Source organism: Argiope bruennichi, chromosome 9 (genome assembly GCF_947563725.1).
Source record: "Argiope bruennichi chromosome 9, qqArgBrue1.1, whole genome shotgun sequence".
Classification (NCBI taxonomy): domain Eukaryota; kingdom Metazoa; phylum Arthropoda; class Arachnida; order Araneae; family Araneidae; genus Argiope; species Argiope bruennichi.
The window spans coordinates 37,936,697-38,065,422 of NC_079159.1; the positions used below are offsets into that span (position 1 = coordinate 37,936,697).

The 128,726-nt window shown below is 33.0% G+C and overlaps 159 non-coding genes across 159 annotated transcripts; all 159 read left to right on the top strand.

Annotated features, from left to right (window-relative positions):
• The first annotated feature begins 18,841 nt into the window (after positions 1-18,841).
• Positions 18,842-18,914, top strand: Trnat-ugu (transfer RNA threonine (anticodon UGU)). The gene has a single exon. It is a non-coding gene; the product is annotated as a tRNA-Thr (tRNA).
• Positions 18,915-19,276: 362 nt separating this feature from the next.
• On the top strand, positions 19,277-19,349 carry Trnat-ugu (transfer RNA threonine (anticodon UGU)). The gene has a single exon. It is a non-coding gene; the product is annotated as a tRNA-Thr (tRNA).
• Positions 19,350-19,711: 362 nt separating this feature from the next.
• On the top strand, positions 19,712-19,784 carry Trnat-ugu (transfer RNA threonine (anticodon UGU)). Its single transcript has one exon. It is a non-coding gene; the product is annotated as a tRNA-Thr (tRNA).
• A 362-nt stretch (positions 19,785-20,146) lies between these two features.
• Trnat-ugu (transfer RNA threonine (anticodon UGU)) lies at positions 20,147-20,219 on the top strand. The gene has a single exon. It is a non-coding gene; the product is annotated as a tRNA-Thr (tRNA).
• A 362-nt stretch (positions 20,220-20,581) lies between these two features.
• Positions 20,582-20,654, top strand: Trnat-ugu (transfer RNA threonine (anticodon UGU)). The gene has a single exon. It is a non-coding gene; the product is annotated as a tRNA-Thr (tRNA).
• Positions 20,655-21,016: 362 nt separating this feature from the next.
• On the top strand, positions 21,017-21,089 carry Trnat-ugu (transfer RNA threonine (anticodon UGU)). The gene has a single exon. It is a non-coding gene; the product is annotated as a tRNA-Thr (tRNA).
• Positions 21,090-21,451: 362 nt separating this feature from the next.
• Positions 21,452-21,524, top strand: Trnat-ugu (transfer RNA threonine (anticodon UGU)). Its single transcript has one exon. It is a non-coding gene; the product is annotated as a tRNA-Thr (tRNA).
• A 362-nt stretch (positions 21,525-21,886) lies between these two features.
• On the top strand, positions 21,887-21,959 carry Trnat-ugu (transfer RNA threonine (anticodon UGU)). The gene has a single exon. It is a non-coding gene; the product is annotated as a tRNA-Thr (tRNA).
• A 362-nt stretch (positions 21,960-22,321) lies between these two features.
• Positions 22,322-22,394, top strand: Trnat-ugu (transfer RNA threonine (anticodon UGU)). Its single transcript has one exon. It is a non-coding gene; the product is annotated as a tRNA-Thr (tRNA).
• Positions 22,395-22,757: 363 nt separating this feature from the next.
• Trnat-ugu (transfer RNA threonine (anticodon UGU)) lies at positions 22,758-22,830 on the top strand. Its single transcript has one exon. It is a non-coding gene; the product is annotated as a tRNA-Thr (tRNA).
• Positions 22,831-23,192: 362 nt separating this feature from the next.
• On the top strand, positions 23,193-23,265 carry Trnat-ugu (transfer RNA threonine (anticodon UGU)). Its single transcript has one exon. It is a non-coding gene; the product is annotated as a tRNA-Thr (tRNA).
• A 362-nt stretch (positions 23,266-23,627) lies between these two features.
• Positions 23,628-23,700, top strand: Trnat-ugu (transfer RNA threonine (anticodon UGU)). Its single transcript has one exon. It is a non-coding gene; the product is annotated as a tRNA-Thr (tRNA).
• A 364-nt stretch (positions 23,701-24,064) lies between these two features.
• On the top strand, positions 24,065-24,137 carry Trnat-ugu (transfer RNA threonine (anticodon UGU)). The gene has a single exon. It is a non-coding gene; the product is annotated as a tRNA-Thr (tRNA).
• A 362-nt stretch (positions 24,138-24,499) lies between these two features.
• Trnat-ugu (transfer RNA threonine (anticodon UGU)) lies at positions 24,500-24,572 on the top strand. The gene has a single exon. It is a non-coding gene; the product is annotated as a tRNA-Thr (tRNA).
• Positions 24,573-24,934: 362 nt separating this feature from the next.
• Positions 24,935-25,007, top strand: Trnat-ugu (transfer RNA threonine (anticodon UGU)). The gene has a single exon. It is a non-coding gene; the product is annotated as a tRNA-Thr (tRNA).
• A 364-nt stretch (positions 25,008-25,371) lies between these two features.
• On the top strand, positions 25,372-25,444 carry Trnat-ugu (transfer RNA threonine (anticodon UGU)). Its single transcript has one exon. It is a non-coding gene; the product is annotated as a tRNA-Thr (tRNA).
• A 362-nt stretch (positions 25,445-25,806) lies between these two features.
• Positions 25,807-25,879, top strand: Trnat-ugu (transfer RNA threonine (anticodon UGU)). Its single transcript has one exon. It is a non-coding gene; the product is annotated as a tRNA-Thr (tRNA).
• Positions 25,880-26,243: 364 nt separating this feature from the next.
• On the top strand, positions 26,244-26,316 carry Trnat-ugu (transfer RNA threonine (anticodon UGU)). The gene has a single exon. It is a non-coding gene; the product is annotated as a tRNA-Thr (tRNA).
• Positions 26,317-26,678: 362 nt separating this feature from the next.
• Positions 26,679-26,751, top strand: Trnat-ugu (transfer RNA threonine (anticodon UGU)). Its single transcript has one exon. It is a non-coding gene; the product is annotated as a tRNA-Thr (tRNA).
• Positions 26,752-27,113: 362 nt separating this feature from the next.
• Trnat-ugu (transfer RNA threonine (anticodon UGU)) lies at positions 27,114-27,186 on the top strand. The gene has a single exon. It is a non-coding gene; the product is annotated as a tRNA-Thr (tRNA).
• Positions 27,187-27,548: 362 nt separating this feature from the next.
• Positions 27,549-27,621, top strand: Trnat-ugu (transfer RNA threonine (anticodon UGU)). Its single transcript has one exon. It is a non-coding gene; the product is annotated as a tRNA-Thr (tRNA).
• A 362-nt stretch (positions 27,622-27,983) lies between these two features.
• On the top strand, positions 27,984-28,056 carry Trnat-ugu (transfer RNA threonine (anticodon UGU)). Its single transcript has one exon. It is a non-coding gene; the product is annotated as a tRNA-Thr (tRNA).
• Positions 28,057-28,418: 362 nt separating this feature from the next.
• Trnat-ugu (transfer RNA threonine (anticodon UGU)) lies at positions 28,419-28,491 on the top strand. The gene has a single exon. It is a non-coding gene; the product is annotated as a tRNA-Thr (tRNA).
• A 362-nt stretch (positions 28,492-28,853) lies between these two features.
• Positions 28,854-28,926, top strand: Trnat-ugu (transfer RNA threonine (anticodon UGU)). Its single transcript has one exon. It is a non-coding gene; the product is annotated as a tRNA-Thr (tRNA).
• A 362-nt stretch (positions 28,927-29,288) lies between these two features.
• Trnat-ugu (transfer RNA threonine (anticodon UGU)) lies at positions 29,289-29,361 on the top strand. Its single transcript has one exon. It is a non-coding gene; the product is annotated as a tRNA-Thr (tRNA).
• Positions 29,362-29,723: 362 nt separating this feature from the next.
• Positions 29,724-29,796, top strand: Trnat-ugu (transfer RNA threonine (anticodon UGU)). The gene has a single exon. It is a non-coding gene; the product is annotated as a tRNA-Thr (tRNA).
• Positions 29,797-30,160: 364 nt separating this feature from the next.
• Positions 30,161-30,233, top strand: Trnat-ugu (transfer RNA threonine (anticodon UGU)). Its single transcript has one exon. It is a non-coding gene; the product is annotated as a tRNA-Thr (tRNA).
• A 362-nt stretch (positions 30,234-30,595) lies between these two features.
• Positions 30,596-30,668, top strand: Trnat-ugu (transfer RNA threonine (anticodon UGU)). Its single transcript has one exon. It is a non-coding gene; the product is annotated as a tRNA-Thr (tRNA).
• A 364-nt stretch (positions 30,669-31,032) lies between these two features.
• Trnat-ugu (transfer RNA threonine (anticodon UGU)) lies at positions 31,033-31,105 on the top strand. The gene has a single exon. It is a non-coding gene; the product is annotated as a tRNA-Thr (tRNA).
• Positions 31,106-31,469: 364 nt separating this feature from the next.
• Positions 31,470-31,542, top strand: Trnat-ugu (transfer RNA threonine (anticodon UGU)). Its single transcript has one exon. It is a non-coding gene; the product is annotated as a tRNA-Thr (tRNA).
• A 362-nt stretch (positions 31,543-31,904) lies between these two features.
• Trnat-ugu (transfer RNA threonine (anticodon UGU)) lies at positions 31,905-31,977 on the top strand. The gene has a single exon. It is a non-coding gene; the product is annotated as a tRNA-Thr (tRNA).
• A 362-nt stretch (positions 31,978-32,339) lies between these two features.
• On the top strand, positions 32,340-32,412 carry Trnat-ugu (transfer RNA threonine (anticodon UGU)). The gene has a single exon. It is a non-coding gene; the product is annotated as a tRNA-Thr (tRNA).
• Positions 32,413-32,777: 365 nt separating this feature from the next.
• On the top strand, positions 32,778-32,850 carry Trnat-ugu (transfer RNA threonine (anticodon UGU)). The gene has a single exon. It is a non-coding gene; the product is annotated as a tRNA-Thr (tRNA).
• A 362-nt stretch (positions 32,851-33,212) lies between these two features.
• On the top strand, positions 33,213-33,285 carry Trnat-ugu (transfer RNA threonine (anticodon UGU)). The gene has a single exon. It is a non-coding gene; the product is annotated as a tRNA-Thr (tRNA).
• A 362-nt stretch (positions 33,286-33,647) lies between these two features.
• Positions 33,648-33,720, top strand: Trnat-ugu (transfer RNA threonine (anticodon UGU)). Its single transcript has one exon. It is a non-coding gene; the product is annotated as a tRNA-Thr (tRNA).
• A 362-nt stretch (positions 33,721-34,082) lies between these two features.
• Trnat-ugu (transfer RNA threonine (anticodon UGU)) lies at positions 34,083-34,155 on the top strand. Its single transcript has one exon. It is a non-coding gene; the product is annotated as a tRNA-Thr (tRNA).
• A 364-nt stretch (positions 34,156-34,519) lies between these two features.
• On the top strand, positions 34,520-34,592 carry Trnat-ugu (transfer RNA threonine (anticodon UGU)). The gene has a single exon. It is a non-coding gene; the product is annotated as a tRNA-Thr (tRNA).
• Positions 34,593-34,957: 365 nt separating this feature from the next.
• Trnat-ugu (transfer RNA threonine (anticodon UGU)) lies at positions 34,958-35,030 on the top strand. Its single transcript has one exon. It is a non-coding gene; the product is annotated as a tRNA-Thr (tRNA).
• A 362-nt stretch (positions 35,031-35,392) lies between these two features.
• Positions 35,393-35,465, top strand: Trnat-ugu (transfer RNA threonine (anticodon UGU)). The gene has a single exon. It is a non-coding gene; the product is annotated as a tRNA-Thr (tRNA).
• Positions 35,466-35,827: 362 nt separating this feature from the next.
• Positions 35,828-35,900, top strand: Trnat-ugu (transfer RNA threonine (anticodon UGU)). Its single transcript has one exon. It is a non-coding gene; the product is annotated as a tRNA-Thr (tRNA).
• A 364-nt stretch (positions 35,901-36,264) lies between these two features.
• On the top strand, positions 36,265-36,337 carry Trnat-ugu (transfer RNA threonine (anticodon UGU)). The gene has a single exon. It is a non-coding gene; the product is annotated as a tRNA-Thr (tRNA).
• A 364-nt stretch (positions 36,338-36,701) lies between these two features.
• Positions 36,702-36,774, top strand: Trnat-ugu (transfer RNA threonine (anticodon UGU)). Its single transcript has one exon. It is a non-coding gene; the product is annotated as a tRNA-Thr (tRNA).
• A 362-nt stretch (positions 36,775-37,136) lies between these two features.
• On the top strand, positions 37,137-37,209 carry Trnat-ugu (transfer RNA threonine (anticodon UGU)). Its single transcript has one exon. It is a non-coding gene; the product is annotated as a tRNA-Thr (tRNA).
• A 362-nt stretch (positions 37,210-37,571) lies between these two features.
• Positions 37,572-37,644, top strand: Trnat-ugu (transfer RNA threonine (anticodon UGU)). Its single transcript has one exon. It is a non-coding gene; the product is annotated as a tRNA-Thr (tRNA).
• Positions 37,645-38,009: 365 nt separating this feature from the next.
• Positions 38,010-38,082, top strand: Trnat-ugu (transfer RNA threonine (anticodon UGU)). The gene has a single exon. It is a non-coding gene; the product is annotated as a tRNA-Thr (tRNA).
• A 362-nt stretch (positions 38,083-38,444) lies between these two features.
• Trnat-ugu (transfer RNA threonine (anticodon UGU)) lies at positions 38,445-38,517 on the top strand. The gene has a single exon. It is a non-coding gene; the product is annotated as a tRNA-Thr (tRNA).
• Positions 38,518-38,879: 362 nt separating this feature from the next.
• Trnat-ugu (transfer RNA threonine (anticodon UGU)) lies at positions 38,880-38,952 on the top strand. The gene has a single exon. It is a non-coding gene; the product is annotated as a tRNA-Thr (tRNA).
• A 364-nt stretch (positions 38,953-39,316) lies between these two features.
• On the top strand, positions 39,317-39,389 carry Trnat-ugu (transfer RNA threonine (anticodon UGU)). Its single transcript has one exon. It is a non-coding gene; the product is annotated as a tRNA-Thr (tRNA).
• Positions 39,390-39,751: 362 nt separating this feature from the next.
• On the top strand, positions 39,752-39,824 carry Trnat-ugu (transfer RNA threonine (anticodon UGU)). The gene has a single exon. It is a non-coding gene; the product is annotated as a tRNA-Thr (tRNA).
• Positions 39,825-40,188: 364 nt separating this feature from the next.
• On the top strand, positions 40,189-40,261 carry Trnat-ugu (transfer RNA threonine (anticodon UGU)). The gene has a single exon. It is a non-coding gene; the product is annotated as a tRNA-Thr (tRNA).
• Positions 40,262-40,623: 362 nt separating this feature from the next.
• Positions 40,624-40,696, top strand: Trnat-ugu (transfer RNA threonine (anticodon UGU)). The gene has a single exon. It is a non-coding gene; the product is annotated as a tRNA-Thr (tRNA).
• Positions 40,697-41,058: 362 nt separating this feature from the next.
• Positions 41,059-41,131, top strand: Trnat-ugu (transfer RNA threonine (anticodon UGU)). The gene has a single exon. It is a non-coding gene; the product is annotated as a tRNA-Thr (tRNA).
• Positions 41,132-41,495: 364 nt separating this feature from the next.
• Trnat-ugu (transfer RNA threonine (anticodon UGU)) lies at positions 41,496-41,568 on the top strand. The gene has a single exon. It is a non-coding gene; the product is annotated as a tRNA-Thr (tRNA).
• Positions 41,569-41,930: 362 nt separating this feature from the next.
• On the top strand, positions 41,931-42,003 carry Trnat-ugu (transfer RNA threonine (anticodon UGU)). Its single transcript has one exon. It is a non-coding gene; the product is annotated as a tRNA-Thr (tRNA).
• A 362-nt stretch (positions 42,004-42,365) lies between these two features.
• Trnat-ugu (transfer RNA threonine (anticodon UGU)) lies at positions 42,366-42,438 on the top strand. The gene has a single exon. It is a non-coding gene; the product is annotated as a tRNA-Thr (tRNA).
• Positions 42,439-42,800: 362 nt separating this feature from the next.
• Positions 42,801-42,873, top strand: Trnat-ugu (transfer RNA threonine (anticodon UGU)). Its single transcript has one exon. It is a non-coding gene; the product is annotated as a tRNA-Thr (tRNA).
• A 364-nt stretch (positions 42,874-43,237) lies between these two features.
• Trnat-ugu (transfer RNA threonine (anticodon UGU)) lies at positions 43,238-43,310 on the top strand. The gene has a single exon. It is a non-coding gene; the product is annotated as a tRNA-Thr (tRNA).
• A 361-nt stretch (positions 43,311-43,671) lies between these two features.
• Positions 43,672-43,744, top strand: Trnat-ugu (transfer RNA threonine (anticodon UGU)). The gene has a single exon. It is a non-coding gene; the product is annotated as a tRNA-Thr (tRNA).
• A 364-nt stretch (positions 43,745-44,108) lies between these two features.
• On the top strand, positions 44,109-44,181 carry Trnat-ugu (transfer RNA threonine (anticodon UGU)). Its single transcript has one exon. It is a non-coding gene; the product is annotated as a tRNA-Thr (tRNA).
• A 364-nt stretch (positions 44,182-44,545) lies between these two features.
• Trnat-ugu (transfer RNA threonine (anticodon UGU)) lies at positions 44,546-44,618 on the top strand. Its single transcript has one exon. It is a non-coding gene; the product is annotated as a tRNA-Thr (tRNA).
• Positions 44,619-44,979: 361 nt separating this feature from the next.
• Trnat-ugu (transfer RNA threonine (anticodon UGU)) lies at positions 44,980-45,052 on the top strand. The gene has a single exon. It is a non-coding gene; the product is annotated as a tRNA-Thr (tRNA).
• A 362-nt stretch (positions 45,053-45,414) lies between these two features.
• Trnat-ugu (transfer RNA threonine (anticodon UGU)) lies at positions 45,415-45,487 on the top strand. The gene has a single exon. It is a non-coding gene; the product is annotated as a tRNA-Thr (tRNA).
• A 364-nt stretch (positions 45,488-45,851) lies between these two features.
• Trnat-ugu (transfer RNA threonine (anticodon UGU)) lies at positions 45,852-45,924 on the top strand. The gene has a single exon. It is a non-coding gene; the product is annotated as a tRNA-Thr (tRNA).
• Positions 45,925-46,286: 362 nt separating this feature from the next.
• Trnat-ugu (transfer RNA threonine (anticodon UGU)) lies at positions 46,287-46,359 on the top strand. The gene has a single exon. It is a non-coding gene; the product is annotated as a tRNA-Thr (tRNA).
• A 362-nt stretch (positions 46,360-46,721) lies between these two features.
• Trnat-ugu (transfer RNA threonine (anticodon UGU)) lies at positions 46,722-46,794 on the top strand. The gene has a single exon. It is a non-coding gene; the product is annotated as a tRNA-Thr (tRNA).
• A 364-nt stretch (positions 46,795-47,158) lies between these two features.
• Positions 47,159-47,231, top strand: Trnat-ugu (transfer RNA threonine (anticodon UGU)). Its single transcript has one exon. It is a non-coding gene; the product is annotated as a tRNA-Thr (tRNA).
• A 5,465-nt stretch (positions 47,232-52,696) lies between these two features.
• Trnat-ugu (transfer RNA threonine (anticodon UGU)) lies at positions 52,697-52,769 on the top strand. The gene has a single exon. It is a non-coding gene; the product is annotated as a tRNA-Thr (tRNA).
• Positions 52,770-53,131: 362 nt separating this feature from the next.
• Positions 53,132-53,204, top strand: Trnat-ugu (transfer RNA threonine (anticodon UGU)). Its single transcript has one exon. It is a non-coding gene; the product is annotated as a tRNA-Thr (tRNA).
• Positions 53,205-53,568: 364 nt separating this feature from the next.
• Positions 53,569-53,641, top strand: Trnat-ugu (transfer RNA threonine (anticodon UGU)). The gene has a single exon. It is a non-coding gene; the product is annotated as a tRNA-Thr (tRNA).
• Positions 53,642-54,003: 362 nt separating this feature from the next.
• Trnat-ugu (transfer RNA threonine (anticodon UGU)) lies at positions 54,004-54,076 on the top strand. The gene has a single exon. It is a non-coding gene; the product is annotated as a tRNA-Thr (tRNA).
• A 362-nt stretch (positions 54,077-54,438) lies between these two features.
• Positions 54,439-54,511, top strand: Trnat-ugu (transfer RNA threonine (anticodon UGU)). Its single transcript has one exon. It is a non-coding gene; the product is annotated as a tRNA-Thr (tRNA).
• A 364-nt stretch (positions 54,512-54,875) lies between these two features.
• Trnat-ugu (transfer RNA threonine (anticodon UGU)) lies at positions 54,876-54,948 on the top strand. The gene has a single exon. It is a non-coding gene; the product is annotated as a tRNA-Thr (tRNA).
• Positions 54,949-55,310: 362 nt separating this feature from the next.
• Trnat-ugu (transfer RNA threonine (anticodon UGU)) lies at positions 55,311-55,383 on the top strand. The gene has a single exon. It is a non-coding gene; the product is annotated as a tRNA-Thr (tRNA).
• A 12,589-nt stretch (positions 55,384-67,972) lies between these two features.
• Positions 67,973-68,045, top strand: Trnat-cgu (transfer RNA threonine (anticodon CGU)). Its single transcript has one exon. It is a non-coding gene; the product is annotated as a tRNA-Thr (tRNA).
• An 82-nt stretch (positions 68,046-68,127) lies between these two features.
• Trnat-cgu (transfer RNA threonine (anticodon CGU)) lies at positions 68,128-68,200 on the top strand. Its single transcript has one exon. It is a non-coding gene; the product is annotated as a tRNA-Thr (tRNA).
• An 82-nt stretch (positions 68,201-68,282) lies between these two features.
• Trnat-cgu (transfer RNA threonine (anticodon CGU)) lies at positions 68,283-68,355 on the top strand. Its single transcript has one exon. It is a non-coding gene; the product is annotated as a tRNA-Thr (tRNA).
• An 81-nt stretch (positions 68,356-68,436) lies between these two features.
• Trnat-cgu (transfer RNA threonine (anticodon CGU)) lies at positions 68,437-68,509 on the top strand. Its single transcript has one exon. It is a non-coding gene; the product is annotated as a tRNA-Thr (tRNA).
• Positions 68,510-68,591: 82 nt separating this feature from the next.
• On the top strand, positions 68,592-68,664 carry Trnat-cgu (transfer RNA threonine (anticodon CGU)). Its single transcript has one exon. It is a non-coding gene; the product is annotated as a tRNA-Thr (tRNA).
• Positions 68,665-68,746: 82 nt separating this feature from the next.
• Positions 68,747-68,819, top strand: Trnat-cgu (transfer RNA threonine (anticodon CGU)). The gene has a single exon. It is a non-coding gene; the product is annotated as a tRNA-Thr (tRNA).
• Positions 68,820-68,901: 82 nt separating this feature from the next.
• Positions 68,902-68,974, top strand: Trnat-cgu (transfer RNA threonine (anticodon CGU)). Its single transcript has one exon. It is a non-coding gene; the product is annotated as a tRNA-Thr (tRNA).
• Positions 68,975-69,056: 82 nt separating this feature from the next.
• Trnat-cgu (transfer RNA threonine (anticodon CGU)) lies at positions 69,057-69,129 on the top strand. Its single transcript has one exon. It is a non-coding gene; the product is annotated as a tRNA-Thr (tRNA).
• An 82-nt stretch (positions 69,130-69,211) lies between these two features.
• Positions 69,212-69,284, top strand: Trnat-cgu (transfer RNA threonine (anticodon CGU)). Its single transcript has one exon. It is a non-coding gene; the product is annotated as a tRNA-Thr (tRNA).
• Positions 69,285-69,366: 82 nt separating this feature from the next.
• Positions 69,367-69,439, top strand: Trnat-cgu (transfer RNA threonine (anticodon CGU)). The gene has a single exon. It is a non-coding gene; the product is annotated as a tRNA-Thr (tRNA).
• Positions 69,440-69,521: 82 nt separating this feature from the next.
• On the top strand, positions 69,522-69,594 carry Trnat-cgu (transfer RNA threonine (anticodon CGU)). Its single transcript has one exon. It is a non-coding gene; the product is annotated as a tRNA-Thr (tRNA).
• Positions 69,595-69,676: 82 nt separating this feature from the next.
• Positions 69,677-69,749, top strand: Trnat-cgu (transfer RNA threonine (anticodon CGU)). The gene has a single exon. It is a non-coding gene; the product is annotated as a tRNA-Thr (tRNA).
• An 82-nt stretch (positions 69,750-69,831) lies between these two features.
• Positions 69,832-69,904, top strand: Trnat-cgu (transfer RNA threonine (anticodon CGU)). Its single transcript has one exon. It is a non-coding gene; the product is annotated as a tRNA-Thr (tRNA).
• An 82-nt stretch (positions 69,905-69,986) lies between these two features.
• Positions 69,987-70,059, top strand: Trnat-cgu (transfer RNA threonine (anticodon CGU)). Its single transcript has one exon. It is a non-coding gene; the product is annotated as a tRNA-Thr (tRNA).
• An 82-nt stretch (positions 70,060-70,141) lies between these two features.
• Trnat-cgu (transfer RNA threonine (anticodon CGU)) lies at positions 70,142-70,218 on the top strand. Its single transcript has one exon. It is a non-coding gene; the product is annotated as a tRNA-Thr (tRNA).
• Positions 70,219-70,343: 125 nt separating this feature from the next.
• Trnat-cgu (transfer RNA threonine (anticodon CGU)) lies at positions 70,344-70,416 on the top strand. Its single transcript has one exon. It is a non-coding gene; the product is annotated as a tRNA-Thr (tRNA).
• An 82-nt stretch (positions 70,417-70,498) lies between these two features.
• Trnat-ugu (transfer RNA threonine (anticodon UGU)) lies at positions 70,499-70,571 on the top strand. The gene has a single exon. It is a non-coding gene; the product is annotated as a tRNA-Thr (tRNA).
• An 82-nt stretch (positions 70,572-70,653) lies between these two features.
• Positions 70,654-70,726, top strand: Trnat-cgu (transfer RNA threonine (anticodon CGU)). Its single transcript has one exon. It is a non-coding gene; the product is annotated as a tRNA-Thr (tRNA).
• An 82-nt stretch (positions 70,727-70,808) lies between these two features.
• On the top strand, positions 70,809-70,881 carry Trnat-cgu (transfer RNA threonine (anticodon CGU)). Its single transcript has one exon. It is a non-coding gene; the product is annotated as a tRNA-Thr (tRNA).
• Positions 70,882-70,963: 82 nt separating this feature from the next.
• Trnat-cgu (transfer RNA threonine (anticodon CGU)) lies at positions 70,964-71,036 on the top strand. Its single transcript has one exon. It is a non-coding gene; the product is annotated as a tRNA-Thr (tRNA).
• An 82-nt stretch (positions 71,037-71,118) lies between these two features.
• Trnat-cgu (transfer RNA threonine (anticodon CGU)) lies at positions 71,119-71,191 on the top strand. The gene has a single exon. It is a non-coding gene; the product is annotated as a tRNA-Thr (tRNA).
• An 82-nt stretch (positions 71,192-71,273) lies between these two features.
• Positions 71,274-71,346, top strand: Trnat-cgu (transfer RNA threonine (anticodon CGU)). The gene has a single exon. It is a non-coding gene; the product is annotated as a tRNA-Thr (tRNA).
• A 132-nt stretch (positions 71,347-71,478) lies between these two features.
• Positions 71,479-71,551, top strand: Trnat-cgu (transfer RNA threonine (anticodon CGU)). Its single transcript has one exon. It is a non-coding gene; the product is annotated as a tRNA-Thr (tRNA).
• An 82-nt stretch (positions 71,552-71,633) lies between these two features.
• Trnat-cgu (transfer RNA threonine (anticodon CGU)) lies at positions 71,634-71,706 on the top strand. Its single transcript has one exon. It is a non-coding gene; the product is annotated as a tRNA-Thr (tRNA).
• Positions 71,707-71,788: 82 nt separating this feature from the next.
• Positions 71,789-71,861, top strand: Trnat-cgu (transfer RNA threonine (anticodon CGU)). Its single transcript has one exon. It is a non-coding gene; the product is annotated as a tRNA-Thr (tRNA).
• An 82-nt stretch (positions 71,862-71,943) lies between these two features.
• On the top strand, positions 71,944-72,016 carry Trnat-cgu (transfer RNA threonine (anticodon CGU)). Its single transcript has one exon. It is a non-coding gene; the product is annotated as a tRNA-Thr (tRNA).
• A 287-nt stretch (positions 72,017-72,303) lies between these two features.
• Trnat-cgu (transfer RNA threonine (anticodon CGU)) lies at positions 72,304-72,376 on the top strand. The gene has a single exon. It is a non-coding gene; the product is annotated as a tRNA-Thr (tRNA).
• An 82-nt stretch (positions 72,377-72,458) lies between these two features.
• Positions 72,459-72,531, top strand: Trnat-ugu (transfer RNA threonine (anticodon UGU)). Its single transcript has one exon. It is a non-coding gene; the product is annotated as a tRNA-Thr (tRNA).
• An 82-nt stretch (positions 72,532-72,613) lies between these two features.
• Trnat-cgu (transfer RNA threonine (anticodon CGU)) lies at positions 72,614-72,686 on the top strand. The gene has a single exon. It is a non-coding gene; the product is annotated as a tRNA-Thr (tRNA).
• Positions 72,687-72,768: 82 nt separating this feature from the next.
• Trnat-cgu (transfer RNA threonine (anticodon CGU)) lies at positions 72,769-72,841 on the top strand. Its single transcript has one exon. It is a non-coding gene; the product is annotated as a tRNA-Thr (tRNA).
• Positions 72,842-72,923: 82 nt separating this feature from the next.
• Trnat-cgu (transfer RNA threonine (anticodon CGU)) lies at positions 72,924-72,996 on the top strand. The gene has a single exon. It is a non-coding gene; the product is annotated as a tRNA-Thr (tRNA).
• Positions 72,997-73,078: 82 nt separating this feature from the next.
• Trnat-cgu (transfer RNA threonine (anticodon CGU)) lies at positions 73,079-73,151 on the top strand. The gene has a single exon. It is a non-coding gene; the product is annotated as a tRNA-Thr (tRNA).
• An 82-nt stretch (positions 73,152-73,233) lies between these two features.
• On the top strand, positions 73,234-73,306 carry Trnat-cgu (transfer RNA threonine (anticodon CGU)). Its single transcript has one exon. It is a non-coding gene; the product is annotated as a tRNA-Thr (tRNA).
• Positions 73,307-73,388: 82 nt separating this feature from the next.
• On the top strand, positions 73,389-73,461 carry Trnat-cgu (transfer RNA threonine (anticodon CGU)). The gene has a single exon. It is a non-coding gene; the product is annotated as a tRNA-Thr (tRNA).
• Positions 73,462-73,543: 82 nt separating this feature from the next.
• On the top strand, positions 73,544-73,616 carry Trnat-cgu (transfer RNA threonine (anticodon CGU)). Its single transcript has one exon. It is a non-coding gene; the product is annotated as a tRNA-Thr (tRNA).
• Positions 73,617-73,698: 82 nt separating this feature from the next.
• Trnat-ugu (transfer RNA threonine (anticodon UGU)) lies at positions 73,699-73,771 on the top strand. Its single transcript has one exon. It is a non-coding gene; the product is annotated as a tRNA-Thr (tRNA).
• Positions 73,772-73,853: 82 nt separating this feature from the next.
• On the top strand, positions 73,854-73,926 carry Trnat-cgu (transfer RNA threonine (anticodon CGU)). Its single transcript has one exon. It is a non-coding gene; the product is annotated as a tRNA-Thr (tRNA).
• Positions 73,927-74,008: 82 nt separating this feature from the next.
• Positions 74,009-74,081, top strand: Trnat-cgu (transfer RNA threonine (anticodon CGU)). Its single transcript has one exon. It is a non-coding gene; the product is annotated as a tRNA-Thr (tRNA).
• Positions 74,082-74,163: 82 nt separating this feature from the next.
• Positions 74,164-74,236, top strand: Trnat-cgu (transfer RNA threonine (anticodon CGU)). The gene has a single exon. It is a non-coding gene; the product is annotated as a tRNA-Thr (tRNA).
• Positions 74,237-74,368: 132 nt separating this feature from the next.
• Positions 74,369-74,441, top strand: Trnat-cgu (transfer RNA threonine (anticodon CGU)). Its single transcript has one exon. It is a non-coding gene; the product is annotated as a tRNA-Thr (tRNA).
• An 82-nt stretch (positions 74,442-74,523) lies between these two features.
• Trnat-cgu (transfer RNA threonine (anticodon CGU)) lies at positions 74,524-74,596 on the top strand. Its single transcript has one exon. It is a non-coding gene; the product is annotated as a tRNA-Thr (tRNA).
• An 82-nt stretch (positions 74,597-74,678) lies between these two features.
• Trnat-cgu (transfer RNA threonine (anticodon CGU)) lies at positions 74,679-74,751 on the top strand. Its single transcript has one exon. It is a non-coding gene; the product is annotated as a tRNA-Thr (tRNA).
• An 82-nt stretch (positions 74,752-74,833) lies between these two features.
• On the top strand, positions 74,834-74,906 carry Trnat-cgu (transfer RNA threonine (anticodon CGU)). The gene has a single exon. It is a non-coding gene; the product is annotated as a tRNA-Thr (tRNA).
• Positions 74,907-74,988: 82 nt separating this feature from the next.
• Positions 74,989-75,061, top strand: Trnat-cgu (transfer RNA threonine (anticodon CGU)). Its single transcript has one exon. It is a non-coding gene; the product is annotated as a tRNA-Thr (tRNA).
• An 82-nt stretch (positions 75,062-75,143) lies between these two features.
• On the top strand, positions 75,144-75,216 carry Trnat-cgu (transfer RNA threonine (anticodon CGU)). Its single transcript has one exon. It is a non-coding gene; the product is annotated as a tRNA-Thr (tRNA).
• An 82-nt stretch (positions 75,217-75,298) lies between these two features.
• On the top strand, positions 75,299-75,371 carry Trnat-cgu (transfer RNA threonine (anticodon CGU)). The gene has a single exon. It is a non-coding gene; the product is annotated as a tRNA-Thr (tRNA).
• Positions 75,372-75,875: 504 nt separating this feature from the next.
• Trnat-cgu (transfer RNA threonine (anticodon CGU)) lies at positions 75,876-75,948 on the top strand. The gene has a single exon. It is a non-coding gene; the product is annotated as a tRNA-Thr (tRNA).
• Positions 75,949-76,030: 82 nt separating this feature from the next.
• Trnat-cgu (transfer RNA threonine (anticodon CGU)) lies at positions 76,031-76,103 on the top strand. The gene has a single exon. It is a non-coding gene; the product is annotated as a tRNA-Thr (tRNA).
• A 129-nt stretch (positions 76,104-76,232) lies between these two features.
• Positions 76,233-76,305, top strand: Trnat-cgu (transfer RNA threonine (anticodon CGU)). Its single transcript has one exon. It is a non-coding gene; the product is annotated as a tRNA-Thr (tRNA).
• Positions 76,306-76,746: 441 nt separating this feature from the next.
• On the top strand, positions 76,747-76,819 carry Trnat-cgu (transfer RNA threonine (anticodon CGU)). The gene has a single exon. It is a non-coding gene; the product is annotated as a tRNA-Thr (tRNA).
• An 82-nt stretch (positions 76,820-76,901) lies between these two features.
• Positions 76,902-76,974, top strand: Trnat-ugu (transfer RNA threonine (anticodon UGU)). Its single transcript has one exon. It is a non-coding gene; the product is annotated as a tRNA-Thr (tRNA).
• Positions 76,975-77,056: 82 nt separating this feature from the next.
• Trnat-cgu (transfer RNA threonine (anticodon CGU)) lies at positions 77,057-77,129 on the top strand. The gene has a single exon. It is a non-coding gene; the product is annotated as a tRNA-Thr (tRNA).
• Positions 77,130-77,211: 82 nt separating this feature from the next.
• Positions 77,212-77,284, top strand: Trnat-cgu (transfer RNA threonine (anticodon CGU)). The gene has a single exon. It is a non-coding gene; the product is annotated as a tRNA-Thr (tRNA).
• Positions 77,285-77,366: 82 nt separating this feature from the next.
• Trnat-cgu (transfer RNA threonine (anticodon CGU)) lies at positions 77,367-77,439 on the top strand. The gene has a single exon. It is a non-coding gene; the product is annotated as a tRNA-Thr (tRNA).
• An 82-nt stretch (positions 77,440-77,521) lies between these two features.
• Positions 77,522-77,594, top strand: Trnat-cgu (transfer RNA threonine (anticodon CGU)). The gene has a single exon. It is a non-coding gene; the product is annotated as a tRNA-Thr (tRNA).
• Positions 77,595-77,676: 82 nt separating this feature from the next.
• Trnat-cgu (transfer RNA threonine (anticodon CGU)) lies at positions 77,677-77,749 on the top strand. The gene has a single exon. It is a non-coding gene; the product is annotated as a tRNA-Thr (tRNA).
• An 82-nt stretch (positions 77,750-77,831) lies between these two features.
• On the top strand, positions 77,832-77,904 carry Trnat-cgu (transfer RNA threonine (anticodon CGU)). Its single transcript has one exon. It is a non-coding gene; the product is annotated as a tRNA-Thr (tRNA).
• Positions 77,905-77,986: 82 nt separating this feature from the next.
• Trnat-ugu (transfer RNA threonine (anticodon UGU)) lies at positions 77,987-78,059 on the top strand. The gene has a single exon. It is a non-coding gene; the product is annotated as a tRNA-Thr (tRNA).
• An 82-nt stretch (positions 78,060-78,141) lies between these two features.
• On the top strand, positions 78,142-78,214 carry Trnam-cau (transfer RNA methionine (anticodon CAU)). Its single transcript has one exon. It is a non-coding gene; the product is annotated as a tRNA-Met (tRNA).
• An 82-nt stretch (positions 78,215-78,296) lies between these two features.
• On the top strand, positions 78,297-78,369 carry Trnat-cgu (transfer RNA threonine (anticodon CGU)). Its single transcript has one exon. It is a non-coding gene; the product is annotated as a tRNA-Thr (tRNA).
• Positions 78,370-78,451: 82 nt separating this feature from the next.
• Trnat-cgu (transfer RNA threonine (anticodon CGU)) lies at positions 78,452-78,524 on the top strand. Its single transcript has one exon. It is a non-coding gene; the product is annotated as a tRNA-Thr (tRNA).
• Positions 78,525-78,606: 82 nt separating this feature from the next.
• Positions 78,607-78,679, top strand: Trnat-cgu (transfer RNA threonine (anticodon CGU)). Its single transcript has one exon. It is a non-coding gene; the product is annotated as a tRNA-Thr (tRNA).
• Positions 78,680-78,761: 82 nt separating this feature from the next.
• Trnat-cgu (transfer RNA threonine (anticodon CGU)) lies at positions 78,762-78,834 on the top strand. The gene has a single exon. It is a non-coding gene; the product is annotated as a tRNA-Thr (tRNA).
• Positions 78,835-78,916: 82 nt separating this feature from the next.
• Positions 78,917-78,989, top strand: Trnat-cgu (transfer RNA threonine (anticodon CGU)). Its single transcript has one exon. It is a non-coding gene; the product is annotated as a tRNA-Thr (tRNA).
• Positions 78,990-79,071: 82 nt separating this feature from the next.
• Positions 79,072-79,144, top strand: Trnat-cgu (transfer RNA threonine (anticodon CGU)). The gene has a single exon. It is a non-coding gene; the product is annotated as a tRNA-Thr (tRNA).
• Positions 79,145-79,226: 82 nt separating this feature from the next.
• Positions 79,227-79,299, top strand: Trnat-cgu (transfer RNA threonine (anticodon CGU)). The gene has a single exon. It is a non-coding gene; the product is annotated as a tRNA-Thr (tRNA).
• Positions 79,300-79,381: 82 nt separating this feature from the next.
• Positions 79,382-79,454, top strand: Trnat-cgu (transfer RNA threonine (anticodon CGU)). The gene has a single exon. It is a non-coding gene; the product is annotated as a tRNA-Thr (tRNA).
• An 82-nt stretch (positions 79,455-79,536) lies between these two features.
• Trnat-cgu (transfer RNA threonine (anticodon CGU)) lies at positions 79,537-79,609 on the top strand. Its single transcript has one exon. It is a non-coding gene; the product is annotated as a tRNA-Thr (tRNA).
• An 82-nt stretch (positions 79,610-79,691) lies between these two features.
• Positions 79,692-79,764, top strand: Trnat-cgu (transfer RNA threonine (anticodon CGU)). Its single transcript has one exon. It is a non-coding gene; the product is annotated as a tRNA-Thr (tRNA).
• Positions 79,765-79,846: 82 nt separating this feature from the next.
• On the top strand, positions 79,847-79,919 carry Trnat-cgu (transfer RNA threonine (anticodon CGU)). Its single transcript has one exon. It is a non-coding gene; the product is annotated as a tRNA-Thr (tRNA).
• An 82-nt stretch (positions 79,920-80,001) lies between these two features.
• Positions 80,002-80,074, top strand: Trnat-cgu (transfer RNA threonine (anticodon CGU)). Its single transcript has one exon. It is a non-coding gene; the product is annotated as a tRNA-Thr (tRNA).
• Positions 80,075-80,155: 81 nt separating this feature from the next.
• On the top strand, positions 80,156-80,228 carry Trnat-ugu (transfer RNA threonine (anticodon UGU)). The gene has a single exon. It is a non-coding gene; the product is annotated as a tRNA-Thr (tRNA).
• An 82-nt stretch (positions 80,229-80,310) lies between these two features.
• On the top strand, positions 80,311-80,383 carry Trnat-cgu (transfer RNA threonine (anticodon CGU)). Its single transcript has one exon. It is a non-coding gene; the product is annotated as a tRNA-Thr (tRNA).
• Positions 80,384-80,465: 82 nt separating this feature from the next.
• Trnat-cgu (transfer RNA threonine (anticodon CGU)) lies at positions 80,466-80,538 on the top strand. The gene has a single exon. It is a non-coding gene; the product is annotated as a tRNA-Thr (tRNA).
• Positions 80,539-80,620: 82 nt separating this feature from the next.
• On the top strand, positions 80,621-80,693 carry Trnat-cgu (transfer RNA threonine (anticodon CGU)). The gene has a single exon. It is a non-coding gene; the product is annotated as a tRNA-Thr (tRNA).
• An 82-nt stretch (positions 80,694-80,775) lies between these two features.
• Trnat-cgu (transfer RNA threonine (anticodon CGU)) lies at positions 80,776-80,848 on the top strand. The gene has a single exon. It is a non-coding gene; the product is annotated as a tRNA-Thr (tRNA).
• An 81-nt stretch (positions 80,849-80,929) lies between these two features.
• On the top strand, positions 80,930-81,002 carry Trnat-cgu (transfer RNA threonine (anticodon CGU)). The gene has a single exon. It is a non-coding gene; the product is annotated as a tRNA-Thr (tRNA).
• Positions 81,003-81,084: 82 nt separating this feature from the next.
• Positions 81,085-81,157, top strand: Trnat-cgu (transfer RNA threonine (anticodon CGU)). Its single transcript has one exon. It is a non-coding gene; the product is annotated as a tRNA-Thr (tRNA).
• Positions 81,158-81,239: 82 nt separating this feature from the next.
• On the top strand, positions 81,240-81,312 carry Trnat-cgu (transfer RNA threonine (anticodon CGU)). Its single transcript has one exon. It is a non-coding gene; the product is annotated as a tRNA-Thr (tRNA).
• Positions 81,313-81,394: 82 nt separating this feature from the next.
• Positions 81,395-81,467, top strand: Trnat-cgu (transfer RNA threonine (anticodon CGU)). The gene has a single exon. It is a non-coding gene; the product is annotated as a tRNA-Thr (tRNA).
• An 82-nt stretch (positions 81,468-81,549) lies between these two features.
• Positions 81,550-81,622, top strand: Trnat-cgu (transfer RNA threonine (anticodon CGU)). The gene has a single exon. It is a non-coding gene; the product is annotated as a tRNA-Thr (tRNA).
• Positions 81,623-81,704: 82 nt separating this feature from the next.
• On the top strand, positions 81,705-81,777 carry Trnat-cgu (transfer RNA threonine (anticodon CGU)). Its single transcript has one exon. It is a non-coding gene; the product is annotated as a tRNA-Thr (tRNA).
• An 82-nt stretch (positions 81,778-81,859) lies between these two features.
• Positions 81,860-81,932, top strand: Trnat-cgu (transfer RNA threonine (anticodon CGU)). Its single transcript has one exon. It is a non-coding gene; the product is annotated as a tRNA-Thr (tRNA).
• Positions 81,933-82,169: 237 nt separating this feature from the next.
• Trnat-cgu (transfer RNA threonine (anticodon CGU)) lies at positions 82,170-82,242 on the top strand. Its single transcript has one exon. It is a non-coding gene; the product is annotated as a tRNA-Thr (tRNA).
• Positions 82,243-82,324: 82 nt separating this feature from the next.
• Trnat-cgu (transfer RNA threonine (anticodon CGU)) lies at positions 82,325-82,397 on the top strand. Its single transcript has one exon. It is a non-coding gene; the product is annotated as a tRNA-Thr (tRNA).
• Positions 82,398-82,479: 82 nt separating this feature from the next.
• Trnat-ugu (transfer RNA threonine (anticodon UGU)) lies at positions 82,480-82,552 on the top strand. The gene has a single exon. It is a non-coding gene; the product is annotated as a tRNA-Thr (tRNA).
• The last annotated feature ends 46,174 nt before the right edge of the window (positions 82,553-128,726 follow it).

Sequence of the window (128,726 nt, forward strand, 5' to 3'; positions counted from 1 at the left end):
ATGCTTTTGCTAAAGTTACAGTTAGGATGAAAAATCGATTTCCTTGGACATTAACTTCAAAATAGAATTTTCACTTCAGCTTTTATTTCTTAGTATATATACATTTGTAATTTTCTCTCATAGTGATTGTGAGCAGACAGATTCAATTCCTGTTTTTCAATCTATCAAAGAACATTAAAAAATGCATTTCTTATTAATTATTTAAACCTCTCAAAGCATCAAAAATTTGAAAAAAGAGGCAACTAGTTCATAATATGCTTTTATTTTTAATAAATGTTTAGGAATCGTTCATTTTTTTAGGACATTAATTGTAATTGAATTTTTTACAGTACATTTTCTACGTCTCATATTGTTACAATTTTGTTTTAATGTTCTTATTTTTTATAAAAATTATTTCCTCTGTATCTCTATCTAGTCATAAAAGTGTTTTTTGAATAAAATTTTTTGCGACTTTATTTCCTAATTTTAGCATTTATTATATTTCATAATCTACTATTTAAAATATTATTGAATACTGAAATCTTTATTTTCCTATCACATGATAAGATGGAAAACAATCATGTAGTACCAAAACTTAATTAAAATTAATCGATTAACAGATATTTACGCTCTGAAGTTATTTAAATACACGTCTGTCCATAAATTAAGGATAATTCAGTGTCAAGCGGAAATCGAACTCTAAAATATAAATATCACCCGTAAAATGACTACACACATCTTCAAAATCATATGCAAATTGCAGGAAGCCACCAAATGGCACCGACAGCATATCATAATGACGAGAGTGTCAGAGAGTGATGTATAAGGAATACAGGCAAAGAAGTAAAATTGTTCGCAAGTGCTTTATAACCTTTCAGTGCAATAACCGCATAGTTGTTATGACACAAAGGACTCATTTGGATGATTTTTTACGTGGTAGAATTATCGGCGGTCTGGAATGTGGTCGTACCCAGCTGGAATTCTCCAAGAGGGAATCACCCAGAGTGTCATCTCCAGGCTTTGGCAACGATTCCAAGATGATGGTAATGTGAGTAGACGTATGTAATGTGAGTTGACGCCCCTGATTTACAACGCCGAATGAGGACCAGTATTTGGCAGTTACTGCCAAAAAGAACAGACGGAGCACAGCATCAGACCTGTCTCGTCAGCTCTCTTCAACCACTGGTACGACAGTTTCAAGGCAGACAGTGTAGAGACGCTTAGGGCAGATTGGTCTGTATGCTCGTAGGCCTGTCAGATATGTTCCACTTACTGCAATTCACTGTAGCCTGCGGTTAGCCTGGAGTAGAGGGCATGTATTGTGGACACTGCAACAGTGGGCTTGTGTGATGTTTTCCGACGAATCTAGGTTTAGCTTGCAGTCTGATTCTCGCCGGACTTTCATATGGAGAGCTCCGGGTACTAGTTACAACCAAGAGAACATCATTGAACGACACCGTTACGGTAGTGCAGGATTGCTCGTTTGGGAGGAATTATTCTGAGTTCGAGAACTGACCTGCATGTTCAAATTGGAATCATGACAGGCCATATCTATCGAGATGTCATTCTGGAACAACGTGTACGTTTGTTTCGGGGCGCCATGGGCGCAGAATTCGTATTTACGGATGACAAAGACCGTTCTCACCGTTCAAACATTGTAAACGAATGCCTTCGATCGGAGGATATCATCTGTATGGACTGACCAGCATTCTCACTGGACTTGAATCCAGTAGAGCATGTATGGGACGTATTTGGCCGACGAGTTGCAGCCTATCAACCACCTCCTACATGTCTACCGGAACTTCGGAGAGCATTGCTTGATGAGTGGTGTAATTTTCCCCAGATCAGATCAATAATTTGATACTCAGCATGCCTAGGCGTTGTACGGACTGTATTGCATCGTCTGAGAGACATACTATGTATTAACCATCATACCAACCATGTAATATTGGTTTTTGTAAATAGTTTTTTTTTTTTTTTTTTTTTTTTGTAATTTGCTCCAGGGAGCAAAAATCACAGTTTTTATTAATGATATGAAACATATAGCATCTTTTTTGCTCTTTACCTTTTGTTTAATAAATAGAATTTATAAATAAGTCACATTTGTTTTGCTTCTGACACTTTCTTTTTCTGAATTTGCATTATCCTTAATTTATGGACATGAGTGTATTATATTGTCATCAAGAACACATAACTGAGCATAACTTAAGTGCATCTAGAAGTGAGAGAAAAATGAATTCAGGAATTCCATTTTTACAAACACTGAACAAATAAAATATCTTGTAAAAGTTATTATTTTAGCATTCAAATGAAAACTTTTTAGAAACTTAGCATGCCAGAATGTATTTGAAATCATAGCTATTTTGTAAGATTGTTTATTGGCATTTTTACGAACGCAATTTGTATTTAAAATTATGGAAATTTTCGAATGCTACTAACAATATCACCTTTTGAAAGTTCAAATATAAAAAAAAAACCTTATTTGTGTATAAAATATTTGAAGGTAGCTATCAAATGCCAAATTATTTTAAAATATTGAGGATATTTTTTAAAAACATATTAGCACAGATTTCGCTTAAGATTGTTAAACGAGTTCAGTTTTTGAATCAAACGGATCAAAGAGAAAAATGCATTTATATAACGTTACATTTTATTTCACTTTCTCTGAAGCTATAATTGTTTAATGAAGTTTTTTTAAGCTTCTTATCCTCATTCTGAATAAATGGTATTATTGTGTATATCTCAAATACTGAATTTCCCTTTCAAAGAAAATTTACAAATTGCTTTTGCATCTATTGATACGCGCTTTTACATTAAACACATAATATCTCTACTAATAATAAAGATGAATGTGTGTACCTGTACATATTGTATATTGGCGGTCATCACATTCATTAGATCCTTTGAACTAAAGTTACCAAACTTGGCATATATAGCATTTCGAGGATGAAAATGTGAACTTCTGAGGAATTTCTTTTGAAATTTTAATTAGAATGTTAATTAATTAAAAACTAAGTTCAATTTTGACGTTTCTTCGCGATAACTTCAGAAAATATTATTGCGCAAAAAGGAATTTCATACCATTTCAAAATTAAATATATATAGATTATATATATGAAACATATAGCATATATATATATATATATATATCTTTTTTGATTATATCAATTTAATAGTTAGTGCAAATGATTGCCGATTTTTGTCAATTTTATAAAAATATATTTTTGCCTAATTTACAACAATAGATTACATTATTGCTCTGAAATTCAAACAGTTTTCATTGTTTCGTCAACTATTTTATCGCGTGAATTTCTTCGGTTGTTGAAAGTGAAAAAAAGAAGGATTTTGAATAATATTTATGTAGTTTGCGAAAAGGATAAAAATTTAAGTTTACTAATTTACAAGAACCACACACAAAGAATTTTTAATAGCGCCATGGTGTCATAGGACTAGTCTCTGTTGCAAAGTTTAATGTATACAAGGAGAGGAACATAAATAAGATAATTAAAGTAACACATGGACGAGCGCGTGTTTTTTAATGTCTGACAATTTCACGGTATCATAGATATAAAGTTGCATCTAAACAAAATAAAGAAATTAAATATACTCTATATCCTTATCAAACCCCTTAGTTGCTAAAAGATTACTAGCACGAAATAAACATAAATATTTCTTAATCTCGATAAAGTTTAAAGAAGCTCCGAATATCCCTTCCCATTCAGTCAAAGAGCATAAAAGATCCTTGAGAGGAAACGACACCGGCGGACTATTTGCTCTTAAAAATTCTCCCGTGTCTCCAGTTTTAGAAGTAAAGAAAAGAAAGAGGAAAAAAAAAAAAAAAGAAGAAGAAAATAAAACGGAGAAACACAAAACAGGACGCACACGCGCTCGGCCGAGATGTTTTTTGCCCAAGCTCTCTCTTCTAGAAAGAGAATATTAAATTGAATAGCTCTCTTCTATAAACTCTTCTATCCGAAACGATTCAAGATCGATTTGTCAGAAATTCAACAAGAGCAGCAAGTAAGAGATTATTTACTTGGGATGTAGTTATTTAGTTGATAAAATGCACGAGATTCATCGTTTTCATTTCTTTGTGGCGACAAAATGTACGGAATCTCTGTAGATTGCGGCAGAAGGGAAAATCTTTTACTCTCTTATCAAAAATATTCTATACAAGGGAAAGTAATGATTTTGGAAATGTGTTATTCTGTAAAATTTTCATAGATGAAATGATCCGTCGATTGAAATGTAAACGAGAATTTTGGAAAGAGCCTCTTATATTATATATCGGGTATTTACTATTAAAAGTTCCATTTTAGAATGTTCATAAAAGGAAAGTTATTATAAAATGTTATCAAACTTGGTTTCAGCTTACAAGTGGACATGGTATTTTGTTTTCCTTAGAAAATAAATGTTCAAAAACTGACCACTTACTGGGAACGGAGCTGTATGCAATATTGTTAACTGGTATTGCCCATGGACCATTCTTGTGGGGGGATGAGCACAACCACAACCCCCGATAGATCTATCGGGGGTTGTGGGATGCGACTCATTTTTACTTAAATAATACTGGAGAAATGCTTAATTTTGTGAAAAAAAATCCTGATGAGTCATTTGAAAAACATTAAATGGCCTCTTTTTTTCAGGTTTTGTATGTATTGTATATTTTAAACAATCTTATACATTGTATTATTTTGTGTTGTTGATTACATTGTACTAATCAACCGGTAAAAATTGTTTACAAATTATTTTCACATGATGAATGCGAAATTTGAATGATTAGGTACTTATCAAACATTTTATTTCAACTGACCTAGCTCCAATTTCGATACTTCGAATCCCTTTTAACAAACTTAAAAAATTTCAATACTTCTATTTTATCCATTACTCGAAACTGAATATGCGATTATTTTTACTATATGTTATTATTATTTTATAATTATCATTATTTTATTATTTTATGTTACATCTTATTATTATTTTATCGGTACAATTCGGTTTTAATGGCAACCAAAAAGTGCCCAAAAATTTCGCCACATTATAAAAATATATTCAAGTGCATTATTATTTATTACGAAAAATTTTGAATGTACGAATCAGCGCTATATAGTTTAAAGACTGAAATCACCAAATTGGCGAAATTTTTTCTTGACGCTTTTTGGTCGCCGTTACAATCGACAAGTACCATTTTATCAAAAGTTGTTATCTTAATCGGTATGATAAGGACGGTAAATGATTAATTTTTTCACATCGTTATTGTAATGAGAGAATATAAATTTTTTTTACCGTATTGACAAAGTAATTTCTGCTTAAATATAAATAGTGGTATGCAATGCATGTTGCTCTTGTACTAGCGGATTTATATAAAAGTATGGAATTAAAAAAAATGACTTCTGAAATGAATAATATTTTGCTCGATTGCAAATACAAATGTTTCATTTAGTAGTCTTGATGTTTATCGTTGGGGACGCGCACTTTGAATATAAACCAATGATTTTCTCGAAAATTTTACTCAAGATTCCAATAATATTGTTAGACCCCCACCTCCCGCGCATAAAATTCTGCGCCTTGAACATGACTGTGAACACCTTGTATGGAAATGTCAAGCAATATTTACGAAATACAGATATTTGTCGTGCATGTAGTATTTTTACTTAATCAATCGTGCAAATATCTATTTTGGACACCGTTTTGCTAACCTGGTGAAACCAAAACATACTACGTTTAGTTTAGTTATATTAACGTCACTTTGTAAAACAACACAAGAGCTATTTTGTGACGGACCTCGTAATTTTGAATCGCGGTCAGATGACGAGGACGACACCTGAACTGCCGCCCGCTCTCCACACCACACCAGCGGGAGGACCTTTGGCGCTGAAGTGTTTAACGTGCAACAGACCCCCTTACACGACGGTTCTTCCATGGAATCGGGTCACGAACCTGAAACCCTGCAGCTCACGAGCCACTACTTTACCACCAGGCCACCGCGGCCCACAAAACATACTACGAAACTAGAGTTATAGTCACAAGATAACTTACCAAATTTCATCGATTTAAGTCATTGCGTTTATGTGTTACTGCATTTACTTGAATCAGAAAAGAGCTAACCTATAATCAACCATTTAGCATATAGGTTCATAATTGGATAAGTGTCTATATTTCATACACTAAATTTGTGAACCAAATTTTATTTATACAGCTTTTAACATTGTCTAGTTATTGATTTCACCTCAAATAACCAAACAGATAGAACTTCTCCCAAAGGTTTTCCTTCAAAATTTCGTAGAAATCTACAAATTTAGTTTTAAGTCCATACACCAAATTCCATCCGTCTAACTCAAAACGGTTTTGTGTTATTCTGTTCATAGATAAACAGACAGATAAAAATGTGTTTTTCGACCTTATTAAGGTTTAAAATGTGGAATTTCATCAAAATCTCCCGGTCGAATTTTTTTGACGGTTACATTTATTTTCTTCGTATACGAGAAAGTAGAAATTACTTTTTAATTCAATATCAAGTAATTGATTAACTTTGCATTAATAACCATACAGCAGGGATATGAAGTTTGTATAATTTTACTTCGTATTAAATTAAGTAAGAGATAATATATAGATAGAAACGGGATGAAGGACGGGATATCCTGGTTGGCTGGGCGTTGGATTCGCATCCCTTGGGTTGCGACTTCGAACCCCGCCAGGCGAAGACTCTCCGTGTGTGGTGGTGGCTGGCGCAAGTATAAATCTGTTGTGGTCGCAAAATCCTCCATGTCGAGAGCAATACCACTGGGGGGTACTAGATCGTTCTTTGGTTCAGGTCTAAATTAAGATCTGTGGTTAAATGAATGAAATGCATGAATGAAGTTCTCCCCGTAAATAGGGCTGTGATGCGTGAGTAGCCAAGTTATACTCTTGGCCCTAGATGGCGCTACTGAAAAACAAGGGACGCAAAAATTTCGGCTTAAATTCGCTATTTTAGGCAGCGGGCTTGTCTATGACGAGTGCCATCAGAAACAGCAACAAGAGAAAAGGATAATTAAAGCCGATGTTCACAATCTAAACAATATTAAAAAGCAAATAAAACAATTTAATTTTGATTATTATCATTGAAATTGCAAAAATCTGAATTTTTTATTCCATCGTATGCCTAAATCTACAAAAATAATTGAAAGAAACGAAAATAGAAATATATTGGTTTAAAATCGCTAATAAAGTAATAAATGTTCGAATTTTTCTTCTCTTTCTTAAGTATTGAGGAGACAAAAATCAATAATAAATCACTATACAGGATTACAAAGGATATTTACACACTTTTAAAAGGATTTCGATAAAGAATTTTGAAAAAGAAAATGTTTTTAAATAAAAATTTCTGGAAACAGTTTATTATTTGAAATGAAAAATATCGTCTGCTCCCTTTTAAATTCTTCTTTTAAAGCATCGCTTATAAGGAAGTTATGAATTGTAGAATATATTTTTGCGCCTTTCGAAGAGTAATGTTCCTGTTTCTTTATTCAAAAAATGTTACGAAACGTGCGTTATTAAAATTTCTGAATGCAAAATAAGTAATATTTTATATCGGAAACGAAGAAACCGCCAATCGTTACTCCAAACGAATGCCCGAAAAAGGCGTGTACTGTTTCAAATATTTCTAAAGGAAAATTCTTTATAAAAACGACGAGAAATTCCGAGGATACAGAAATCAGTGGCAAAGTCTTCAAATACATCTGCAGAAATAATCTGATAGTTCAAATTGCAAATAATAATTACCAACAAATTTTAGTTGCGTGACGTAAAAAAATAATTTATAACTATTCTTGAGAGTACATGGCAGTTTCTATCTTTTTTTTTCTTTGAGAATTATTTATTTATTTATTTTTCAAGTTGTAAGTTGCGCCGAACTTCACTTCAAATATGAGAACGAGAAGCTTCCTGCTTAGTGATTGATTCTCACTATCCGGATGGATACAGAAATGGTGTGGGATCGATTTCCCTCTACAGATGATGGGTCGCACTTCCCATAGGAAGGCTTGCGCCGTGGTCGGTGATGGTGTTTTTGACTCAATTTCCGAAACTGCTATCGCGGTCGTGGTATTCAGATTCATTCATCTGCTTCAGGGAGGGTCGGGGTAGTCAATGTGTGATTATATGCGCCTTAAGACAGGTGCTATTCTTCTCCAACGTATGGAAATTATAGAACTTTGCAAAGGCTGTAGACGCTACGAATGTTCCAAATCTTATTTTCGGCATCCGAACGTAAACATTTTTTTACTTCGTAGTATAAAGAGAAAAACCAAATATGCGCTTTACATTGCCTTTTTACGATCGATTAAAACCAAGATTTGACACAGAATACTATAATGATAACAAAATCACTTACCAAATTTCATTTCTTTAGCAACCTGCATCAAGAATATACAAATCGACACGCGATCAGTGCGTTGATGAATTTAGTCCAAATATTGTTATCTGAGCTTCAGATATTAAAGTGTGCACCAAATTTCTTTATCTAGCTTTGACAGTTATCGTTTTTATCTCTCACAAATAGACAGACTTCTTGTGCATGAATTTCCTTCAAGATCTGCAAATTCGGTGTAAAGACTACATACTGTTATCTGAGCTTCAGGTATTAAAGTGTGCACCAAATTTCCTTATCTAGCTTTGGCAGCTTATCGTTTTTATCTCTCACAAATAGACAGACTTCTTGTGCATGAATTTCCTTCAAGATCGCAAATTCGGTGTAAAGACTAGATATTGGTCATGAATATCTATTTATAGATCTACATTTCCATTCGTTCCACATATCATTCTTGTTCAAAGATTCTTGTTTTATCGTGTTCTTAGATAAACAAACAAATAGAACAATAAATCTGCAGATAGATGTAGACGTGTTTTTCCGATTCAGGGAGATCTGAACCGGAAGATTGGACAAAATCTCCAGTTCGAATTTTTTGTCCATTACAGTTCTTTATCTTTTTATACTGCTTAAACGAAAATGTAGAAAATGTTTCTCATATACGTAGTGTAGAGGAAGCATAGTAATCCTTAAAAAATTCAAACTGGAGATTTTCACCTCCCCTGAATTCGAAAAACGCATTTATAGAAAATGTCTGTCTGTCACAAAGATACCTCAAAAACGCTTTGAACCAGACGGTTGAAACACGAAATTTGCAGATTTCTATAAAATTTTCAGTAAAATATGTTCAAAGGAAGTCCGTCCGCCTGGCTATTCGAATATAAGTTACGCGAAAACAACAAAACGAAGAAAACTAGATCGATAAAATTTGATACATTGAATTGACATCTATAGTCTAGACACACCTATTAAATTTTGAGTCAAATCCAACTAAGGATTCGCCTTCTGTTGGTCTGTACTTTCAGAAACATGTAAACGTGATTACTGAAAGACGCATTGACTTAAATACATCAAATTTGATATATGATTTTGTGACTACAAGTGCAGTTTTGTGTCACATTTTTGTTTCAATCGGTTGGGGAAAATGTGTTTAAAAATCTTCTTCTAATCGCATACCAGGGATTAATCGCCAAGGATGGCGTGACAGATTCAGTAAAAATGCAAATTCACGCCAAAGGCTAGTACCTAGTATTTCACACCAATGTTAGGTTAGGCGTACTCCGGAATAACATGATTGTGAGAAAAAGTGGTAAAAGTGAATTATAGTGTGCTCCCTGCTGCGCCAACAATGCCAAGTCGCCAATAAAGATGGTGGACAAAATAAACAAATACTTCCGTGGAACAGTTACGGTTACCATTTCCCGCCATATAATTAGGACTTTTTACTGATGAGCATTGTTTTTTTATACTAAGGCATACGAAGGCATCTGTAGAAGGCACCGGGCAGAATTTTTTTTAACTTAAAAAAAACATCCTACGGCTTCGCTAGCAGCTGGAGCGGGATCCTATTAGCTTCGCTAGTACATTGAACATAAGGACTGTGTGGATAACAGAAACAGTACATAACCAAAAGAAAAGAAAGAACGGAGAAAGTAGCAATCGGAATATTCTCCATACAAAATTTCAAACAAACATCCTTTTCCTAACTTCATCAACTCGTAAAAAAATATATTCCACTCATCCTTCATCCATTCTGTCGGTTCGATATCAAACCATTCTCAATACAACATTTCAAACAAGCATCCTTTTTAACTCGCCCTTCATCCATACTATAGGTTCGAAATATTCCCGATGTAACAAATTATAAAGGGAACCAACCGTTAGAACACCAAAAAAATTATGAGAATTGCGAAGAATTCCATTGCAGCTGTCTTTTAAAGTGAGAATGCAGACGATTTTTTAAAGCGCATACTGACAATTAAAAATTGTAAAAGAATAAATATTTTCTGTTCGTATTGGTATGTAAAAAAGAAGGAATGTAGAAAATAACTTCTAATTATAATCTTAACTTTCTTTATTTAATAAAATTTTAATTATAATAAAGAACAAAATTAAAATCTTTAATCGATATTTTTTTATATTTTTAGTTTAACGTTTTTCATAATATGGTTGTAGTTTATGTGCAACTCAACCATTGCAAAAAGTAGTAAACAAAACAGCATTAAAGTTGCGAGAAGAGCGTTCCGGTGGGTTGCAATATTGGCGACTAACTCGGGGGCACACTATTCCTCACTTTATCCGAAAAGTTTTGAGGGATCACTCTCGTTGATTCTTTTGGTTTAAGAACGTAATTGGAGGGCTGATTAATTCTTTATTAATGACCATGCAGTAGAAACATGTTAGTTTTATTCCATTTTCTATAAAATAGCTGAGGATGTGTACATAGTAGGAGGACAATAAAAGTCAAAGCTCATTTTTTTACAGAAAAATGGCTTTTTTCTGTTGCATTAAGAATATTTGGCATACTTTTACAGATAACTTTTGGCTTGCAGACTCCTGTTTCAGCAAATACCTAATAAATAAATAACAACTTTTCGTAATCTAACGCCATTTTTCGAAGTTTTATCCTCATCTTATACCCCAGAACCAAATATCAAAATACCTTCGACTGGAAATGACATGAGAGAAGTATTGCTATTGAAATTTTTCTTACGGCTCTGATATTTGAAGAAGTAAAAGAAGGTATAGAGTGAAATACGACATAAACTATACACAGCCGGCCGACATGTTTATTTTTTTTCCTAACTTCCCTTCTGATGAGAAAATATTAAATCCAATCCAGTTAGTACTATATGCCGTTAGATAAAATCTCTCAGAATAAGCCTTTTGGAGATACCAAGATGCAAGAAAAGGAATATTTTTTGTTTCTCTTTCTGGATGTAGTTAATTAGATGATAAAAATTATAAATATGGTGCAAGATGTAGGTAAGGAATAACAAAATCCATTCTGTTTCTTTTTTTCTATATTCTGAGTCAGTTCTGCTTATTTTTACGGTCCCGGAATAAATCAGCAAACAATTCAAATCGTGGCCAACCGAAATCACTAATCGTCTTGACAAAATCTCGGCTTCGTATATATAATTGACCGTCTTTGGCGACCAGATGGTTCGTCAGATAGCTCTCTAGGATAAATGCTCTGTAAACATAAAAAGCAGAGTATTTTATGTAACTTGGTCTCTTGATAGCAGTTTCAACATAATATTTTAAGCTGCAAATTTCGCAAGTTATTCTGTAGTATTATAATATTATAGAAGTTTTCGCATTTTATTGATTGTACTGTGTGCGTCTAATTTTCATTCAGATTCTGTAAAATTGAATTTGAAATTGAAGTGGAAGTGACAGCTTCAATAAATACAAGAACATTTTTTAAAAAATGAGCACTACGTAAAGTAAGAATTGAACAACTTCTGCATTGAAAATCTCTTCGTCAATTACAAAGTATTTCTTTATAATTTATGCATTATCTCCAACAACAACAAAAAAGGTATCAATAATAATTTATCTGATTCATCTTAACATTCAATTTTCAGTTTTAATTTCAAAAGCATTTAAGTGACGATTGTAATTTTTTTTTTAAATTTCAATCAACAAACGTACTTCTGAAAGCAATCATGAAATCTATATTTTATACAGATCTTCGATCCAATGAATCATACTGATTGTCAGTTAAATAATCTTGACTAACGTTTCAATTTTCCGCGTTCGAATCTGATGTAGTTTTATAAAACTTTGAATATCAATATTTTAGGGCAATCAATAATTTTATTATTTTAAAGACCGATCAATCTGGGAGAAATTTGAGATCTCTAATTGGCGAAATTTCTTTAAAATGGCTGATGGAAGGGTTTGAATTCACGCGTTTTTATAAAATACTGACATTTAATTCAATCAGTTCTACTGCATAATTCAATCAGTTTTAATCGAAAAATAGTGGAATTTTTTAAAAAATATTAATATCTCAAGAATATTTTATTAAATATGATTCATAGAATAGACTTTATGTCTGTATAAAAATTTAAAATTCGTAATTCATCAAAACGTTTATTGACTCAGACTACACAAAATATTATTATTTACTTCATTTACATAAATTTTATTATCTGTATATGCCTGTTACTAAAGACAAGAGATTAATTTCTGGCCCCTGATTAGAGTAGATATCTTCATTCTAATTTCAATTTAATTAATTTCCAAGATTTTATCTTAATTTAGCCCATAGTAACTTCATTCTAGCAGTCGGCCACAACAAATACTGTCGATACTGCTACGTTCAGTGGTGGCGGGGTGGTCGGCTGTACGCAAGAAGAAGAAGAAGTAACTTCATTCTAAAATATTCTCTTATTTCGTGATCCAATCCCACTTTCGGTTTAATTAATTCCTCTGTAAAACTAATGCGCCATCAGTACTACATTTCAAATGAAAGTGATCCTTCAGTGCCCTTGAAAAGGTGTCAAAGGTCACCACGTGTATTGAATTGGCGCGTGGCCGGAAATCCTATGTTATATAAGACTAGTGATTATTTCTTTCGGCCCTTTTCGCCCTTTTTTTGCTGCTGCTTTTGTGCTGCTCCGCGTCTTCTTGTAAATAATTATGCTTTCACGAAATGGATATTAAAATTAATTTAAAAATATAGCATGTCTCTTCAACGTCTTCAAACCTGCATTCTGCTGCAAACAAAATAATGTTACATATTATTTAGCCGACAGGATTCGAAATAAATATATTTATTAATTCCTATATATATTAAATCATTTTTGACAAGTAAAAACTGCATTACAGAATTAATAATATGGATAATTCAAAAGTTCAGAGAAAATTTAATCTTGTAATTATTTTTTTAGAAAAATGTCACAATTCATACAGACACATGCTGAAAATTACACTTTTTTTTGTTTAATTTGCAGTAAGAGATAACTCAGTCCTTTAATTTGAGTTTTTGTCAACATGATGACAACATGTTGATGAAAGCTACTTTTTCCAATGCACGCATAACGTGATCGAGCAAATTAAATTTTATTTTTATTTCATGCAAAATAAATTGACGAAAAATCTGTTTAAAATATTTTTAAAAATTAATAAAAAATACAAATTAGTTTATGAATTAAAAAATTGGTATTGGGAAGATAACTTTTTGAACTTTAAGGTACTGAAAAAATCATTTTTGTGCTGAACATTTACGGTATAATTTTTAATTAATTAAAATTTAAAAAAAAATTTCTCTGAGTTGCACCCCACTCTCCACTCCCAAAGTATGTATATGCCAAGTTTGGTCTATTCAAACGTCATGATTTGTAGAGCACTAACTCACAACATTTATTATAAGTAAAGATTAAGCTAAAGATGGAGTTTGGCAATCTTGATGTAATCTGAAAATCCTCAAGTAAGTCAATTATTTTGGCGTTTTATCTTAATCTGAAAATCGCTAAGTAAATCCTGGATTGCAACCATCTTGAAGAAAGAAATATTGGTATTTTATCTGTAATGAAACATGCCAAACTTGGCGTAATTTGAAAATCACCAAGTAAACTTGGGAACCGTAAAAACCTCCGGGTCACAAAACTTCAATAAAAATAGAAACATTTTCCGATGCGTTAAAATTTCTTTCTGTAAATAAAATGGCTTTTTATCAGTTACAAGAAATCAGAAATGGCTTTTGATCAGAAAGGGCCAAAGTTTTAGAAATTAACGATGCGACATGGAGATTGTACAAGACGTAAATACCCCTTATTCTAACATTACAATGTTTATAGGCTTATGTACTCTCTGCAAAATGCTATATGCTTTAAAATAATCACTCAAAATGCTTTACAAGAAAAATCATTGCTAATGCTACCATAATTGGTAGATATTTGTTTTCAGTAGAAAAGAAAGGAGTTTCCAGAAATCCTGAATAGATTTTTAATTAAACATTAATGTAAACTGAAATGTTTTACCTTAATAACTTTAAAAATGTTATTGTATGATAAGTATTTTTAAACCATTTGAAAAATTGAAATACTAGCTTTGCAGTGTTACCATCTTTATTTCCAATTTTTCCTTCACTTTTTAACAGAATTTAAAATTATCTTAATTATATTTTATAATAATTCTTTTTCTTATTTTAGTTGCTAGATTTCTACTCACTCGCGTTGCTGCAATATTGATATCTTTTGGCCTGTACATTATTTCTGTTATAAATTAAAATTAAATTTTCAAAATAAAATAAAGGTAGTCACTAAAAAGAAGACATATTCCAACAACATTATAATGCTTTGATATTTAAGACAAGCACCTCCAGTCTTTCTTCGATTATTTACTAAATTTTATTAGAAAATACTAGTCAGCTGGAAATGTTTGCTGAATACTTTTAAAAAATCGCAGATGATAAAATGAGTAAGTAACTACTTGATAGATATTTGATACATATCTAGACTTTAGATGCTTTCATATTTTAACCATCAAACTCTCTTTGTTTTGCAATTATCGTGTAAACTTATATTTGAACAGCCGGACGAATAGACATCCTTTGAACGGATTTATTCAAAATTTGACAAAATTTGAAAATTTGGTGTAATGACCATATATCAAATTCCATCTTCTTTTCTCAAAGAGACTCTGAATTGTCGTGTACATACACAAACAGACATGCATTGGACTCAGAGTTCAGACACGTGGAGGAGGGGGGGGAGAGATTAGTTCGGAAGCGGTGGGAGAGGAAAAAAACGTTCGTTAAAAATTTTTTTTTAGGATTAGTTAAAAGAGAATTAGATAAAAGAATGAGCTTACTTAGCTTAAAGAATTAGAATTTTTTGACAATTACAATACCTTCTTTTTGCATATTTCATGTCCGAGAAAGTGAAAACATTCGAAAAGTAATTTCCATACAGATATGATAAGACATTATAGAGAAAAATGCAAATTCTTCAATGTTTAGCTTCTAGCCTTACTATCATCATTCTCTGAAGATATCTATAAATAATTAAAAGTTTCTTAAACTGGAATTTCATTATCCAAAAATTATTATTATTATTATCACTTCATTCTGTTTCATGATGTGAAGGATCTGATAACTTTTGGTTTAAAGCGATTCGAGCAAGTCACTTGTTCTTATGCTTCTCCAGTATTTAAAGAAAACAAAAGAAAGCGTACAGGTTAAAAGAAAAGAAATGTATATATACTCGAATACGATATTTTCTTTTTGAAATCTTTCTATGAGTTTTCTTATAATTATTACTTCATTATTATTATTTTTATTACTATTATTGTTATTTTTACTTCATTCTCTTTCATGATGTGATGGATTTTACAACTTTTTATTTAAAAAGATCCAAACAAATTATTTGTCTTCACGTTTCTCCAATATTTAAAGAAAAGAAAAGAAAGCTTACAGGTTAAAAGAAAAGAAATATATACATACTCGAATGCGATGTTTGCTTTTTGAAATCTTCCTTTTCGGGAAAGAATTTTGAATGGAATATTTCCCTCGCATAAACCGTTCGCAAAAACAATTCGGAATCGGTTTGTCGAAGGACCAAAGGGACAGAAATTCTTTCTTTCTCTTTGGATGTAGTTATTTACATGATAAAATACAGGGATGTATTTGAGAAGCATAAATGAGAAGTAAAGAATCTTGAAATCGTCCTTTTTTGTTTCTTCTTGTATTTCAGTACAAAAAATTTACTATAATTTTAAAGTCTATTTTTATATACATTATTTTTTTAAGCATTGAAAAACATAAATATTTTAATGAATTTGTCGGAGGACCGATTCTATATAAAGTAATTATGATGTTTCTTCAGGTTTTAAATTTTTTTTAATTTATATATTGATCGAAGATAATGCTTATCTGCAATAAATATATTTTTGCACCATTTCAAATATTTTTACGAGAAGTGAAATGAGTATGAGTATGAATCAGTGAATGAGTATGAGTATGAATCGGTATGAGTATGAGTATGAATCAGTGAATGAATATGAGTATGAATCAGTGAATGAGTATGAGTATGAATCAGTGAATGAGTATGAGTATGAATCGGTATGAGTATGAGTATGAATCAGTGAATGAATATGAGTATGAATCAGTGAATGAGTATGAGTATGAATCAGTGAATGAGTATGAGTATGAATCGGTATGAGTATGAGTATGAATCGGTATGAGTATGAATCAGTGAATGAGTATGAGTATGAATCAGTGAATGAGTATGAGTATGAATCGGTATGAGTATGAGTATGAATCAGTGAATGAATATGAGTATGAATCAGTGAATGAGTATGAGTATGAATCAGTGAATGAGTATGAGTATGAATCGGTATGAGTATGAGTATGAATCGGTATGAGTATGAGTATGAATCAGTGAATGAGTATGAGTATGAGTATGAATCAGTGAATGAATATGAGTATGAATCGGTATGAGTATGAGTATGAATCAGTGAATGAATATGAGTATGAATCGGTATGAGTATGAGTATGAATCAGTGAATGAGTATGAGTATGAATCAGTGAATGAGTATGAGTATGAATCAGTGAATGAGTATGAGTATGAGTATGAATCAGTGAATGAGTATGAGTATGAATCGGCATGAGTATGAGTATGAATCAGTGAATGAGTATGAGTATGAGTATGAATCAGTGAATGAGTATGAAATTATATTGATCGATCCAAAGTGTTCGGCAGTCATTTTAACGGGATCTATTTTATTCTGATTATGATTCAGTTTCGAAATAAAAGTTCTAAATGGATATCCTATAAACGCAAATTCAAACTGTTTTTCTTGTTTTTTTTAATTAACAATTAATGAATTATTATATTAAATGTTTTTTTTTTGTTAAATTATATTCTTTTATTTACATAAACTAAGCCAAACGTTGCAATGAAAGCCATGATAATCAAAAGCCCGGTGGTAAAACTAGATGCATATTTAACATCGATAACCTGTGTTAAGATCTATTTGCAAGAATTCAAGTATGTTGGAAGATAAAGAAAGAATTTTATTCAAATTTTATACCTTTTCTGCATATGATAGGGTAAATAAAGTTAACTTGAAAATTCAGACAGCAATTAGTTCAAAATAAAACTTTTTTCTGCATGAAAAAAACTTAGATTCATTTAATGTAAAGTAAAAAAAAAAAACCATTCATTTTTAGTAAGATATATCGAACAATAAATTTTATTTCTTTCAAAATTCTATCGATAAAAGAAAAAATAATTTAATATTCGCTTAATAAATGACGCAATTTTTTTATCGCTTATTCTACGGCTGATGATACTTATACAGTAAATGTAAAATTAAATCTGTATATGCAGTTTTATATTTATTTTTTACTTTCTCATACGTTACATATTTCTAATTAAATGTAATACTAATATTTTCAGGAAAAAAAAAGTAGATTTATTTAAAACTGTAAACGAAATGAATTTACAAGAAGCATATCTGAATATTTATCAATATGGATGCGACCATAATAAATGAACTATAAAAGAGCTAGATGGATGAATTTTAGCATTTGGTTTTTATCAGAATTACAGATTTCTATCCAATTATTATCCTAATATATCTTCTTGCTTATACTCATCCATCATTTCAGGAAACAGATACAGGAATAGATAAAAATATGTGAATTCAATAATACCATTATGCGGAGATATGAAATTTGATTAGTAATTTTAATATCGAATTCATCGGCTTGGTCCGGATTTAACCAGCCAAAAGGAAGAGGTCTAGAGTACTGATTTTCATTTCTTTAAAATGCTAAGAAGGTAAATGCAAAGTGCTTAGAATTCAGTAAGTTTCTGTGATAATGTAAATGAGAAGAAACATAGAGGTTTCTTAGAAGATATATATTTGTTGATTCGATTGTATTTCAATCACAAAATTGACACAAAAATTTCATTTCTGATGTCAACATTAACTTTTCCTAATATTAATTGTAGTAATAATTTTTCTAACACTAAATATTCTTCGGTGAATAAGACATCATTGTAATTATTTTTTGTTCTCTGTCTGCACTATATGCAATTAAGCAATTAAAATTTTATAAAAATAGTATATTTCTTAAATTAAAATGCTAGAATTCTTTAGAAGATTATTATAGCTCGGTAGTTACGGCACAAATTTTGAGGTTTTTATTTTACTATTTCCATCCTACTTAACAGATATTTCGACGCACTTCAACAATTCTCCAGCCACAATACTTCGGTCGTTAAAACTGGCAGCTGTCTCATAAAACCGTAATTTTGGTTAAAGAACCGTGTAGAGTATATTTTTCTTATGTTTATATAATATTAAAATTATTTCGATTTTATTGCCTTCCTTGCAAGCAGCCATAGAAGAGTGCTTCGGGAACTCATATAGCAAACAAGCCATCATCAGTTAAATTCTCACTGGTGGATAAACGGTCTGTGCAAACAACTTTTGTTTTACTCTTTGCGTAATATTTTACGCATATTTCGAAAATTCTTCACGCTTCCACAAGCCATCATAGCTCAGTGGATAGAGCACTGGTCTTGTAAACCAGAGGTCGTGAGTTCAATCCTCACTGGTGGCTGAAAGACTCGTAAGGAGAATTTTTGCTTCTTTCTATGAATTGTATTTACACATCTATCGACTTGCCTTTAATAAGCACAAGTTTTTATAGCTCAGTGGTCTATCAATGGTCTCGTGAAACAAAATTTTGCTTCAAAAATTGCGGTTGTATATTTTTCTTCTGTTTGCATAATACTTGAAATTATTTTGACTTTATTGCCTTCCTTGCAAGCAGCCATAGAAGAGTGGTTCGGGAACTGGTATAGCAAGCAAGCCATCATCAGTAAAGTTCTCATTGGTGGATGAATGGTCTGAGCAAACCACTTTTTCTTACTCCTTGGGTAATACTTAAAGCATATTTCGACGTTTTTCACGCTCGCACAAGCCATCATAGCTCAGTGGTTAGAGCACTGGTCTTGTAAACCAGGGGTCGTGAGTTCAATCCTCACTGGTGGCTGAATGACTCGTAAGGAGAATCTTTGCTTCTTTCTATGAATTGTATTTACACATCTATCGACTTGCCTTTAATAAGCACAAGTTTTTATAGCTCAGTGGTCTATCAATGGTCTCGAGAAACAAAATTTTGCTTCAAAAATTGCGGTTGTATATTTTTCTTCTGTTTGCATAATACTTGAAATTATTTTGACTTTATTGCCTTCCTTGCAAGCAGCCATAGAAGAGTGGTTCGGGAACTGGTATAGCAAGCAAGCCTTCATCAGTAAAGTTCTCATTGGTGGATGAATGGTCTGAGCAAACCACTTTTTCTTACTCCTTGGGTAATACTTAAAGCATATTTCGACGTTTTTCACGCTCGCACAAGATATCATAGCTCAGTGGTTAGAGCACTGGTCTTGTAAACCAGGGGTCGTGAGTTCAATCCTCACTGGTGGCTGAAAGACTCGTAAGGAGAATTTTTGCTTCTTTCTATGAATTGTATTTACACATCTATCGACTTGCTTTTAATAAGCACAAGTTTTTATAGCTCAGTGGTCTATCAATGGTCTCGTGAAACAAAATTTTGCTTCAAAAATTGTGGTTGTATATTTTTCTTCTGTTTGCATAATACTTGAAATTATTTTGACTTTATTGCCTTCCTTGCAAGCAGCCATAGAAGAGTGGTTCGGGAACTGGTATAGCAAGCAAACCATCATCAGTAATGTTCTCATTGGTGGATGAATGGTCTGAGCAAACCACTTTTTCTTACTCTTTGGGTAATACTTAAAGCATATTTCGACGTTTTTCACGCTCGCATAAGCCATCATAGCTCAGTGGTTAGAGCACTGGTCTTGTAAACCAGGGGTCGTGAGTTCAATCCTCACTGGTGGCTGAAAGACTCGTAAGGAGAATTTTTGCTTCTTTCTATGAATTGTATTTACACATCTATCGACTTGCTTTTAATAAGCACAAGTTTTTATAGCTCAGTGGTCTATCAATGGTCTCGAGAAACAAAATTTTGCTTCAAAAATTGCGGTTGTATATTTTTATTCTGTTTGCATAATACTTGAAATTATTTTGACTTTATTGCCTTCCTTGCAAGCAGCCATAGAAGAGTGGTTCGGGAACTGGTATAGCAAGCAAACCATCATCAGTAATGTTCTCATTGGTGGATGAATGGTCTGAGCAAACCACTTTTTCTTACTCTTTGGGTAATACTTAAAGCATATTTCGACGTTTTTCACGCTCGCATAAGCCATCATAGCTCAGTGGTTAGAGCACTGGTCTTGTAAACCAGGGGTCGTGAGTTCAATCCTCACTGGTGGCTGAAAGACTCGTAAGGAGAATTTTTGCTTCTTTCTATGAATTGTATTTACACATCTATCGACTTGCTTTTAATAAGCACAAGTTTTTATAGCTCAGTGGTCTATCAATGGTCTCGAGAAACAAAATTTTGCTTCAAAAATTGCGGTTGTATATTTTTATTCTGTTTGCATAATACTTGAAATTATTTTGACTTTATTGCCTTCCTTGCAAGCAGCCATAGAAGAGTGGTTCGGGAACTGGTATAGCAAGCAAACCATCATCAGTAATGTTCTCATTGGTGGATGAATGGTCTGAGCAAACCACTTTTTCTTACTCTTTGGGTAATACTTAAAGCATATTTCGACGTTTTTCACGCTCGCATAAGCCATCATAGCTCAGTGGTTAGAGCACTGGTCTTGTAAACCAGGGGTCGTGAGTTCAATCCTCACTGGTGGCTGAAAGACTCGTAAGGAGAATTTTTGCTTCTTTCTATGAATTGTATTTACACATCTATCGTCTTGCCTTTAATAAGCACAAGTTTTTATAGCTCAGTGGTCTATCAATGGTCTCGTGAAACAAAATTTTGCTTCAAAAATTGCGGTTGTATATTTTTCTTCTGTTTGCATAATACTTGAAATTATTTTGACTTTATTGCCTTCCTTGCAAGCAGCCATAGAAGAGTGGTTCGGGAACTGGTATAGCAAGCAAGCCATCATCAGTAAAGTTCTCATTGGTGGATGAATGGTCTGAGCAAACCACTTTTTCTTACTCCTTGGGTAATACTTAAAGCATATTTCGACGTTTTTCACGCTCGCACAAGCCATCATAGCTCAGTGGCTAGAGCACTGGTCTTGTAAACCAGGGGTCGTGAGTTCAATCCTCACTGGTGGCTGAATGACTCGTAAGGAGAATCTTTGCTTCTTTCTATGAATTGTATTTACACATCTATCGACTTGCCTTTAATAAGCACAAGTTTTTATAGCTCAGTGGTCTATCAATGGTCTCGAGAAACAAAATTTTGCTTCAAAAATTGCGGTTGTATATTTTTCTTCTTTTTGCATAATACTTGAAATTATTTTGACTTTATTGCCTTCCTTGCAAGCAGCCATAGAAGAGTGGTTCGGGAACTGGTATAGCAAGCAAGCCTTCATCAGTAAAGTTCTCATTGGTGGATGAATGGTCTGAGCAAACCACTTTTTCTTACTCCTTGGGTAATATTTAAAGCATATTTCGACGTTTTTCACGCTCGCACAAGATATCATAGCTCAGTGGTTAGAGCACTGGTCTTGTAAACCAGGGGTCGTGAGTTCAATCCTCACTGGTGGCTGAAAGACTCGTAAGGAGAATTTTTGCTTCATTCTATGAATTGTATTTACACATCTATCGACTTGCTTTTAATAAGCACAAGTTTTTATAGCTCAGTGGTCTATCAATGGTCTCGAGAAACAAAATTTTGCTTCAAAAATTGCGGCTGTATATTTTTATTCTGTTTGCATAATACTTGAAATTATTTTGACTTTATTGCCTTCCTTGCAAGCAGCCATAGAAGAGTGGTTCGGGAACTGGTATAGCAAGCAAACCATCATCAGTAATGTTCTCATTGGTGGATGAATGGTCTGAGCAAACCACTTTTTCTTACTCTTTGGGTAATACTTAAAGCATATTTCGACGTTTTTCACGCTCGCATAAGCCATCATAGCTCAGTGGTTAGAGCACTGGTCTTGTAAACCAGGGGTCGTGAGTTCAATCCTCACTGGTGGCTGAAAGACTCGTAAGGAGAATTTTTGCTTCTTTCTATGAATTGTATTTACACATCTATCGTCTTGCCTTTAATAAGCACAAGTTTTTATAGCTCAGTGGTCTATCAATGGTCTCGTGAAACAAAATTTTGCTTCAAAAATTGCGGTTGTATATTTTTCTTCTGTTCTGCATAATACTTGAAATTATTTTGACTTTATTGCCTTCCTTGCAAGCAGCCATAGAAGAGTGGTTCGGGAACTGGTATAGCAAGCAAGCCATCATCAGTAAAGTTCTCATTGGTGGATGAATGGTCTGAGCAAACCACTTTTTCTTACTCCTTGGGTAATACTTAAAGCATATTTCGACGTTTTTCACGCTCGCACAAGCCATCATAGCTCAGTGGTTAGAGCACTGGTCTTGTAAACCAGGGGTCGTGAGTTCAATCCTCACTGGTGGCTGAATGACTCGTAAGGAGAATCTTTGCTTCTTTCTATGAATTGTATTTACACATCTATCGACTTGCCTTTAATAAGCACAAGTTTTTATAGCTCAGTGGTCTATCAATGGTCTCGAGAAACAAAATTTTGCTTCAAAAATTGTGGTTGTATATTTTTCTTCTGTTTGCATAATACTTGAAATTATTTTGACTTTATTGCCTTCCTTGCAAGCAGCCATAGAAGAGTGGTTCGGGAACTGGTATAGCAAGCAAGCCATCATCAGTAAAGTTCTCATTGGTGGATGAATGGTCTGAGCAAACCACTTTTTCTTACTCTTTGGGTAATAATTAAAGCATATTTCGACGTTTTTCACGCTCGCACAAGCCATCATAGCTCAGTGGTTAGAGCACTGGTCTTGTAAACCAGGGGTCGTGAGTTCAATCCTCACTGGTGGCTGAAAGACTCGTAAGGAGAATTTTTGCTTCTTTCTATGAATTGTATTTACACATCTATCGACTTGCTTTTAATAAGCACAAGTTTTTAAGGCTCAGTGGTCTAACAATGGTCTCGAGAAACAAAATTTTGCTTCAAAAATTGCGGTTGTATATTTTTATTCTGTTTGCATAATACTTGAAATTATTTTGACTTTATTGCCTTCCTTGCAAGCAGCCATAGAAGAGTGGTTCGGGAACTGGTATAGCAAGCAAACCATCATCAGTAATGTTCTCATTGGTGGATGAATGGTCTGAGCAAACCACTTTTTCTTACTCTTTGGGTAATACTTAAAGCATATTTCGACGTTTTTCGCGCTCGCACAAGCCATCATAGCTCAGTGGTTAGAGCACTGGGCTTGTAAACCAGGGGTCGTGAGTTCAATCCTCACTGGTGGCTGAAAGACTCGTAAGGAGATTTTTTGCTTCTTTTTATGAATTGTATTTACACATGTATCGACTTGCTTTTAGTAAGCACAAGTTTTTATAGCTCAGTGGTCTATCAATGGTCTCGAGAAACAAAATTTTGCTTCAAAAATTGCGGTTGTATATTTTTCTTCTGTTTGCATAATACTTGAAATTATTTTGACTTTATTGCCTTCCTTGCAAGCAGCCATAGAAGAGTGCTTCGGGAACTGATATAGCAAACAAGCCCTCATCAGGTAAATTCTCACTGGTGGATGAACGGTCTGTGCAAACAACTTTTGTTTTACTCTTTGCGTAATATTTTACGCATATTTCGAAAATTCTTCACGCTTCCACAAGCCATCATAGCTCAGTGGTTAGAGCACTGGTCTTGTAAACCAGGGGTCGTGAGTTCAATCCTCACTGGTGGCTGAAAGACTCGTAAGGAGATTTTTTGCTTCTTTCTATGAATTGTATTTACACATCTATCGACTTGCTTTTAATAAGCACAAGTTTTTATAGCTCAGTGGTCTATCAATGGTCTCGTGAAACAAAAGTTTGCTTCAAAAATTGCGGTTGTATATTTTTCTTCTGTTTGCATAATACTTGAAATTATTTTGACTTTATTGCCTTCCTTGCAAGCAGCCATAGAAGAGTGGTTCGGGAACTGGTATAGCAAGCAAGCCATCATCAGTAAAGTTCTCATTGGTGGATGAATGGTCTGAGCAAACCACTTTTTCTTACTCTTTGGGTAATACTTAAAGCATATTTCGACGTTTTTCACGCTCGCACAAGGCATCATAGCTCAGTGGTTAGAGCACTGGTCTTGTAAACCAGGGGTCGTGAGTTCAATCCTCACTGGTGGCTGAATGACTCGTAAGGACAATTTTTGCTTCTTTCTATGAATTGTATTTACACATCTATTGACTTGCTTTTATTAAGCACAAGTTTTTATAGCTCAGTGGTCTATCAATGGTCTCGTGAAACAAAATTTTGCTTCAAAAATTGCGGTTGTATATTTTTCTTCTGTTTGCATAATACTTGAAATTATTTTGACTTTATTGCCTTCCTTGCAAGCAGCCATAGAAGAGTGGTTCGGGAACTGGTATAGCAAGCAAGCCATCATCAGTAAAGTTCTCATTGGTGGATGAATGGTCTGAGCAAACCACTTTTTCTTACTCTTTGGGTAATACTTAAAGCATATTTCGACGTTTTTCACGCTCGCACAAGCCATCATAGCTCAGTGGTTAGAGCACTGGTCTTGTAAACCAGGGGTCGTGAGTTCAATCCTCACTGGTGGCTGAAAGACTCGTAAGGAGAATTTTTGCTTCTTTCTATGAATTGTATTTACACATCTATCGACTTGCTTTTAATAAGCACAAGTTTTTATAGCTCAGTGGTCTATCAATGGTCTCGTGAAACAAAAGTTTGCTTCAAAAATTGCGGTTGTATATTTTTCTTCTGTTTGCATAATACTTGAAATTATTTTGACTTTATTGCCTTCCTTGCAAGCAGCCATAGAAGAGTGCTTCGGGAACTGATATAGCAAACAAGCCCTCATCAGTTAAATTCTCACTGGTGGATGAACGGTCTGTGCAAACAACTTTTGTTTTACTCTTTGCGTAATATTTTACGCATATTTCGAAAATTCTTCACGCTTCCACAAGCCATCATAGCTCAGTGGTTAGAGTACTGGTCTTGTAAACCAGGGGTCTTGAGTTCAATCCTCACTGGTGGCTGAAAGACTCGTAAGGAGATTTTTTGCTTCTTTCTATGAATTGTATTTACACATCTATCGACTTGCTTTTAATAAGCACAAGTTTTTATAGCTCAGTGGTCTATCAATGGTCTCGTGAACCAAAATTTTGCTTCAAAAATTGCGGTTGTATATTTTTCTTCTGTTTGCATAATACTTGAAATTATTTTGACTTTATTGCCTTCCTTGCAAGCAGCCATAGAAGAGTGGTTCGGGAACTGGTATAGCAAGCAAGCCATCATCAGTAAAGTTCTCATTGGTGGATGAATGGTCTGAGCAAACCACTTTTTCTTACTCTTTGGGTAATACTTAAAGCATATTTCGACGTTTTTCACGCTCGCACAAGGCATCATAGCTCAGTGGTTAGAGCACTGGTCTTGTAAACCAGGGGTCGTGAGTTCAATCCTCACTGGTGGCTGAATGACTCGTAAGGACAATTTTTGCTTCTTTCTATGAATTGTATTTACACATCTATCGACTTGCTTTTAATAAGCACAAGCTTTTATAGCTCAGTGGTCTATCAATGGTCTCGTGAAACAAAATTTTGCTTCAAAAATTGCGGTTGTATATTTTTCTTCTGTTTGCATAATACTTGAAATTATTTTGACTTTATTGCCTTCCTTGCAAGCAGCCATAGAAGAGTGCTGTGGGAACTGATATAGCAAACAAGCCGTCATCAGTTAAATTCTCTCTGGTGGATGAACGGTCTGTGCAAACAACTTTTGTTTTACTCTTTGCGTAATATTTTACGCATATTTCGAAAATTCTTCACGCTTCCACAAGCCATCATAGCTCAGTGGTTAGAGCACTGGTCTTGTAAACCAGGGGTCGTGAGTTCAATCCTCACTGGTGGCTGAAAGACTCGTAAGGAGATTTTTTGCTTCTTTCTTTGAATTGTATTTACACATCTATCGACTTGCTTTTAATAAGCACAAGTTTTTATAGCTCAGTGGTCTATCAATGGTCCCGTGAAACAAAAGTTTGCTTCAAAAATTGCGGTTGTATATTTTTCTTCTGTTTGCATAATACTTGAAATTATTTTGACTTTATTGCCTTCCTTGCAAGCAGCCATAGAAGAGTGGTTCGGGAACTGGTATAGCAAGCAAGCCATCATCAGTAAAGTTCTCATTGGTGGATGAATGGTCTGAGCAAACCACTTTTTCTTACTCTTTGGGTAATACTTAAAGCATATTTCGACGTTTTTCACGCTCGCACAAGGCATCATAGCTCAGTGGTTAGAGCACTGGTCTTGTAAACCAGGGGTCGTGAGTTCAATCCTCACTGGTGGCTGAATGACTCGTAAGGACAATTTTTGCTTCTTTCTATGAATTGTATTTACACATCTATCGACTTGCTTTTATTAAGCACAAGTTTTTATAGCTCAGTGGTCTATCAATGGTCTCGTGAAACAAAATTTTGCTTCAAAAATTGCGGTTGTATATTTTTCTTCTGTTTGCATAATACTTGAAATTATTTTGACTTTATTGCCTTCCTTGCAAGCAGCCATAGAAGAGTGGTTCGGGAACTGGTATAGCAAGCAAGCCATCATCAGTAAAGTTCTCATTGGTGGATGAATGGTCTGAGCAAACCACTTTTTCTTACTCTTTGGGTGATACTTAAAGCATATTTCGACGTTTTTCACGCTCGCACAAGCCATCATAGCTCAGTGGTTAGAGCACTGGTCTTGTAAACCAGGGGTCGTGAGTTCAATCCTCACTGGTGGCTGAAAGACTCGTAAGGAGAATTTTTGCTTCTTTCTATGAATTGTATTTACACATCCATCGACTTGCTTTTAATAAGCACAAGTTTTTATAGCTCAGTGGTCTATCAATGGTCTCGTGAAACAAAAGTTTGCTTCAAAAATTGCGGTTGTATATTTTTCTTCTGTTTGCATAATACTTGAAATTATTTTGACTTTATTGCCTTCCTTGCAAGCAGCCATAGAAGAGTGGTTCGGGAACTGGTATAGCAAGCAAGCCTTCATCAGTAAAGTTCTCATTGGTGGATGAATGGTCTGAGCAAACCACTTTTTCTTACTCCTTGGGTAATACTTAAAGCATATTTCGACGTTTTTCACGCTCGCACAAGATATCATAGCTCAGTGGTTAGAGCACTGGTCTTGTAAACCAGGGGTCGTGAGTTCAATCCTCACTGGTGGCTGAAAGACTCGTAAGGAGAATTTTTGCTTCTTTCTATGAATTGTATTTACACATCTATCGACTTGCTTTTAATAAGCACAAGTTTTTATAGCTCAGTGGTCTATCAATGGTCTCGTGAAACAAAATTTTGCTTCAAAAATTGTGGTTGTATATTTTTCTTCTGTTTGCATAATACTTGAAATTATTTTGACTTTATTGCCTTCCTTGCAAGCAGCCATAGAAGAGTGGTTCGGGAACTGGTATAGCAAGCAAACCATCATCAGTAATGTTCTCATTGGTGGATGAATGGTCTGAGCAAACCACTTTTTCTTACTCTTTGGGTAATACTTAAAGCATATTTCGACGTTTTTCACGCTCGCATAAGCCATCATAGCTCAGTGGTTAGAGCACTGGTCTTGTAAACCAGGGGTCGTGAGTTCAATCCTCACTGGTGGCTGAAAGACTCGTAAGGAGAATTTTTGCTTCTTTCTATGAATTGTATTTACACATCTATCGACTTGCTTTTAATAAGCACAAGTTTTTATAGCTCAGTGGTCTATCAATGGTCTCGAGAAACAAAATTTTGCTTCAAAAATTGCGGTTGTATATTTTTCTTCTGTTTGCATAATACTTGAAATTATTTTGACTTTATTGCCTTCCTTGCAAGCAGCCATAGAAGAGTGGTTCGGGAACTGGTATAGCAAGCAAACCATCATCAGTAATGTTCTCATTGGTGGATGAATGGTCTGAGCAAACCACTTTTTCTTACTCTTTGGGTAATACTTAAAGCATATTTCGACGTTTTTCACGCTCGCATAAGCCATCATAGCTCAGTGGTTAGAGCACTGGTCTTGTAAACCAGGGGTCGTGAGTTCAATCCTCACTGGTGGCTGAAAGACTCGTAAGGAGAATTTTTGCTTCTTTCTATGAATTGTATTTACACATCTATCGTCTTGCCTTTAATAAGCACAAGTTTTTATAGCTCAGTGGTCTATCAATGGTCTCGTGAAACAAAATTTTGCTTCAAAAATTGCGGTTGTATATTTTTCTTCTGTTTGCATAATACTTGAAATTATTTTGACTTTATTGCCTTCCTTGCAAGCAGCCATAGAAGAGTGGTTCGGGAACTGGTATAGCAAGCAAGCCATCATCAGTAAAGTTCTCATTGGTGGATGAATGGTCTGAGCAAACCACTTTTTCTTACTCCTTGGGTAATACTTAAAGCATATTTCGACGTTTTTCACGCTCGCACAAGCCATCATAGCTCAGTGGTTAGAGCACTGGTCTTGTAAACCAGGGGTCGTGAGTTCAATCCTCACTGGTGGCTGAATGACTCGTAAGGAGAATCTTTGCTTCTTTCTATGAATTGTATTTACACATCTATCGACTTGCCTTTAATAAGCACAAGTTTTTATAGCTCAGTGGTCTATCAATGGTCTCGAGAAACAAAATTTTGCTTCAAAAATTGTGGTTGTATATTTTTCTTCTGTTTGCATAATACTTGAAATTATTTTGACTTTATTGCCTTCCTTGCAAGCAGCCATAGAAGAGTGGTTCGGGAACTGGTATAGCAAGCAAGCCATCATCAGTAAAGTTCTCATTGGTGGATGAATGGTCTGAGCAAACTACTTTTTCTTACTCTTTGGGTAATAATTAAAGCATATTTCGACGTTTTTCACGCTCGCACAAGCCATCATAGCTCAGTGGTTAGAGCACTGGTCTTGTAAACCAGGGGTCGTGAGTTCAATCCTCACTGGTGGCTGAAAGACTCGTAAGGAGAATTTTTGCTTCTTTCTATGAATTGTATTTACACATCTATCGACTTGCTTTTAATAAGCACAAGTTTTTAAGGCTCAGTGGTCTAACAATGGTCTCGAGAAACAAAATTTTGCTTCAAAAATTGCGGTTGTATATTTTTATTCTGTTTGCATAATACTTGAAATTATTTTGACTTTATTGCCTTCCTTGCAAGCAGCCATAGAAGAGTGGTTCGGGAACTGGTATAGCAAGCAAACCATCATCAGTAATGTTCTCATTGGTGGATGAATGGTCTGAGCAAACCACTTTTTCTTACTCTTTGGGTAATACTTAAAGCATATTTCGACGTTTTTCGCGCTCGCACAAGCCATCATAGCTCAGTGGCTAGAGCACTGGGCTTGTAAACCAGGGGTCGTGAGTTCAATCCTCACTGGTGGCTGAATGACTCGTAAGGAGAATTTTTGCTTCTTTTTATGAATTGTATTTACACATGTATCGACTTGCTTTTAGTAAGCACAAGTTTTTATAGCTCAGTGGTCTATCAATGGTCTCGAGAAACAAAATTTTGCTTCAAAAATTGCGGTTGTATATTTTTCTTCTGTTTGCATAATACTTGAAATTATTTTGACTTTATTGCCTTCCTTGCAAGCAGCCATAGAAGAGTGCTTCAGGAACTGATATAGCAAACAAGCCCTCATCAGGTAAATTCTCACTGGTGGATGAACGGTCTATGCAAACAACTTCTGTTTTACTCTTTGCGTAATATTTAACGCATATTTCGAAAATTCTTCACGCTTCCACAAGCCATCATAGCTCAGTGGTTAGAGCACTGGTCTTGTGAACCAGGGGTCGTGAGTTCAATCCTCACTGGTGGCTGAATGACTCGTAAGGAGAATTTTTGCTTCTTTCTATGAATTGTATTTACACATCTATCGACTTGCTTTTAAAAACCACAATTTTTTATAGCTCAGTGGTCTATCAATGGTCTCGTGAAACAAAATTTTGCTTCAAAAATTGCGGTTGTATATTTTTCTTCTGTTTGCATAATACTTGAAATTATTTTGACTTTATTGCCTTCCTCGCAAGCAGCCATAGAAGAGTGGTTCGGGAACTGGTATAGCAAGCAAGCCATCATCAGTAAAGTTCTCATTGGTGGAAAAACGGTCTGAGCAAACCACTTTTTCTTACTCTTTGGGTAATACTTAAAGCATATTTCGACGTTTTTCACGCTCGCACAAGCCATCATAGCTCAGTGGTTAGAGCACTGGGCTTGTAAACCAGGGGTCGTGAGTTCAATCCTCACTGGTGGCTGAATGACTCGTAAGGAGAATTTTTGCTTCTTTTTATGAATTGTATTTACACATGTATCGACTGGCTTTTAGTAAGCACAAGTTTTTATAGCTCAGTGGTCTATCAATGGTCTCGAGAAACAAAATTTTGCTTCAAAAATTGCGGTTGTATATTTTTCTTCTGTTTGCATAATACTTGAAATTATTTTGACTTTATTGCCTTCCTTGCAAGCAGCCATAGAAGAGTGCTTCAGGAACTGATATAGCAAACAAGCCCTCATCAGGTAAATTCTCACTGGTGGATGAACGGTCTGTGCAAACAACTTTTGTTTTACTCTTTGCGTAATATTTTACGCATATTTCGAAAATTCTTCACGCTTCCACAAGCCATCATAGCTCAGTGGTTAGAGCACTGGTCTTGTAAACCAGGGGTCGTGAGTTCAATCCTCACTGGTGGCTGAATGACTCGTGAGGAGAATTTTTGCTTCTTTCTATGAATTGTATTTACACATCTATCGACTTGCTTTTAATAAGCACAAGTTTTTATAGCTCAGTGGTCTATCAATGGTCTCGAGAAACAAAATTTTGCTTCAAAAATTGCGGTTGTATATTTTTCTTCTGTTTGCATAATACTTGAAATTATTTTGACTTTATTGCCTTCCTTGCAAGCAGCCATAGAAGAGTGCTTCGGGAACTGATATAGCAAACAAGCCCTCATCAGGTAAATTCTCACTGGTGGATGAACGGTCTATGCAAACAACTTTTGTTTTACTCTTTGCGTAATATTTAACGCATATTTCGAAAATTCTTCACGCTTCCACAAGCCATCATAGCTCAGTGGTTAGAGCACTGGTCTTGTGAACCAGGGGTCGTGAGTTCAATCCTCACTGGTGGCTGAATGACTCGTAAGGAGAATTTTTGCTTCTTTCTATGAATTGTATTTACACATCTATCGACTTGCTTTTAAAAACCACAATTTTTTATAGCTCAGTGGTCTATCAATGGTCTCGTGAAACAAAATTTTGCTTCAAAAATTGCGGTTGTATATTTTTCTTCTGTTTGCATAATACTTGAAATTATTTTGACTTTATTGCCTTCCTCGCAAGCAGCCATAGAAGAGTGGTTCGGGAACTGGTATAGCAAGCAAGCCATCATCAGTAAAGTTCTCATTGGTGGAAAAACGGTCTGAGCAAACCACTTTTTCTTACTCTTTGGGTAATACTTAAAGCATATTTCGACGTTTTTCACGCTCGCACAAGCCATCATAGCTCAGTGGTTAGAGCACTGGTCTTGTAAACCAAGGGTCGTGAGTTCAATCCTCACTAGTGGCTGAAAGACTCGTAAGGAGAATTTTTGCTTCTTTCTATGAATTGTATTTACTCATCTATCGACTTGCTTTTAATAAGCACAAGTTTTTATAGCTCAGTGGTCTATCAATGGTCTCGTGAAACAAAAGTTTGCTTCAAAAATTGCGGTTGTATATTTTTCTTCTGTTTGCATAATACTTGAAATTATTTTGACTTTATTGCCTTCCTTGCAAGCAGCCATAGAAGAGTGGTTCGGGAACTGGTATAGCAAGCAAGCCATCATCAGTAAAGTTTTCATTGGTGGATGAATGGTCTGAGCAAACCACTTTTTCTTACTCTTTGGGTAATACTTAAAGCATATTTCGACGTTTTTCACGCTCGCGCAAGCCATCATAGCTCAGTGGTTAGAGCACTGCACTTGTAAACCAGGGGTCGTGAGTTCAATCCTCACTGGTGGCTGAATGACTCGTAAGGAGAATTTTTGCTTCTTTCTATGAATTGTATTTACACATCTATCGACTTGCTTTTAATAAGCACAAGTTTTTATAGCTCAGTGGTCTATCAATGGTCTCGTGAAACAAAATTTTGCTTCAAAAATTGCGGTTGTATATTTTTCTTCTGTTTGCATAATACTTGAAATTATTTTGACTTTATTGCCTTCCTTGCAAGCAGCCATAGAAGAGTGCTTCGGGAACTGATATAGCAAACAAGCCGTCATCAGTTAAATTCTCACTGGTGGATGAACGGTCTGTGCAAACAACTTTTGTTTTACTCTTTGCGTAATATTTTACGCATATTTCGAAAATTCTTCAACGCTTCCACAAGCCATCATAGCTCAGTGGTTAGAGCACTGGTCTTGTAAACCAGGGGTCGTGAGTTCAATCCTCACTGGTGGCTGAAAGACTCGTAAGAAGATTTTTTGCTTCTTTCTATGAATTGTATTTACACATCTATCGACTTGCTTTTAATAAGCACAAGTTTTTATAGCTCAGTGGTCTATCAATGGTCTTGTGAAACAAAAGTTTGCTTCAAAAATTGCGGTTGTATATTTTTCTTCTGTTTGCATAATACTTGAAATTATTTTGACTTTATTGCCTTCCTTGCAAGCAGCCATAGAAGAGTGGTTCGGGAACTGGTATAGCAAGCAAGCCATCATCAGTAAAGTTCTCATTGGTGGATGAATGGTCTGAGCAAACCACTTTTTCTTACTCTTTGGGTAATACTTAAAGCATATTTCGACGTTTTTCACGCTCGCACAAGCCATCATAGCTCAGTGGTTAGAGCACTGGTCTTGTAAACCAGGGGTCGTGAGTTCAATCCTCACTGGTGGCTGAATGACTCGTAAGGAGATTTTTTGCTTCTTTCTATGAATTGTATTTACACATCTATCGACTTGCCTTTAATAAGCACAAGTTTTTATAGCTCAGTGGTCTATCAATGGTCTCGAGAAACAAAATTTTGCTTCAAAAATTGTGGTTGTATATTTTTCTTCTGTTTGCATAATACTTGAAATTATTTTGACTTTATTGCCTTCCTTGCAAGCAGCCATAGAAGAGTGGTTCGGGAACTGGTATAGCAAGCAAGCCATCATCAGTAAAGTTCTCATTGGTGGATGAATGGTCTGAGCAAACTACTTTTTCTTACTCTTTGGGTAATAATTAAAGCATATTTCGACGTTTTTCACGCTCGCACAAGCCATCATAGCTCAGTGGTTAGAGCACTGGTCTTGTAAACCAGGGGTCGTGAGTTCAATCCTCACTGGTGGCTGAAAGACTCGTAAGGAGAATTTTTGCTTCTTTCTATGAATTGTATTTACACATCTATCGACTTGCTTTTAATAAGCACAAGTTTTTAAGGCTCAGTGGTCTAACAATGGTCTCGAGAAACAAAATTTTGCTTCAAAAATTGCGGTTGTATATTTTTATTCTGTTTGCATAATACTTGAAATTATTTTGACTTTATTGCCTTCCTTGCAAGCAGCCATAGAAGAGTGGTTCGGGAACTGGTATAGCAAGCAAACCATCATCAGTAATGTTCTCATTGGTGGATGAATGGTCTGAGCAAACCACTTTTTCTTACTCTTTGGGTAATACTTAAAGCATATTTCGACGTTTTTCGCGCTCGCACAAGCCATCATAGCTCAGTGGTTAGAGCACTGGGCTTGTAAACCAGGGGTCGTGAGTTCAATCCTCACTGGTGGCTGAATGACTCGTAAGGAGAATTTTTGCTTCTTTTTATGAATTGTATTTACACATGTATCGACTTGCTTTTAGTAAGCACAAGTTTTTATAGCTCAGTGGTCTATCAATGGTCTCGAGAAACAAAATTTTGCTTCAAAAATTGCGGTTGTATATTTTTCTTCTGTTTGCATAATACTTGAAATTATTTTGACTTTATTGCCTTCCTTGCAAGCAGCCATAGAAGAGTGCTTCAGGAACTGATATAGCAAACAAGCCCTCATCAGGTAAATTCTCACTGGTGGATGAACGGTCTGTGCAAACAACTTTTGTTTTACTCTTTGCGTAATATTTTACGCATATTTCGAAAATTCTTCACGCTTCCACAAGCCATCATAGCTCAGTGGTTAGAGCACTGGTCTTGTAAACCAGGGGTCGTGAGTTCAATCCTCACTGGTGGCTGAATGACTCGTGAGGAGAATTTTTGCTTCTTTCTATGAATTGTATTTACACATCTATCGACTTGCTTTTAATAAGCACAAGTTTTTATAGCTCAGTGGTCTATCAATGGTCTCGAGAAACAAAATTTTGCTTCAAAAATTGCGGTTGTATATTTTTCTTCTGTTTGCATAATACTTGAAATTATTTTGACTTTATTGCCTTCCTTGCAAGCAGCCATAGAAGAGTGCTTCGGGAACTGATATAGCAAACAAGCCGTCATCAGTTAAATTCTCACTGGTGGATGAACGGTCTGTGCAAACAACTTTTGTTTTACTCTTTGCGTAATATTTTACGCATATTTCGAAAATTCTTCAACGCTTCCACAAGCCATCATAGCTCAGTGGTTAGAGCACTGGTCTTGTAAACCAGGGGTCGTGAGTTCAATCCTCACTGGTGGCTGAAAGACTCGTAAGAAGATTTTTTGCTTCTTTCTATGAATTGTATTTACACATCTATCGACTTGCTTTTAATAAGCACAAGTTTTTATAGCTCAGTGGTCTATCAATGGTCTTGTGAAACAAAAGTTTGCTTCAAAAATTGCGGTTGTATATTTTTCTTCTGTTTGCATAATACTTGAAATTATTTTGACTTTATTGCCTTCCTTGCAAGCAGCCATAGAAGAGTGGTTCGGGAACTGGTATAGCAAGCAAGCCATCATCAGTAAAGTTCTCATTGGTGGATGAATGGTCTGAGCAAACTACTTTTTCTTACTCTTTGGGTAATAATTAAAGCATATTTCGACGTTTTTCACGCTCGCACAAGCCATCATAGCTCAGTGGTTAGAGCACTGGTCTTGTAAACCAGGGGTCGTGAGTTCAATCCTCACTGGTGGCTGAAAGACTCGTAAGGAGAATTTTTGCTTCTTTCTATGAATTGTATTTACACATCTATCGACTTGCTTTTAATAAGCACAAGTTTTTAAGGCTCAGTGGTCTAACAATGGTCTCGAGAAACAAAATTTTGCTTCAAAAATTGCGGTTGTATATTTTTATTCTGTTTGCATAATACTTGAAATTATTTTGACTTTATTGCCTTCCTTGCAAGCAGCCATAGAAGAGTGGTTCGGGAACTGGTATAGCAAGCAAACCATCATCAGTAATGTTCTCATTGGTGGATGAATGGTCTGAGCAAACCACTTTTTCTTACTCTTTGGGTAATACTTAAAGCATATTTCGACGTTTTTCGCGCTCGCACAAGCCATCATAGCTCAGTGGTTAGAGCACTGGGCTTGTAAACCAGGGGTCGTGAGTTCAATCCTCACTGGTGGCTGAATGACTCGTAAGGAGAATTTTTGCTTCTTTTTATGAATTGTATTTACACATGTATCGACTTGCTTTTAGTAAGCACAAGTTTTTATAGCTCAGTGGTCTATCAATGGTCTCGAGAAACAAAATTTTGCTTCAAAAATTGCGGTTGTATATTTTTCTTCTGTTTGCATAATACTTGAAATTATTTTGACTTTATTGCCTTCCTTGCAAGCAGCCATAGAAGAGTGCTTCAGGAACTGATATAGCAAACAAGCCCTCATCAGGTAAATTCTCACTGGTGGATGAACGGTCTGTGCAAACAACTTTTGTTTTACTCTTTGCGTAATATTTTACGCATATTTCGAAAATTCTTCACGCTTCCACAAGCCATCATAGCTCAGTGGTTAGAGCACTGGTCTTGTAAACCAGGGGTCGTGAGTTCAATCCTCACTGGTGGCTGAATGACTCGTGAGGAGAATTTTTGCTTCTTTCTATGAATTGTATTTACACATCTATCGACTTGCTTTTAATAAGCACAAGTTTTTATAGCTCAGTGGTCTATCAATGGTCTCGAGAAACAAAATTTTGCTTCAAAAATTGCGGTTGTATATTTTTCTTCTGTTTGCATAATACTTGAAATTATTTTGACTTTATTGCCTTCCTTGCAAGCAGCCATAGAAGAGTGCTTCGGGAACTGATATAGCAAACAAGCCCTCATCAGGTAAATTCTCACTGGTGGATGAACGGTCTATGCAAACAACTTTTGTTTTACTCTTTGCGTAATATTTAACGCATATTTCGAAAATTCTTCACGCTTCCACAAGCCATCATAGCTCAGTGGTTAGAGCACTGGTCTTGTGAACCAGGGGTCGTGAGTTCAATCCTCACTGGTGGCTGAATGACTCGTAAGGAGAATTTTTGCTTCTTTCTATGAATTGTATTTACACATCTATCGACTTGCTTTTAAAAACCACAATTTTTTATAGCTCAGTGGTCTATCAATGGTCTCGTGAAACAAAATTTTGCTTCAAAAATTGCGGTTGTATATTTTTCTTCTGTTTGCATAATACTTGAAATTATTTTGACTTTATTGCCTTCCTCGCAAGCAGCCATAGAAGAGTGGTTCGGGAACTGGTATAGCAAGCAAGCCATCATCAGTAAAGTTCTCATTGGTGGAAAAACGGTCTGAGCAAACCACTTTTTCTTACTCTTTGGGTAATACTTAAAGCATATTTCGACGTTTTTCACGCTCGCACAAGCCATCATAGCTCAGTGGTTAGAGCACTGGTCTTGTAAACCAAGGGTCGTGAGTTCAATCCTCACTAGTGGCTGAAAGACTCGTAAGGAGAATTTTTGCTTCTTTCTATGAATTGTATTTACTCATCTATCGACTTGCTTTTAATAAGCACAAGTTTTTATAGCTCAGTGGTCTATCAATGGTCTCGTGAAACAAAAGTTTGCTTCAAAAATTGCGGTTGTATATTTTTCTTCTGTTTGCATAATACTTGAAATTATTTTGACTTTATTGCCTTCCTTGCAAGCAGCCATAGAAGAGTGGTTCGGGAACTGGTATAGCAAGCAAGCCATCATCAGTAAAGTTTTCATTGGTGGATGAATGGTCTGAGCAAACCACTTTTTCTTACTCTTTGGGTAATACTTAAAGCATATTTCGACGTTTTTCACGCTCGCGCAAGCCATCATAGCTCAGTGGTTAGAGCACTGCACTTGTAAACCAGGGGTCGTGAGTTCAATCCTCACTGGTGGCTGAATGACTCGTAAGGAGAATTTTTGCTTCTTTCTATGAATTGTATTTACACATCTATCGACTTGCTTTTAATAAGCACAAGTTTTTATAGCTCAGTGGTCTATCAATGGTCTCGTGAAACAAAATTTTGCTTCAAAAATTGCGGTTGTATATTTTTCTTCTGTTTGCATAATACTTGAAATTATTTTGACTTTATTGCCTTCCTTGCAAGCAGCCATAGAAGAGTGCTTCGGGAACTGATATAGCAAACAAGCCGTCATCAGTTAAATTCTCACTGGTGGATGAACGGTCTGTGCAAACAACTTTTGTTTTACTCTTTGCGTAATATTTTACGCATATTTCGAAAATTCTTCAACGCTTCCACAAGCCATCATAGCTCAGTGGTTAGAGCACTGGTCTTGTAAACCAGGGGTCGTGAGTTCAATCCTCACTGGTGGCTGAAAGACTCGTAAGAAGATTTTTTGCTTCTTTCTATGAATTGTATTTACACATCTATCGACTTGCTTTTAATAAGCACAAGTTTTTATAGCTCAGTGGTCTATCAATGGTCTTGTGAAACAAAAGTTTGCTTCAAAAATTGCGGTTGTATATTTTTCTTCTGTTTGCATAATACTTGAAATTATTTTGACTTTATTGCCTTCCTTGCAAGCAGCCATAGAAGAGTGGTTCGGGAACTGGTATAGCAAGCAAGCCATCATCAGTAAAGTTCTCATTGGTGGATGAATGGTCTGAGCAAACCACTTTTTCTTACTCTTTGGGTAATACTTAAAGCATATTTCGACGTTTTTCACGCTCGCACAAGCCATCATAGCTCAGTGGTTAGAGCACTGGTCTTGTAAACCAGGGGTCGTGAGTTCAATCCTCACTGGTGGCTGAATGACTCGTAAGGAGATTTTTTGCTTCTTTCTATGAATTGTATTTACACATCTATCGACTTGCTTTTAATAAGCACAAGTTTTTATAGCTCAGTGGTCTATCAATGGTCTCGTGAAACAAAATTTTGCTTCAAAAATTGCGGTTGTATATTTTTCTTCTGTTTGCATAATACTTGAAATTATTTTGACTTTATTGCCTTCCTTGCAAGCAGCCATAGAAGAGTGGTTCGGGAACTGGTATAGCAAGCAAGCCATCATCAGTAAAGTTTTCATTGGTGGATGAATGGTCTGAGCAAACCACTTTTTCTTACTCTTTGGGTAATACTTAAAGCATATTTCGACGTTTTTCACGCTCGCGCAAGCCATCATAGCTCAGTGGTTAGAGCACTGGTCTTGTAAACCAGGGGTCGTGAGTTCAATCCTCACTGGTGGCTGAATGACTCGTAAGGAGAATTTTTGCTTCTTTCTATGAATTGTATTTACACATCTATCGACTTGCTTTTAATAAGTACAAGTTTTTATAGCTCAGTGGTCTATCAATGGTCTCGTGAAACAAAATTTTGCTTCAAAAATTGCGGTTGTATATTTTTCTTCTGTTTGCATAATACTTGAAATTATTTTGACTTTATTGCCTTCCTTGCAAGCAGCCATAGAAGAGTGCTTCGGGAACTGATATAGCAAACAAGCCGTCATCAGTTAAATTCTCTCTGGTGGATGAACGGTCTGTGCAAACAACTTTTGTTTTACTCTTTGCGTAATATTTTACGCATATTTCGAAAATTCTTCACGCTTCCACAAGCCATCATAGCTCAGTGGTTAGAGCACTGGTCTTGTAAACCAGGGGTCGTGAGTTCAATCCTCACTGGTGGCTGAAAGACTCGTAAGGAGATTTTTTGCTTCTTTCTATGAATTGTATTTACACATCTATCGACTTGCTTTTAATAAGCACAAGTTTTTATAGCTCAGTGGTCTATCAATGGTCTCGTGAAACAAAATTTTGCTTCAAAAATTGCGGTTGTATATTTTTCTTCTGTTTGCATAATACTTGAAATTATTTTGACTTTATTGCCTTCCTTGCAAGCAGCCATAGAAGAGTGGTTCGGGAACTGGTATAGCAAGCAAGCCATCATCAGTAAAGTTCTCATTGGTGGATGAATGGTCTGAGCAAACCACTTTTTCTTACTCTTTGGGTAATACTTAAAGCATATTTCGACGTTTTTCACGCTCGCACAAGGCATCATAGCTCAGTGGTTAGAGCACTGGTCTTGTAAACCAGGGGTCGTGAGTTCAATCCTCACTGGTGGCTGAATGACTCGTAAGGACAATTTTTGCTTCTTTCTATGAATTGTATTTACACATCTATCGACTTGCTTTTAATAAGCACAAGTTTTTATAGCTCAGTGGTCTATCAATGGTCTCGTGAAACAAAATTTTGCTTCAAAAATTGCGGTTGTATATTTTTCTTCTGTTTGCATAATACTTGAAATTATTTTGACTTTATTGCCTTCCTTGCAAGCAGCCATAGAAGAGTGCTTCGGGAACTGATATAGCAAACAAGCCGTCATCAGTTAAATTCTCTCTGGTGGATGAACGGTCTGTGCAAACAACTTTTGTTTTACTCTTTGCGTAATATTTTACGCATATTTCGAAAATTCTTCACGCTTCCACAAGCCATCATAGCTCAGTGGTTAGAGCACTGGTCTTGTAAACCAGGGGTCGTGAGTTCAATCCTCACTGGTGGCTGAAAGACTCGTAAGGAGATTTTTTGCTTCTTTCTATGAATTGTATTTACACATCTATCGACTTGCTTTTAATAAGCACAAGTTTTTATAGCTCAGTGGTCTATCAATGGTCCCGTGAAACAAAAGTTTGCTTCAAAAATTGCGGTTGTATATTTTTCTTCTGTTTGCATAATACTTGAAATTATTTTGACTTTATTGCCTTCCTTGCAAGCAGCCATAGAAGAGTGGTTCGGGAACTGGTATAGCAAGCAAGCCATCATCAGTAAAGTTCTCATTGGTGGATGAATGGTCTGAGCAAACCACTTTTTCTTACTCTTTGGGTAATACTTAAAGCATATTTCGACGTTTTTCACGCTCGCACAAGGCATCATAGCTCAGTGGTTAGAGCACTGGTCTTGTAAACCAGGGGTCGTGAGTTCAATCCACACTGGTGGCTGAATGACTCGTAAGGACAATTTTTGCTTCTTTCTATGAATTGTATTTACACATCTATCGACTTGCTTTTATTAAGCACAAGTTTTTATAGCTCAGTGGTCTATCAATGGTCTCGTGAAACAAAATTTTGCTTCAAAAATTGCGGTTGTATATTTTTCTTCTGTTTGCATAATACTTGAAATTATTTTGACTTTATTGCCTTCCTTGCAAGCAGCCATAGAAGAGTGGTTCGGGAACTGGTATAGCAAGCAAGCCATCATCAGTAAAGTTCTCATTGGTGGATGAATGGTCTGAGCAAACCACTTTTTCTTACTCTTTGGGTAATACTTAAAGCATATTTCGACGTTTTTCACGCTCGCACAAGCCATCATAGCTCAGTGGTTAGAGCACTGGTCTTGTAAACCAGGGGTCGTGAGTTCAATCCTCACTGGTGGCTGAAAGACTCGTAAGGAGAATTTTTGCTTCTTTCTATGAATTGTATTTACACATCCATCGACTTGCTTTTAATAAGCACAAGTTTTTATAGCTCAGTGGTCTATCAATGGTCTCGTGAAACAAAAGTTTGCTTCAAAAATTGCGGTTGTATATTTTTCTTCTGTTTGCATAATACTTGAAATTATTTTGACTTTATTGCCTTCCTTGCAAGCAGCCATAGAAGAGTGCTTCGGGAACTGATATAGCAAACAAGCCCTCATCAGTTAAATTCTCACTGGTGGATGAACGGTCTGTGCAAACAACTTTTGTTTTACTCTTTGCGTAATATTTTACGCATATTTCGAAAATTCTTCACGCTTCCACAAGCCATCATAGCTCAGTGGTTAGAGTACTGGTCTTGTAAACCAGGGGTCTTGAGTTCAATCCTCACTGGTGGCTGAAAGACTCGTAAGGAGATTTTTTGCTTCTTTCTATGAATTGTATTTACACATCTATCGACTTGCTTTTAATAAGCACAAGTTTTTATAGCTCAGTGGTCTATCAATGGTCTCGTGAACCAAAATTTTGCTTCAAATATTTCGGTTGTATATTTTTCTTCTGTTTGCATAATACTTGAAATTATTTTGACTTTATTGCCTTCCTTGCAAGCAGCCATAGAAGAGTGGTTCGGGAACTGGTATAGCAAGCAAGCCATCATCAGTAAAGTTCTCATTGGTGGATGAATGGTCTGAGCAAACCACTTTTTCTTACTCTTTGGGTAATACTTAAAGCATATTTCGACGTTTTTCACGCTCGCACAAGCCATCATAGCTCAGTGGTTAGAGCACTGGTCTTGTAAACCAGGGGTCGTGAGTTCAATCCTCACTGGTGGCTGAAAGACTCGTAAGGAGAATTTTTGCTTCTTTCTATGAATTGTATTTACACATCTATCGACTTGCTTTTAATAAGCACAAGTTTTTATAGCTCAGTGGTCTATCAATGGTCCCGTGAAACAAAAGTTTGCTTCAAAAATTGCGGTTGTATATTTTTCTTCTGTTTGCATAATACTTGAAATTATTTTGACTTTATTGCCTTCCTTGCAAGCAGCCATAGAAGAGTGGTTCGGGAACTGGTATAGCAAGCAAGCCATCATCAGTAAAGTTCTCATTGGTGGATGAATGGTCTGAGCAAACCACTTTTTCTTACTCTTTGGGTAATACTTAAAGCATATTTCGACGTTTTTCACGCTCGCACAAGGCATCATAGCTCAGTGGTTAGAGCACTGGTCTTGTAAACCAGGGGTCGTGAGTTCAATCCTCACTGGTGGCTGAATGACTCGTAAGGACAATTTTTGCTTCTTTCTATGAATTGTATTTACACATCTATCGACTTGCTTTTATTAAGCACAAGTTTTTATAGCTCAGTGGTCTATCAATGGTCTCGTGAAACAAAATTTTGCTTCAAAAATTGCGGTTGTATATTTTTCTTCTGTTTGCATAATACTTGAAATTATTTTGACTTTATTGCCTTCCTTGCAAGCAGCCATAGAAGAGTGGTTCGGGAACTGGTATAGCAAGCAAGCCATCATCAGTAAAGTTCTCATTGGTGGATGAATGGTCTGAGCAAACCACTTTTTCTTACTCTTTGGGTAATACTTAAAGCATATTTCGACGTTTTTCACGCTCGCTCAAGCCATCATAGCTCAGTGGTTAGAGCACTGGTCTTGTAAACCAGGGGTCGTGAGTTCAATCCTCACTGGTGGCTGAAAGACTCGTAAGGAGAATTTTTGCTTCTTTCTATGAATTGTATTTACACATCCATCGACTTGCTTTTAATAAGCACAAGTTTTTATAGCTCAGTGGTCTATCAATGGTCTCGTGAAACAAAAGTTTGCTTCAAAAATTGCGGTTGTATATTTTTCTTCTGTTTGCATAATACTTGAAATTATTTTGACTTTATTGCCTTCCTTGCAAGCAGCCATAGAAGAGTGCTTCGGGAACTGATATAGCAAACAAGCCCTCATCAGTTAAATTCTCACTGGTGGATGAACGGTCTGTGCAAATAACTTTTGTTTTACTCTTTGCGTAATATTTTACACATATTTCGAAAATTCTTCACGCTTCCACAAGCCATCATAGCTCAGTGGTTAGGGTACTGGTCTTGTAAACCAGGGGTCTTGAGTTCAATCCTCACTGGTGGCTGAAAGACTCGTAAGGAGATTTTTTGCTTCTTTCTATAAATTGTATTTACACATCTATCGACTTGCTTTTAATAAGCACAAGTTTTTATAGCTCAGTGGTCTATCAATGGTCTCGTGAACCAAAATTTTGCTTCAAAAATTGCGGTTGTATATTTTTCTTCTGTTTGCATAATACTTGAAATTATTTTGACTTTATTGCCTTCCTTGCAAGCAGCCATAGAAGAGTGGTTCGGGAACTGGTATAGCAAGCAAGCCATCATCAGTAAAGTTCTCATTGGTGGATGAATGGTCTGAGAAACCACTTTTTCTTACTCTTTGGGTAATACTTAAAGCATATTTCGACGTTTTTCACGCTCGCACAAGCCATCATAGCTCAGTGGTTAGAGCACTGGTCTTGTAAACCAGGGGTCGTGAGTTCAATCCTCACTGGTGGCTGAAAGACTCGTAAGGAGAATTTTTGCTTCTTTCTATGAATTGTATTTACACATCCATCGACTTGCTTTTAATAAGCACAAGTTTTTATAGCTCAGTGGTCTATCAATGGTCTCGTGAAACAAAAGTTTGCTTCAAAAATTGCGGTTGTATATTTTTCTTCTGTTTGCATAATACTTGAAATTATTTTGACTTTATTGCCTTCCTTGCAAGCAGCCATAGAAGAGTGCTTCGGGAACTGATATAGCAAACAAGCCCTCATCAGTTAAATTCTCACTGGTGGATGAACGGTCTGTGCAAACAACTTTTGTTTTACTCTTTGCGTAATATTTTACGCATATTTCGAAAATTCTTCACGCTTCCACAAGCCATCATAGCTCAGTGGTTAGAGTACTGGTCTTGTAAACCAGGGGTCTTGAGTTCAATCCTCACTGGTGGCTGAAAGACTCGTAAGGAGATTTTTTGCTTCTTTCTATGAATTGTATTTACACATCTATCGACTTGCCTTTAATAAGCACAAGTTTTTATAGCTCAGTGGTCTATCAATGGTCTCGTGAACCAAAATTTTGCTTCAAAAATTGCGGTTGTATATTTTTCTTCTGTTTGCATAATACTTGAAATTATTTTGACTTTATTGCCTTCCTTGCAAGCAGCCATAGAAGAGTGGTTCGGGAACTGGTATAGCAAGCAAGCCATCATCAGTAAAGTTCTCATTGGTGGATGAACGGTCTGTGCAAACAACTTTTGTTTTACTCTTTGCGTAATATTTTACGCATATTTCGAAAATTCTTCACGCTTCCACAAGCCATCATAGCTCAGTGGTTAGAGCACTGGTCTTGTAAACCAGGGGTCGTGAGTTCAATCCTCACTGGTGGCTGAAAGACTCGTAAGGAGATTTTTTGCTTCTTTCTATGAATTGTATTTACACATCTATCGACTTGCTTTTAATAAGCACAAGTTTTTATAGCTCAGTGGTCTATCAATGGTCCCGTGAAACAAAAGTTTGCTTCAAAAATTGCGGTTGTATATTTTTCTTCTGTTTGCATAATACTTGAAATTATTTTGACTTTATTGCCTTCCTTGCAAGCAGCCATAGAAGAGTGGTTCGGGAACTGGTATAGCAAGCAAGCCATCATCAGTAAAGTTCTCATTGGTGGATGAATGGTCTGAGCAAACCACTTTTTCTACTCTTTGGGTAATACTTAAAGCATATTTCGACGTTTTTCACGCTCGCACAAGGCATCATAGCTCAGTGGTTAGAGCACTGGTCTTGTAAACCAGGGGTCGTGAGTTCAATCCTCACTGGTGGCTGAATGACTCGTAAGGACAATTTTTGCTTCTTTCTATGAATTGTATTTACACATCTATCGACTTGCTTTTATTAAGCACAAGTTTTTATAGCTCAGTGGTCTATCAATGGTCTCGTGAAACAAAATTTTGCTTCAAAAATTGCGGTTGTATATTTTTCTTCTGTTTGCATAATACTTGAAATTATTTTGACTTTATTGCCTTCCTTGCAAGCAGCCATAGAAGAGTGGTTCGGGAACTGGTATAGCAAGCAAGCCATCATCAGTAAAGTTCTCATTGGTGGATGAATGGTCTGAGCAAACCACTTTTTCTTACTCTTTGGGTAATACTTAAAGCATATTTCGACGTTTTTCACGCTCGCACAAGCCATCATAGCTCAGTGGTTAGAGCACTGGTCTTGTAAACCAGGGGTCGTGAGTTCAATCCTCACTGGTGGCTGAAAGACTCGTAAGGAGAATTTTTGCTTCTTTCTATGAATTGTATTTACACATCTATCGACTTGCTTTTAATAAGCACAAGTTTTTATAGCTCAGTGGTCTATCAATGGTCTCGTGAAACAAAAGTTTGCTTCAAAAATTGCGGTTGTATATTTTTCTTCTGTTTGCATAATACTTGAAATTATTTTGACTTTATTGCCTTCCTTGCAAGCAGCCATAGAAGAGTGCTTCGGGAACTGATATAGCAAACAAGCCCTCATCAGTTAAATTCTCACTGGTGGATGAACGGTCTGTGCAAACAACTTTTGTTTTACTCTTTGCGTAATATTTTACGCATATTTCGAAAATTCTTCACGCTTCCACAAGCCATCATAACTCAGTGGTTAGAGTACTGGTCTTGTAAACCAGGGGTCTTGAGTTCAATCCTCACTGGTGGCTGAAAGACTCGTAAGGAGATTTTTTGCTTCTTTCTATGAATTGTATTTACACATCTATCGACTTGCTTTTAATAAGCACAAGTTTTTATAGCTCAGTGGTCTATCAATGGTCTCGTGAACCAAAATTTTGCTTCAAAAATTGCGGTTGTATATTTTTCTTCTGTTTGCATAATACTTGAAATTATTTTGACTTTATTGCCTTCCTTGCAAGCAGCCATAGAAGAGTGGTTCGGGAACTGGTATATCAAGCAAGCCATCATCAGTAAAGTTCTCATTGGTGGATGAATGGTCTGAGCAAACCACTTTTTCTTACTCTTTGGGTAATACTTAAAGCATATTTCGACGTTTTTCACGCTCGCACAAGGCATCATAGCTCAGTGGTTAGAGCACTGGTCTTGTAAACCAGGGGTCGTGAGTTCAATCCTCACTGGTGGCTGAATGACTCGTAAGGACAATTTTTGCTTCTTTCTATGAATTGTATTTACACATCTATCGACTTGCTTTTAATAAGCACAAGTTTTTATAGCTCAGTGGTCTATCAATGGTCTCGTGAAACAAAATTTTGCTTCAAAAATTGCGGTTGTATATTTTTCTTCTGTTTGCATAATACTTGAAATTATTTTGACTTTATTGCCTTCCTTGCAAGCAGCCATAGAAGAGTGGTTCGGGAACTGGTATAGCAAGCAAGCCATCATCAGTAAAGTTCTCATTGGTGGATGAATGGTCTGAGCAAACCACTTTTTCTTACTCTTTGGGTAATACTTAAAGCATATTTCGACGTTTTTCACGCTCGCACAAGCCATCATAGCTCAGTGGTTAGAGCACTGGTCTTGTAAACCAGGGGTCGTGAGTTCAATCCTCACTGGTGGCTGAAAGACTCGTAAGGAGAATTTTTGCTTCTTTCTATGAATTGTATTTACACATCTATCGACTTGCTTTTAATAAGCACAAGTTTTTATAGCTCAGTGGTCTATCAATGGTCTCGTGAAACAAAAGTTTGCTTCAAAAATTGCGGTTGTATATTTTTCTTCTGTTTGCATAATACTTGAAATTATTTTGACTTTATTGCCTTCCTTGCAAGCAGCCATAGAAGAGTGCTTCGGGAACTGATATAGCAAACAAGCCCTCATCAGTTAAATTCTCACTGGTGGATGAACGGTCTGTGCAAACAACTTTTGTTTTACTCTTTGCGTAATATTTTACGCATATTTCGAAAAATCTTCACGCTTCCACAAGCCATCATAGCTCAGTGGTTAGAGTACTGGTCTTGTAAACCAGGGGTCTTGAGTTCAATCCTCACTGGTGGCTGAAAGACTCGTAAGGAGATTTTTTGCTTCTTTCTATGAATTGTATTTACACATCTATCGACTTGCTTTTAATAAGCACAAGTTTTTATAGCTCAGTGGTCTATCAATGGTCTCGTGAACCAAAATTTTGCTTCAAAAATTGCGGTTGTATATTTTTCTTCTGTTTGCATAATACTTGAAATTATTTTGACTTTATTGCCTTCCTTGCAAGCAGCCATAGAAGAGTGGTTCGGGAACTGGTATAGCAAGCAAGCCATCATCAGTAAAGTTCTCATTGGTGGATGAATGGTCTGAGCAAACCACTTTTTCTTACTCTTTGGGTAATACTTAAAGCATATTTCGACGTTTTTCACGCTCTCACAAGCCATCATAGCTCAGTGGTTAGAGCACTGGTCTTGTAAAATAGGGGTCGTTGTTAAAGCTGCCTAAGAAAAAACACCGTTTTCTTTCGCTTTTTATATTAAAATAGAAAAACGATATCCCACCGGTAAAAAATTCAAACTTTGTTTATTCCATCTTGGGATTGATCTACAAGTTGCCATCTACAAAATGAGACAGCAAAAAATATTTCTTAAATAACGTTGCCATTCTAAAATAAACAAATAAATAAAATAAAATATTAATACATTTTCAACATCCTCCCACCTTTTGATTATAAATAATAATCAAAATATAATACTATTAGTTAAACACAGTTAAGAGATTCAATAAATGGCAACGTTTTACAAATTTTCAATTAATATTTAAATATAAAAATGAAAATTAATGTGAAAATGTCCAATCAAAAACAAAATAAATCACAAGTTCAGTCTCTCTGGCAATTTAATTCTTCTTCCGGCTCTACTAAATTTCATCTCGTTGCCAGAAGTACTGTCAGAAGTTTTGGTGATGTCATTTGACTTATTCAAATCATCTGGTGTCATCGAAGTGGAGAAGTCATCAGAGGATGTTAACTCTAATGGATATATTCTTTGAATTGGTCGCAGGAAATTCTGCTGTGAAGTTTGCACTCGAACAAGTCGTACATGTCCATCTTTACCTGGTATGATTTCTGTGATACGACCTAAAGGCCAGACAAGTCTCTTTTTATTATCTGCTCCCACCATAACAATGTCACCAACAGTAACTGTACATTTTCTTGATTTTTTATTTCTCCGCTGTATGAGAGCACCCAAATACTCAGATCTGAAGCGATTTCTTAAGTCTTTAAGCACTGCTTGTCTGTATTTGAATCTATTGCTCACAGAATTTTGCTCTACAGCATCTATATCAGGAAGATTGCATTCATGCACATCTTGTATGAACATCGATGGAGAAATTGGTTTTATAGCTTCCTCTTCGCAAATGTAAGTTAGAGGTCTTGAGTTGATTACACGCTCGCAGTCTGCCAAAACCGTTATCATCTCCTCATAATTGAGACGTGCCTGTCCTAACACTTTCTTCAAAAGATCTTTTAAAATTCTAATTAATCTCTCCCACCATCCGCCCCACCAGGCAGCAGTTGGAGGATTAAACTTCCAGTCAATAGAGTTTATTGCTCCATATTTTTGGATGCGGTTCCAATCCAGTTGTTTTAAATAGTTGGCTGCTCCAACAAAATTGGAGCCATTATCGCAGTATATTGTTGTGCATCTTCCTCTGCGAGAAACAAATCTCCTAAAGGCCATTAAAAAAACATCAGTCGATGCAGCAGTAACAAGCTCGAAATGAACTGCTCTGTACACTGCACAAGTAAAAATCAGAACCCAGCTCTTCTTGTCTTTAAGGAATAAAGGTCCAGCCATATCAACGCCAGTTATCTGAAACACCGCAGCATCCTTTACTCTATTTTCTGGAAGGGGGGGGGACTTATAACTTCTATGTTCTTTGAGCTATATCTTTTACACGTAATGCAATTGGCCACCACATGTTTCACCGCTTTTCTTCCATTTAGGATCCAGTACTTTTCTCTAAGTGCATTCAATAGTATCTGGACTCCAGCATGACAGTTCTTAACGTGAGCATTATAGATTAACCGCTTTACCACTTCATGATTCGGAGGAAGAACAATAGGTTTAAGAAAATCTTCACTGTCCTTGCGATAAATAATTTTAGTTTTCAAACGGATGATGCCAAGATCGTCTTTAAATACTTGTAGGGTTTTTAATCTCTTTTCTTCTTTATTTTCCCACCACAAAAACCGAAGGAAGTCTCTATCCTCTTTACGAATACTAATTTGCAGAAAAGCTTTCCTGATGTCAGCTATAACGCCAAGCTGTCCCTCTCTGAATCGAAGAAGAATATTTGGAATAAGCTCAATGAGATTAGGACCACATTCCAAGCACTGATTCAAAGATGGATAATTTGCTAATCTCGCTGAAGCGTCAAACACCGGACGAATTGGAGTAGTGCTGCTGCTTAGTTTTATCACTGCACGGTGAGGTAAATAATTACCATAAGAGTTCATTTCGTTGGTAGGAACTTCCTCGATTATGTCTTCATCTAACCAATTTAGAAGAATATTTTCATATTTCTCATACATATTCATAGCTATAAGTTTTGAGGTAGTGTAGTCGAGCCTTTTCCTCGCCAAATCCAAGTTGTCGGGCAAAGGTGACTTATCATCAGACCATGGTAAACAAACCTCATATCGACCATTTTTATTAATTGTTACCGTTTCTAAAAAATGCTCCTTGGTCCGAAGATCAATCTCGTTCTTAGATTTTTTCTCAACAGGATCATTGATTCCGATTGAATCTAATTTCCATAAATTTGTGATTTCAGCTTCATTTACAAATAAGGACAGCACTGTTAAAGCCAGGTTTTCTTCCGAAGATTCTTCCTGTGGTACCTTACCCATTAAGGTCCATCCTAAGAAAGTTTCTACAGCGACAAGACCTGAAGATAAGACTTTTCTTTTGCCAGTTAACATTTTCCCCATAACGTCAGCTCCAATTAGAATATCAATGCCTTCACAAGTATCGCTAATATCAGTTAGATTAATCTGATTTTCCTCTAATTCTTTTATCCAGGGACCTTTAAAAACCGGTCTAATATTGTCACAAATGATAGATTGATCCAGAACTTCAAAATTACAGCCGAAATCTCCAATCAAATTTCTCAATTTTACTTTATAACAATTATGTTTAAATTCATTAGTGATAACGCCACCAAAAAGAGAATGTACCAATTTTTCACATCGAACGGGTGTATAATTCATTTCTTCAGCTACACTTTTCAAAATGTAAGATTTATGTGATGCAGAATCAAAAAGTAACCTCACAATTTTCTGTTTATTATCCGATACCACTTTAGCTTTGAGAGTTTGAAGAAATATCTTAGGGCTGTGTTTATTAAAATTAGCCATATTAACATCTAGTGCGGGTTTATCTTCTTTTCCCTCTACAGACATCTTTTGCGAATCAAGCACATCACACATTATAGGAAAATGTTTTTTAGAACATATCAGGCATTTTAAAACTGCTCGGCATCTTTTAACTGCGTGAAATGGCGATAAACATGCAAAGCAGCATCGTTTTTCCTTGACTATTTTTTGTCTTTCCGATAGAGTCATTTTTTGAGCCGTAAAGCAATCTGAACTTGAATGCTTACCACCGCAAAAAACGCAAGATTTCTTTACATATTTATCTGCAGCAGTCGTTAACAAACCTATAGCTGTAGGTACTTTATTTCTCAAATTCTCCGAGCTATATTGTTTCTTTTTCAAAGGTCTGTATTCTTGGCCCTTTCCTAAACCGAAACCGGCTACAGCCAAACATATTCTTTCTTCTCCTTCAACTTCCGTTTTCAAAAATTGCATCAAATTATCCAATCTTCCTTTCGCGTCAGAGTTAATACTGGAAATATTACTACGATTCCAAGCCTTTAAAAATTCAGCTGGGAAACACGATTCAACCATAGGATACAAAATGGATGCACATTTATCTGTGGTTACACCTAATGTTTCTAATGCTCGTAAATATGATTCAAGCTTATCATACAAAGAAGTTAATGAAAATGTTTCTTTTGTTTGCACAGAAATAATTAATTTTAATAATTCTCTCACATATACTTCCACTAAAATATCTTCTCTACCAAAACGCGATTTTAAACCATCAATAGCCTTTTGATAGTTGGCGCCAGTTGGCGGAAAACTTTCAACAACCTCTCTAGCACGAGAACCAGAAATTGTTGCTTGAACTAGGTACTGAAATTTGTCTTCTGGTGCGATATCCTCATCTTTATGTATTTGCTCAAATTGACTCCAAAATGGGAGCCAATCTTTAATATCGTCGCCAAATTGTCTAAATTCTAATCTAGGCAGTGTAAACTTTCTCTTATAATTATTTAAATCAGCAGTAGAATTAGCAGAAAATGACTGACCTCTATTTTGAGATTGTATTCTTGCCAATTCTATTTCTTTTTCAATTTCAAGCTGCAATCTTCTATCTTCCTTTTCAGCTTCAAGCTGCAATCTTCTATCTTCCTTTTCAGCTTCAAGCTGCAATCTTCTATCTTCCTTTTCAGCTTCAAGCTGCAATCTTCTATCTTCCTTTTCAGCTTCAAGCTGCAATCTTCTATCTTCCTTTTCAGCTTCAAGCTGCAATCTTTTATCTTCTTTTTCGGTTTCTTCTTTTAATTTCCTTTCCGAAATAACATTACTTAAAAGTTCTTGAACGAATTCTGGATCATTCTTATATTCACAACTTTTTAAAATAAGATCTTTTAATCCAACTATCGTAATATTTTCTGATACGTCTTCTCCAATTTCAGACGCAACGTATTTCAGATCTTCTTTTTTAAAACCTTTTATTGCTTGAAACATCTTGATTTATTTTGTTTCGAGAAAATCCTGTCGCGGACGCCAAAAAATGTTAAAGCTGCCTAAGAAAAAACACCGTTTTCTTTCGCTTTTTATATTAAAATAGAAAAACGATATCCCACCGGTAAAAAATTCAAACTTTGTTTATTCCATCTTGGGATTGATCTACAAGTTGCCATCTACAAAATGAGACAGCAAAAAATATTTCTTAAATAACGTTGCCATTCTAAAATAAACAAATAAATAAAATAAAATATTAATACATTTTCAACAGTCGTGAGTTCAATCCTCACTGGTGGCTGAATGACTCGTAAGGCGAATTTTTGCTTCTTTCTATGAATTGTATTTACACATCTATCGACTTGCTTTTAATAAGCACAAGTTTTTATAGCTCAGTGGTCTATCAATGGTCTCGAGAAACAAAATTTTGCTTCAAAAATTGCGGTTGTATATTTTTCTTCTGTTTGCATAATACTTGAAATTATTTTGACTTTATTGCCTTCCTTGCAAGCAGCCATAGAAGAGTGCTTCGGGAACTGATATAGCAAACAAGCCCTCATCAGGTAAATTCTCACTGGTGGATGAACGGTCTATGCAAACAACTTTTGTTTTACTCTTTGCGTAATATTTTACGCATATTTCGAAAATTCTTCACGCTTCCACAAGCCATCATAGCTCAGTGGTTAGAGCACTGGTCTTGTAAACCAGGGGTCGAGAGTTCAATCCTCACTGGTGGCTGAATGACTCGTAAGGAGAATTTTTGCTTCTTTCTATGAATTGTATTTACACATCTATCGACTTGCTTTTAAAAACCACAAGTTTTTATAGCTCAGTGGTCTATCAATGGTCTCGTGAAACAAAATTTTGCTTCAAAAATTGCGGTTGTATATTTTTCTTCTGTTTGCATAATACTTGAAATTATTTTGACTTTATTGCCTTCCTTGCAAGCAGCCATAGAAGAGTGGTTCGGGAACTGGTATAGCAAGCAAGCCATCATCAGTAAAGTTCTCATTGGTGGATGAATGGTCTGAGCAAACCACTTTTTCTTACTCTTTGGGTAATACTTAAAGCATATTTCGACGTTTTTCACGCTCGCGCAAGCCATCATAGCTCAGTGGTTAGAGCACTGGTCTTGTAAACCAGGGGTCGTGAGTTCAATCCTCACTGGTGGCTGAATGACTCGTAAGGAGAATTTTTGCTTCTTTCTATGAATTGTATTTACACATCTATCGACTTGCTTTTAATAAGCACAAGTTTTTATAGCTCAGTGGTCTATCAATGGTCTCGTGAAACAAAATTTTGCTTCAAAAATTGCGGTTGTATATTTTTCTTCTGTTTGCATAATACTTGAAATTATTTTGACTTTATTGCCTTCCTTGCAAGCAGCCATAGAAGAGTGCTTCGGGAACTGATATAGCAAACAAGCCGTCATCAGTTAAATTCTCACTGGTGGATGAACGGTCTGTGCAAACAACTTTTGTTTTACTCTTTGCGTAATATTTTACGCATATTTCGAAAATTCTTCACGCTTCCACAAGCCATCATAGCTCAGTGGTTAGAGCACTGGTCTTGTAAACCAGGGGTCGTGAGTTCAATCCTCACTGGTGGCTGAAAGACTCGTAAGGAGATTTTTTGCTTCTTTCTATGAATTGTATTTACACATCTACCGACTTGCTTTTAATAAGCACAAGTTTTTATAGCTCAGTGGTCTATCAATGGTCTCGTGAAACAAAATTTTGCTTCAAAAATTGCGGTTGTATATTTTTCTTCTGTTTGCATAATACTTGAAATTATTTTGACTTTATTGCCTTCCTTGCAAGCAGCCATAGAAGAGTGGTTCGGGAACTGGTATAGCAAGCAAGCCATCATCAGTAAAGTTCTCATTGGTGGATGAATGGTCTGAGCAAACCACTTTTTCTTACTCTTTGGGTAATACTTAAAGCATATTTCGACGTTTTTCACGCGCGCACAAGCCATCATAGCTCAGTGGTTAGAGCACTGGTCTTGTAAACCAGGGGTCGTGAGTTCAATCCTCACTGGTGGCTGAATGACTCGTAAGGAGATTTTTTGCTTCTTTATATGAATTGTATTTACACATCTATCGACTTGCTTTTAATAAGCACAAGTTTTTATAGCTCAGTGGTCTATCAATGGTCTCGTGAAACAAAATTTTGCTTCAAAAATTGCGGTTGTATATTTTTCTTCTGTTTGCATAATACTTGAAATTATTTTGACTTTATTGCCTTCCTTGCAAGCAGCCATAGAAGAGTGGTTCGGGAACTGGTATAGCAAGCAAGCCATCATCAGTAAAGTTCTCATTGGTGGATGAATGTTCTGAGCAAACCACTTTTTCTTACTCTTTGGGTAATACTTAAAGCATATTTCGACGTTTTTCACGCTCGCACAAGCCATCATAGCTCAGTGGTTAGAGCACTGGTCTTGTAAACCAGGGGTCGTGAGTTCAATCCTCACTGGTGGCTGAAAGACTCGTAAGGAGAATTTTTGCTTCTTTCTATGAATTGTATTTACACATCTATCGACTTGCTTTTAATAAGCACAAGTTTTTATAGCTCAGTGGTCTATCAATGGTCTCGTGAAACAAAAGTTTGCTTCAAAAATTGCGGTTGTATATTTTTCTTCTGTTTGCATAATACTTGAAATTATTTTGACTTTATTGCCTTCCTTGCAAGCAGCCATAGAAGAGTGCTTCGGGAACTGATATAGCAAACAAGCCGTCATCAGTTAAATTCTCACTGGTGGATGAACGGTCTGTGCAAACAACTTTTGTTTTACTCTTTGCGTAATATTTTACGCATATTTCGAAAATTCTTCACGCTTCCACAAGCCATCATAGCTCAGTGGTTAGAGTACTGGTCTTGTAAACCAGGGGTCGTGAGTTCAATCCTCACTGGTGGCTGAAAGACTCGTAAGGAGATTTTTTGCTTCTTTATATGAATTGTATTTACACATCTATCGACTTGCTTTTAATAAGCACAAGTTTTTATAGCTCAGTGGTCTATCAATGGTCTCGTGAAACAAAATTTTGCTTCAAAAATTGCGGTTGTATATTTTTCTTCTGTTTGCATAATACTTGAAATTATTTTGACTTTATTGCCTTCCTTGCAAGCAGCCATAGAAGAGTGGTTCGGGAACTGGTATAGCAAGCAAGCCATCATCAGTAAAGTTCTCATTGGTGGATGAATGGTCTGAGCAAACCACTTTTTCTTACTCTTTGGGTAATACTTAAAGCATATTTCGACGTTTTTCACGCTCGCACAAGCCATCATAGCTCAGTGGTTAGAGCACTGGTCTTGTAAACCAGGGGTCGTGAGTTCAATCCTCACTGGTGGCTGAAAGACTCGTAAGGAGATTTTTTGCTTCTTTTTATGAATTATATTTACACATGTATCGACTTGCTTTTAGTAAGCACAAGTTTTTATAGCTCAGTGGTCTATCAATGGTCTCGTGTAACTAAATTTTGCTTCAAAAACCGCGGTTGTATATTTTTCTTCTATTTGCATAATACTTGAAATTATTTTGATTTTTTTGCCTTCCTTGCAAGCAGCCATAGAAGAGTGGTTCGGGAACTGATATAGCAAGCCAGCCATCGCCAGTTAAATTCTCACTGGTGGATAAATAGTCGGTGCTAGCAAGTTATTTTTACTGTTTGGTTAATATTGCCCAGATATTTCGAAGCTCTTCACATGCACCACGCGTCGTAGCTCATGGCTTTGATCACTGGTCTTCTAAGTCAGGCGTCGTGAGTTCAATCCTCACTGGTAGCTGAAAGATGCGTAAATATAGTTGTTTTAAATCTTTTGATGTGTTATATTTAACACATATATCGACTTGTTTTTAGTGAGCCCAAGTTGTTATAGATGAGTTGTCTAGCTATAATTTTAGTTTTAAACACCGCGCCAAGTATATTTTTCTTCTTTTTGCATAGTATTTAAAACTATTTTGCCTTTATTTTCATTTTGTACATGCAGCCATAGCCTAGTACTAAGGAGCCTGATGTAGTAACCTAGTAATCGTCAGATAAATTTTCACTGGTGGATGAATGGCGATGATATCATATTTATGAATCACTTTTTATGATGAATTGCTAAGGACTCATTTATTCGAATTAATTTGCAGTGAAGATGAATGGTTTCTGAAGTGCCTCGAAAGAGTCAAAGAAAGAGATGGCTCAATGTGGACAGGGTCGGCGATACAAGAGCGAATGTCTTTATTTGATAAGTGGATATAGTAAAGAAAATGAAATGGACCGTGTCCTGTTTTAAACAAAATTTTTTCATGGACCCAGGAGAATGATTGTAATTTTTTATGGCTTTATAAATAGATCGTCCAGTGTTTTTATTGTCCAAAATATCTTACCACTTCCTTAAAAATGCTTCCTGTTGCTGCCGTTTAATTTAACACCGATAATTTAAAGCTTCAGTTGATGCACTTTCAATGATGGAGATTGTTAGCTTCTTCGTTACCCCGATACCAAACATGTGTTTAGATCCATCTTAAGAGTATTTTTGTACTTTGAAGGAGAAGAGCCCGAATGTTTCGAACAAGTTGCTGGAGTGTCAGGGGATGTTGTATCTCCACAGCTGGAAATGAGGTGAGGACCTTCGGATGCTTTTTTTTTTTTTGGCATCCAGCATGATAAAAGTAATTTACAGTCAAGAATTCAGCCATGAAATTCCAGGTCATTAAAATCATATAACTTTTTACAATTCTCTTGCCGGATATAGCATTTGGGTTCACATTAAAAAAGAATCCAAGTTTGCAATCCATTTCATGGAATGATTAAACTGCTCGAAAGACTGAAAAGAGGGAAAAAAATCATAAATCAACATTCTATTGCATAAACTCTTTGCTTTCAATCTAGTTTCAGGAATTTAATCTGCGTCATCTACCATATTATGCAGAAGTTCCAAACATTTATCTCCATATTTGCTTACTGGTTTCAGTGCTTCTGTTCAGGAATTCCATTTTGTCTCACTCTCTGATTTAATTATCATATATCAAACTTCTACCAATGAGAAGTGGATTAACAAAAGAATCACGTAAAGAGCTTCCATTATACCAATAAACAGAACCGTTGCTGGATCTTCAGCAAAATGACTACCGACTTGGTTAAGATTTAGTAAAAATCGCCAGATTGTTCTCTTCTGTTACTCATTTTCTGTTAATCGTCACTTTCATGCTCAACGATGGAAAAACAGTATTCCAAATCCACTGCATTGTTCCTTAGTTAATTAAATGCATTCAATCAAATTTACTTCATTTTTATACTTAATTGAATGATGTTCAAGAAATTTTCTCAAAGGAATACTGTGTTTTTTCTTCAAAATGTATACCTACAAATATTACCATCGCTGACATCTGCTTACGATGAACATTTGTAGAATCAAACAAAAGCTCGTAATATTTAGCCTTACATATATATATTTCAATAAATTATCTCATAAGCATAATCTACCAAAGAGATAACTTCATTCTGCGCTCTTGGTGAGAGATAAGATGTACATCTAGCATGAGTTTCCACACTGAATAGGTGCTCTTTCATGACAATGTCAACATTCGATAGAAGTTTTATTCAGCTAAGAATACACTCTTCATTAAGTTTATTACTCAACAGAAGTGATTCCCTCTGCCTGCTCAAAGCTAAATATTGGACAGAAAGTTACTTAACCCCTGCTGAACTCGCGGGGATAGAACGAAGTGCTCCCACGGGGGGGGGGGGACGCTCCGAAATGGAGAGTCACCACGAGCCCACGTAGTTTCCGCAGTAAAGCCTAATTTAATAAAAAAAATTATAAAAAAGAGAATAATATAAAAGCAGCATTTTAATATAATGACTTCAATTTTACAAATAATGTATATAATATATTATTATTTAATATTTATTAATATAAAAACTATAACATTAATAGACTACAATCTGATTGAAACAAGCAAATTACTGAACTTTTAACTATACCCAAGGAAGCAAATATTATGAGCACGAAAACAAAGTTATAAATATAAACGTTATATTATATATATAATATTTTACCCTTACTGCATGCAACAGTCAGCTATACGCACTTCCCCTTATTTTCCGAACGAAGAAACCAAAGTAATCAAGAACGCCGGAGTCCCTTTAAATCACAGTGCATTTTTAGAAACCATTTGTTTATATCACAAAATCTCTCCAGGCTAAAAGCGCATAATAGAAACGAATACCAGCTTATGAAGGTCAAAGGTCATACGATTCGACTGTTAAGTATTTCAATCTTTTCGTCATAGTGACTAAAATAAAACTGACCCAAAGCATACAAATTATTATCCAGCGAACCTGAAACAGCGTAAGACTAATCAACTCCCACATTAACCAATAAGCATTCCTTACTTTTCCCAGCGTCAACAAACACCTAGAACTCAGTAGATCATGGCCCTTTAATACAGTGAAGTATTCTTAATATGAGATTTCAAGCCATTTTTCACATTCGCTTTCAGTTTGAATTTGTAATTTGGCATCATTTCTCTTTCATTTCGAGTTATATTTCATTCCATTTGCGTGCAATAGTCACGATATTTTTTTTTTAAATTTTTCACGAGCAGTAATTCGTTCGGAAGCTTTTTAATTGTTTTACACTTGGTTGTTCTAATTCTGATTCTGTTGCCTGCCTTAGAAATAAAAAAGAAGACAACGGAAACAAAATGCAGAATTTTAAAAATGAATATATTAGCCAAAACGGTCAACTTCTTCACCACAATGACTTCTGAATCTTCTTTTAAACTAACTTTTGTTCATTGATTGATTAACTGTTAACAGGAAAAGACCTTTATTGATTTTGAAACAACTGGAACCAAATTTTAGAATTTGGAGTCTTAATGACTCGGAAATCTGTGGCTTTTCCAAAATCTGTATCAAATTTCAACTATCCGGTATTGTATTCCTTTATAGATTATAAAGAAATGATTTCTTTCTATTTTGTATAATCCATCTAATCTGGCAACAAATGTATTTCTATCAGCTATCTTCCTCATCTTTAGGCAGGTCACCGCATTTTTTTGAGATCATCATCATTATCACAATGTTGTTTTCAGTCTCAAATACGATAATCCTTTTGCTTTGTGCTTCATTCTAAAAATAAACAAAATTACAGCATAAGGAATTGTGTAAAATCTGGAGAATTACTTAATCTTTGCGAATTTACTGCTTTTCTCAGATTTTTACATCCTTTACATCCTTCAGCTGCAGTTTCTTTCTTTTTCATCGATGAATATTTTAGGAACATTAAATGAGCTAACATAAGAAAATATAATTTACGAGACAAATGTTGATGATAATGAGTAACAAATTCTTTCACGCTGAAGTGTATTTGACGGCAAATAAATATTGCCGTCCAAACATGAAGTGAAAATGCTAGATAATTGTGTAAGAGATATTTACAATAAAGTTTCTAATAGAGTTATGAAAATGGAATGTCGTAAATTAGTGGAAGGGCAATGCAACGAGACCAGTGAAATTCTACAGAAGCGAAGCGTGGAAGGTTTCCTACGCATTACATCATCGCATCTCATAGCTACTACATAGTTTAAAATTACTGAAATGAATTTATGAAAAAGTAAAAATATTCGATTAATGATTGTTTATTTATCTCCATCATTTTAACTCAGAGCACAGATTTTTATTTTTTATGACTTCCATGGTTATGAATTTATGAAATGAATGAATTACTTCTATTATTTTTAAAGAGAATTTTTGCATTCAAAAGCATCAATCGAAAGGACTAGTCGTTTAACCCTGTAAAGTGCCATTTTTTTCTAGTTATATTATGTTAAAATATTTTTAGGCTTGAAATTAGAATAAGAAAAGGGATTCATTTAGCTTATTAGATAAATAGAATTTGATTCATTAATTAATTTGGTTAATGAATAATTAAGTAACAAACCAAGACACATCATTTTGTGTGAGATAAAGAACTGAAGCATCTAAGTTTGTGTCTTTCTAAAAAAATTTGTCAGAACTGATGCCAACCTACATACTTTCATATAAAGATTGATAAATTTGGTGGGAAGCATACTTCCCACGGCCTTAGAAAGGGTTAAAATATTATTGGCTTTCCTTCCTGAGTAATAGAAATTTCAATGAATAAAAAAAAATAAAGTATGTGATCTTTCGCATCTATTTACATCTAACTTGGCGCAGTGGATTTTTCCTCCTTTTTTTTCTTGAAACAACTTCCAAATAAGAAAAGGTTTAAAATAATTTATTACGGACGAATAGAAGAATAAGAACAGAAGAATGGGACGGTGCTGAGACAGCAGAGTAGAATAGTAGAGAAATAGAATAAAAGAAGTATTTATATTTCCATTCATTACTTTATTCTTGTGATATCTATCGAAGCTATACTTTCTAACATTCATGACTCGAATTTCAAGAACGTAGCTTCTGATCTATTTCACACTTACTAAAAAAAATTGACTCTTTATTGAGCCACATAAGATATTTTTATTGATTTTGATGATATGAAATGATTATTTAAGTGTTTTGGAATTGATAAATATCTAGTTATCCTTTTCTTGCCTTCAGAACCGAAAAGCAAACCTGTTTTTTTCCCACAAAAATTCGAAAGACTATGTAGTTGGGTGTGTGTGTTTAATCCAAGAAAAGATGCTTTCTGGTCTTTTTCTTATTTATTTTCGCACACACACATATATATAACAACACACATGGACGATCATCACATAAGGAAACACATAATATATGCAATTAAAAGTAGAGATTGCCGCTGACAAAGAGCGAACGAATAATTTCTTTTGCCGCTAACAAAAGAGCGAGCGGTGCCTCATTGCACTAGTTTCACACCAATTCTCCAGTTGAACTGTTTACAATAAAAGCAGAAAAGCTTAAGTGCGCTTCACTCCCATTTCAAACATACATATGATTTAGAGCATACTACGCCATCTATGTTCAGTATTAATTAATATTTATTATATAAATAACTATACAAAGAATAAAAAATAAAAATAAAATAATTTAATGAAAACAAAAATTACAAATAATGAAATCACACAACCAGACTATGAATCACTATTCCATGCTTTTCATGCAAAAAAAGGCTATCTAATATGAGTTTCATTATAATTTATTCTATTTAATACATAAAACAATCAATTAAGCAAGCCTTTTCTTTTACAAGCCTTTGGTTTTCTCTAAATTTGCTGACACCTTTTTAATTTTTAAAACTCTTGGGAATAAGAATTTGTTGGAAATCTACTTTTCTTTTTCTTTTACATGCAACGAATTGATTCTTTAATTTTATGTTCCTCTGGTAATCTAGTAACTACAACCAGGGTACGTACTCTGTCCGTCCTATATTAGTTAAGCCATTGTATGTATGCTAATGATGACATTTAAAGATAATATCATAAAATTCATATATATATATATATATATATATATATATATATATATATATCCTCCTTCCATTCACTCGTGCTTGTGGGATTGTTGGCATAGTCCATTGACTTCAAATAACCCCATAAAAGTAAATACAATGGTGTTAAATACGCGATCTAGAGGGCCAATGCTCAAATTTTCGAACCGTGGCAGCCAGACTTTCATTATTTTTGATATATTGTTTAACAATGAAAATGCATTATTCTATCATGCAACACTCCTTTTTTACTCACCCTAAACTATCAGCTGTCAAATTGTATTTTTTTAAAGGCCTGCCAACATTTTATTGCACAAACGGTGGTAAATTCAAATCTTGCGTTAATTTTGGGGCACCTTTAATAGTAACTAAAGGAAATTAACTGCCAGTTTTTTTTAATAAATCGCATGCCTCAATTCATATTCTAATTTTAATCAAAAGCAGTCTACAAAAGAGGATGAAGATTTTAGATGATAAAATAATTTTGTGTTTTATTTTATACAAAATATAGATTTTATGTTAAAAATATTATAGATAAAAGATTTTAATTCCAAGCAACGCAGAGGGTATCAATCAGTGATATATATAGTTATTTAAATTTTTGCTATTATCTGATCGGAAAATATTTCCTGTTTATGAAGTGTTGTATTGAGAAAACAAATAGCAGAACACTTGAAATACATTCAATTTAGTTGCTGAACATAGGTCTTTGCTTGTTTAAGTTTAGAGTAATTTGATACGATTATAACTAGATATATCCATAATTCACGAGAACAACGACTAAAACCACAGAGGATATATCGAAAAGAGTCTAGATTTGAAGAATGAAAAAACAAAATTCAGGACATTTTGTCCTGGTAAGAAGTATCACCTTAAGAGATAACCAAATAACGAAAAATAATGAAAAAATAAGGAAGCAGAATATGAAAACAAAAAGATAGAAAAAAGAATAATTGTAATCCAAAAAAGAAAAGGGTTTCATTCTGAATGTATAAGAAAAAAAAGTGTGTATAAATAACTGGTAAGCATATAAAAGAATTGATATTCATTTTTAACTCTTTAAAATTATTTTAAATGCGTTTAAATAGAAATGAATGCGAAAATTTCCTACCATATATACTGTAAGATTAACAGCCTCTTTACTAATATTTATATTTCATGATATTATATCTTGCTGCATCTTTGCGTTGTTATATGCTATTATATTTCATAATAAATAGCCACCAATTCAAGAAATGCTGCCAATGCTATCAAAATGACTTTCTTTAAAAAGTGAATTTAAATTGTTTTCATGAAATATGATAAAAAGATTTTCTTCTCCATTTTAAGACAGCCAAATCGTAACGTAATAAAGATATAGTGTTGTGTTTTTCCCTGGTAAAGCATGAATCTAAATAAAGTAATCTCACATCGTTAATCTTCCCACACGAGAGAGATTTGTTGTATAATAGTCATTTATTCATTCTTTTTTTTTCATTTTAAATAAATCAAACGCGGAGGCAATAACGTCGAGTTGATGCCACGATGTGGAACAAAATAAAGTAGTTAAAGTAGATAAACTTAAATAAAATGGTGGAGTAAAAATATTTTAATCAAATGAGTTTCTTTGCTTTTTTTTTTCTAAAAAAATGTTTGCTGTTTGCGTTATTTTTTCGTACGAATTAGTTTGGTTGGCTGAAAGATGGAGTATTGTTCGGTAAATATCATAATCTAAATCTGTTTGTTAATAGACATTTAACAGACGATTCCTTTTCAGAGATTTTATAACTGCTACTATTTTTATTTTGTTAAAATATTATTAAAAAGTAAAAGCAAACAATTTTTTCTTTGATAAACATATTTTGTTAATATTATTTCGTTTATTTTTTGTATAATAGCTGATGATCAACTGTAAACCTTCTGGAATCTGGCAATGTTTGTAAGATACGCTGTTATGTTGAAAGAATAAACAAGCCGATGGAATTCTAAATTGATTGGAGTATTATTTTAGTTTTAAGAATTTAAAATGCTCTGCCAGGTATATTTTGAAGCTTAAGAAAACGGTTAGTTTTCTAGGAAGCATGCAAAAGTGTATGATACGAATTCTAATTCCTACTGACATAAATAATTAATAAACGACAAGTTTATAATGTTATTCAAAGAGATAATTTGTCGATCATTAAATGGGAACCAGTTGAAGTATTCAATTATATATTAATAATGATTTTTTTTCAATATTTTTATTATATAGTTAAGGCATTCTAAAGGAAAGCTAATTCAGTATTATTTTCTAATGTTTGTTTCATTTGATTGAAACCTTTTCTAAAAAACTGAAATTAAAACTTTCTTAAATATCATTATTGCTTTCCTACATAGGCTATTTACAAATTGAATTAGAAAGTTGCATACGGCTTTGATTTGTAAAACATAATGGTTGCAGGAAAGATTAAATATTAATTTTTATGCTTGCATCCGAGAAATAGAATATTGTTCTCATTTTCCCTTGGCAATTTCTACGTGAGGTCATTCGGATTAAAATTTTATAATTACAAAAGACTGAATTTTTTCGGCGTCCTGGCATAGAAGTAGCGCGTCCTCCCACGTGATCTGGGCGTCCTGGGTTCGAGTCCCGGTTCGGGCATGGTTGTTCTTCATCTGTGTTCTGTCTGTGAGGTGTGTGAATGTTCCCTTCTGTAAAAAGGGGTTGTGCAAGCGAATGTGTGAGTTTCATCTTCATATGAGCTATAAGTTAGACTTCTGCCCTCGGATGCTCAGGGGTCTTTACCGTCAGAAGTTACTACACCCCCTTTCCGTGGTAACGAGGACACAACATCATCATCTGAATTTTTCGTGTATTTGGAATAATATATTACACGATAGGAAGTGATATTAAATCTAGAACTGTAGTAGCACCCTGTCTTATGAATATTGCTTATTGTTTTATATAAAATTAAGAACTTATATTTTTAAAGAATCTGCCATGCGATACATATAACCTTTCAGAAATAAAAACTGGTTACTAATGACGATTTAATGCTATTGAAGGAAATATGAAAGAAAATGAGAAAACTTATTTCGAGGAAGGAAAAAAATATGATGCTGAAGAAGGAATCACATGATGTTCATTCAAATTAATAAAAAGTCGTTGTGGTGAACGAGTAAGTAACTTAAGGTTGATTTTTCGACAAATAACATATTTTGATCACTTGTATTGATGGTAATAGAACGAGGAGATCTTATTCGTAATTCTGTGCAATTGGTGGAGTTATCAATTGAATGTGATAAATTTGAAGGGCACTTATTTGACCAAAGCAAAATTTATTTTCATTATTAATGATCGTTGATAAGTCTTTCCGTCAGATCCAAACCCTTAAGTAAACTTTTCCAGCTGCCTAAATATCAAAGAAAAAAGAGTGAATAAATGAAAGCTCTTATTAGAATGATAGCTGTATTTTCTGTTTTAAAATTGAAATTTATTTTAAAACCTTTTTAAAGCAAGCAAATCTTTATTTATTTTAAAGCATCTTTCATAGATATCTTCGTCTCTCTGTCTTATAAAATTAAATCATTTCGTTCTTTTTTTATAAAGGTTTATTTTCCAACTTTTTTCGACAACCAAAGATAGAATGATTATATGCTACTTCAAACTGAAGTTATTTAATACTTATAATAGTTTATCGACGTTCAATGAAATGGAATATATTTTTATGAAAAAATAATAAAACATCAATTCTTTTGCAGGGCTGAAAACGGGTAGTAAGCTAAATCCTGAGGCAATAAACTATAGGTTTTTTTTTTATCATTCACTTTAAATATATTATCTTTAAATCAATTCGTCTCTGTGATCCAAAATCAAAATTACCCCCATAGTATTTAGGGTAATTGGGGACATAGCAGGATAATCATGCATTTCGCTGTAACTGAGAATGATTAATTAACAAAATAATTTGGAGAAAAAATGCACTACGTAAAAAACCCTTTATAATATATTTATGCATTAAAATAATTATAGACTTATTTTTATTCTCACACGATCATTTAATATTTAAAAAAGTCACGAAGTGCACAATATACGTTCTTAATTACCCTCACTGATAACAATTATAAATATTTTTTAAATTTAAATTATTATTTTTTGTCAAAAGCAATATGGCGGGATTTCAAATAATTTATAATATATATCACTTGTAAAAATAATATACAAAAGAATTAGATTTATATATATAGTTCCTATGGATATTTCTGTCGTTAGATTTCTCGAGAAAGTTAGCCAAAATGATTAAGAAGTTTCTTTCGCTTTCAAAAAATATTATAAAGTATTCATACCATTAACCTAATTTCTTAGTTGATATTTAATAAAATTCCAAAAATTTAAAATTTCAGAAAGTTTAGGGCAATTAATAGTGAGTGAAATTCTATCTCCATAAATTTAAATCAAATTAGTAGTTAATGCATAATTATACTATTTGATTATTACTCTAAAATAATATTTATTAATTTCCTTCAATTTACAAATTGCTTTTCTTAAATTAATGCAAACTGAATGTGTTTCTATTAATAAATAACTATTTTCCAATATATGGTTCAAAATTTATTCAAAAAATTCGATTAAAAGTATTAGCAGATAAAGAAACATTTTAATCAAATTTTATGCCTTCCTAGCAAAGTATTGGCTCATTAATCTAAAACATTTGAGAAATGGTAGTTAGTTAAGAAATTATCTTATTTTAAATAATATATTTGCTGTTATAAAATGTTCATAGAAAAATTTATTTTTAATATCTATTAGATGAGTTTCAAAGAATTTTTTTTTCAAAATAAGTAAGTAATTCCAACAATAATTTGTAGTAATTCAAATAGTAATTTGAATAATAAATTCAAATAAATAACAAATATTTGCAACCAATTAACGAAAACGAACAAGAATGATCGTTAATATTAGTTGAGGTGTAGCACTAACTTAAAAAGAAATCATTTCAACATAGAAGTCAAGAGTAGTATTTTTATTAAAACTGTAAGTTTATATCAAATTTGATGGGAAATTAATCTATAACAAGTATATTAGTATATTCTTTCGTGTGCATGTGAACCGGATAATCGAATATGTAAAGAGCTAGATGGATGAAATTTAGCAGTTGCTTCTATGAAAATTAGACTTTTAGCAACTTTCAAGTCTTTATTACTATATCTAGTCATTGATCTAAGATTGAGTATGAGCATATGAAGTTAGACTTGCAACAATCTAGAGAAATGAAATTTGGATTATGATCTTCACACCAAATTCATATGTTTGTTCTTAATTTGAGTTCAACAGACTAAAGAAAAGACACCCAAAATGTTTGCTTCAGTTTCTCTCTGCGAAGTTAAACTCAAAACACAAAAGGTAATAAGTTTCTAAGATATTCAAAAGATGAAACACGCAGAGATTTATTTTGATTAAAGATGCATCTGAAGTTTTTTTCACTGTGTCGAGTATATTTAATAACAAAACAAAGACATACAAAAAAAAATCTTATATATTACATATGTGATTCTTCAAAATAGTTTCTCTTCTTGAGTTTGTTATATAGATAGTGAAATCAATCTATGGTATACAATAAGCGCCAAAATATACAGTACTCAGTTATATGTAATTTTATTCAAACGTCAAAGTCGCGTTACAGGCCCACGTAGCTGAGTGGCCTGTAACACTAGCACTGGTCTTGTGAACCAGAGCACTGTTCTTGTGAACAAGATGGCGTGAGTTCAATACTCACTGGTGGCTAGATCACATGAGGAGTTTTATTTATATATATATTTTGCTTAACTGCTTAAGATTTTTCCTTATTCTACAGTAAATGCAGCAGAGCAAACAACATTCCACCACTCAGTAATTTTACATGTAAATTTACTAAAATGTTACCGCCGGGTCATTGTCCAATATAGCTCAGTGGTTAGAGCACGTGTCTTGTAAACCAGGGGTCGTAAGTTCAGTCCTCTCTGGTGGCTTGATGACATGAGGACGGGTTTTTCTTTGTTGTTGTTGCTTAACCGCTTATGATTTCTCCTTATTCTACAGTAAATGCATCTGAACAAACAAACTTCCACCACTCAGTTACATCTAATTTTATTGAAACGTCAAAATCGAGTTGCAGGCCACCATAGCTCAGAGCACCGGTCTTGTAAACCAGGGGTAGTGAATTAAATCCTCACCGGTGGATGGATGACATGAGAGGCTTATTTTTTTCTTTAACGCTTATTATTTCTCCTTATACTACAGCAAATGCAGCAGAGCAAACAAAATTCCACCACTCAGTTACATGTAATTTTATTGGAAAGTCAAAACCCATTTGCGGGTCAACATAGCTCAATGGTTAGAGCACCGCTCTCGTAAACCAGTGGTCGTGAGTTCAATCCTCACTGGAGGTTGGCTGAATGACACAAGGAACTTATTTTTGCTTTACCGTTTACGATTTCTTCTTATTCTGCAGCTGAGCGAACAGAATTCCACCACCCAATTACATGTAATTTTATTGAAACGTGAAAGTCGCGTTGTAGGCCACCATAGCTCAGTGGTTAGAGTACTGGTTTCGTAAACCAGGGGTCGTGAGTTCAATCCTCACTGGTGACTACTAGTTCTCGTTTGTTAAAATTTTTCTTCCTCTCTTTGCATAACATAATGTAAAAATCCTATTTATTTCCCGCATCTATGAGCCATCATAGCTCAGTGGACAGAGCACTGGTCTCGTAAACCAGGGGTCGTGAGTTCAATCCTCACTGGTGGCTACTAGTTCTCGTTTCTTAAAATTTTTCTTCCTCTCTTTGCATAACATAATGTAAAAATCCTATTTATTTCCCGCATCTATGAGCCATCATAGCTCAGTGGATAGAGCACTGGTCTCGTAAACCAGGGGTCGTGAGTTCAATCCTCACTGGTGGCTACTAGTTCTAGTTGTTAAAATTTTTCTTCCTCTCTTTGCATAACATAATGTAAAAATCCTATTTATTTCCCGCATCTATGAGCCATCATAGCTCAGTGGACAGAGCACTGGTCTCGTAAACCAGGGGTCGTGAGTTCAATCCTCACTGGTGGCTACTAGTTCTCGTTTGTTAAAATTTTTCTTCCTCTCTTTGCATAACGTAATGTAAAAATCCTATTTATTTCATGCATCTATGAGCCATCATAGCTCAGTGGACAGAGCACTGGTCTCGTAAACCAGGGGTCGTGATTTCAATCCTCACTGGTGGCTACTAGTTCTCGTTTGTTAAAATTTTTCTTCCTCTCTTTGCATAACATAATGTAAAAATCCTATTTATTTCCCGCATCGATGAGCCATCATAGCTCAGTGGATAGAGCACTGGTCTCGTAAACCAGGGGTCGTGAGTTCAATCCTCACTGGTGGCTACTGGTTCTCGTTTGTTAAAATTTTTCTTCCTCTCTTTGCATAACATAATGAAAAAATCCTATTTATTTCCCGCATCTATGAGCCATCATAGCTCAGTGGATAGAGCACTGGTCTCGTAAACCAGGGGTCGTGATTTCAGTCCTCACTGGTGGCTACTAGTTCTCGGTTGTTAAAACTTTTCTTCCTCTCTTTGCATAACATAATGTAAAAATCCTATTTATTTCCTGCATCTATGAGCCATCATAGCTCAGTGGATAGAGCACTGGTGTCGTAAACCAGGGGTCGTGAGTTCAATCCTCACTGGTGGCTACTAGTTCTCGTTTGTTAAAATTTTTCTTCCTCTCTTTGCATAACATAATGTAAAAATCCTATTTATTTCCCGTGTCTATGAGCCATGATAGCTCAGTGGATAGAGCACTGGTCTCGTAAACCAGGGGTCGTGAGTTCAATCCTCACTGGTGGCTACTAGTTCTCGTTTGTTAAAATTTTTTTTCCTCTCTTTGCATAACATAATGTAAAAATCCTATTTATTTCCCGCATCTATGAGCCATCATAGCTCAGTGATTAGAGAACTGGTCTCGTAAACCAGGGGTCGTGATTTCAATCCTCACTGATGGCTACTAGTTCTTGTTTGTTAAAATTTTTCTTCCTCTCTTTGCATAACATAATGTAAAAATCCTATTTATTTCCCTCATCTAAGAGCCATGATAGCTCAGTGGATAGAGCACTGGTCTCGTAAACCAGGGGTCGTGAGTTCAATCCTCACTGGTGGCTAATAGTTCTCGTTTGTTAAAATTTTTCTTCCTCTCTTTGCATAACATAATGTAAAAATCCTATTTATTTCCCGCATCTATGAACCATCATAGCTCAGTGGATAGAGCACTGGTCTCGTAAACCAGGGGTCGTGAGTTCAATCCTCACTGGTGGCTAATAGTTCTCGTTTGTTAAAATTTTTCTTCCTCTCTTTGCATAACGTAATGTAAAAATCCTATTTATTTCCCTCATCTATGAGCCATCATAGCTCAGTGGACTGAGCACTGGTCTCGTAAACCAGGGGTCGTGAGTTCAATCCTCACTGGTGGCTAATAGTTCTCGTTTGTTAAAATATTTCTTCCTCTCTTTGCATAACGTAATATAAAAATCCTATTTATTTCCCTCATCTATGAGCCATCATAGCTCAGTGGATAGAGCACTGGTCTCGTAAACCAGTGGACGTGATTTCAGTCCTCACTGGTGGCTACTAGTTCTCGTTTGTGTAAATTTTTCTTCCTCTCTTTGCATAACATAATGTAAAGATCCTATTTATTTCCCGCATCTATGAGCCATCATAGCTCAGTGGATAGAGCACTGCTCTCGTAAACCAGTGGTCGTGAGTTCAATCCTCACTGGAGGTTGGCTGAATGACACAAGGAACTTATTTTTGCCTTACCGTTTAAGATTTCTTCTTATTCTGCAGCAGAGCGAACAAAATTCCACCACCCAGTTACATGTAATTTTATTGAAACGTGAAAGTAGCGTTGTAGGCCACCATAGCTCAGTGGTTAGAGTACTGGTTTCGTAAACCAGGGGTCGTGAGTTCAATCCTCACTGGTGACTACTAGTTCTCGTTTGTTAAAATTTTTCTTCCTCTCTTTGCATAAAATAATGTAAAAATCCTATTTATTTCCCGCATCTATGAGCCACCATAGCTCAGTGGTTAGAGTACTGGTCTTGTTAACCAGGGGTCGTGAGTTCAGTCCTCAATGGTGGCTACTAGTTCTCGTTTGTTAAAATTTTTCTTCCTCTCTTTGCATAACATAATGTAAAAATCCTATTTATTTCCCGCATCTATGAGCCATCATAGCTCAGTGGATAGAGCACTGGTCTCGTAAACCAGGGGTCGTGAGTTCAATCCTCAGTGGTGGCTACTAGTTCTCATTTGTTAAAATTTTTCTTCCTCTCTTTGCATAACATAATGTAAAAATCCTATTTATTTCCCGCATCTATGAGCCATCATAGCTCAGTGGACAGAGCACTGGTCTCGTAAACCAGGGGTCGTGAGTTCATTCCTCACTGGTGGCTACTAGTTCTCGTTTGTTAAAATTTTTCTTCCTCTCTTTGCATAACATAATGTAAAAATCCTATTTATTTCCCGCATCTATGAGCCATCATAGCTCAGTGGACAGAGCACTGGTCTCGTAAACCAGGGGTCGTGAGTTCATTCCTCACTGGTGGCTACTAGTTCTCGTTTGTTAAAATTTTTCTTCCTCTCTTTGCATAACGTAATGTAAAAATCCTATTTATTTCCCGCATCTATGAGCCATCATAGCTCAGTGAACAGAGCACTGGTCTCGTAAACCAGGGGTCGTGAGTTCAATCCTCACTGGTGGCTACTAGTTCTCGTTTGTTAAAATTTTTCTTCCTCTCTTTGCATAACATAATGTAAAAATCCTATTTATTTCCCGCATGTATGAACCATCATAGCTCAGTGGATAGGGCACTGGTCTCGTAAACCAGTGGTCGTGAGTTCAATCCTCACTGGAGGTTGGCTGAATGACACAAGGAACTTATTTTTGCCTTACCGTTTAAGATTTCTTCTTATTCTGCAGCAGAGCGAACAAAATTCCACCACCCAGTTACATGTAATTTTATTGAAACGTCAAACTCGCGTTGTAGGCCACCACCATAGCTCAGTGGTTAGAGTACTGGTCTCGTAAACCAGGGGTCGTGAGTTCAATCCTCACTGGTGGCTACTAGTTCTCGTTTGTTAAAATTTTTCTTCCTCTCTTTGCATAACATAATGTAAAAATCCTATTTATTTCCCGCATCTATGAGCCATCATAGCTCAGTGGACAGAGCACTGGTCTCGTAAACCAGGGGTCGTGAGTTCATTCCTCACTGGTGGCTACTAGTTCTCGTTTGTTAAAATTTTTCTTCCTCTCTTTGCATAACATAATGTAAAAATCCTATTTATTTCCCGCATCTATGAGCCATCATAGCTCAGTGGACAGAGCACTGGTCTCGTAAACCAGGGGTCGTGAGTTCATTCCTCACTGGTGGCTACTAGTTCTCGTTTGTTAAAATTTTTCTTCCTCTCTTTGCATAACATAATGTAAAAATCCTATTTATTTCCCGCATCTATGAGCCATCATAGCTCAGTGAACAGAGCACTGGTCTCGTAAACCAGGGGTCGTGAGTTCAATCCTCACTGGTGGCTACTAGTTCTCGTTTGTTAAAATTTTTCTTCCTCTCTTTGCATAACATAATGTAAAAATCCTATTTATTTCCCGCATGTATGAACCATCATAGCTCAGTGGATAGGGCACTGGTCTCGTAAACCAGTGGTCGTCAGTTCAATCCTCACTGGAGGTTGGCTGAATGACACAAGGAACTTATTTTTGCCTTACCGTTTAAGATTTCTTCTTATTCTGCAGCAGAGCGAACAAAATTCCACCACCCAGTTACATGTAATTTTATTGAAACGTCAAAGTCGCGTTGTAGGCCACCACCATAGCTCAGTGGTTAGAGTACTGGTCTCGTAAACCAGGGGTCGTGAGTTCAATCCTCACTGGTGGCTACTAGTTCTCGTTTGTTAAAATTTTTCTTCCTCTCTTTGCATAACATAATGTAAAAATCCTATTTATTTCCCGCATCTATGAGCCATCATAGCTTAGTGGATAGAGCACTGGTCTTGTAAACCAGAGGTCGTGATTTCAATCCTCACTGGTGGCTAATAGTTCTCATTTGTTAAAATTTTTCTTCCTCTCTTTGCATAACATAATGTAAAAATCCTATTTATTTCCCGCATCTATGAGCCATCATAGCTCAGTGGACAGAGCACTGGTCTCGTAAACCAGGGGTCGTGAGTTCATTCCTCACTGGTGGCTACTAGTTCTCGTTTGTTAAAATTTTTCTTCCTCTCTTTGCATAACGTAATGTAAAAATCCTATTTATTTCATGCATCTATGAGCCATCATAGCTCAGTGAACAGAGCACTGGTCTCGTAAACCAGGGGTCGTGAGTTCAATCCTCACTGGTGGCTACTAGTTCTCGTTTGTTAAAATTTTTCTTCCTCTCTTTGCATAACATAATGTAAAAATCCTATTTATTTCCCGTGTCTATGAGCCATGATAGCTCAGTGGATAGAGCACTGGTCTCGTAAACCAGGGGTCGTGTGTTCAATCCTCACTGGTGGCTACTAGTTCTCGTTTGTTAAATTTTTTTTTCCTCTCTTTGCATAACATAATGTAAAAATCCTATTTATTTCCCTCATCTATGAGCCATCATAGCTCAGTGGATAGAGCACTGGTCTCGTAAACCAGGGGTCGTGAGTTCAATCCTCATTGGTGGCTACTGGTTCTCGTTTGTTAAAATTCTTCTTCCTCTCTTTGCATAACATAATGAAAAAATCCTATTTATTTCCTGCATTTATGAGCCATCATAGCTCAGTGGATAGAGCACTGGTCTCGTAAACCAGGGGTCGTGATTTCAGTCCTCACTGGTGGCTACTAGTTCTCGGTTGTTAAAACTTTTCTTCCTCTCTTTGCATAACATAATGTAAAAATCCTATTTATTTCCCGCATCTATGAGCCATCATAGCTCAGTGGATAGAGCACTGGTCTCGTAAACCAGGGGTAGTGAGTTCAATCCTCACTGGTGGCTACTAGTTCTCGTTCGTAAAAAGTTTTCTTCGTCTCTTTGCATAACATAATGTAAAAATCCTATTTATTTCCCGCATCTATGAGCCATCATGGCTCAGTGGACAGAGCACTGGTCTCGTAAACCAGGGGTCGTGTGTTCAATCCTCACTGGTGGCTACTAGTTCTCGTTTGTTAAATTTTTTTTTCCTCTCTTTGCATAACATAATGTAAAAATCCTATTTATTTCCCGAATCTATGAGCCATCATAGCTCAGTGGATAGAGCACTGGTCTTGTAAACCAGGGGTCGTGATTTCAATCCTCACTGGTGGCTAACAGTTCTCATTTGTTAAAATTTTTCTTCCTCTATTTGCATAACATAATGTAAAAATCCTATTTATTTCCCGCATCTATGAGCCATCATAGCTCAGTGGACAGAGCACTGGTCTCGTAAACCAGGGGTCGTGAGTTCATTCCTCACTGGTGGCTACTAGTTCTCGTTTGTTAAAATTTTTCTTCCTCTCTTTGCATAACGTAATGTAAAAATCCTATTTATTTCATGCATCTATGAGCCATCATAGCTCAGTGAACAGAGCACTGGTCTCGTAAACCAGGGGTCGTGAGTTCAATCCTCACTGGTGGCTACTAGTTCTCGTTTGTTAAAATTTTTCTTCCTCTCTTTGCATAACATAATGTAAAAATCCTATTTATTTCCCGCATGTATGAACCATCATAGCTCAGTGGATAGAGCACTGGTCTCGTAAACCAGTGGTCGTGAGTTGAATCCTCACTGGAGGTTGGCTGAATGACACAAGGGACTTATTTTTGCTTTACCGTTTAAGATTTCTTCTTATTCTGGAGCAGAGCGAACGAAATTCCACCACCCAGTTACATGTAATTTTATTGAAACGTCAAAGTCGCGTTGTAGGCCACCACCATAGCTCAGTGGTTAGAGTACTGGTCTCGTAAACCAGGGGTCGTGAGTTCAATCCTCACTGGTGGCTACTAGTTCTCGTTTGTTAAAATTTTTCTTCCTCTCTTTGCATAACATAATGTAAAAATCCTATTTATTTCCCGCATCTATGAGCCATCATAGCTCAGTGGTTAGAGTACTGGTTTCGTAAACCAGGGGTCGTGAGTTCAATCCTCACTGGTGACTACTAGTTCTCGTTTGTTAAAATTTTTCTTCCTCTCTTTGCATAACATAATGTAAAAATCCTATTTATTTCCCGCATCTATGAGCCATCATAGCTCAGTGGACAGAGCACTGGTCTCGTAAACCAGGGGTCGTGAGTTCATTCCTCACTGGTGGCTACTCGTTCTCGTTTGTTAAAATTTTTCTTCCTCTCTTTGCATAACGTAATGTAAAAATCCTATTTATTTCATGCATCTATGAGCCATCATAGCTCAGTGAACAGAGCACTGGTCTCGTAAACCAGGGGTCGTGAGTTCAATCCTCACTGGTGGCTACTAGTTCTCGTTTGTTAAAATTTTTCTTCCTCTCTTTGCATAACATAATGTAAAAATCCTATTTATTTCCCGTGTCTATGAGCCATGATAGCTCAGTGGATAGAGCACTGGTCTCGTAAACCAGGGGTCGTGTGTTCAATCCTCACTGGTGGCTACTAGTTCTCGTTTGTTAAATTTTTTTTTCCTCTCTTTGCATAACATAATGTAAAAATCCTATTTATTTCCCTCATCTATGAGCCATCATAGCTCAGTGGATAGAGCACTGGTCTCGTAAACCAGGGGTCGTGAGTTCAATCCTCATTGGTGGCTACTGGTTCTCGTTTGTTAAAATTCTTCTTCCTCTCTTTGCATAACATAATGAAAAAATCCTATTTATTTCCCGCATTTATGAGCCATCATAGCTCAGTGGATAGAGCATTGGTCTCGTAAACCAGGGGTCGTGAGTTCAATCCTCAATGGTGGCTACTAGTTCTCATTTGTTAAAATTTTTCTTCCTCTCTTTGCATAACATAATGTAAAAATCCTATTTATTTCCCGTATCTATGAGCCATCATAGCTCAGTGGATAGAGCACTGGTCTCGTAAACCAGTGGTCGTGAGTTCAATAATTACTGGAGGTTGGCTGAATGACACAAGGGACTTATTTTTGCTTTACCGTTTAAGATTTCTTCTTATTCTGGAGCAGAGCGAACAAAATTCCACCACCCAGTTACATGTAATTTTATTGAAACGTGAAAGTCGCGTTGTAGGCCACCATAGCTCAGTGGTTAGAGTACTGGTTTCGTAAACCAGGGGTCGTGAAAGTCGCGTTGTAGGCCACCATAGCTCAAAGTTAGAGTACTGGTTTCGTAAACCAGGGGTCGTGAGTTCATTCCTCACTTCTGGCTACTAGTTCTCGTTTGTTAATATTTTTCTTCCTCTCTTTGCATAACGTAATGTAAAAATCCTATTTATTTCATGCATCTATGAGCCATCATAGCTCAGTGAACAGAGCACTGGTCTCGTAAACCAGGGGTCGTGAGTTCAATCCTCACTGGTGGCTACTAGTTCTCGTTTGTTAAAATTTTTCTTCCTCTCTTTGCATAACATAATGTAAAAATCCTATTTATTTCCCGCATGTATGAACCATCATAGCTCAGTGGATAGAGCACTGGTCTCGTAAACCAGTGGTTGTGAGTTCAATCCTCACTGGAGGTTGGCTGAATGAAACAAGGAACTTATTTTTGCCTTACCGTTTAAGATTTCTTCTTATTCTGCAGCAGAGCGAACAAAATTCCACCACCCAGTTACATGTAATTTTATTGAAACGTGAAAGTCGCGTTGTAGGCCACCATAGCTCAGTGGTTAGAGTACTGGTTTCGTAAACCAGGGGTCGTGAGTTCAATCCTCACTGGTGACTACTAGTTCTCGTTTGTTAAAATTTTTCTTCCTCTCTTTGCATAACATAATGTAAAAATCCTATTTATTTCCCGCATCTATGAGCCATCATAGCTCAGTGGATAGAGCACTGGTCTTGTTAACCAGGGGTCGTGAGTTCAGTCCTCAATGGTGGCTACTAGTTCTCATTTGTTAAAATTTTTCTTCCTCTCTTTGCATAACATAATGTAAAAATCCTATTTATTTCCCGTACCTATGAGCCATCATAGCTCAGTGGATAGAGCACTGGTCTCGTAAACCAGTGGTCGTGAGTTCAATAATACTGGAGGTTGGCTGAATGACACAAGGGACTTATTTTTGCTTTACCGTTTAAGATTTCTTCTTATTCTGGAGCAGAGCGAACAAAATTCCACCACCCAGTTACATGTAATTTTATTGAAACGTCAAAGTCGCGTTGTAGGCCACCACCATAGCTCAGTGGTTAGAGTACTGGTCTCGTAAACCAGGGGTCGTGAGTTCAATCCTCACTGGTGGCTACTAGTTCTCGTTTGTTAAAATTTTTCTTCCTCTCTTTGCATAACATAATGTAAAAATCCTATTTATTTCCCGCATCTATGAGCCATCATAGCTCAGTGGATAGAGCACTGGTCTTGTAAACCAGGGGTCGTGATTTCAATCCTCACTGGTGGCTAATAGTTCTCATTTGTTAAAATTTTTCTTCCTCTCTTTGCATAACGTAATGTAAAAATCCTATTTATTTCATGCATCTATGAGCCATCATAGCTCAGTGGACAGAGCACTGGTCTCGTAAACCTGGGGTCGTGAGTTCAATCCTCACTGGTGGCTACTAGTTCTCGTTTGTTAAAATTTTTCTTCCTCTCTTTGCATAACATAATGTAAAAATCCTATTTATTTCCCGTGTCTATGAGCCATGATAGCTCAGTGGATAGAGCACTGGTCTCGTAAACCAGGGGTCGTGTGTTCAATCCTCACTGGTGGCTACTAGTTCTCGTTTGTTAAATTTTTTTTTCCTCTCTTTGCATAACATAATGTAAAAATCCTATTTATTTCCCTCATCTATGAGCCATCATAGCTCAGTGGATAGAGCACTGGTCTCGTAACCCAGGGGTCGTGAGTTCAATCCTCATTGTTGGCTACTGGTTCTCGTTTGTTAAAATTTTTCTTCCTCTCTTTGCATAACATAATGAAAAAATCCTATTTATTTCCCGCATCTATGAGCCATCATAGCTCAGTGGATAGAGCACTGGTCTCGTAAACCAGGGGTCGTGATTTCAGTCCTCACTGGTGGCTACTAGTTCTCGGTTGTTAAAACTTTTCTTCCTCTCTTTGCATAACATAATGTAAAAATCCTATTTATTTCCCGCATCTATGAGCCATCATAGCTCAGTGGATAGAGCACTGGTCTCGTAAACCAGGGGTAGTGAGTTCAATCCTCACTGGTGGCTACTAGTTCTCGTTTGTTAAAATTTTTCTTCCTCTCTTTGCATAACGTAATGTAAAAATCCTATTTATTTCATGCATCCATGAGCCATCATAGCTCAGTGGATAGAGCACTGGTCTCGTAAACCAGGGGTCGTGAGTTCAATCCTCACTGGTGGCTACTAGTTCTCGTTTGTTAAAATTTTTCTTCCTCTCTTTGCATAACATAATGTAAAAATCCTATTTATTTCCCGCATCTATGAGCCATCATAGCTCAGTGGATAGAGCACTGGTCTTGTAAACCAGGGGTCGTGATTTCAATCCTCACTGGTGGCTAATAGTTCTCATTTGTTAAAATTTTTCTTCCTCTCTTTGCATAACGTAATGTAAAAATCCTATTTATTTCATGCATCTATGAGCCATCATAGCTCAGTGGACAGAGCACTGGTCTCATAAACCTGGGGTCGTGAGTTCAATCCTCACTGGTGGCTACTAGTTCTCGTTTGTTAAAATTTTTCTTCCTCTCTTTGCATAACATAATGTAAAAATCCTATTTATTTCCCGTGTCTATGAGCCATGATAGCTCAGTGGATAGAGCACTGGTCTCGTAAACCAGGGGTCGTGTGTTCAATCCTCACTGGTGGCTACTAGTTCTCGTTTGTTAAATTTTTTTTTCCTCTCTTTGCATAACATAATGTAAAAATCCTATTTATTTCCCTCATCTATGAGCCATCATAGCTCAGCGGATAGAGCACTGGTCTCGTAAACCAGGGGTCGTGAGTTCAATCCTCATTGTTGGCTACTGGTTCTCGTTTGTTAAAATTTTTCTTCCTCTCTTTGCATAACATAATGAAAAAATCCTATTTATTTCCCGCATCTATGAGCCATCATAGCTCAGTGGATAGAGCACTGGTCTCGTAAACCAGGGGTCGTGATTTCAGTCCTCACTGGTGGCTACTAGTTCTCGGTTGTTAAAACTTTTCTTCCTCTCTTTGCATAACATAATGTAAAAATCCTATTTATTTCCCGCATCTATGAGCCATCATAGCTCAGTGGATAGAGCACTGGTCTCGTAAACCAGGGGTAGTGAGTTCAATCCTCACTGGTGGCTACTAGTTCTCGTTTGTTAAAATTTTTCTTCCTCTCTTTGCATAACGTAATGTAAAAATCCTATTTATTTCATGCATCCATGAGCCATCATAGCTCAGTGGATAGAGCACTGGTCTCGTAAACCAGGGGTCGTGAGTTCAATCCTCACTGGTGGCTACTAGTTCTCGTTTGTTAAAATTTTTCTTCCTCTCTTTGCATAACATAATGTAAAAATCCTATTTATTTCCTGTGTCTATGAGCCATGATAGCTCAGTGGATAGAGCACTGGTCTCGTAAACCAGGGGTCGTGAGTTCAATCCTCACTGGTGGCTACTAGTTCTCGTTTGTTAAAATTTTTCTTCCTCTCTTTGCATAACATAATGTAAAAATCCTATTTATTTCCCGCATCTATGAGCCATCATAGCTCAGTGATTAGAGCACTGGTCTCGTAAACCAGGGGTCGTGATTTCAATCCTCACTGATGGCTACTAGTTCTTGTTTGTTAAAATTTTTCTTCCTCTCTTTGCATAACATAATGTAAAAATCCTATTTATTTCCCTCATCTATGAGCCATCATAGCTCAGTGGATAGAGCACTGGTCTCGTAAACCAGGGGTCGTGATTTTAATCCTCACTGGTGGCTACTAGTTCTCGTTTGTTAAAATTTTTCTTCCTCTCTTTGCATAACATAATGTAAAAATCCTATTTATTTCCCGCATGTATGAACCATCATAGCTCAGTGGATAGAGCACTGGTCTCGTAAACCAGGGGTCGTGTGTTCAATCCTCACTGGTGGCTACTAGTTCTCGTTTGTTAAATTTTTTTTTCCTCTCTTTGCATAACATAATGTAAAAATCCTATTTATTTCCCGCATCTATGAGCCATCATAGCTCAGTGATTAGAGCACTGGTCTCGTAAACCAGGGGTCGTGATTTCAATCCTCACTGATGGCTACTAGTTCTTGTTTGTTAAAATTTTTCTTCCTCTCTTTGCATAACATAATGTAAAAATCCTATTTATTTCCCTCATCTATGAGCCATCATAGCTCAGTGGATAGAGCACTGGTCTCGTAAACCAGGGGTCGTGATTTCAATCCTCACTGGTGGCTACTAGTTCTCGTTTGTTAAATTTTTTCTTCCACTCTTTGCATAACATAATGTAAAAATCCTATTTATTTCCCGCATGTATGAACCATCATAGCTCAGTGGATAGAGCACTGGTCTCGTAAACCAGGGGTCGTGTGTTCAATCCTCACTGGTGGCTACTAGTTCTCGTTTGTTAAATTTTTTTTCCTCTCTTTGCATAACATAATGTAAAAATCCTATTTATTTCCCGCATCTATGAGCCATCATAGCTCAGTGGATAGAGCACTGGTCTTGTAAACCAGGGGTCGTGATTTCAATCCTCACTGGTGGCTAATAGTTCTCATTTGTTAAAATTTTTCTTCCTCTCTTTGCATAACGTAATGTAAAAATCCTATTTATTTCCCTCATCTATGAGCCATCATAGCTCAGTGGATAGAGCAATGGTCTCGTAAACCAGGGGTCGTGATTTCAGTCCTCACTGGTGGCTACTAGTTCTCGTTTGTTAAAATTTTTCTTCCTCTCTTTGCATAACATAATGTGAAAATCCTATTTATTTCCCGCATCTATGAGCCATCATAGCTCAGTGGACAGAGCACTGGTCTCGTAAACCAGGGGTCGTGAGTTCATTCCTCACTGGTGGCTACTAGTTCTCGTTTGTTAAAATTTTTCTTCCTCTCTTTGCATAACGTAATGTAAAAATCCTATTTATTTCATGCATCTATGAGCCATCATAGCTCAGTGGACAGAGCACTGGTCTCGTAAACCAGGGGTCGTGAGTTCAATCCTCACTGGTGGCTACTAGTTCTCGTTTGTTAAAATTTTTCTTCCTCTCTTTGCATAACATAATGTAAAAATCCTATTTATTTCCCGTGTCTATGAGCCATGATAGCTCAGTGGATAGAGCACTGGTCTCGTAAACCAGGGGTCGTGTGTTCAATCCTCACTGGTGGCTACTAGTTCTCGTTTGTTAAATTTTTTTTCCTCTCTTTGCATAACATAATGTAAAAATCCTATTTATTTCCCTCATCTATGAGCCATCATAGCTCAGTGGATAGAGCACTGGTCTCGTAAACCAGGGGTCGTGAGTTCAATCCTCATTGGTGGCTACTGGTTCTCGTTTGTTAAAATTTTTCTTCCTCTCTTTGCATAACATAATGAAAAAATCCTATTTATTTCCCGCATCTATGAGCCATCATAGCTCAGTGGATAGAGCACTGGTCTCGTAAACCAGGGGTCGTGATTTCAGTCCTCACTGGTGGCTACTAGTTCTCGGTTGTTAAAACTTTTCTTCCTCTCTTTGCATAACATAATGTAAAAATCCTATTTATTTCCCGCATCTATGAGCCATCATAGCTCAGTGGATAGAGCACTGGTCTCGTAAACCAGGGGTAGTGAGTTCAATCCTCACTGGTGGCTACTAGTTCTCGTTTGTTAAAATTTTTCTTCCTCTCTTTGCATAACGTAATGTAAAAATCCTATTTATTTCATGCATCCATGAGCCATCATAGCTCAGTGGATAGAGCACTGGTCTCGTAAACCAGGGGTCGTGAGTTCAATCCTCACTGGTGGCTACTAGTTCTCGTTTGTTAAAATTTTTCTTCCTCTCTTTGCATAAAATAATGTAAAAATCCTATTTATTTCAAGTGTCTATGAGCCATGATAGCTCAGTGGATAGAGCACTGGTCTCGTAAACCAGGGGTCGTGAGTTCAATCCTCACTGGTGGCTACTAGTTCTCGTTTGTTAAAATTTTTCTTCTTCTCTTTGCATAACATAATGTAAAAATCCTATTTATTTCCCGCATCTATGAGCCATCATAGCTCAGTGATTAGAGCACTGGTCTCGTAAACCAGGGGTCGTGATTTCAATCCTCACTGATGGCTACTAGTTCTTGTTTGTTAAAATTTTTCTTCCTCTCTTTGCATAACATAATGTAAAAATCCTATTTATTTCCCTCATCTATGAGCCATCATAGCTCAGTGGATAGAGCACTGGTCTCGTAAACCAGGGGTCGTGATTTCAATCCTCACTGGTGGCTACTAGTTCTCGTTTGTTAAAATTTTTCTTCCTCTCTTTGCATAACATAATGTAAAAATCCTATTTATTTCCCGCATGTATGAACCATCATAGCTCAGTGGATAGAGCATTTTTCTCGTAAACCAGGGGTCGTGATTTCAATTCTCACTGGTGGCTACTAGTTCTCGTTTGTTAAAAATTTTCTTCCTCTCCTTGCATAACATCATGTAAAAATCCTATTTATTTCCCGCATCTATGAGCCATCATAGCTCAGTGGATAGAGCACTGGTCTCGTAAACCAGGGGTCGTGATTTCAATCCTCTCTGGTGGCTACTAGTTCTCGTTTGTTAAAATTTTTTTTCCTCTCTTTGCATAACATAATGTAAAAATCCTATTTATTTCCCGCATCTATGAGCCATCATAGCTCAGTGGATAGAGCACTGGTCTCGTAAACCAGGGGTCGTGAGTTCAATCCTCACTGGTGGCTACTAGTTCTCGTTTGTTAAAATTTTTCTTCCTCTCTTTGCATAACATAATGTAAAAATTCTATTTATTTCCCGCATCTATGAGCCATCATAGCTCAGTGGATAGAGCACTGGTCTTGTAAACCAGGGGTCGTGAGTTCAATCCTCACTGGTGGCTGAATGACAGAAGGTACTTCTTTTGGCTGAACCGTTCAAGATTTCTCTTTATTCTATAGCAAATGCAGAAGAACAATCAAAATTCCACCACTCAGTTACATCTAATTTTATTGAAACGCCAAAGCCGCTTTGCAGGCCACCATAGCCCAGTGGTTAGAGCACCGGTCTTGTAAATCAAGGGTCGTGAGTCCAATCCTTACTAGGGGCTAGATGACAGGAGCAGTTTTTTTTTTTTTTTTCTTAGCTGTTTAAGATTTTATTTCACTGTTCGTAACAATGTATTAATTGTTTGTTTTATATTTTCTGCTTGAGATGTCTTTTCATTTATTTTTTTTTTGTAGTTTGAGCAGATAAGCATTTTTTTATCACTTGCCCATAATTTTATTAAAATATAAAACTATTTATGTAGGCCACCATAGTTCCTGTGTTAGAACGATGGTTTTGTAGATCAGGAGTCGTGAGTTCAGTCCTCACTGAGTAGGTGGTATGTTTTTCTTTAGAGCTGTAGATCTTTTATTTATGTGTAGTGCAGGCAGTTGAGAAAGTAAAATTTTTCCATCACTTTCGCATTGTTTTATTAAAATATCTAAATGATTTTGCTTTTTTGCGATAACTCAGTTGTAAGACCTCTTCTCTTATAAAGCAAGTTTTGTGAATTCATTTCACTCTGATGATTAGGTGCTATTGCTAGTTTTTTGCTCTCACTATTTGCATAGTATTTAACATGTATGTAAATATTCGCACAATCCATCAGCAATTCTTCACATATGAACGTTTATAACAGCGGTCGTGAGTTCAGCTTTAAGTGCGTCAAATTGAAAAATATGCGTCAAATATTTTCCCTTCCTCTATTTACATAACATTCAACTGAAAGGTTTCTTCGTCCTAATGCAAGTTAAGAACCTTGAGTTCAGGCACTCCGTTGTATTGCCCTTAACTCGGCAAATCATCCTAAAGCAACCTTAAGGACAAATAATCCTCATCGTAATAGCTATTTCACTGATATGGTACACTTGGTAATGTGAGTTCAATTCGTATTGGTGGTTAAAGGATTACTGTCGGGTTTTTTTTTCCATTTTTACGATATTTAAGATGATTATTTATTTTTCCTTGTCATGTGGAAATCTACTATAGATCAATGGTTTAAACTCTGATATTGTAAAATATAAAGTGGTGAGTTTATTATTTACTGGCGGATAATTAATTTTGAGTTTCTTCAGTAGTGTAAAAATTTGCTCTTTCTGTTATCAAATCAGATTTCCTTTCCTGTTGGCTAATATGTTTCATAAAGTCATAGAAATCTGAATTCCAAGTAATTTTGATTTTGAACGTAAGGTGATTTAATTATTTAATTTTAGTTCATAAGACAATAATCCAATCATGTATTCCCAAGCTCACAATGGTTAATACCATAAAAGATCATATCATAAATCTAAACCTCAAGAATGCAAAGAAAGAAATAAAGAAAATTTTGATAAATTATTATTTTCCTAATGCAATTATTATCAGCCTGTGTGGTACTACATTTTAAAAGTTTGAATATGCCCAGACAGACAGATTTCCTCTAAATAGATTTCATTCAAAATTTGACATAAATCTACAAATTTGGCTACATTTCTATATGCAAAGTGCTTTATAGTGTTCTTCAAAAATGTGTTTTTCAAACTAAAGGAGGCCTGAAAAGTGGAGAGGGTTAAAAAATCTCGAGTTCGAATTTCACATTCACAATAACTCCTTTACATTCGGCATACGAGAAAGTGAAAATAATTTTTATCCTCATAATATGTAAATTCATATAAATATTGAATTAACTAATAAAAATTGATATTAATTTTTTTTAATTTTAAAACTGGTTGAAATTTTATTTGGAATTAAAATGGATATGAAAGTTATATACCCCTATACTGAATGATAATATGTCTTAATACTAATATTTTTATTTTATGTCATTACTCCCTTCTGCATTTTGCTATTAATATATGTTTTATAGTAAATTCCCGTTAGTTCAATAAACGCTGATAATTCTATCAAAATGAGTTTTTTAAAAAAATGAATTAAAGTCGATTTTGTGAAACGATTAAAGACTTTCGTTTCCATTTCCTGATGCTAAAGTGTAAATTAATAAAGATATAGTGTTCTGTTTTTCCCCCGTTTAAACAAGAAAATAAATAAAATGATCTCAAGTCATTTATCTTCCAAGACTAGAAAGATTTGCTTTATAAAAGTAATTTATTCATTCTTTTCTCCTTTAAAAATAAACTAAATTCGAGCGCAATGTCGTCCAGTTGATGCCATGGCATGGAATAAAATAAAATACATCTCGTATGCAAAAATAAAACTCGTGGAGTAAAAATATTTTAATCAAATGAGTTTCGTTGCTTTTTGAAAAAGACTTGCCATTCATTTGCGTTATTTTACAGAACTAATTAGTTTGGTTAGATATAAGATAAAGTGTAACATGAATTGAAACGCCTGCTGACATAAAGATTTTCGAAAACTTAAAAGAGTCAAGTTTACCGGTTTATTCGAAAAGTTAATTAAGCGAACCAGTTGAAGTACTTGATCTTGATAAATAACTATTTTTAAAATATTTTATTATATTTTTTCCCCCAAGCACTTATATACCTGGGACTAAGAACTTTTTTCTCCCTGAAAAGAGGTACACTATAAAAAAAACCCACCCGTTAATATGTATTTTTTTTTTTTTACAAACAAGGAAGGTGACTCTGATTTTATGTACCTTATCTTAACACAATTTCCAAAAAGTTCAAATGGGAAACTCGAATTAATGTAAAAGATTTCATTCCTTATTTATTAATTTATTTATTGCACTTTCTACCTTAGACTGATTTTCCATTTATTCTTGTTCAAACTGGAAGTCCAAATTTTAAAAAAAAATCAGAGAAATCATTAGTTATTTATTTAGAAATGTTTGAATACATAAAAGGTAACCGACTATTTTTTAAGTATGAATTCTTCTTTTGCCATTTAGTGCAAACGATAAATGTTATTAATATCCATTTTTATTATTTCTATTTCATATTTTTAGTCAGCCAATTAAGCGTTGCAAGTTTTAATTTACTAGGTTCCGTATTCTTAGCTTTATAAAAAACTGAATTTTAAATTAAATTTTGCTGTAAACAGAAAATTAAATTCATTATGAATATGATGTTGAATACAAAAAGTTGAACACATTTTAAATCGACATTTTTAAAAAGGAGAGGTGAATTTCCTATATATTATATACTAGCTTTTACCCGCGACTTCGTACGCGTGGAAATAGATTATAATTCATAGCATGAATGGCTTTATCTTTTGTTACTCCTGCGCATGCGTGTATTTTCAACGCCAATTGGGGCAACAGAAACGTATGAATTTTCTACGCCAGTTGGGGTAACGCAATATAGATTATAAATTTTTAATTTCCTTGATTCTGTTTTATTTTAATTCAAAAGTACTTCAGAATGAATGCAAAAAATCGATTAATTAAATATCTTAAGAGGTGAGGGAATGGTTCATATTTAATTAATTTTAATTAATAGATTTTTTTAATTAATAATAATATTTTAATTCAAATTTTAATTAATAAGAAATTAACCTAAATTTCAGAGTTTTTTCGAGATATATTTCGAAAACACTAGTCCCCAATAGTAAATTTTACACAGTTTAAAAATTTTAAAAAATTGTCTTTTTAATAATATCAATTTAAAGACTTGCAATTTTTTTTCTTGAAATATGGTAATTTTTTTTAAAGTAATTTTATTTTTTAATTTTCAATTATAGCTTATATTGTTACCCAAAGAACATATATATTAATTGAAAAGAAAATGTGTAAGACAACTGCAATAATACAGTTTTAATGTCTTAGAATTTGGAGGAATTATAAACATTAAAATATATCTAAACGATGCAACTGGAAATAAGTATATCCAATATCACTGGGAATCATCTCAGTGATAGTATGTAATAAAAAGGCATAGTAATTAAAGAAATAAATATAAAATTTATATTACGCGTAATCTCAGCCAATAGGTGGGGGGAAGAAGTAATCTATGCAAAAGCATAAAAACCATTTGCAGCCTATAAAACAATTTAGAAAACAAACAAACAAAATAAAAACAGTTAAAAAAATTATTTAAAAATGTCTTCAATCCCAAAATATCCATTTTAATTAAAAAAATAAATTATGAAAACGAATTTTGAATAAACTTCTGTTTCTTTAAATCGTTGATTCAATTAAGCTTTTGTTTGAACGATTTCAAGGCTAAAAGTATTTGAATTCAAATTCAAAATAACTAAACTCATTTTTTAGAACAAAACGGAATTTTATACACTTCAAGGAATATAAATATATTTTCATGACAAAAATTCTTTAAGAACTTCAGGTGATGCAACTTTCCTTAAAAAATCAAAATCGACCGTTTCTGTTTCTAAGTGAAGACTGTTAAATGGTAATTAAAATTCTCTATGTAAACAATAAAGAAGCTGTTCTCATTATTTTAGAAAAATTTAAATCAATTTTGCACGAAAAATTTATTAAAACAACAATCGCTAACGAATTGTCCATAATGAGGTGATACTAATTTTTGTATAAGACTTTATAAAAAAGCACAAAATAAGAAAAAAATCAAAAATCCCCAAAATCACATAATAATTTATAAAGATAACTTCATTAAAAATCGTTTGCAATGATGTAATTAATTTGCAAAATAAAGATAAATAAATCGTTTCTAATCACAGCATTCAAATTGAAATTTTTTTCGCAATATTGCAGTTGACTTACATTATATAAATCTTTGCAATGATAGAACATTTTAAAATTTAATCGCTCTTATCATAAATAGCATACTTGAAAGATGAAAAAAAAATGCATAATATTATTTGGACTTTTAATATTTTGATTATAATATTTGATAATATATTTTATTTTTATTGCATTAAATTGATGTGATGTTCATACTGTAAATACAAGAGTGCATGTTATTTGATATTTAATTACACATTATCTTTGCATTGCATTGCAACATATTTCATAATTTTCTTACAAAGCCTGAATAAATGCCATTAGATGTTAGGCATAAAAAAATTGAAAACAACATACAATCTCGTTGCAAGATAATTCACAAGATTCTTATAAAACATGAATAAATGCCATTAAATGCTAGGTTTAAAGAATTGCAAGCAACATATCATCTGAAATTGATACATTAAAATATAATACTCATACGACATCAAATCCTTTTTTATCTATCTTATAATGATCTTAAATTATCATTTCACAGTCAGTGCTAGAAAATCACTTTTCATAAACAGATATCCATCATCCAAAAATCGTTTATCTTCAGCAGAGTCTACTTAGCTCTCCGAGTCTAATACGCAAAGTGATCCCATAGTGAATCATATTTCGCTTTATTGGAAAAGGCCAGAGCAGCAGATTTTATTGCGATGATCTACTTCTAAAAATGAAGTTTATTGTTTCTCTGGTTTTGATAGGCCCGATATTCTTTAGCATGGAAGATGAAGGAATGTACGAATCGATAGCTATGCGAGTCCTCCCTTTAGACATTCAATTATTAGCAAATACCTTAAGGAATAATCGAAGGAATGAAATTATCAGGATATTTTAGTTTTAGTGATATTCCGTACGATCTGGTTTCGAAGTTAGAATGGACTGATTATTATTTTGTTCTTTGGGTTTATTAAATTTTGCTTACATTTTGATTAAGATTATTAGATAGTCTATAAGAGTTTATAGTTGTTATAATAAGAGATTTTAATCTATATAAATAAAACTAAAAAGTATAGATATTTGTTCCATATAGAAATTCAAATTGTTCAATAGGTTTTCTTCAAATTTTGTTCACAAATTCTATTAAACAAAAGAAAAGATTTCTTGAATGCATTGTGACGATTAATTATATAATTAATTTCATATTAATTAAATTATTCCTTTCATTGCGCATGAGAGCAATGTTTTTTTTAGCAAACGATAGGCCTATGCCCAAGAATGTTTGTAAACTGGATTCAAAAGAGCCGAAACATGGGAAAGAGAATTATTTCAATAATCGGTAAAACAAATTCAATCAAAATATTTGTAAAGTGTACAAATAATAAATAAAGTGTTCAAATAATTTGTACAGTGAAGTTCTAATTTTTTTGAAGAAATATATTTTCTTATTCTAATTGAAATAAAATTGCACGCGAAAAAAAGATTTTGCACATTGTAATACTTTATATAAAGAAATATTTTGCATTAAAAATATTCTATATAATGCATTTTATTCCATCCATTTATATAAAGTATTTTATCTTTATATTTAAATTTAATATTTGATGATTTTCACTTTGCATAATATTTGTTACGTTGTAAATAGACTGCGTCCTTGCACAGGGGTAGTGCATCGTCCTTATGATCTGGGCTTTTCAGGTTCGAATCCCGGTTCGGGAAAGGTTGTTCTTCATTTGTGTTCTGTGTGTGAATGCGCCCCCCCTGTAAAATGGGGTTGTGCAAGCGAATGTGTCAGTTTCATCTTCGTATGAGCTAGAAGTCAGACTTCTGCCCTCGGGTGCTCAGGGGTATTTACCCTCAGAAGCTACTGCACCCGCTTTCCGTTGTAACGCGGACACGACATCATCATCATCACGTTATAAATACTTTAAATGTTGTTCTCTGATACTAAAATAAAATGTTTCTAATGGAGATCTTGTACAAATGAAGAAATAGTTGATTTTTCATGAGCTATAAAATATGAAAATTCGTTACATATATTTCAAATTCTGTTTTTACATTGGAACATAAGAGAGATTTTAATGTTTTGTAAAAATTATTATTATTATTATATTAAAATAATTATTTTTTTATTATTTAAAGAAATATGAAAATAATTTTATTCTGATAAACGCTGGATATATGCATAAAGGTTAATAAAATGTTCTTGCCTGTCAATCAGTGTGTAGCTATATAATGTAACACATGATCCTAATAACGTGCTTTATTTCCATCTATCAGCCTTTAGCGACAAGTTGAATGATTCTAGACTTGACCATTCTAGATAAAGGTTTTCATACGTTTTTTTAAGAATCTTAAAAGTTAGTTGAATTTGTGTTTGTTTTAAGGTTAAGATTTTCAGTTTTATTGAAAATCTTGTATGTATTTTATTAATAAAAATTTTTCAATTATATAATCTCGACGTTCTGAAGCGCCTACATAGCAGGATTATATTATCAATGTTTAGTAAAAGAAAATCATTTGAAGTTTTGGGCCTTTACACCAAAAAAAATCGAAGCATGGCAATGTTAAAGTCTTTTCTTTTTCTGCCTTGACACTATCAGTCGTTTCAGATTCATTTTCAAATCAAAGAATTTACGGAAATGCCAGCCTTAAAATATTAAATGAAATAATATATTTGACTGTAAGTGAATATTCTAATCTGTAATGAAAGTAAGTCTGCCTAATGAAAGTAATTCTTTTTATTATAATTTTAGTATAGATAAAAGGCGGAGGTTAAAGATTTAATTTAAAAAATACTCTGGTTTATTTTCATCACAACAATGAGACATTCTTACATATAGATTGTACATATAATAGGAAACTTTTTAATTAAAAAAATCATAGAATCAAAGCTGTTTTCTCTGCAAAACTAGCTTTTTTTAATTTAAAATTAGTGTGCAAAATTAGATTTTATTCGATTATATGGAACAAAGTTATTGAGGGTAATCATTAAAATTTCGATTAATAATTGAAAAACCCAATAAAAAATTTTTAAATCCTTTTTTAGCCACCTACCATCTTTGACAAAATTACAAACCAAATTTGATTGCTCTAGATTAACATTTAGCTCTATAGAGCATTGCTTTATATGCATATGAGCACATCCCACAACTTAAGAAAAAATTTTTTTACCATGATTTATAATTTTTTTTTGTACGTGAAACATACAAAAAGAAAGTATTTTACTCGTCAAAACATTCTGTCGCGAGATTCCGACAAATTTATACATCTTAGACTTTTATGAGTCCGAAAAACATACTTTTAGAATTATCTTTGTCTATTTGTGAATACGATAACCGAAAACGCTTTGAGCTAGATTGATGAATTTCGATATTGATGAGTTGATTTATCAGGTTTCTATCAAAGTTTAAACGTATTTTATTCAGGGAAGGTCGATTTTTCCTCTGTCTGAGTACAAGTAATCACGATAGATACAAAACATAAACAAATAATTATGTAAAATTTGGCACAAAAATTTAGCATCTAAAATGTGGGGTTGGAGACCAGATTCTTCAAAGTGTTGATCATCTTTCAATGTGTGTTTTCGCATGCATGTAAACACAATATCTCTAAAATTCAATAGTATAAGTATTTGAAATATGGTATCTAATCTTTTAATTTCAGTTTTAATAATATGCCAAATTTTGGTTTTAATCGATCGGCAAAAGAAGTGTCCAAAATATATATTAATATTTTTTGGTACTTGTGTATTAATCGCATACGAGCGATTAATCACCAAAAAAATATCCATAGATCTCAGCTTAGATACATTAAAAACGCTCTATTTCATACCAATATTCAAGATCAATATTTCGCACCTATTCGATGTCAATGCAAAGTAATTAATAACGAATATTGATTTATTTTACAATTCTCATGTTTGAAAATAAAAACCTGAGCCATTGTGCTGCTCACGAACTTGCTCAAGATCCAGAAATTTATTCGGAGGGGAGAATAACACTTTCTCTAGGAAGTATACGAGAAAATTTTGGGGAAACCACTTCTTCTAGTTCTTCATATTATTAATCTGATACTTTTGACTATAATTTGGGATCTAATTTTTCATCACTAACATAAATTACAGGCCAACGCTAAGCGCTGTAGGAAATCATTCAAGGCACTGGGTTGGTTTGTATCTCCAATGAAACTGACTTTTCTAGTCTCATAAAATAGAGGAAATTTCACTATATCTATAGGTTTGCTATCTATATCTATAGAAATGCTAATATCTATAGGTTTGAAAAGCTGAAATCTCATAAATTAACTTATGCAAGTTGGACTATAGAAGCTTCTGTAATTACATTTTTTTCAAACTTCAGTATGCATATCAATAATTCTTTGTTAATGCAATCTTATAAAATCTGATACTGCAATATTATTTACAAGCATTATACATCAGAAGACGGTCTTAGAATTGATTTTCGAAAAACAGAGACTATTCCCCCCAAAAAAAATATCATGAATTCTTTTTTACCTTTTTTTGAATTATATAAACTTTTACTATATATGCATGTAATGATATTTTAAACTCTTAATTTAATCCAAATTAATTTCCAAGATTTTATCTTAATTTAGCTCATCGTATCTTCATTCTAAAATATTCTCTTATTTCGTGATCCAATTCCACTTTCGGTTTAATTCATTCCTCTGTAAAAATAATGCGCCATCAGTACTACGTATCAAGAGAAAGTGATATCTTCGGTTACCATCGAAAAGGTATCAAAGGTCAGCACACGTATTGAATTGGCGCCTGGCCAGAAATCCTATGTTACATAAGATTAGTGATCATTTGTTCGTCCCTTTTTTGCCTCCTTCTTTCTTACTTCTGCGTTTGTGCCGCGATGCGCCTTATTGTAAAATAATCATGTTTGTCTCCCGGGAGAGAAGAGAGAGAATAAAACGAAATTAAAAGTACAAAGTCTCTTCACTGCTAGTTAAACCTGCTGCATTCTGATTCAACCAAAATAATGTTACATATTATTTAGTCGACAGGATTCGAAATCATTACATGCATATTTTCAATTTTTATTTTATGCCCATTAAATTAAATTTTTTAATTTATTTCCTTTTTTCAAACCTAGCTGTTTGTAATTATAAACTTCAAGATTATCACAGAAAAAACATATTTGCTATCAGAAGCAAGTACTTTAAGAAATAAGCAGTTTTATTTTGTTTTGTAATAAAACATCTGGTCAATTTTCTGAAATAAATAATCCAGGTAATGTTCTTAAATGTATTAATTTTCATCGCATTCTAAAAATATTTAGTTGAAATAAACATGTTTACCGCGTTAAATGTTCTTTTTCCTCTTTTCAAATAGTTTTTTCGAGTAAACAACGGGGAATTAATTAAATGACCAAACAGTTTCTGAGTGAAGATAAAATTAAATAAAATTAAGCAAGCATGACTTTTTGTATTAAGAGCTTAATTAGAAAGCTAAAGCACGTATCTCGAAGCGATAGAGGTATTCGTGAAGCAGAATTTAGTTACTTAGTAATAAATAAATCCTATTTAAAAACAGATAACACAATCGTAACAACAAATGCACATATTTTTAAGCAGAATCTTCTTAAAGTTCCGTATTTAATGACTTTGTCTTTTTATAATTTATTATGTTGATATTGTAATTTTTTTTCTTATATTTCCTGCCTCATTCATATTTTTTAGCATAAATTTTGCACATTGAGCATCCAAAATCTGATAACAGTAGATATTATCTCGTTTGCTATTAGTAAAATTCCGAGCTAGAAAAATTCAGATAAATATGTCTCAATTTTTATTAATTTTTTTGCCTTTTATATAAATTTTTTAAAAATTTTTATTCGATATTTTTATTTGATTTGTTTCATACATGTAAAAATTGAATTTTGAACTCGATGTTTCACTCGCTTGCGGATGTGCTACTTTTAAGGATTTGTACATTTATTATTGTATAAAAAATAAATAAAATGCACATTTATTATGTACACATTATTTTATTTGTACATCTTATTAATGTACAAAAAAATAAAATGTAATAATAATGCATTATCAATGATAGTGCATTATTTTAATATAATCAGAGATACATAGTAAATTAATTAATTAATTAATTCCAAAATATAATGCATTTAAATTTTGTTTCAATTCTTCCATCTGATTTTTTGAATACGAAAACAATTATTTTCAAAAAATTTTAATATTCTTAATGGTAATGAATTATAAATTAAGATTAAATTACCAAAACAGTTTTACATATTGCTCTTCAGTAACAGTGAATTTCATAAAATTATTATTTTTTTTTTCTTAACACTAAAATATTTTATAAAAAAGATTAAAATTCTGAAGCTTATATTTCAATTTATTTTTAAGACAAAATTTAAAATTTATAAACAGTTAATTTTTATAGAATTTTTCCTACTAGCTTTTAATACACATAAAATTTATCTATAAAGTATAACAAATAAAGATAAATTAGTCAGAAAGACTAATAGTCAAAGCAATGTAAAAGTGCGTCGTTAATATTTCCTGGCTAACTTCCTTTAAAAAACATTTTATAATTAAATTTTTTGCATGTCTTTTAAAATTTCATATATATATATATATATAATTTTATTTACATCACACTACAATTCATCATCCTAATTTCCACTCTATGTCTCCAGAAGTGTCTCGGACTAAAAGTTCTGAAAACTTGTTTACATTGTGTGACATTCAAAAATATAAGTGACAAATTATACGAAAAAAATGGCATCTCTCTTAATACAAGAAAGTCGTGGAGGGATCACTCTTGTGTCCTTTTGTAGCCTCATTTGCCTTTTTGTTTGGCTCATTCAATCATCATGCTGACGTAGCATGCAATCTATTTGTATAAAAAGCTTATATGGACGCAAAATGTAGAGAATTTTTTAATCATCATTTGTCCATAGCTTCCTCAGTCACACTGTTTACATGCTTGCTCCGATGGAAAATCTGATTCAAAACTTTGGTGATGTGATGGGTCTTAATGCATCATTCCACTTGAATGAGCTTAATCTTTTTATTCTTGATTAACAATTGATGATTCTGATGAACTTTACAAATGAGAATTCAATGATGAAGGAATTTATATTACATGAAGATGGATAGTTGATGTTGTAGGGATCTTTCCCACCTACGCGTGGTACACTGGCATTTGCAGAGGAATTCTTCAACGCAAGAATTCCAGTTTCGGCCCTTTCTCAGAGTATCACGTCTTCTCAGTTTCCGGTAGCACCCTTCTCGGCGGACGTCCGTTCTTTCCCCTCGTCTAGTGAACTCTGAACTCTGCCCTCCGACTGCTGGCTATCACGGGATGAACTCAAGAGTGCCCTCTCGTGGAGTTAATTTACCATATATATATATATATATATATATATATATATGTGTGTGTGTGTGTGTGTGTGTGTGTGTGTGTGTGTGTGTGTGTGTGTGTGTGTGTGTGTGTGTGTGTGTGTGTGTGTGCGTGCGTGTGCGTGTGTGTGTTTATCTACTATCAGAAAATGTTAATTTTAGAAATTGGATGACTTAGTTTTTAGCAATTAATGAGAAATTAATGTTATTCTGTAATTTAAATAAATTAACTTTGCTTTTAATAATGAATGTATTTATAATTTTTTTATATTACTAGTAGAAACGATAAACTTTATGGTGAATGAGAAAAGCGAACTGTGATCTAGTATTGATCTCAAAAGAATAATAACGTAATATTTGGGAGATGATGAACGGTCCGAAAAAGTGTGTAACTCACTAGTATTAACATGTTCTAAAGATTTAAAAAAAAAAGGCTACAAAAAATTAAAAATATTTGCATCAAGCATACATTAAAATCTTAAGTATATCCCAAGGCTTGTCGCAGAGTTATTAAATACATACATCAGTTTTTGCTTTAAATTTACACGAAAATGTTAGATACAGGATAGCATCTTAGTATTTAATTTTAGAATATCATTATTCATGTCCTTATTTCCGGAAAACAGAATAACCTTTCTTCTTTTTTTTTTCTTTCTTAGCAATACCTGCTGATGAACAAATAAAACTTTTTGGCCAATTGTGCATCACTTATTTAAAGTATTAGTGCTAAATATGCTGTCTCTATTTGTCTAATATTCAAGCCTAAGGGATCGTGCGTTCAAGCTTCTATGGTTTATTGTCAAGATTTTCCTTTTTTTTTAATTTGCATAATATTCATGCTTTCTTTAGAGCATTGGTACTTCAAATTAGGGATCTTTACGTTTATCTTTACATAAGGAAATTTATTACTGAAGTGCTTTTTGTTAGGTACAAAACCTTAAATTGCTTTTTTTTCATTTTCCCGTATGAGAAGCAGATAGGAAGTATTGTAATCGTCAAAAAATTCGATTTTAATGAAGAGATTCTAATGAATCTTTACACTTCAGATCTTTCCGAGTCCGGAAAATGCATTTTTGATATTATGTCTCTCTGTGAACACGGTATCTCAAAAACGCTTTAAGATAGAGGATTAAACTTTGATATATGGAATTATGGCCGAATTTGAAGATTATCAAATTGTGAACGAAATCCATTTACTTCCTATTTTTACTTTCTCGTAATCGGTATAGAGGAATTATTATAAATGTCAAATTAGAACTCTTGATTTTGACAATTTTTCAGGTTTCAGACTTCTCTGAGATCCCTGAAAAATGCTTTTCTGGCATTACGTCATTCTGTCTGTGACCATGAAATTTCGTAAACGCTTAGAGTTAGATGAATAAAATTTAGCGTATGGACTTACAGCCAAATTGGCAGATATTTTTCACGTTTTGAATGAAGACCCTTCCAAGGAAGTTTGTCTGACTGTTCGAACACAAGTCAATTTGATAACTAGTTTGGTTTGGTTTGGTTATGTTAACGTCCCGTTTGAAGCAACACTAGGGCTATTTTGGGACGGACCTCGTCATTTTGAACCACTGTCAGATGACGAGGAAAACACCTGAGCTGGCACCCCCCTCTCCACACCACACCACACTAGTGGGAGGACGTTTGGTCATGACAGATTTAACGTGCGACAGACCCTCTTACACGACGGTTCTTCTGTGGTCCCGGGTCACGAACCTGAAACCCTCCGGTTCCGAAGCCGAGACTTTACCACCAGGCCACCGCGACCCATTTGATAACTAGAAGACGCAAAATACTAGGTGAATAAAATTTCATACTCAGATTTTTGCATTTAAAATATTGATAGTTATTAATTTTTTTAATCAAATCCATCAAATGTTTGCCCATCTGTAGGTCTGTACTTTTGCAAGTATGCAAAAGTAATAACTCATAAATCAATAATCGCTGAAATTCGGTATATAAACTTATGGCACTGCAGATTCGTGTCGAATTCGATTACAATCAGTTGGAAAAGTGGCGTCTAAAATAATGTTACAAGTCTGTAATTTTGCTACCCGGCACAAATAGTGTCATCGTGGAAAAACCGTTAAATCCGTTGTAAGATCTGTCCTGTGCGTGTTGAGCGGGTGCCGCGTCAATGACCTGAGAGTTTGGCGACCATTTGGCGACGAATTTGGCGAGTTTGGCGACTAAATAGATTATATTGGAAAGTTCGAGAAGTTTCACGATCCATCCAATAGGAACCAAGATACACTCAGATATGCCCTGATTGGTCTGGAAGATTCTATCCCCGCCTCCCGGAACTATAAAAAACAGGCACTCTGAAGCTGCGGTGAAGTACCAGGAAAAGACCCAACTGATCCCTGCAGTTATAGACCCATTTCCCTACTCTCCTCTGTCAGCAAAATTGCTGAACAGATAATTCTCAATAGATTAAATAATTACCTAGAAGAACATAATATACTAACACCTGAACAATTTGGATTTCGCCGTAACCTATCTACAACCCACCAATTAATTAGAGCAGTAGAATTCATTGAGGAAGGTTTTGAAAATAAACAAAAAACTGCAGCGGTTTTCCTTGACATTCAGAAAGCTTTTGACAGAGTTTGGCAAGATGGTCTTACATACAAGCTAATTAATTACAACATACCCCCACACCTTATCAAAATTATAATTTCTTACCTCAGTTACAGATCCTTTAAAATCAAGATAAACAATGAATTTTCTGAAGTAAAACCTATTCTTGCAGGTGTACCTCAAGGATCTAAACTAGGGCCAATTTTATTTTCTTTATTTATTAATGATATCCCCAAGCAATTTAACACTATGTTGTGCATGTACGCTGATGACACTGCAATACTAGCTAGAAACAAAAATCAAAATTTCATTACCATAGATTTAAACCGACATAATAAATCTCTTGAGGACTGGTTCGTCGAATGGAAAATTGAAATAAATGCTAGTAAAACTGAAGCTATAGTTTTTAATAAAAATAACTGTAAAAAGAATTTCTCCCCAGTTAAAATTAAAAGTCAAACGGTCCCGTGGTCTAAGGAATGCAAATATTTAGGCGTTATTCTAGACAGCAAATTAACTTGGAAACCCCACTTTATTTACACAGCTAAAAAGTTTCGCGACCTAACTCGTAAATTTTATCCCTTGATTTCTCGAAACTCCAAAATGAGTAGACAAAATAAAATGCTTATTTACTCTGCCTACTTGCGTCCAGTATTAACTTATGCCTGCCCTGTGTGAGGATATGCTGCCAAGACTAATCTTAGACTTATTGAACGCCAGCAAAATAACTTAATTAGAAATTTCTGCAATATGAAATACTACATGCCCAATACAAATATGTACTTATGCCTAGACTATCCCCCTCTTAAAAAATTCATTAAAAATGTAGCCACTAACTTCTTTAAAAACATGGATAAGAATGAAAATGAAGCAATAGCTAAAATCCCTAAATATAAACCATCTACAAACTCTAGAAGACCCCGTAATATACTACTTTAATTTATCTCAGCCCTTTAGTTTTTCTTCCTGACTTTTATTTTTTCAAACTCAAATTAAACAGTATCTCAATAGCCAATTCTAGCTCACAAGCAGTAAAAACTTACTAAGCCCAACGGAAGCGTACCCCCCCCCCTCACCCTAATATCGGACAATCACAATGAGTCCTGACACTCGTCATCTCCAAATTTCGTCGAAGACGGCCACGGCAAAGTATAGACAGCAAAGCACTGTGAAGTCTCTCCCTACCGGGGATAAGCCCCTGCCGGGGCTAGGTGCCCCGTCAACCCAACCATCAAGCTGCGGAGAAGTGGTGTGTATCTTCAAAAGTCGTGTGTGAGAGGAATCGGAGTCGCCGACAAGTAACAAGACTAGAGGATTAGACAGCGATTAGAGATTGAACTAGCGATTAAATGCGCTGCATTATTACGATTGATTGACGGTATTTATTGCAGTAGAAAAAGTTTTGTAAAAATATAATTTTTTCTCTACAGTTTCAGTAAAAATGCTAAAATTATGTCAAAAATCTATGTTTCTTAACAATCGCTCACAAACTGCCATGCAAGGTATCCGTGATCTTACCCAAAGTCCAAAATTTTAAAAACTATTGGAAAAAAAAATGTGAGAAAGAGAATGGAAAAATTGCGAGATTCGGGGATATCATATCCGCTGGTTTATGTTATGTGTACTTTAAATTTAAGTCAATAATGCTTCTTTATTTTTTTTTTCTACTCTCTAATTTCTTCTCTTTCTTATTGGTGCTTTGTATTGAATCCATAGAACTCTTTAAATCAACACAAATTTGATATTGAAAACAATGTCTTAGGATTGTTTGATTTTACATAAGACGGCATTTCAATGCATTCATGTCCCACTAGCACAATAGCTAAGGATGCAGAGGATATGCCATATATTATTGGAAAAATGCAAGAAAAATAAATCTAGGAAATTTTATTTCAACTTGATAAAATATTTCTCAACTTCTTTTAGTCCATTATTGGAGCGTCAATGAAGAGCGAGACACAATATATGGACAGAAAAATCACTGAAGTTAGAACAACTGCATCCAAAAAGAAAAAGATTTTCATTCTGTGAGCATAAATAAAAAATGATATCATTAGAATAAAAGAATACAATTAAATTATCGGTGCATAAAAGATTTGATATTAGGTTTTAAAAATATAAAAATTAATCGAAAAAATTTAGATTTTAAAATACATACAAAAATATTATGTCCCAAATACTGAAAGTTTAAAAGACATTGAGGTAATATTTATATTTCATTTTATTATGTTCTCATAGTTTTTGTTGATATGTGCTATTGTATTTCATAATAAATGGCCGTCAACTCAACAAATGATAACAATGCATCAAAATTAACTTTTTTAAAAGTGAGTACAAATCATTTTCGTGAAGCAATGAAGAATTTCGTTTCCATTTCGTAATAAGCAAAGCGTAAGGTAACAAAATAATCTATTATTCCCTCGTAAAACATGAATGCATATAAAGTAATATCACTTCATTAATCTTCCAAGAAGAGAACGATTTGTTGTATGAATAGAATTAATTCCTTCTTTTCTCCTTTTTTTAAATAAACGAAATCTTTAAATAACTAAATCTTTAAATAAATCTTTAATAAACGAATACAATATATTTGAATTGATGCCATGATTCGGATCAAAATACCGTATAGCTAAATTACCAAAATAAAATCATTAAAATAAAAATATTTCAATGAAATGAATTTCGTTGCTCCGTGAGAAGCATGTTAAATGTTTGCATTCATTTTCGGTTCTAATTAGTTTGATTAAATAAAAGGTTAAGTGTAATGCGAGTTTAAGGATTGTAGAAAAGTTACTAGAATAATGTTAATTAGTTTATTCAGACAGATAATTAAGCCACCACCTGAATATATATACCAGGAATCTTGATATATTTTAAACAATTATTTTATAAATATTTTTACAAGCAATGATATATCTTGGGTTGAGAACTTCTTTTGTTTTTGTTTTGGTGCAAAATAGGACTATGAGCGAAAAATATCTTAACAATTTTTCTATACATATGTAGGCTGTTTTTGTTGCATATATATAATTTCGAATATACTGTACTTTCTCGTGTTTTGATTTATCCAAAAAGTTTAATAGGAATTCTAAAATTACTGTAAAAGACTTCATTGCGTTTGAATTAATTTTATTTGATTGTCCTTTAAATTTTAATAGCTGGAGTTGTCATTGTTTCTTCTTCAAAATTCAGTTCTGTTTTCTAAAACTAAGCAATTGTTTCTTCTTTATTTTGAAAGGTTTGTGAATATATAAAAATAAAAATCGTTGATTTGAATTTCTTATGCATTTTCGTCTCATAGTTACATATATACTCATGAACTATCAAACTTGGCCACTGGTTTGTCCTAAATTCCAAATTTTTTTTCCAAATTTGACTTCGTCCTAAATATAATTGGGACAAAATAGTAAAATTGGCTACTAAATTTAGGTGAAGAGGCTGTAATTCAAGATGATATCACCTCTTTTGCAAACGATTTTTATGTGTTTTTTTTTGTATTTTATATAAGTTATTAATCGTATGATAAAGAGTTTTACATGTTTATTTTCATTAAATAATTTCATTAATACACGGTAAAAAAAATTCTGTTTCTTCATTCATATTTTGCAAATTTATTTACTTTACTAGCCTCTCTACAAGGGGCTAGCTAAGCCTGCATTTATTAGTTATATCTCAGAAAGAAAAATACATATAACTTTACGGCCTACAGATTTTGAATTACTATGTTTAAAACTTTAAGTTGTTGAAAAAAATTCATTAATTAATATTAAAGATTTCCGTAAAGAAACACTCTTAGTCTCACCATATGCAATATAAATGTACTCTAGAATTGGCGACACAGAAATATGAAGTTTTAAACTTTATTTAAGTAACTTTTAAGAGATTAAATTTTAACTTAAGAAAATACCGATTTGAAAAAAAAAGACAACCTAAAAAATTATTCGACATTAAATACTTAATACTTTTTTATTTTAATATTTGATATAAGCAATCATAAGAATCTCTAAATATTAACTGCTACTTCAAACAGGATTTCAATAACTGCGAAAAGATACGTTCAAGTGAATAAGTTTCTAGAACAAAATACAGTGTGCACATAATGTCATGAAAACAACTAAATTTTTTGAAAATATTTTTTATTATATTTATTTATATACTGTGAAAACATTTTTGTTTTTCAGAGATTTTAAAACTTATATTTATATTCCCATACTGCTTTAGGAACCCTGATTAGGAGCTTCTATATTTTGAACTGAAATGATAAGACAGTAATGGTTAAAAGAAAAAAAAATACCTTACTTTTCAATATTTCAATGTTAATAGGAAGTTACAAATCGACAATTTATCAAAGCCAGAAAAAAAATGTACTTGGACACGTTTAAAAAACAAAACTTTGAAGTCGTCTCAACAAAATGTATAATAATTCAATAAAAACGGATAAATTTGTCTAGTCAAATGAAATCTTATTCATTGAGCTCAAGCTAAAAAAACAGCTTTCATTAAGGTATTTTATATGCTAAATGAGGAGTTAAAAATGTGAAAATGATAAAATATGATAAAAAATTAAGGCAAACAGCAAACGATATTGTAGTAATTTTAAACGAAAATATTTAAAAGTAAATTATTGTGTTCATACATGATGCTCATTAAACTTTTTTAAACCTTTTAAATTCAAAACGTATGCGCGTCGTACCCTTTAAATTCAAACGTATGCAAACTTGACGCCACGGAAATAATGCATAATTATAATAAAGTGACTATACTGAATTTATTGAGACAGTTTTCAGCACCCCAAGTGGTAAAAGGAGGAAGTTATCAAGAAATAAGTAAAAAAACAAAGGCGATCAACCGAAAAGTGCAATTACAAAACTGTACGTTATATTGTTTGACAACGGATTCTAAAACACCGCATACAAGTGAAACAAACTGAACAAAAAAGTATCTATTAGGGGGGGGGGAATCAAGGTCAAAGAATGACGAATTCCGGGATTGCGCTCATCCTTCCTCGTCTCTCCCCTTGTAAGATAGAATCGTCGGAAAGTGGTCGTCTAGAATAATGAAACTAACAGTACCATAATAAAAACAAAGGAAAAAGTTTCATCTAGTTATCTGTAAAATGTGCAGAGATATTTCAATTAAAATTATGAACTTTCCATGGCTTGAAAAACGGTTCGTCCTAAATGAAAAAGGTAACTCCGGTATCCTCCCTTCCCCCATGCTTTTCAAAGTTTTCTTATTATATTTGTTTGTTTTCTTCGATGTTTAAATTTCATCTCGCCATTGTTTAATTCGTAAAAACTATATCATGATAATAATAAGATATAAGATACAAAGAAATAAAAGCAAAAAGGAAAATATCAGAATCAAAAACTTATCTTTAACAAAAAGAAAAGCACGCAAGTGATGCAACTAAATAGTAAAAATAAATGGCTTAGTATTTCAACAGATAGAAAAAAAGTTGCCTTTAAGTCAATTTTGTACAATTAATTAATAGGCAATTAATAAAATCTATAAACATAGAAACATAAATAATTATAAAAACATAAAAAAATAGTTAAAAACATTTAATAAGGAAAATAAACATGAAATAATTAAACATAAAGAATAAATAAAATTTATAATATAATATAAATAATAGCATCCTCCAGGATCGAAGAATTCAATGTTTACACCCAAACATGAGAAATTCACAAAATCAATTCTATAATTTATAAAGAAATATAAAGGAAAAACACAATATCTATCACAAATTTTAGGGGGGAAATAAGGAAAAATGATGTCAATAATAAAATTCAATAACTGATATATATATATATATAATTGAAAGTATGTCAGCTATTGGAGCCCTGATTTGGAAATTTTCTTTTATTTCAAAAGTTTTATTTTTATTTAAAGAGAGAATCTTTGATTTACACTCTTTTAAAATCATTTGAAGGATTTTTAAGAATAATAAAACTTTGTTTCAATCATTGATTTAACCACTTACATTAAGATTATTAGTACCCAGGTTTCTCATCAATAATTTAAAGATTAGAAGCAGTGTAAAACTATGATTTTCAATTTCAAAATCACTTAAACGAACTTTTAAACTTGAAACAAAATTGAGGGAATCCAATTTAGGCATAAAACCGAATACTTCGCCGAATGCAAATTTCTTTCATGGTGAAGGATTTTAGTCAGCTTGAAAAGAGATTCAATGCAACCATCAATAAATGAATCAGATTAAATGTAAAATTCATCCTTTTCTGTTTCTAAGTAAATGTGTTTAACAATAAATTAATTTATGCAACTAATAAAGTAGCTCTTTCAATTCTTTTGGGAAAATTTAATTTGATTTTGGAAGAGAGATTTATTGAAATACTCGTTAACGAGATGTATGTTAAAAGCTTGACGTATTAATAATATCATTTCATTGATTTAACATTTTGTCAATCTGAAGCAAATATATTTAATTCATGTTAGTTTGCGATTATTAAATTTATTACACACTTTCATTAATATTATTTTCTTTTATATTTATAAAAGAAGAATGTTCTAATCGATTTTTTCTTTTACTTCCCGATTCTAAAGTTTTGAAATATTCTTTATTTGACAACGCGCAAATGTCTAAATTTAGTTAATAATTAATCGATTAATTTAATAAAATTTTGAATCTATGCACGTGTACATTACATATTATTAAATTTTAGTATTATTTTAGAATTTTACTTTCATAAATTTTGGAATATTATTTTTAAGACTTTTAAATAATTTTAATAAAAAATATAATTAAAAATTAAATATTCGATATTTTCGAATATTTAATTATTGAAATTATTATTTTTTGTTCCCTAATAAAGGCGTCATTAAAAACTTTTTTTTATCAGTTTATAGAATTTCTTATTAAAGTACTTTCAAACTGTATGCCAATTATGTGAAAAAATATTGTTTTGAACTTGAAGGTGTTGAAAGAATTTATACAGCGTTACAGTCATATGAGAAACGATGTTGAACATATCTTTGAACACAGAAATGAGCGAAAAAAATGTAGTAGAGAAAAATATTAAATGATTTTGATGCTTAAGACTTTTAAACAAATTTGAAATATTACAAAAAAAAAGATATACTATCATTTAAAAATATATCATCAATGTTTCATATTTCAATAAAAAATCTGAATAGCTTCATGCATCTATATTCTTTCTAATTTGTGCGTATAAAAAAATGGCAAATGAAGATTTTATTACTTACTCTTTTTAAATCAGAAGAAACAAAATCGACTTTTCAACTTGAAAATAATCTGATAAAGTCCTCCTTAATGCTGTCGCCTACAGTTTAATAAACTTTCATTAAATAAATATATGAATCATCAGATTGGCTAAAAGACAGAATTGTTTAACAAAATATATATAAAAAGATTTTCCGAATGGTATATTAATTTACAGAATATATCCACTCTGAGAATATAACTAAATAAACAATTTCTAATGATGCCATTCAATTAAAAAAATGGTCTGCAAAGACATAATTTATTTTCGTACTATAAATAAAAGATTAATCTTCTGTAATAAGAGAAATTATTTTTAAAAAACGAATTTAAAAGCATCCTTTTGATTTTCAATATTTTAATGATAATATTTGATCATATTATTTCGTAGTGATAATATTTCGTGATAGTTAATTAACTTATAGAATATAAATAAATAAATTTCTAATGACGTCATTCAAATAAAAAAAATCGTTTTAGAGAATATAGTTTATTTACATATTATAAATAAAAGATAAATCTTCTGTAATTACTTTAAAATAAATTTAAAAGCATCATCCTGACTTTCACAATTTTAATCGCAATACTTTATCGTAATATTTCTTAATTTCTTTGGATTTTATTGAATTCACCTGATGTCATAATCATTTTTCAACAATAACTAAACACGTCCTATGATTTTTAAATATGTATAGTCTTTATACTGTGATATGACGTCACATTTTTTTGTGAAACAGACGTTAAACAAACTGATCCTGCGCATTTTACATACATCACATGAAGCATTACTATATATCTATTAGTGCTTGTTTTAAAAGAACTAGAAATCACATAAAATTTAACCCTTATACTAACAAACATTAAAACGAGACATTTAAATAATTTCATTATTCTGTAATCTTTACTGCAATCGTTTTATTTTCTCATTATTCAGTCAGCTTTGGAAAGCCATCTCTCATAAATAGACTTTCCTAATCCTAAAGTCGTCCATTCTTTTTAAAAAATTCCACCTCTCTTTGAGTTTACCATTCCGAATCTGTACATAAAATGATCACTTACTGAATCATATTTCCCTTTATTAAAAAAGTTAGAGCGACAGATTTTATTGCAGTGATCATTTTCTAGAAATGAAGTTCATAATTCTATGCTTTTGAAAGGATCCGATATTCCTTAGCGTAGAAGATTCAGGAACGGACGAATCGATAGTCATATGCGTCCTGTCTTTAGACATTCTATTATTAGCAAATACCTTAAGGCATAATCGAGGTAATGAAATTATCAAAATATTTTAATATCAGTGATATTCCGTCAGAGCTGTGTTGAAGTTGGAATGGATCATTTGTTACTTTGTAACATAGGTTTATTATATTTTGCTTGCATTTTGCATAAGATAATTATAGATAGATTGTTAAAAACTATAATTTTTAGATTAAGAAATTTTAAACTATATAAGTAAGGCTGAAAAACGTAAATATTTATCTTGTACAGAAATTCAATTATTAAATAGGGTTTCTTTAAATTTTATTCATAAATTTCATGAAACATAAAGCACAGCATAGTAGTATTTTCTTTTGCGCATGCGCAGTGCTTTTTTAAAAAAATCAGCAAACGATACTACTTTGCCCAAGATTTATTTAACAAAGTGGATTCAAAAGAGTCAAAACATGGAAAAAGAAAGATATTTAATTAATAATTGATAACAAGAAATATTTTAGTAACTTGAAAATTGTTTTAAGTTTTTCTGTTAGTTATAAAATGATTCAGTATTTATATACTTGCTTTTAACAGTAAATGTTGATTTAAATTCAACTTGCAAAGTGGATGTCTTCATATTTCAAGTAGTAAACATATATCCGAATTGCTATTCATACCATTAATTTATTTTCCACATTCTTTAAACTTCATGAATAAATTAAGGGAATATTAGCTCTATGTCTTTTTAAAACATGACTTGGGGCAGTTTAACTTTTTATAGAACTTAAGAGATATAAAAATTTTTAGGACAGCAGAATTCTTTATTTTAATTGAAGTAAAGGAGCAATCTATAGAATGATTTTGATCATTGTAATATTTTACATAAGAGAATCTTTTACGATAAAAAATATTATATATAATACTATATATTTATTTGATATTAGATTAATTTAAATTTTGTCTAAATATTTATTATGTTACAAATATTTTAAATTTTATTCACCAGTCTTGAAATAAAAGAAAGATTTTATTAAAGGACTCTGAAAATTATTTAAACAGTTAATTTTTCACGAACCCCAAAGCATAGAAAGTTATTTCATCCACAGTAATATTGCGCATATCAGCTTCTTTTTTATAAAATACTTTTGGTCTGGGAATCAACGCCAATATATAAACAATACCCTGTTTAATGTGATGAAACTGAAAATTCTATTTTGGAATTAACATCCAGCGAAAATAATTGTTATCATAACTTTAACACGGATAAGAGTGAAAGAGAGAAATCCGATGGAAAAAAAAATCAATTCAGTTTTACTACAACAATAAAAGGTATTCTTACAACTTGTGCTAGCATTAAATTCAGAACTTTTTTAAAATTTAATTTTAAAAAATCTACAGTGTAATAAAATTGCTTTCACTTCAAAAATGAATTCCTAATTTTAATTCTTATTTCATTTATTAATTAGATATAAATATTATATGCACTACAATTATAGAAGAAAACCGTTAAAATGTCAATTTTTAATTATTTAAGAATAAGAAGAATTTTCTTGAAATTTTATTCTAAACTAGCATCTATTATCTATGAAGAAACTACGTGCTAAATTTGGTAATTAAATTGCTCTGTAGAGCAATACTTTCTGTACATATATTTTGTGCGCACATAAAAATATTCTATTATTTACTATGTCAGCCTTAATGCGTTATCATTTTAATATAATTTTTATACAATTTCTACTCAATAACAGCTTACATTACCATTCTCCATAAAAATAATACAAATTTGTAATTATCTTTTTTCCGTTTATCTTTTCTTTCTTTTTATATCGTTAATCTGGTGTCTTTTGATTAAAATTTGGCACTCTATTTTTATGCATTTTTTTCTCAGTTCCTCACACTAATTATAGATCAATATAGGGAAATATTGAAGGGAAATAGGGAAATTTGTACATACAAAGAAAACGATTTTTAAAATTTTCATTGCTTAAAATATGGGAAACTTTATTAATTACTGAAATTGATAATTGTTTAACGTGTATAACTGATAATTTCAAACTTCATATATTAGCTTTTAAAATGAAGATAACAGTTGCCTCTGTGGCTTAAGATATAGATTTTTGTGCCTTTTTTCAAAACTTTTCTTTTATAAATTTGAGTAATGCATATCAAAATGTATCTTATAATATAATATTTACTAGCATTATGTATCTTTTTTTATTTGTTTCTGAACAGTAGCTAGATTTTTAAGAAGCTATTTCCAAAGAAAATTATCACATTGCTTTATTTTAATTTTCTAGTTATTTGACATTCAATATTTTTTAAATACGTATTTTAAGTATTAAGATAAAAGTTCACCGCGATTATTGAGTCTTTACTCACATAATACGCCAATTTTGGAATAATTTTTCTCAGATTTATTTCCTTTATTATAAACATGACCTTGAGAATATTGGTATTAAAAACCTTACTTAGATACGGGTAGTGTGTTTTTCTCATCTATTTCTTATCAACTTTATTGGCAGACCGTCTTAAAAGTCCTCTAAGTAATAAAACTTTATAAAAGCATACAACATTATAAATACTACATAGAAAATAAGAAAACAAAATTAAGAAGAAGAAAGTCATTAAAAATCGAATAAGAGTAAAAAAGAGAAAAAGGACTTCATTTTGAGAATATAAAAATAAAACTTTAAGCTTAAACTATATAACTGCATATAAATAATAAGCATTCAAAGAATTGACATCATTTTTTAAAGACGGTAATATTAATTAAAAATGCGTTTAGATGAAAATCGATATGAATTTTTTTTTGTTCAAAATACTGAAAGATTAAGGATTTGGGCTACTATTTATATTTCATGATATTACATTCTTCGATATTTTTTCTTCTATTGTATTTTATTAAAGATACCTACTAAACTACCTACAAAAGCTGATAATACTATCAAAGTAATTTTTTTTTCAAGATAAATGAAATCGTTTTCCAAAAACGTTAAAGGATTTCTGCCTCCATTTTATAATAATCAAAACGTAAAATAATAAAGATATAGTGTTGTGCTTACGGACAACAATACAAAAAAAAGACAGACATTGTATGTATATCTAAATATGTGTTTTTGAATTTGAAGAACTCTGAAAAGTAAAAATTCATCAAAGTCTTTAGACCAATTTTTTTTTTGATTAAAATGGTTTCTAGTTATATCGTGTCCGAGGAAGTGATAATCTTATCAATTTAGAAAAGAAGAAAGAAGAAAATATGGTTAATAATACATTTTATGGAAGAGAAAAAGAATAATAACAATGTTTAGAATACAATGCAGAAAAAAAAAGATAATAACGCGCTTATAATAAAATTTTAAAAAGATGTTAAGATATGGAATCATCCAATAAGAAAATTACACTGATTTCAAGATTGCATTTTTATCATTAGGCAAATTTTTGAGCCATTCTCTTCTAAAATTATCTAAAACATTATCAAAAAGAAATTTTGAATAAATCCTTGTTTGCTTGAATTATTGATTAAACTATTTATATTATAGCAATTAAATCATAGTCTTTCCTTCTTCGTGATTTAAAGGCTAAAAGCAAAGTAAATACTTTGGATGCAGCTTGGAAATGACTAAAATGTGGCTTTTTAACTTAAATTCCAATTTAATAGACTTCAAAAGAACGTAAAAACATTTTCATGTGAAACTTGGCAACTTCAAACCTGAATGAATGCAACCATCTTTAAAAGTTCAGGATGAAATGTAAAATTTAACTTTTCTAGTTTCTAAGCAAGGAGTGTTTAATGGAAAACTAATTTATGCAACCAATAAAGAAGCCTCGCCAATTCTTTTGGGAAATTTAATTCGATTTTGCACGAGATATTTATTGTAACAGCAATCGTTAACGAGGTATATGTAATGGGATTTATTTAAATAATGCCTTTTGGAGGTTAATGATTTTGTCAACAAGAACAAAATATACTCAGTTCACTTTAGACAATGTTCGATGATTGTGAATTGAAGCATAGTTAATAAAAGCTTTTATTTAACTAGATTATTTCATATTTGTAAAGATGGAACATTCTAATCGACTTTTCCATTCACTTCCTGATGTTCTATGCTCCAAATTTTGTTTATTTGACAACGATTATTTTAATCTTTTCAAAACTTTATTTAGAGTCGATGTATTCATTTAATTAAATTTTGATTCTATACAACTAGCGCTATCTGTCAGTGATTTTGAGAAATAATTGATTTAAACGTTCTTTAATATTTATAACAATGAATTATAATCTAAAGAATAAAAGATTATTCTTCGTATGCTAATAAAGGTTCTTTTTAAAAACTTATTATACATTTTACAACAATTCTTGTAGAAGCTGTTTCAAATTGTATGTTGATTACGCCCAAATATTACATCTAATCTTAAGGTTGTAATGGGGGAAAAGTTTCAGTAATGTCATAGTCATATGACGATGTTGAAAATATCTGAGAATATTTTCACAGGAAAAAATGGCAGTCAATTGCATAACTTTTTAAAATGTTTTATAGATTTGAAAAAAGACTTTTAAAACAATCTTTTCAAGAAATAAAATCAATATTTTATAACATCTAAAAATTTATTTTTGATAATTTTATTTTACCATATTCTGTTATATTTGAGTGTGTGATTATAATTAAATAATAAAAATTTTCTTATCAACATCTCATAAATTATGAGAATAAATTTCTTTTTGAAACTTTTGTAACACAATCTCGCTAAATTTTCTCAATAAAAGCAAAGAAATAAAGCTTTCCCTTCTAATAAAAATGATTAAAAAAATCGTAATGAGGCCATATTAAACTTAGTAAAATTTCATAAAATAAAAATAAGGATTCCCATATCAATTACAAAATATAAATATTTAAAACGATATCTATGAAAAAATCGTTTTCAGTAATTCAATCAACTAACAGAATAAAAATAAATAAATCGTTTTTAATGACGTCATTCAAATTCAAACAAATCCTTGGCGAGGACTAAACTTATTTACTTACTGTATACAAATTATAAATCTTTTGCAATAACAAAAAATATTTATTTAAAAGAATAAACCAGATTTAAAACTATTATTTGGAATGCAATATTCCGTAATTCTTTTAGTCTTAATGAATTCGCCTTAAGTTACAGTCATACAGCAAACGTAACTGCGCATATCACCTTATATTTAATTACATATCGTCTTTACTCTGAGTTGTGACGTCATATCCGCTTGCGAAGTAAATCCAAAATTAAATGATATAGCGTACTTCCTGTTTATCTGATAAGCAGGATTAGACTCCATTAAATGATTAAAGAATTGGAAATCGTATAAAACTTGAAACTTATATCTAAACACTTTAAAACGCCATATTCAGACAATATGATATTCTAATCTCACCTATATCCATTTCAAAATATCATTATTCAGTCGCTTCTGGAAAAGCAGTTTCCATAAACGATATTCGTTATCCTAAAATCGTTTGTCCTCAACGACTTTCAAGAGTTCATTTAGCTCACCGAATTTATACACGAAATGATTACATTCGAAATCATATTTTGCTTTATTGTAAAAGCCAGGCAGACGATTTTATTGCAATGATCTCCTTTTAGTAATGAAGTTCATCGTTTCTAAGGTTTTGAAAGGATCCGATATTCCTTTGCGTGGAAGATGAAGGAATGGACGAATAGATAGCTATATGCGTTTTCTCTTTCGACATTCCATTATTAGCAAATACCCCAAGGAATAAACGAGGTAATGGAATTATCAAGATATTTTAGTTCCAGTGATATTTCGTCAGAGATGTTCTAAGTTGAAAGGGATCATCTGTTACTTTGTAACATAGGTTTATTATATTCTGCCTACATTTTGTATAAGATTATTTGATAGATTTTAGTATTTTATTCACTCGCTTTGTACTAGAATTTGTAACTGATAGACTAAATAATTTAATCTATTGCAAAGAAAACTAAAAAGGATAAATATTTTTTTCCTATAAAAGTTAAGATTATGAAATAGTTTAAAATTTTTTAAAATTTTGTTTAGAAGTAAAGGGTGTTCCAAAAATAACGCAAGATTTGAATTTGTCACCATTCAATCAATAAAGTGTTTGTATTTCTATTAAAAAAACCATTTGACAGCTGATAGTTTAGGGTTAATAAAAATGGACCACTATACGATCGAACAACATAACGCAAGATTTGAATAAAATAAAAAAACATTCCTTTAAATGTTATATTTTTATTGAATTGTAAAGTACACAGGATAGGGTTATGTATGAAATAACACATAGGGCAAATAGCCCCCATAGCTTTGCTGGCATATATGCACTCTTTTGTCAAAATTCGCCGAGACCATTTTACATGAAATTGGCTGAATTTCGTAGATGAATTTCTTCTGAAAATGCACACTTGCTTGTGCACAAGTTGGCATAGATCTTTCACTTCAACTATCCCAATAAAAAGAAATCTAGTGGTGTTAAATCACACGATCTAGGGTGCCAATTCTTAAATTTATGAAATGTGTCCGCCAGACTTTCATTATTTTTGAAATACTGTTCAGTAATGAAAACGCGTTGTTCTATCATGTAACACTTCATTTTTTCTAACCCTAAACTATCGGCAGTCAAAGGGTTTTTTAATAGGGTTGCCAATACTTTACTGCTTGAACTATGGCAATTCAAATATTGCGTTAATTTTGTAAGATTTCACAATGCGTAGTAAAAGAAAATCTTTAATTTGGATCCTATCATCAAAGATCAAAGCATGATAATGTTTTGGGTTTGTTTTCATCTTATCTAACTGTATCAATCTTTGCATTCTGTGCAACACGAATTTTATATAATACATTTTACAAGTCAAGGACTTGTCTAAAAGCATTAGGGCCGCGGTGGTCTGGTGGTAAGGTCTCGGCTTCGGAACCGGAGGGTTTCAGGTTCGTGACCGGATTCCACCGAAGAACCGTCGTGTAAGGGGGTCTATTGCATGTTAAATCCGTCATGGTGAAACGTCCTCCCGCTGGTGTGGAGAAGGGGGCGCCAGCTCAGGTGTCGTCCTCGTCATCTGACCGCGGTTCAAAATTACGAGGTCCGCCCCTAAATAGCCCTAGTGTCGCTTCAAACGGGACGTTAATATAACCAAATCAAACCAAAGTCTAAAAGCATTATCATGTTTGACAAAACAAAAGTGAAAATTCTGCTTTCTAATTAATTATTTTTCTCAAAGAATTTTAATTTTTTATCATAGCGTAACATTGGTAACAGACGTCAATAAAATGACGAATTTCATGAAAAAATAAAATTATTTGTAATTTCATTATAAAAATGAAAAAGCATTGTTATAAATTGTGTTTATAGCAAAATCTAAAAAAAAAAAATATTACAATTATAAAAAATTATACCTATATAAAATTATTGTCAGTAAAAAGTTAATGTTTTTAAATATTAAAATAGTAAAATAATAATTTTTGTACTGTTATATGCATTGAAGTTATTGAGGATACATTTTAAAATTAAAATTAATTTTAAATTATTTAAAAACCTAATTTAAAAAATTTAAACTTCTTTCTTAATAATCATGTATTATCAATGAAGTAATTGCAGATCAAATTTAGTAATATTTGGTCAAAACGTTCTGTTCTGTAAAACTTTAATTTTTATACTTAATCTACTCTTTTATATCTTGCAATATGTTAGCCTGAAATCTTAGTGTTACCTTTCTCGAACAGTATCAATGAAGAAAAAAAAAACAATTGAAAAAGCATTTAAGGTATGACTACGTTTGGAATGAATTTTTGAAAACCATTTGAAAATGCTTTAATTTTAATGTTTGCATGAAAAAGATTGAAAAAACATCTATGAAACCAAAATACACCAATTAAGTGGCAAATTTAAAATTTAAGTACAAAAATCAGTGTAACTTCCCAAAAATTAGAAATAGAAACAAAATTCTAACTGTCTCATAAAGAAATCTATTCAAACATTAAAAACATTAAATAAAAATTTTATAATTTCGCAAAAAAAAATGACTTTTTAACATAGTCACTAACTTTAAAAATTATTTTTTTCAACAGTGATTGTCTCTACTGTTCCTTCTACTAATGATTTTAATACCATTTAATTTTAATTTCTAGAACTATTTTCGTTTCGTTTTTCGTAAGGAATCATCAAGTGCGGCAATGACACATTAATACTTCAATGAAATGAATGAGAAAATATGTCGTTAATATTTTTCAAAAATAAATATTCTAGAAAGGATTTTTGTAACAATTTTTATTATTTTCCCAAAAATATTTAGTTCTAATAAACATATTTTCCTCGCAAAACGTGCCGTTTCATTGCTCTAGAATTGCTCCATGTAAACAACGGTGCATAATTACTTGGCTAAGCAGCTTCAGAAGGCAGGTTATATTAAACAAGGATGACTTTCTGTATCAAGGGCGTCATTAATATACCAAAACACGTTTCTTGAAATGATAAGACTATCTATGAAGTAGAACTAAGCTACTTTGTATTAACCAAAGCCCATTTAATAGATGCGCACGCTCATAAGCAACTTCAGAACGATTTCCACTTTTAATGGCTCCTTTTTTTATATATAATTTACTAGTTGATATTCCTAGCGTTTCTGGGGAATAAAATCCTTTCAAGTATAATGTTTTCAATGAAGAAACTATTTTTATATAAAATGTTATGAAATATAATTTCCTTTCCTATACATATGTATTGAAATAAAAATGAAATTGGTATTGAGACAAGGTAAAATTTATAATTTTATGAAGATGTAACTTTTTCTAAATAATTTCCACCAAAGTTTCCTTGGGCAAAAAAAGGCAAAATATTCCTTTATTTCCCATAGCTTGAAATGGTTGTTATAATTAAGCATTTATTTCAATTGCTAGTAAAAGTTTAAACTTTTTTTTATCTTCGTTTGAGGGACTGTCTTATGTTGTTTTCAAGTTTCGTTATATAACTACATTGAAACAAATGAAAACCTAATGATAAAATATATATTAAAATAAAATAGAAATTTAAAAAGAGCAGTGTTAGTGTAATTCAAAGGTAATATTAATTTCAATGCACTTAATTTTTTAACTGAAAAAATTACTTGCAGGTTTGAAATTGATATCATTAAAACGGTAAAATTTTGAATTTTAAAATGGTATTAATATATTTTCCATAAGATTATTTGCCACGAAGATATTGTAAAAAAAACCGGCAATATTTATCTTAATTTCTAATCTATTGAATATTTACTTAATTTTTCCACTTTCAAAAATCAACCTTGTATGTTCGCTTATGCTAAATAATAATTAGGCGTAATTTGTTTGATATCGGCCCAGTCCTTTAAAAAGAGATGTAGAACATATACACATACATTTTTACTTATATTAAAATTTTGATTTATATTATACTATTATTACTTAATATATAGTATAGTAAAGATATAGTATCTATAAAAATGTATAGTTAATAATACATACAATAGTTACAGTCTTATATAAGACTTTTACTTATATTAAAATTTTGTTGATGCTCTGAACTCTTTTCTTATATCGCTTATTCTAAACCCTTTTCTAAAATAAACATATTTATCTTTCTTATGCTAAAAACTTTTCTTATTTTCTTAATACCTATTTGTTCTTTCTCTCTTCATAAAAAATAATTCCTTTTTTCTTTCCATGCGTATCTGACATGACAGAGTTGATCCCAGAATAGATGTACTTTCGTTAACCAATTAGTTATTAATGGTTAGACGCTCAGAGTAAATATTAAGTTTGAACAAATAGTCGCATAATGATAAGTTTATCATTTATACACTTTTATTTTTTATTTGTTTTTCATGTTTGTAATAAAATAATTTTTCATTCGATTTTTCGCCCATTTCCTGTTGTGATAGTTTTGAAATTCAAGTATTATCAATAACAAAGTACTATTTTAATATTTGGAGTTGTTGGATTATTTTTGTTTTATTTGATTCCATACAAGTGGCGCCACCTGGTTATAAGTTAGGGAAAAAATTAATTTCAATATTTCATAATATTTTTTAAAAATGGATGTAATTAATATATATATATATATATATATATATATATAAGTAACCAAAAAATATTAGGTAATTAAAACCTATAATTGAAACAATCTAAAATTAAAAATATTTTGGAAACGAAACTAAATTATTTCGGAATCGCAACTAAAAAATTATTTCTGATTCAAACTAAAAACTCAAAAAAGAACAGAAAAAGCGTCATTTTATTTAGAGAGAGCAAATGCAGCTACTACTAAAACACAGATGAATCAAAACAATATTTATATGAATCAAAACAATATATATATATTTGTGTGTGTGTGTGTGTGTGTGTGTGTGTGTGTGTGTGTGTGTGTGTGTGTGTGTGTGTGTGTGTGTGTGTGTGTATGTGTGTGTGTGTGTGTGTTATTTTTATTTAATTTGAATTAAAGTTAATTTTTTAAATCACTTCGAGTTGCGCACTAACTTTCTACAAAATACACATAAACCGAATCTTTTATTTCTAGATGAAATGGTCTGGCGTGCAAAGTGACAAAATACACATCCAACTTCATTATTACTAGAGGTAGAGTGAAAAAAAAATCAGCCAAATTCCAAATTAATTTAATCAGAAAGGTTGAAACTTTATTTCAACGTTAGAGAAGAAAACGATTTAAAAGTTCATGATTACGAAACAAGTAGATGACTAATGAAGTTTTATACCATATAACCTTTGATGTAATTTAGAAACCTGTTGAGAAAAATAGATGTTTCCGTTAAAACTTTTGATGTCTGTTATTATTTTATTATAAACATTATTCCTTATCCTTTATTCTGGATTTAAAATCTGTATGCCAGGATGTTGATTCTTTTCAAATATTAAGTTTTATAAGATTGTTAGTGAATTATCCCAGTATGAATAGTTCGTTCCTTTTTCCCGTGATTTTAACCTCTTCTGTTGATTTAGTATTTGGTCTAAAGTTTAAGAACTACAACGAATTTCATCAGCATAATTCATTGAGTTTTTGATTCATTGTCTTAACTTCAAAAAAAAAAAAAAACCTGGGAGAGTGGTAATTAATCTTTTTTTCAGTGGAATAGTTCGCTCCTTTTTTCCGTGATTTTACCTCTTCTGTTGATTTAGTATTTGGTCTAAAGTTTAAGAATTACAACGAATTTCATCAGCATAATTCATTGTCTTAACTTAAAAAAAAAAAAAAAAAAAAAAACAGGGAGAGCGGTAATCAATCTTCTTTTCAGTGGATTTGCTCTAAGATCTCAATGCATATTGTTAAGAGTTTGTAATATGGCTTCCATGTGCAGTAAATCTCATTAAAATGAAGATAGTCTTACGGATATATTAATGACCTCTTGTTTTGGCGACACACTTGGCGGTCATTTGGTTGCTTATTGAAGAATTTTGGTTGTTTATTGAACAAATAATGCATTCCAATTATTCAAAAATCTTATACATAGCTCTATTAGAAGTCGAGTTATGACGTTTGATATATAGAATTCAATGCGGTGTCTGAATGTTCAGTGCACTGAACGAGTCATTGACTAAAGCCTTTCCTTGGAGTTTTGGTCTTCTGCGAGTTCTTTGAGCGCTTTGTGTTGTTGCGGTTGTTTAAGTTTCTTGTGCATTTCTGTTTTCTTTCAATACTGTTCTTGTGCATGCTTTCGTTATGTTTGCCACTGTGAATTCGTGTTTTCGTAGAATAAAGCAACCATATCTCTTATTGAGTTTGATAGACTTTTTCACCATACAACACGCGGAACGAATTTTGGAAATTTCCTTGACAATATTTACGTTCTTGGTATAAAAGTCACTTGATTAATTTTATATGTAACTTACAATTTTTTTGAATTATCGCGTTCATAATCATAAGTAGAAACGCTTTAACAAAAAATATGGATTCTATGCGTATGTTTGTGTATGTTTTTTAGAATCGGAAAAGTCTAAAACTTGAAAATACATTCAGACATCTATGCCAATTCATTTGATAAATCTTTTCTTAGTTTATTAAACTTTAAACTAAAAAGAGCTTTAATTAGATTAATTTTTGTATTACAGGTTATTAAGGGGCATAATTTTTAGCTGTGAACAGCAGTCAGATGACAAGAATGGCACCTGAATCGCATCTTTTCACGTCATAGATTGACATCTGACGTCACATTTAATATTCATTAGGACTACAAGCTTAAAGAATCTTTAGTATTTTCACTATTACAATATTTTGTCTATAGCAGTGTTGAATATGAGGAAGTAGAAAAATACTTAGAAAATTTATTTATATTATTAATAAACTTCTAATTCGGTGCCATTTTTTTTAAATTTGAGCATTTATTACTATTTACAACCATATAAAAAAAGGGAGGGACTCTTGAGATACTTAAACATATTCGAATTATTATTTCCTTTAAATTCTAAAAAATAAATAATAATGTAATGCGATACAGCGATGGTGAACACAAAAGCACCATATTCACAAAAATATTTTTTTATAAAATTCTTACATTTCCATTCAATTAAAATGATGACATTTATATTTATTTCCTTTACTTACAAGTATATTTGCAATCAATGTAATCCAATGTGTGAGTCTGACATTTCATATCTGTGCAAGGGGTTAAAAATAGCATGCACATAAAAATATGTGAAAAAAATAAAACACATTACCCTGAGAAGTATGGATATTTTTATTGCAACAAGCAAGAATAAGTACAAAAATTTGCAATAAACCAAGAATCTAAATCGATAAGTTATATTTAGAAACAGCATTCATTTATTTAATTGAAGGTCCTGAAAAGATATTCCCGAAGATCGAAATTTCCTAAGATATTAACTGTAACCTGAATGTTTGGAATAACACTTAATGTTTATTTGTGCCAGGCTAAATGGTCTGGGAAATGGCCCAGACTGTCTCAAGTGTATTTCATAACGAGTTCTTGTTGTAACTTGAACAAAGAGCAAAATCTTTATATAATAATGCTACTAAGCAATAGAAAGTGGGTTTGTAATAGTGTGTAATGAACTGGAGTCTGTCAAAGTCTCTAAATTAGAGTTCTAGACAAGATAGTGTCTTGAGTTTGTACACGGACTTGTAAACAAGTTTCTGAGTGCAGAATATTAGTTACTTTATTATATAGCTTTCAGAGGAAATTTTCACTTGCGGCATTTGGGTTGTTATACGTATTTCTATGTAATTAAATGCATAAGTAATTGCAGTATAGTAAGGAATATTATTATCACGTTAAGTATCTGATTATTAATTGATTATTCATTGACTTATTGATTATATTATTGATTCAACTTATTCACTATAAGTTTAATATGATGTATAAAAAATATAACTCAAAATTATGGTAAAATAACCAATTTATAAAGGTTATACGTTCTAATCGTAACTCAATGACTCATTTCAAAATCGTTAAAAATAAGCAAATAGTTCCAATTGGAACAATTCTTTAAATAACATAATGAATCGCAATATAGTCTAAAGGATCCATTAGACCTAATAGAGACGTATTTAATAAAATGGTTTATTTGACGTAGATTGACCATATTTTGCATATAATTACTTGAGAATATTGTATTGTTATCCAGTTTTTTAAAAAAAATTTTAATTCGAATTTTAATGGATTAAAAATTAACCCTATTTCTGTAATTTATCATCAAAACATCCGAAAATATTGTAATATAAAAGTAATAAATTGTAACATAAATCTTATTTTTTTTCTCAATAATGTCAATTTAGTTAACGTAAAATTTCTTTGTGGAATTTTAATTAGCTTTGAAAGATATCCTTAAGCATATTTTATAATGTTTTCATTATTGTAATAAAATTCAATTAGTTTTTGTTGTTGAATCAGATATTTTAGTCTGTAATTCCGTTCCATTGCCTATGATCACGACTAGGGATTGCAATACCGAACCAAAATTTCAATACCGGTATTCGGTATTTTTTAGATCTTAATACCGGTATTAGAAATTTTAGAAAAAGAAAAAAAACAAGGTGTTTCTTTGTTTTATTTGACAGTTTTATAAGAGAGTGTAATATCACAAAAAATAATTTGTAACTTATAAATTATAACAGTATAAAATCACAAAAACGTAAAGAAACATCTTATTTATTTAAATCACAAAAAGTATAAATATCACTATTAAGTCTGTGGTACTATTACAAATTTTTGAAATGTGATCTTAAAAAACATAATGCATCAGTTGTACTGTCATTAAGCAAGAAAAGTTATTTTGTTCAAAAATTACCAGCTGTTGAAAACGCTCTTTCTGCATCTACGTCTACGTTCTTCAGATAGTGATTTGTGCTATTCTTTCATGATTGCAACATGAAATTTATTGTTGCATTAGCTGTTAACAAATTAAAATCTCTCCGACATAATGCCTCTATAGCCAGTTTTATTGGAAGTAGAGCTGATATATTTCTGGATATTAAGACGAATTCACTGTCTGAAAAAATTTATTTGCAGGTTTAAGTCGATTATTGCTTTTTGGATAGGATTTCTAAATTTCAAAAAGCGTTCCATCATTAGGAATAAACTGTTCCAACGTGTCTTAGAATATTTTATTAACATATATTCTGTTTTATTTTCAGTTACTATATATTTTTTAATATGGCATTTTTTGTAGGGGAACGTTTAAATATCTTAACAATTTTTCGAACTTAATAAATTATAGGAAGCAATTCTTGATGGGTTAATATTTCATCCTCATTAGCAATATCTTCTTCAACAATTACATTGTCATTATCTTCATTGCCAATATCACTCTCACTCTTACTCTCTTCAATGTCGGAATCCGAAGTTTCTATATCCACAATATTTGGATTCTTCTGTTCTTTATTTTTTTGGTATAATACATCTATTACTCCTAACTGAATTCCATGAGCATAGCACAATTGCTGATTTGCACCAATCAACTTTCCAACTTTTTTCATAACTGTTGCTCCATTAGTCGTTATAGATACAATATTTTCTTTCAGGGATAATCCATGTTTCGCTAATTGAGATTTAAGCAATTAATTAAGCCATTAATTAGCTAATTAATTTCGCCAGTTGGGGAGACATAAAAACAAAAACGTATACTATTTTGCTATGTTGGTGATCCTTGAACATATAGTGGAGACAATTTAAAAAATTTCTAGTAAATACCGAAAAACCGGTATTTGAACTTGTAAATACCGGTATTACGAAATTGTAAAATGGCTCAAAATACCGGTATTCGGTATCCCGGTATACCGGTATTGCAATCCCTAATCCATATATTCGTTTACAAATATATTTCGATTCAGTAAGCATACTATTGGATTATTTGAGTACTTCCTGTTTAAAATTCAGTTCACAATTTAAATAAAGGGACAATTGCAGTTGTATAGATCGATACATATAATTGTGTTAGAATTTTAAAACAGTACAAATTACATGTCTATAGAAATTCAAAGCATAAACTGCTTCTGAGGTAGTCATTAAAATTAAACTACGTATTTTTTTTTAATCGCAAACAATAATCTTAATGAATTGGTTGACAGGAACATGGGGCTGGTTATTAAATAAACATGAGTTTGTTCCCAAGATCAGATGGAGAACTGTTCTTTTACACATCATGCTGATTGAAATTCAAACATTTTTTCATCACAGTGTATTTTCTAACAATATTTATACATAATTTATCACCCAAGTTAAATATTTTGTTTCTTTAAAATAAAAAAACTTTTTAAATGTAATCATGAAACTTAGTTTTCTTAGCTAAGGGAATGAACTTATTGTTTTACTTCTTATATTTTATTCTGTATACAGCATTATTCTGTAAAATAATTAGTTGAATCTTAGGATATAAATATCATCAATTGTCTATTCCACGAAACATAGATATTTTATGCAATAACAAATCTGATAATTTAAAGATAACGTACGCATAAAGAAGAGGCCGGGAATAACCCACACCCAAATTTTCTCACATACAAAACATGCAATTGTACAAATACAGAGGACTGAGACACCACCAAACAATTTGATGAGAATGAAAATCTTCGCTCTAATAACAGTCTTCTAATCTAAGTTTTTTAAACAACCATACTTCCAGCATGTATAATTTTTGAGAAAAAAGCAAAGAAAAGGTACGTCGTTACATCCGATATAAAAATATAACAGCTTTTAATGCAAAGAAAAAGGAGCAGTTATTTATAACATGGCGTCGATATCAGTAGTTTTTCTGAGTAATCACCACGCATTTATAACCACACGCAGTGGCAACCAGCACAAGATCTAACATCATAGCGTCGACAAAAAAAGAGGACAGCATTCAATCGAGCAATTAATTTTTTTGCAGTAATCAAGCTCTGATGTATCAGTTCCTTAAATCCTTGTAAAACAACCCGAGTTGGATAGGAAATCTCCCTATCGAATCCCTGTCTGAAGGCGACACGAGTTGTGGAAGTCTTGTGGTAATGCACTGGCTCCAGGAAATACATCGGGCCGCTGCGACCTGGTGCTAAAATCTCGGCTCCTGAGCCGTCGTTAGAGCCGTTTTAAGTTCAAGACCAGATTCCAACGATGAACCATCATGTAAGTAGGTCTGTTGCACGTTAAATCCGTCAGGGCAAACGTCCTCCCGCTGGTGTGGTGTGGAGAGGGGTGCCAGTTCAGGTGTCGTCCTCGTCATTTAACCACAGTTCAAAATTACGAGGTCCATCCCAAAATAGCCCTAGTGTTGCTTTAAAACGGGGCTTTAATATAACTAAACTAATTAGGAAATATATTTTACAACAATACCTTTCTTTCTTTTTTTTTTCATATATAAAAATTTTCATGAATTATCCACATTTCAGTCCTCTCCGAGGTTTTTATTATTTTTTTTTTTACTATTTTTTTTTTTAAATTATGTCTGTCTGTGAAAATGCTAACGCGAAAACACGCTGACAGATGAAATTTAGTATAGAATCTTTATACCAGATTTGAAGGTTTCTGTCAAATCTTGAACAAAACCCATTCTTAAGAAGTCTGTCTGTCCTGCTGTTCGAGTACAATCGTACTCTATTAAAGAAAATGTAGATAAATAAAATGGAATCCGAAGTTTAGCCTCTATAATACAGATTCTTTTGAAATTTGTATCGAAATCTGTCTAACGATTAACCCTCTGTCAGTCTGTATTTTTGCATACATGAAACCGGAATGACTTTAAGAAATAAAATTTAATATTCAGTAATTTGTTTCATCTGTTTTAAAAAATGCGTCCGAAATACATATGCAGTTCCGGTTGTGCATCAACCGCATAAAAAGTATTAATCTTTAAAAAATCGCACCAAATTCGCCAAAATTCGGCAAACATGCTACATTCAGCCAAAGATCTATATTTTATAACTGTTACTCCCTAATGTCATGCAAGAGGTTCACAACTTTATCCACATACATAGTTTTGTGTGAAGGACAAAAAGGATAACATTTTTATTACAGAGTAAACCAGAAAGTTTTGGTTAGACCACTTATACTGATTAATCAAAGCATTTACATTACTTTGCATGGACATTAAATTCTGACACTTTTTTTTTTTAAATTTTAGCCATTAAATATAAAACTTTCGCATAAAAACTTTTTCGTGTCCGCACATTATCGTCCACGATAAATTTCAAAAAACTGTATAAAGATGGACAAATTAATCCTAATATATTATCGTATTACAATGTTTCGGATTGGAAATTCGAATTTCATTCAAAAATAATTTTCTAACTCAGAGAAGTCTGAAACTGAGAGATTTATCTATATATTTAGATGGAATAACTTGAAGATCACTTTTTCCATATTTCATGTAAATTTATTCCATTTCACCTTCTTAATGGAACATATGGAAATGAAGAAAGCAGGTATTACTTGTTAAGACATGTTATTTTTTAATATAAATAAGATAATAAATTTAGCAATAATTATAAGAATATTAATCAGTCATCCAGAGTAGTTTTCATTAATTATGTTGGATTTCAAAACAGATTATACACGTTTCTGTAAGTTTTCATTCTATTCTTTATTTTTAGTCATTAGATATTAACAAGTTAGTGTTGATGACCAGTTTAATCACATGAAATACTGGCTGTCCTTAATATTAAACTTTTTTATTCGAAATGCATAACAATTTAAAATTTCACCTTTGATATTTGTTGTTCGAAAAGTATAAATATACGAAATAAATCGCCGAAATCTAGTCGAATTTCCGTAGTTAGAATATTTTGTCAAAGTTTTATTTTGAGATATCTCACAAAAAATAAAATCGATCATTGAATACGAATCTACGATCATACATTACAAATTTTTTTAAAGAATTATATTCTTTAGAATAACAAAAGCAATTAAGTCGAGAATTTTTTTATCCTTATTATGGCTTTTATATGTTCATTTTTTTAATTAATATTTCTCTCTGAATTATTTTTATTAATAAATTCGTTTTCCTTATTTCAGAGATATATCTGCCCATTTCTCACTAAATACCTTTCTAATAGACCAGATTTCGCTGAATATATGCAGGTATTGCTCTAATTCAACGCAGCTTCACTCATTTCCAATCCCTGTGAGTGTTCAGACAGAGCGATCAAGTTAGTGTCTGGAATTTCAATCTGGTATGCAGACGATTTTGATTGAAATGGATCTGAATTTTTGAACGATTGTTCAGTTCTGTAAAGCTTCTATGCAGAGCTTAATTCTGTAGAGAAATAAAAGAATTATTGATCCCATTCTTCTGAGTTGGCATTTACTCTAACGAAATAATAAACGTAAAAATTTCGTAAGAATTAATTCATAATTTTTTATTAAGAATTCTAGCGCTGCAATAAGCCTTCACCTTAGGTAAGAAAAATAACAGAGTAATATGATAGTGTTATAACTGAGTATAACAGAATCAATTAGTAAATATTAATTTCTTTAAGAAACATTCAATTCTAACTAGAAATAAATTCTGTTCAAATTAAAACAATTACCAAAAGGATTTTCGAAATTTTTTTAATGCAAAATTAGAAATGTCTTCCATTTTTGGTGTTTTGCATTTATTATATCATTTATTTATTATTTTGATTTTTCAGTTAGCAAATTTTAAAATAATAAATAATCCTTAATTTTCCATATCTGTGTTATATATCAAATAAATAACATAGCATAAAATTTCCAATTTTAATATTGATTAGATTTTACTTATTATTTAGGAGAGCAATAAATTCGCATTTTTTAATATTTACCTTTGTTTTCTTTTATTATTTGAAAGGCTATTTTAAAATGAGAAAGCAGTTTGAAAAAAAATGATTAAAATGTTATATTACACGTGGAATGATTAAAATTTACGAGTCTTTTATTTCACGAAGTAGTTTTTCATATCGTTTCTTCAAGGTCGCAATTCTGACAACGAAATCCTTTGATGCAAAATGAGAATTTTGAAGTATCCCAAACAAAAATAATAAAGGCAATTTTATTACTTTTATATTCTCTTTGTACTTTTGTTCGCCAAATTACATTCAACATTAAATGCGTTCCACCTCATGTAATTTCTATTTCTGACTCAATAGATTATTACGAATCTTGCCTGGTTTCAAGTATGCGCCATCTCTTCACATCTGGTTCACCTTTTTTTTTCCTTAATCACTCTGTATTCAAAGTTTTAATGAAATTTATCTACGATAAGTTATCTAAAATTGCATTTTCTGTCTTTTCGATACATTACAAAACCGCATATTAAATATTTAATATACGGGTTATTTCTCGTATATTTATACTGTATTTTATAAATATACGAGAAAATTGGGATTGAATAGATTGTAAATGAAGGGATGATAAATTGCCTTTAGTTTGAACTTTGAAAAATTCAATAAAAAAATTAGAAATTAATAAAATTATACGTATCGTTTTTGAATTGAAATAGGATCATTTTTTTCATCGAAGGATTTTTTATTAAATCATTTTAATTAAAAATATATTTCAAAATTAATTTTCCTTTAATATTTTCTTTCATTTATTCTGTCTTCACATATATAAATTTACTTGGCTTTTATCAAAATATAAAGTGTAATATATGGCTACGCCCAAATTATCATACAGACAAATCAATTGACTAGAAGCCTAAGATTTTAAAACCTTAAGTGATGCCAAAAAATTTTTGGCGATATTTTCAGGGAAATGTCAATTTATGTTTCCATGTGATATAAAAGGGCCATGTCTAACGTATTCAAGGGCCATGTAAAGTCTAACGGATTCAAATTAATATAAAATATCTTGTAAATGTAAGAATATATTTTTAAGATTTTCTTTATATTTGAGCACTTAGAATACATTAAAATATTGTTTAGCTTCCTCAAAAGCTATATTTAAAGTTAAATTTTTCTCCTTGTAAATTGAAATCAATTGCCTTAAAAGCGGCCCAAAATTGATTTTTTCTTCTTTTTTTTTTCTTATTTAGGCCGGTCAATATATATACTATATATATATATATAATCGAAAATAAATAATATAGCATTTCTTTATTCATTCCTCTTGCTCATATTTTTCTCTTTATTATTTTCTACATCTGTTTCTGTTACTCATAAAAAAGTGAAAACATCACTTTATAAATACACATAGTGTCGTATTTTCACTTTGGAAAGCAACCGTTCCGCGATAGCAACCGGTTTACAGTCAGTCCATTGTTACGCAGTGCGGGTTTAAGCGATTCAGTTGACTGAACAGATTCTAAACACTGATTACAAAATTTGCTAATAAGCCCGTACGACGACATCTGCCGACTGGTTGCATAAAATAATAAGAAAAAGTTCTAATAGTACTTAATATCGTAAAGCGGCTATTTTAATTATTTTTAATTGATTATAATTCGTTAATCTAGATTCTTTAATCTTATTTTTAATTTATTACTTTAATATTCAACTAGCATAATGTTAAAAAAATCGTCTGCAATCAAAATTATTTTGGTTAAATCAAAAAAGACATCAAAAAATAGAATGTAATAGAAATGTAAAGAATTATTTCATACTAAATCATTTTATTTCATCTTTCTTCAACTATACAAAAAAAGTGATGAAAATCGTGAGCAATTTTTGTAGAATTTAGAAATTCCTTGGTATCGTTCGACATTTATCGAGAAAATAAGAGATTTAAAAATCGTTTAGTATACTTAAAATAAAGAACCTAATTATAAGTGCAAGAATATTTGTGGAAACGTTGCAGACGATAGGAGGAATTTTGTGTATTATCCTTTATATAAAAACAATTTCAGATGGAAAATATTATTTACTATTAATTAAAATATCATAAATTCTTAATTATTAAAAACGTTTATTTTTATATTAAAAATATAAATATGAATTCTCTTAAATATTTTTATTTCCTGTATATTGGCATTCCGTAATATATTATTATTGATTTTCTCTTGTATGACGTGTCCACTACGTCAGCATATCATTTGATATGTAGAAACTGTAAACGTTTGTTATATGAAAAATATTACATTTTTCTCAGAAATACTAAAGAGGAAATAATGTTTTAGTGAAGGTTTTGTGATGTGTGTTTACTGAATAGTTAATTTTTTATTATAAAAGACATGAAAAATTTCACTCCAACAAACAACGGGCAACTAGTAAAGAAATGTAACTAATCTACTCAGAAAATAAGATAAGTATTTCCCAAGAAGTAGCGGAATTAATATAAAAGTCAATTAACTAAAATTTTAAACTAACTTCAGGCTTTAATTAGGATAATAATATAATTATAAAATAATCAAAACAATCTCCAAGAACTAAAAAGGGATATATTCAATAATACCAAGTTCACATTTGCTAAATTATCTTTAAAAGATATCTAAACTCAGTTATTAAGTAATCTCTCCGGCATTTTTAAATAAGAAAAGAAACTTTATTCAAAAATTTACTGAGAATTCTTCAAAAAAAATCTTTAATTTTATTCTTTTAAGAATTAAGTTTTTTTACAGAAGTACAACATAAAATGTACCTTCATTTTCTTCATTAGATAAAAAGCACGTAATGGAATTTCGAGTATTTGACATACAATCGAAGTTGAGAGCAAAAGTGTAAGATAAACTGAATTAATTTATTACATCGTTCAAAGCTTTAATTCGTGCTTTAAGAAGTTTCACTTCAAAGCTTTAATTACTGTAACAGACATGTTTTGACGCTGATGGGCTTTGAAAATTGGCTGTGCAAACAAAATCCCTTCTTTATTGTGTCTTAAATTTGTTTAAGACACGACAGGTTAAAGAAAAGCAATGAATTACATGACACGGTTTATTGAAATATATCGAAATTAAATTCCAATATATATATATATATATATATATATATATATATATATATATATATATATATAAGTAACCATATCTTAAATTAAAAAAAAAATTGGAAACGAAACTAAATAATTTCGGAATCGCAACTAAAATTTAATTCTTATTCAAACTAAAACCAAAAACGGAACAGAAGAAGCACCATAGTATTTAGAGAGCGCAAATGCAGCTACTACTAAAACACAGATGAATTGATACAATAGTTTGTGCTACCGATTACTACTTGTGGGCTACTGTTTCTTGTAGTGTGCTGCTGTGTGTTGCCTGTGTTCGTCTCTGCTGTATATTTGTCGTCTTTGTATTAGTGTCTTCGTGTTCAATAAACGCCATTGATTTTTACTAAAGGACTGTTTATTTCATCGACCAACAAATCGTTAAAGAACCCTGGAATTATATTCATAGAATTATTATCATTATAATATAATTAATCAATATTACAGTTATTATTATTTTAAATTGTCACCTTAATAATATCAAAAGAACGAAAAGTAAATAAAATAAACAAGCTGATTAAATACAGTGTTAAATAAACAGACATGCTTAGAAAGGGTACTATTAATGTGTAACAGCTTGAAATATATATTTTTCAACATAATTGTCCAATTTACATAATTGTCCAATACATAATTCATATTTATATAATAATTATTAATATTATTGAACTATTTTAAGTAGAC